General features: G+C 40.5%; 8 protein-coding genes and 2 long non-coding RNA genes across 13 annotated transcripts; 5 read left to right on the top strand and 5 right to left on the bottom strand.

The window, feature by feature from the left end:
- Positions 1-10,278: 10,278 nt before the first annotated feature.
- LOC145438057 (uncharacterized) lies at positions 10,279-25,058 on the bottom strand. Its single transcript, XM_080315432.1, has 9 exons — positions 24,677-25,058; positions 24,459-24,617; positions 22,983-23,174; positions 19,867-20,104; positions 18,797-18,919; positions 14,374-14,515; positions 12,720-12,826; positions 10,847-10,971; positions 10,279-10,419 (listed from the first exon to the last, which is right to left on the bottom strand). The coding sequence occupies exons 1-9, from the start codon at positions 24,872-24,874 to the stop codon at positions 10,414-10,416; spliced, it is 1,290 nt and encodes a 429-aa protein (XP_080171558.1). The 5' UTR covers positions 24,875-25,058; the 3' UTR covers positions 10,279-10,413.
- A 408-nt stretch (positions 25,059-25,466) lies between these two features.
- Positions 25,467-27,609, top strand: LOC145438091 (DNA-directed RNA polymerases I, II, and III subunit RPABC1). The gene has a single exon (XM_080315489.1). The coding sequence runs from the start codon at positions 25,602-25,604 to the stop codon at positions 26,232-26,234; it is 633 nt and encodes a 210-aa protein (XP_080171615.1). The 5' UTR covers positions 25,467-25,601; the 3' UTR covers positions 26,235-27,609.
- Positions 27,610-27,647: 38 nt separating this feature from the next.
- LOC145438059 (tRNA-queuosine alpha-mannosyltransferase-like) lies at positions 27,648-29,315 on the top strand. Its single transcript, XM_080315435.1, has one exon. It carries the CDS (start codon positions 27,648-27,650, stop codon positions 28,836-28,838), a length of 1,191 nt encoding a protein of 396 aa, XP_080171561.1. The 3' UTR covers positions 28,839-29,315.
- LOC145438090 (peptidyl-prolyl cis-trans isomerase FKBP3-like) lies at positions 29,315-35,478 on the top strand. Its single transcript, XM_080315488.1, has 6 exons — positions 29,315-29,449; positions 31,488-31,589; positions 32,624-32,849; positions 32,912-32,976; positions 33,727-33,824; positions 34,980-35,478. The coding sequence occupies exons 1-6, from the start codon at positions 29,345-29,347 to the stop codon at positions 35,032-35,034; spliced, it is 651 nt and encodes a 216-aa protein (XP_080171614.1). The 5' UTR covers positions 29,315-29,344; the 3' UTR covers positions 35,035-35,478.
- A 2,099-nt stretch (positions 35,479-37,577) lies between these two features.
- LOC145438122 (uncharacterized) lies at positions 37,578-44,689 on the bottom strand. The gene is made up of 2 exons (XR_013914833.1): positions 43,213-44,689; positions 37,578-37,751 (listed from the first exon to the last, which is right to left on the bottom strand). It is a non-coding gene; the product is annotated as an uncharacterized LOC145438122 (long non-coding RNA).
- LOC145438078 (uncharacterized) lies at positions 38,522-42,264 on the bottom strand. Of its 3 annotated transcripts, none has more exons than XM_080315473.1 (5): positions 42,126-42,264; positions 40,638-40,712; positions 40,209-40,310; positions 39,750-40,142; positions 38,522-38,951 (listed from the first exon to the last, which is right to left on the bottom strand). In XM_080315473.1, the coding sequence occupies exons 1-5, from the start codon at positions 42,217-42,219 to the stop codon at positions 38,872-38,874; spliced, it is 744 nt and encodes a 247-aa protein (XP_080171599.1). In that variant the 5' UTR covers positions 42,220-42,264; the 3' UTR covers positions 38,522-38,871. The 3 variants fall into 3 exon arrangements, with proteins under 3 accessions (XP_080171599.1, XP_080171598.1, XP_080171597.1); XM_080315472.1 differs by having other exon boundaries at positions 38,522-39,941; positions 39,996-40,142; XM_080315471.1 differs by having other exon boundaries at positions 38,522-40,142.
- On the top strand, positions 40,175-40,940 carry LOC145438117 (uncharacterized). The gene is made up of 2 exons (XR_013914827.1): positions 40,175-40,316; positions 40,677-40,940. It is a non-coding gene; the product is annotated as an uncharacterized LOC145438117 (long non-coding RNA).
- Positions 44,690-75,949: 31,260 nt separating the features above from the next.
- Positions 75,950-106,950, bottom strand: LOC145438066 (uncharacterized). Its single transcript, XM_080315448.1, has 8 exons — positions 106,800-106,950; positions 106,535-106,700; positions 106,392-106,481; positions 87,960-88,081; positions 80,234-80,399; positions 77,695-77,810; positions 76,351-76,623; positions 75,950-76,125 (listed from the first exon to the last, which is right to left on the bottom strand). Exons 1-8 carry the CDS (start codon positions 106,855-106,857, stop codon positions 76,106-76,108), a joined length of 1,011 nt encoding a protein of 336 aa, XP_080171574.1. The 5' UTR covers positions 106,858-106,950; the 3' UTR covers positions 75,950-76,105.
- A 19,227-nt stretch (positions 106,951-126,177) lies between these two features.
- LOC145437031 (uncharacterized) lies at positions 126,178-132,010 on the top strand. Its single transcript, XM_080314199.1, has 5 exons — positions 126,178-127,931; positions 128,476-128,538; positions 128,603-128,656; positions 130,092-130,336; positions 130,396-132,010. Exons 1-5 carry the CDS (start codon positions 127,652-127,654, stop codon positions 130,591-130,593), a joined length of 840 nt encoding a protein of 279 aa, XP_080170325.1. The 5' UTR covers positions 126,178-127,651; the 3' UTR covers positions 130,594-132,010.
- A 1,366-nt stretch (positions 132,011-133,376) lies between these two features.
- On the bottom strand, positions 133,377-143,917 carry LOC145437030 (uncharacterized). Of its 2 annotated transcripts, none has more exons than XM_080314197.1 (8): positions 143,761-143,917; positions 143,515-143,680; positions 141,561-141,650; positions 140,094-140,215; positions 136,280-136,445; positions 135,368-135,483; positions 133,968-134,241; positions 133,377-133,526 (listed from the first exon to the last, which is right to left on the bottom strand). In XM_080314197.1, exons 1-7 carry the CDS (start codon positions 143,888-143,890, stop codon positions 134,063-134,065), a joined length of 969 nt encoding a protein of 322 aa, XP_080170323.1. In that variant the 5' UTR covers positions 143,891-143,917; the 3' UTR covers positions 133,377-133,526; positions 133,968-134,062. The 2 variants fall into 2 exon arrangements, with proteins under 2 accessions (XP_080170323.1, XP_080170324.1); XM_080314198.1 differs by having other exon boundaries at positions 141,573-141,650.
- Between the last annotated feature and the right edge of the window lie 262 nt (positions 143,918-144,179).

Raw genomic sequence — 144,179 nt, 5'->3', positions numbered from 1 at the left:
TGGGGTATGAACACATTGTCGGTCAATATGATGTCACACGACTGTATACAGGAGTGAGGTGGAATATAATATAGGTTTAGAATTGGGCTATCTCTAACGCGAGCTCTGGTCATTGCTTGGGTCTGCAACAGATTTCTTCACGAAATCATCTGGCGGACCGTATCCGGTCCGCTGGTAATGCGTCTGACAGCCCTGGTATATTGCTAGGTCGGTGCGGTTATCGGGTCGTGTGCTGTAACCAGGTCCGAAACAACATTTTGTTCAGCTCCCTTCAGCCCCCAAAAGCACTAATCCTGGGCCCACTGTAGGCTAATTGATGCAACTTCTTGGGGGCTTACTATGCATCTGGTTGTTAAATTTTGTGAATAATTTTGGTTCCTCTATGTATCACTATATTGTCGCAGTTGGTTGCACATCCGGTGGTTTCCAACCTTTTACGGTCGCGACCTTACTTCCATTTTGAAAATGTTCTGTGGTCCAGCTCAAAAATTGATCTGCTGATTACTAAAAAAGATCAACTTGCGCATACTTACTCACCGCCTATTTTCGAAGCTGCTAACGTCTGACATCTTCGCGATCCCCAGAATAAAAGCAAACAGCCCCAGGTTTTGAACAAAACTGTTTTTGACTAAATCATCCAAACGACCTCAACCAACTATAGGAATATACCTTTATCTTGTAATTGCGATTACAATTAGATTTATTTCAGTAAATGATAATTATTTTTATTTGGTTTGATTGCATTTTTTGCGAGCGCGGTGTGTGGTCCCGATATTAAATCAATATACGATGCATTTATTCGCGCCTCGCGCGAAGTAAAATTTCAAGTAGCATAAATCTGCTTAAAAATATTATTGTTTATGCTGATTAACGAAATATAATTTTGAGCCTACTTCAAGCCTTCAAAATTCCGGACATTTAGTCATATTTTAGAATATCCTCAGGGACGCAGTTTTTACATCAAATTCCGGACATGTCCGGGGAATTCCGGACGTATGGCAACCCTAGCTTAACCTCACAAATTATCAACGAGACGACAAAGCCATCACCAAATGCGCATTACCTGTAAAAGACGTGCAAATAATAGATCAGCACCCTTATTGTTGTTTAGATCTGTTCAAAATCTGGATTTTAATTGTGTTAGGCTTCAGTAAATATCATATGGTTCTCACTGTAATACAATTAAAAAGATATGTCATTTTCAAAAGATCCATAAAACTCTAATTTCGCATGCTCAATTAAGGCCACCTACTTCAGTAAAAGTTTCTAAAGAGAAAATATGGCGCACACGACTAATCCCATGTAGTGACTTCGAACTGATGCTATGACGTCATGAATTTTCAATTGTGGCGTAACAGTTGTTCAACATGTATCACTATTCGGGTCAATATACTCTTTCGGGCGAAAAAGGTTCCCGACCCCTGGTATACGTAAGACTTCACCAATACCGTAGATCAGTGGTCGGGAACCCGTTATGTCCGAAGGGCCATATTGGTCCTAATTTTTCCATTTCAACTCCAAAAGAGCCATGCATGCCAATCAAATGTTACGTCACAATTGAAAATTTGCGACGTCATGGTAGCATTAATTCGAACTCACTACACGGGATGTCACGTGTGTGCCATATTTTCTCTGTAAAAACTGGTATTTATTGTTCGAAAATAAAGCGCGAAACGACAGGTGAGGCACAGTCGGGCCAAGGCTCACCATTGATAACGCAATTCATCGTGAGTAGCTTAGAATTTACCATAACTCATATTAATCGAATATGACTGTCGCACTCATTCTGAAAATATATCGACTTCTCAATTCTCAAAGTATTCGGCGGTGACATAACGCAGCGCTACACGTCTACATTTTATCGCCGGTACTACACATAGGGCTATACTTACCAATCAAGAACGTGGATAGCTATTAGCTATGCCGTGTATTTGAAATCTGCATTTTGAAATGGGCGTCGTCATGTCTGCTATGCTCTTTGATTAATCAACGTATTGCACAATTCAAGATCTCGAGTCGGGTACATAGAATTCGCGAGTGATATTGGCTGCCGGCGTGACAGTAACTTAAATTTGATGATTTTGAAAAGAGGGGGTCCGAGCCAGTGGCGTAGCAGCCACTTGGCGGTTCTGGCCCTGCGCCAGGGGCGGCAGGCTCCAAGGGGGCGGCAAAATGTGGCTGCACAGTGAGAGAGAGAGAGAGAGAGATATGGTATTCTTTTTCGCCTGCACCATCGAGATGCTCTGACGACGGAGATGCGAGACGGACTTGTTTTTATAATAAGGTCATCTAGTCTGTACCCCCGTTTTCCCCCTGTGATTGCTGAGCGCCTAGCTGGATAACCGCGGATACCAGTTTTCGAGTCTTTGGTCTGATCGGCCGATCAAAAAGCCGGACGCATCACCATTACACTATCTCGCTCGGCACAGTGTACACAGCCGGCTAAAAGAAGCGTTAATTGGTAGTCCTATAGCTGGCGTCCCGTGAGCTAAAATTTAATCAAGCAGATCTCAATCAAAAGGTACTGTCGCGCTGATTCCGAAAACACGACGATGGAACCACTCCGAAACAGCCGTCAATGCCTATTGTTCGGAGAGCTCGCAGAAAAAAGAGAATGCATGGCGAACAATCAGAAGATGCTGGCCTTAGTGTTGTTGAAGAAGTTAGACGATGCATGTTTCAAGTTTTGGACGGATTTAAACTTGAAGCTGAAACTAGGTATACCGGCATGCATCACTTAAATGATATGTTTGGATTTTTTAATTCCCACGCGCTGCTGCAAAGCGATAGTCACAATTTATTCACCAGCGCTTTTAGAACCACTTATGACAACGAGGTGGACTTTTTGGAGTTCGCTGCGAAAATTGTGCCTCATATCTTCAAATTAGGGATCATATAAATCAGAAGATTGTTAGCTTTTCGTACAAACCAATATGAGGCCTCTAGGACGAACACAAATTAAGATATGATCATATGAAGTTGTTCAACTTGCGATTTTAAAAGGGTCAAGAGGCTGGTGCGGAGCAGTGAAACCACGTTTGATCGTAGTGCAACAGAGTTTGATGTTTTACAGTGGTTAGTTAATGCAAAGCTACTTGATTCGACACCATATTTATGCTCGTGTCTGAAACTTATCCGACCATTGGGGTTTCAATTGCGAGCTGTGTGAGGCGAGCTTCTCAAAGCTCAAACTGATTAAGTCTTATTTACGTTCTACCATGAATGATAGTTGGTTATCAGCTCTATCCATTCTATCTATAAAAAGAGACTACGTTCAAAAACTTGAATTTGAGGATATTATCGCTGATTTTGCTTTGAGGCGGCTATTGATTTTCTATTTGCGCAATACAATCGTTCGCTATTTCTTGTCTTTATTATTTTTGGCCATATTAACGTTTTGAGACGGTGAGGCTGAGACGCGGCATATTGTTTGTAATTATTTTTATTGACAAGGTTGCTTAAACATGAATCTATGTCGAAATTTGCTGCGGTCTACTTAGGGGAGGGGCGGCATTTTAGGCGAGAGCCAGGGGCGGCAGCACATGCTGCTACGCCAGTGGTCCGAGCCCTTAAACCTGAGGACAGCATTGTCTTTATCTCTCAAAGACATGATTATATTGCCACGGGGATAATTATTTTGGCCGTGATGAAAATTTACCAACAAGTCGCTGCAATATTGATCAATTCAGTACAAAAATAAATATTTGACAATGAGCCATATCTTATACCCAAAACAGCCATTTATGGCTCGCGAGCCATAGGTTCCCGACCACTACCGTAGATTGATATTTGGAGAACTGATGAAGTTTCGGCATTTCAAAGAATATTCGACAACGTCATAAAAGACAACAAGCTCACCAGCACCTTCGTTTGTTTGTTTGTTTTTAATATTCATGGTGTTTCTACTACATTGGTAATGTTACACCAGGCCGATATTCTTTATTTGAATTCCGTATTTACTGACTTGTAGCACGGCCCACTTCTAGACATGACATTGCTTACGCAGATCACGTAGCGAGAAGGAGCTCAGATGAGCCTCTGGAGTCGATCTCGTTCGGATTCTCACCCGCAACCCATTGGTATACGGCGTTCGAAGCCGGTGGAAGACTTTCGGCATCTAACAGAATAATCGCCAACGCCATAAAAGACAACAAGCTCACCAGCACTTTCGTCTATCTTGATAATATTATTGTATGCGGCATGGACAACGCCGACCACAATCGAAATCTGAACGCTTTTCTCAATGCTGCTCAGCGCTTCAACCTCACTTTCAATCAATCGAAGTCTACCATCCGTGCAACGGAAATAGACTTGCTCGGATATCCCGTGTCGCACAGCGTGATCAAACCTGAGCCAGAAAAACTGAAGCCGTTATTCGAATTATTGCTACCTAGTAAACATCCAGAACTCAAGCGGATGTGTGGCATGTTTGCGTACTGATGCCAAAAGGTTGACGAACTTTTCCGATAAAATCCGCCCTTTGTATTCCGTCGACAAATTTCTGCTTTCCGAAAGCGCCTTCAATGACGATTCTCTTGGTACGATAGAAGAGCCAAGTCCGTTCACAATTGAGTGTGACGCTTCTAATGCTGTCATCGCAGTCGACAGGTCTCGCTCATGTCTGACTCTGAAGCACTATCCGAACGAGATACGCTACTCCTCCGCTTAGAACAGTGGTTCTCAACCGGGGGTCCGCGGACCCCTGGGGGTCCGTGAAGCATTTTCAGGGGGTCCGCGAAGCCTCTAAATTTGTAAAATGATTGACAACCTAATTTTTATTTTTTAATGAAGAAAAGCATGAGCCTTTTTCGCTTCATAATAACTAAAACTTTTGGAATCACATCATTGAAATGGTCGTCTGAGATGAAATATCCGACTGTGCAAACTCATCTTAATTGTCAAATTGCCAATAGCCTGCTGATGCAAACATATTGCTGTTTAGAAATGTTTTGTTGGGCCTTGTGAAAAAATGAAATGTCGGAGATAGCAAGGTCAAGCAGGCAAACATTTCGGATTTGGAGTTGTCAGTCTCAGCAAATTAGTAAACAGTCGTTTGAAATAGAAATTCCTGAATTTGTTTTCCGCATCTGTCTCAATGAAGGAATTGTAACTTCGCCACGAAATCCATTTTCTCCGCTGATATACCACTAAATAACTTCAATATGAGATGCTAGATAGAAATGACTGTAGGCTGGACCTGAAATGTTCATTAAAAACTCACACCAAATTCTGCCATCGGAAGCGTTACGCGTTACTATTACATTCGCTACCAATACATCGTTCTGGAAATGGATTTTCGGCACTCATTCATATCAAGTCGAAGACGCGGATTTTCAAGACAATAAATACAGCTGGAAAATTCCCTTCGAACTAATAAAATTTACCCAATTTCTACATATAGTGTTCTGTTATTTTCAACAAAAGTCATTGTGTGGCTGTTTATCACTAGTCTACATTTACTATTTGCACAAGACAGTTGACGGTTGCACGATAATTGAGCCAATTTTGAGCGAAAATTAGAGGGGGTCCGCGGGGTCCGTGACGGTCCAAAAGGGGTCCGCGAAGACAAAAAGGTTGAGAACCACTGGCTTAGAAAGAAGCGTTCTCAATTATCGCGACAGTTCATGAATGGGCTCATTTTTTGTATGGGAGACATTTCACTCTTGTTACCGACCAGAGAGATCTGTCGCGTGCACGTTCGAAGGCAAAAAGGTAAAATCAAAAATACCACAATTCAGTTGTGGCGTGTATAGAACTTGGTCGAGATCACTGCCCTGACCAGGTTATAAGTTATATATTTTCGGAATCGGTGCGACAATAACTTTCGAATCAGACTTTTTTTAATTTCGCGGTCGGGTCGCCTATTCTAGGATTACCCGTACATGTAGCAAATGCTGTAAAAATGTACGGGACTATGAGAGAACACTGAGTCGGTCTGCCTCGCCGCTTTCCGGCCAGTTTGTAAAGGCTATTGTTCAAGAATGAATCATTGCTATCAGAAGGCATTGCGCCACCCTTATAGCGGCACGATGCCCAGTTTAAGGACCCCAGCTATTATATAGCCGATCGTGCGACCGATAACAATTCGTTACGACTTCAGTACCTATTAAGTCTGCACTGGGGATGGTGTGTGAGTGTGGTTCACGTTCGCGTACTGTGTGTGTGATCCCCAGAAATTTAGAGGTTCACGTTCACAAATGAACATTGACAGGTTCTGCACTGTGAACCTTTTTCGCACATTACAATTTTCACTTCATTAAAACATCGTTGGGTGAAATTTATTGCAATTCAACTGCGAACCACTATATGCATGGCGCTGGCAGCATAAAAAAATCCAACACTAAACAAGCATGCACCTTGACAATCTCAAAAATTTGACTTGCTTTGTTCCAAAAGTTTGCTCGAATTTTCGAGTTTTCCGTTGGTGATTATTTAGTGACTCTGTGCTGTGAGCTTGCCCCGCAATCACGCAGCATCAAGAGCAAAATACAATACATGTAGGATTGTAGGTAGGTATAGTCAGCGAATGATGCATATTCAATCAATCAATGAAATTGATATCGTTGTCTGATGCAAAAAATCTAGCTGACGTACGGGGTCAATCTTGACTCCATATTATGTTTATTGTATCATAAGAACCAAATCCTTGCGATTGGGGTCTTGGCTGGCTACTGCTGAATACTTTGTTGGTGAGTTTTAATATTGATGGCAAGTAGCCTATAGAAACCGTTTTAGGCTCTGCTCAATATTACCGTAGCAATACTCCGACGCCGAATAGCCTATATTTACCGGTATGGCCTAGCTCAGTGGTTCCCAACCTTTTTCGACTCATCGCCCCCTTTTCAAACACCACACCGATCATCGCCCCCCCAAATATTGGGAACACAAAAATGGGCATACAGACTGAAATCACCGGTGAGTTGACTCAGAAAAAGGGTCAACTTTTCGGCTCGACCTCGAAATTACACTCTTCCAGCTAAATTTTGGTGAGTTGAGTAACAAAAAAGGCGATTTCTCCGACTCGATTCCTAAAGGACGGTAACAGCACTTCGTCAGATCCCCCCCCAAAAAAAACCTTGGTCTTGACCCCTCCATAGGGCAGTAGAGCAAACTTCTGCACCCCTCAGACCCCACTCACCCGATACCTCTTTACCGCTACTTCTCAGCACAAATTGTTGGACTCTTCAATTCAATTCAAAATTTTCTAATATTCATGATTGAATCGGTCAATATGATCGAGAATTGCATAAATATTGCTGTCAATTTTTTATCCTCTCTCTGCTCATGTATTCAGATTTACCGGTAAAGCTGAGTGAGGTGTCTTGGAAAATGTAGGGCCTGTACATAATAATTGAACATATTCGGGCGGACCCGTGGGTATGATGACTTCGTTACGTAATGACATTTCGTGGCCTGTCTGCTATGCCAAAAGATATTCAAATCGCCCATACGTACTAAACTATACAAGACGCACGCGATTTCACGCGATTTCAAATTGGCATTTCTGCGCTGGCAATTAATTTTTCTCTGCGAGATGGCATTTTTGTGGGGTTCTGATTGGAAAGGACTGGAACATTTGGCGCCAGCCATTTAGGTTCCTATGGTCAATTAAATATATATGTATATCGTATATATATCGAAGTCGGTCAGCATAAAGGCAGTCCTTTTCCGCCAAGATTTTCTCGTTCTGGCACACTTCTCGGAGTCGCATGTCACATGGCCTGAAACTTCATATGTCTTGGTGCGTCATGGTGTGACAATGGCTGACGCCGAGATGCTCATTTCTATGCCTCATGCGTATTATTTCTTGAAGGAAGGGTGTCCAATGAGCAAGAAATATGTGACCACAAAATGGCGCGTAGCGCGACGGCAATATAGCCATTTGAACGCGCCGTCGCCCCCCTATCGCCCCCTTCGTCCGTTTTCGCCCCCCGATCGCCCCCTTGGCTATTTTCGCCCCCTGGACCGACAAATCGCCCCCTAGGGGGCGATATCGCCCACGTTGGGAACCACTGGCCTAGCTCATGTTCCTTTGCAAGTACTCGTCGAAATTGTTGGCGAAGCGACGGAAGATAGTGATTTTAGGGGATTATTATATCAGCTGATTGCCCTAGTTGATAGCCTACATTTGGCGACATTTCAAACGTCAATATGTACCTCAGTATTGTGGAATTATGTGGCCCGAGTCGTCACTGGGCATCGTGTACAATAATATAGGCTATCACATCACTGAAATGTAGGGTTGGAATTAGCAAAATGACGTAACGTGACGTCATGAGATTCAAGTTCGCGTTCACACAGAACATTACAAAAAGGTTCGCGTTCACACGAACCTGAACCTTCAGAGGCTCACACCATCGATCCCTAGTCCGAACCCTTATTCGGGCTGTATAGACGGAGTGTGTTGAATCTCCTTTATCCCGCTCAAAAGGTGCCACTATTTAGAGATTTGATATTTTACGTGCGTCAAGATGTACTGTTGCACAACTTTATTCTGGAAGACCACAGTAATCATTTCCTATACTGCAGTGCCTTTTTGAGCTCGATTCGCATTTATTTTGCAAAATAAATTTCATTCGCACGAACTAATCGAAGGTTGTTATACAAAAGGAAGCTGAAGATACTCATAATAACATTTTGTTCAGATGTGCAACAAATTGCCTACTCTAGCTTAAGCTATCAAGTATCTCATTAAAAAAGCAACTTTTTCGCTGGTTTTGATTTCAGCTATTCCACTAAAACCCTTTCCGGTCAAACAAGTTGTTGGGTTTTGTACAGAAATCGTTTTTGAGAGCTGACGCAAAGGTCCCGGAGGCTCCAGTTTGTCGAAAGGGTGAAAAATTCACATTTTTGTGTTCAGGCTTTTGCCTTATGTATTGGAACATATAAGGAGCAAAACGATCAGGGAGAGTGAGTATAGGCACATCAGAGCTCGCTACCTTTACGATGGTTCAATTTCTGTCTCGCGAGTATATGAGAAGAGCAAATAAACTCACGATAATGTGTGTTCTGCTTTTTACCTCAATCTAACTTGAGAATTCCACCAAAATCTGAGTTTTTGTGGCATCTCGCGACCCGATCCCCACCCATGAAATGGAATTCATTTTTAATATTACAGTTCTGTGCTACGAATTTACGGACATGTATGACATACAGGACGCGCATACCTCAATTCTACCCAACACAGCTCTACAAAGCATATTTGACGCACGTGATTTCAAATTGGGCCGAATTAAATTCCTCTGCGTGACGCAGTTGTACTACTGTCTACTCAGATTGCATGCAAGAACGGGACTATTCTGTGCCGACAACGGAGCATATCCATATCGAAAGGATTGGCCATCCAGCATAGGCCATTTTTATACCAAGGTTTTGTCGCTTCTTATGTTTTTGGCAACGTATTTTATCAGCGGTTTGTTGGTCAAAACTCTACGTCTTCATGTGCCCCGACGCAGAAGGGGATGACCTGGAAATGAATGAATCTCATAGGCCTCATCTCGCTCGTTGCACACAACTACAGAAGTTCATCCCAACGGTCTTTGACCATGTTTTCCAGAAAAACAGTAGGACGAATCTTATCATGAATTATATGACAAGCCATATTTTCTGCGTGTCTCGCTTATCGGCTACACTACCTAACACAGTGACCTTGAATATGTAAAAACTATCGCATGATTTTTTGCAATAAATTCAACAAATATTACATACATAGCAACAGATATAGCACCATGTCGACCCAAAATTATACCCTTTGCGGTCCATACTTTAATAACCCTTGACGGGGTAAAATTACAGTAACTTGCAAATGTGAGTCTGTAATGATGGTATTTACTACTATCCTCGAGCCTCGCGCTAATTGAAGTTATTACGAAAATATGATATGTCTGCCACTACACCAGCTTCCAAACCAGGCTTTTAGTACGTAATAATTATAGTGCGAAAATATTAATTCACTACGGCTTGTGAGAGCTACGATTAGTGGTGCGTCGTAAGTTAAACATTTTTTCACAATTGCGTTCAAATGCATAAGTTACACTGACCTTAAATTTCCTATTTGGTTTATTTGAATTATTCCACGTCAGAAAAATTAACAATTATTCACGATTTTCATTCGCACTCATCCGGATTTTTCATTCGCACCCCCTTCGTCATTTGTACTACCCTTTTTTTCATTCGCACAAGTGTGAACCGTCAGAGGTTGAAAGGCACTACCCTACAGTTTCCCCGAGTTACATATTCATTAAATAAATGTGACTGTACTTTGGACATTCAAGAATGTGCAAAATAATACATATTTATTCATGATCATTTATCAATTAAATCCAGCGCCGCACACATAGAGTACACGAATGGCAGGTCTGTAAGTCGTTTTTTTTCAAAAGAGTGCAACGAAAATCCAAAATGACGAAAGTTTCATTTCTGAAAAAGAAAATCACGGTTATAGACGATTATAGTATTCGCCCCGCCATTTCCAGAAGACCGTGGATGGCATTCCGTAATGTCGCCAGTACAGGCAGCGTGCCGTATCCTCAGTCTTGAGATTCGATTGCATGTTGGTATATTGCCAATTGAAATTAAGGATGTCATTTTTATTGGTTATATATATGTATTGTCATTTGTAACGCACAGGTTGGTATGATATAAACAACAATAGCTAAATCAATCGAAATAAATAAATGCAAACTGGTAAGTGCTGCTATTCGATCTATTTTTAGAACACGCTCGCGGGCCACTTATCTGGTCCTTACGAGCTACCTGGGGTCCTTGGGCACCACGTTGTTCAAGGCTACTACCCCAGCTCTGCGCTCAAGCGATCTTGCGATTATGAATTGATGAAATAATCCACCTTTTTCTTTTTTTTCTTTCCTTTTTTCTTTTTCTTTTTCATTCCCGCAGCGTACTTGACAATCGCGCTGTACGTCGCCTGCTCTATTTCGGCTGTCGTGCGGACTTTGATCGCGGGAAGGGTTGCTGAAAAAGCAAAAACCGATGTAGAACAAAGCGCTCGCAGATTTTCCCTATCCCTGAGCTTCAGCACTGTCGCCGAAAATCAATTAGGGTGGATTTGAGATGTGACACCGGGATGAAACAGGGTACTCGATAAAATTGTTCGGTTTCCTAAAACCAATTTTGGTTCAAATTACAGCCTGTAGAAGCATTGCTATTGGAGAAACTTTTTTTATTTATTGATTCATAAATCAAAAAAGAATTGAAAGCTTACGGACCACCCATGGAATTATTGGGTCGCCTACAAAAATGCTACATACCAAATTTGGATCAATTCCAACCAGCGGAAGCGAAGTTATTGCAGTAGAATATTTTGGATTTGAAAATATAGTATTTACTGTTGCAAATTCTTTGAATATTTATTATAGACCTACCCACCGTAAGTACTATTTTTCCAAATCCAAAATTATCGACTGCAATACCTTCGTTTCCACTGGTTTGAATTGAGCCAAATTTTATTGACGGTACATCTTTTTTCTAGACACCTAATAATTCCAGTAAAATTTGATACATCATTTGATATATTTGTATTTGATAAATCAAAAACTGTTTCTATTATAGCAATGGTTCTAAAGCAGTGGTTCCCAACCTTTTTCGACTCATCGCCCCCTTTTGAAGCTCCACACCGATCATCGCCCCCCAAATATTGGGAATCGAAAAACAGCACTTCATAGGGCGATAAACCAAACCCCAGACCCCCCTCAGCCAGTGGGCTTTTTGTCGCTACATCAGCTATACCCTATTTCATGTACTGTTTGGTAAGTCACCGTATTTCGCCTAAACGCACGAAGCGCGACAAATTTCTATAATTCATGTTTGAATCGGTCAATATGGTCGATGTGCTATGTTGGAAAACGTAGGACCCCTAAATAATCATTAAACATCTTCGGGCGGAATCGTTGTTATACTGACTTCTTTCCATCATGCTATTTCGTGACCTCCTATATCTGCTCTGTCAGAAGATATGGAAATCGTCAAAACGTACCAAACTAAAAGACGCACATGATTTCATATTGGTGTTTCTTTACTGGCAAATAATTTGTTCCTTGCGGGATGGCATTTGTCCTGTAGGGTTAAGGTCGCCAGGACAGGAACATTCGGCGCCAGCCATTGAGGTGCCTATGGACAATTAAACATATACGTATATACAATTATACATCGAAGTTTTCGGTCAGCACAAGGGCATTCCTTTTCGGCCAAGGTCTTTTCGCTGCTGATCGTTCTGGCACACTTCTCGGAGTCGCATGTTACGTGGCCTCTAACTTCATATGTCTTGGTGCGTGGCTCAGTAATGGCCGACGCCGAAGTCTCCCATTTCCATAAATCATGCGTATTTTTGTTTGGTGACGGGGACGCCAACATCAAGATACATAATATTAAATCGCGCCCAGCGCGAGATTTTTTTGAAAAAGTCGCATGAATTTCTAAAAAATTACTCTAGCATTCATGTTAATTCGCGAAATAATTTTGGGCTTCCTTCGATTTCGGGCCCCTCACCCCCAATTGGGGGTTTGGGGTGCGGTAGTTACGGTCCCGACTCCAATATAGCCGTTTTAACGCAACATCGCCCCCTTCATTGTTTTCGCCCCCTTCGTCTGTTTTCGCCCCCCTATCGCCCCCTTCGTTATTTTCGCCCCCCTGGACCGCCAAATCGCCCCATGGGGGGCGATATCGCACACGTTGGGAACCACTGTTCTAAAGTAAAGACTCACCGATTTTCCTTTCATCCAGTGCATGGAGTAACTGTTTAGCGGCCCTGTTGCCGATTACATTGTCGTCCATGTCAAGTTCAACGAAGTTCGGTGAAAACTTTATAATTCTAAACCCAGAAGAGATGATATAAAACACTCGAGTATGTAGTTATAAAAGTAGATTAGGTTGATGTTACTTGGAGGTACCCACTTCCAAAGTTGCCGGTTACAAAAAGCAAAATGACTTCTGACACCGTTCCGTTCCATGATATGGAGGCTATTTCGTCAGTCGTTATGAGAATTTCAACCGTAAACATGATGGAGACATATCCCAAACCTACTTTATATCATACAAAATCCAAATACTACTCCAAGTCGTTTCGACACCTTCCTATCTTTTCATTTTATTGCAGTCTTGTGGTGTATTGAAATTTTTAATAACAGACTGAACTGAAGTGCAGAAAGTGTTAATTAAAAGTGGAAGAATTCAAAAACAATCACTTTAGTAAGATGAGCAATGAGAATAGTTCAAACTTACTTGATCACTTAGAAAAAGTAAAAGTACCTCGTTACTAATCAGCTCTGCCCACATTATATACAATGATTATTATCTGGGTAGTAAAAAACGAGTTTTTCGAGCACTGAAATGATACGCTCCTGGCTCAATGCCACCAAAAGTTAATTTATCAACGTTAATGTTAGTTTCGATACTATTTTCCACTGTAGAAGCCTTGAAACCTTGGTCGGCCGTATCGCAGCATAGGAAACAAATAGTACAAGGCTACGAACGTTACAGGAAGTACCACATTTCCTAAGTCATGATCATCGACAACATTGTCACAAAGTGCAATGAAATCGATATGGCCGAAAAAAAGTACCGGTATTACCGGTACATTCTTTGTGATGGCATAAATCAGGGGCGGGCAATTTCCTTGGTCGGCGGGCCTGATGTGAGAAAATTAAGTTCTTGGTGGGCCGTATCACAGAATCGATACATTGATTGCGTGTTTATCCACCTATACCAGAAATAAATCGTATTTTATGTAAAGTTTAGAGCATAGAGAACAAAAACAGTAGTTATTGAATTAATTAGCCTAATGTACTTCAATAGCTGTTGAAGTCAATTGGACATTCGTGGTCGATCATCAAAGTTTTCATCAATTTCTTTGAAATCTGGCTATACTGATGAAGAAACTCTTAGTAAAGACTGCACGCGAACATCAGTTAGATTGAAACGCAACCCTGTCTTGTTATTGTTCATGGTCGAAAATGTTTGCTCGCAAATGTGTGCAGACCCGAACAGAACGAGTAAAGTTTCATGACCATATTTCTAAGGTTGGTAAAATCGGATTCATGCAGTGAAGCATAAAATTTGTCAATACTTTCAGATTAGAATTTCACTTGCATGGTAGAAACTCTCTGCAGGCCGCTCAAAATCCCTTCGCGGGGCGTATGTTACCGCCCCTGGCTTAAATGTTACATATTTGAACTTTTACATTCCGTATTACTAGTTCTAGAAATCCTTGAGAAGGATGCTGTGAGGAAATGTGCATAGAATCACATCAATTGTTATGTGACGCACAAAAAATCGCATCGTAATCTAGAGAAAAACAGCTAGCATGGTTGACGACCTCAGGTATAACACAAACGTGCTGCGTGATGAATGAAAACGTACTGTTTCAAAACTTCGATGCACTGGAACAGCATATTGTCACGGCCATCATTGTAAATGTCTATTGTGTTGTCCGCGATGTGAAGAATGTTGACGTAAGGCCCCACCACCGGTGGAGCTACTTCCTTCTTTTTCCGCTTTTTCCCTGAAAGATTCAGAATCATATGCCGGTACTGGTGAGACACGCATGTATTCCCCTTTAATCTTACAGTAGACGCTGGGAGCCCATTCAATTCCATGATGCAGTTCTTGCATCCGCTATTCATATCCCGAGCCCTATTTATACTTGGAGAGAACTTCATTCGTTTGAATAAATTTTTAAAAGTAGTTCTAGTACGGTATATGCGTTATGTTTCACAGTATCAAGATCAATGATTACATGCTTTTGACCTGAGACCCACCGCATCGGTGCTTAATTTTACTGTAAAAATTCAGTAACTTTTTTCCTGTTCATTTTTAAGACGAAATTCTACGAAAGTGAGATAGAAACATGGTACTTCTGCACCTTTTAAGCCCAAAACTAGCTTTCTAGTGTGAGCGGTTATCCAGATATGGCAAAATTAAGCTATTTTCGGTTCATTTGGTGAAATTACATGGGTACTAGAGCAAGAGCAGCCAACCAGTGGCCCACGGGCCAACTGTTTATGACCATAGAGTAGGATATTTCGTGGCAGAATTATTTGACTCGATTTATTGTAAGTCGAATTCTTGCTTTTAGTAGGAGGAGAGGAGGCCAAGATGAGACAGTTTTCTGATAATTCAATGCCATTCAAAGAGTAATGCCTTCTGACGATTACTTTTGGTACCAATGGAAAGCCTGTGATCTTTATTATTTATGACGATGGCTTGAGTTATATTGAACAACATACTGATGGATTTCTTGGCCCTCAAAAATCCTTGCTCAAATGTCTCAACTTACCCCCAGGTGAGGGTAAGATGAGACACACTGTGTTCAAGATGAGACACCAAGCAATTCTTGCTCATTACACCACCAATTCATCCCAAATGATGAATCAACTAGAGCAACATCGTGAATAAAAGATAATAATCATAAAATAACTCACTTTTGAAAATAATTTGTACATCATATATCACATACAAATTTGAATGACATCGAAAACGAATTATCCATAGGATCCAGCAACAATTTCGGTATTGTTTTGTCTTGTAATGTCACATCTGTTAACTACTCGATAAATAATACATTTTGTGTGCCTTGAACAGTAAATTTTGAATCTTGCGAGGCCTTCAATAGAAAAGCCCTCTGATACCCATTCCTCAACTTACCCCCATGGTTTTGCCTCATCTTACCCCCCCCCCCACCTCAATTATTGTATTAACTCGAATAAAAAAATTTCTGTCTTTAACTTTTCAGAGGTAAGTGCATGATTATACTGCTAATATTGAACTCAACCAGCTCCAGTAATGTTGTTTTATATTATGAAGTACTATGATAGGTATGCCCAGAGGTGGTCAAAGTAGTCACCGTCGCTACTCAAGTAGAAGTAGAAGTAACGCTGGAATTTCTACTCAAGTAGAAGTAGGAGTGGTAGTTCACAAGTAAGTAAGTAAGTAGGTATTCTACGCTTATTTTTGCCTACAAAACTGAAAACTGTCAAGTAGAAGTAGAAGTAGTCCAAAATCATAACTACTTAAAAAGTACTGTGAGTAGGAAAAATCTACTTCAGGTACTTCAAACAGTAGAAGTACTTCGTTACTGACCACCTCTGGGTATGCCCTTACAAACATGAATTCACATGACTGACAGAGACTATGAAAATACAGTTTCGGGCATTTTTCTTCCCAACCTCAGATCTGTTTGCCTTGTTAATATGGTAGGACTATAGAATGACATTATGGGAACAACATAGTCGAAAGACTCTGTCTATCCTATCCTATCTGTCTATCCTATAAAAGAATTGCATGTCTCATCTTGGCCTCTTCTCTCCTATTGGTGCCCCCTCCAGGAAATTAAGAATAGTATTCTTAATTTTACAGAACTGAACAGGATTTTTGCAATTCGCAATTATGAGAGAATGTGTCGGCCAACATGCGACTTCGCATCTGCACTCACAGAAATATCGTCGGCCATGAAATCTTTGCACAAAATTATAGGCGCATGTTCATTGAAATTTTCAATATTGAGATGTCCAAGCGCCGAATAGTCCTGTCCTTGCCAAGTGAGCCCAGGGGTATACAGAAGCGACCCGCCAAACAGACTATTGACCGAATTCATTCTATAACTATGAAAAAATCGCGCGCGGCCAGGACATCCCTGCACGCTAAGTTTTCGTGCGATAGTTGTTATCGATTTTGAAGCGTGGAAATTTAAGTCTTGTTTTCACCGTTACCTGTCCCGGTTCGCTCCTATCGGACAACAAAAAAGGTCATTAACATTCGAGTGGCCAGCGCAATAGTTCGTAAATCTCATGTGGTCCGTGGGCCGAAAAGGTTGGCCACCCCTGTACAAGAGGGTGCACAAACCAAAAATTAGGATAGAAGTAATTTATTTGATATTTTGCACCACATATCAAGACCACTTTTTAAAATCAAATTTTTTTTATATTTCACTTCAACCTATCGCAACACTTTTATGATTGAAATCATCATAAGAATAGTGTCGTATAATGAAAAATGAATACCGGTAATGTAATATATTGTTGAAGGTTATACGTATTATCTTTGTCATGTCCTTAGTTGTTTTGAATTAGTCGCAGCAATACATCTTGCAATTTTGCAGTAGCCACTAACGATTAACTGTTAAAGATATGCAACCCATCAACCACATCTAATTTTTGCCTTTACTGACTTGAGTGGGTCTACCCTTCAGACCTTTCATTTCGTAATTTCACTTGAAGTAGTTTTGGCACGTTTAGGAGATTGCTATTTCTACTTCTAATTAAGTACGATTTGGCGATGTTACTTGATTGAATAGTATATTCATATTAAAATAAACCCGAATATTTTCGCCTGACACTCGTCAGGGGTAATCGTCAGCAACTAGCAAAGAATGGAGAAGAACATTATATATCAGCAATCGTATCACAAAATATGACGTCAACCACATGAAATTTCTATTTGAGTAGAAATGATGACTACGTTGGCCGCATCTGTGAGCAGTTCTGACATGAATGACTCAAACTATGCCAAAAACGTCACAAATTATGTACCGGTAGCAGCCTAAATAAAAGCCTGAACACCGAAATGTCATCAAACTGTTGCGAAAAAATCCAGAAGGACCTTTACAGCACTTACTGGGGTGGAGGGCTAGGGCCAGACCGATATAGAGGTAAAAGTATCACGGATGTGGAGTAGCGAGCACCCCCTAGATCTGTCTCCGTTGAAATAGCGGAATCGGTTAACTCCAGTCGATATTTATCGGCCTGTTTCAGGTGACAGTGCCCTCAGCACTTTTGAATTGATTTATGTTTCCCAAACTACAATTACGATTGCTGCGCTGAAGTGTTACATGTAGCCTACTAATTTCCAACTTGGCTGGAGTTCAATACTAAATGAAAGAAGTTGATACCGGAGATGTTATACAGGGTTGTAACCAAGTCGCAATGCTCCGAGTCACAAGTCAATCTCAGTTTTATAGTTTTGACTCGAGTCAAGTCGAGTCATTTTCAATTCACCGCCGAGTCAAGTCCGAGTCCAAGTCACTGAGCAGAGGGTCAAGTCCGAGTCATGGTATTATGACTCGAGTATTGTGTTGACTGCCCAGTTTCCAGTTAAAGGCTTGTTAAATCCACTTTTTGTAACTCTGTTTGGTGATATCGAATGGTTCGCACTTATGATATACTAATTTTCGTCATTTTTAGCAGTTTTTGGGCGCATTTTCAAGTAGCCTACCAGTATCAATAGATGAAATCCCAATGGTGTGATTACTTTACTATTCCTCGAAATTACAATGAAACGTCGGTCTTGGCCGTCTGAGCCTCGAGTCATATGACTTGGTTCGAGTCAATACACAAATTGACTCGAGTCGAGTCGAGTCATCTAAAAAACGTGACTCGAGTCGGACTCGAGTCGAGTCATGACTCGAGTCATTACAACCCTGATATTATACAAACTAGTGCCACTATAGAAGTTTGGGGTGATATTTTTCACATTTTATTTATTGACGAAGCAGAAGAACAATTTCAATCAGTGTTGTTTGGTCACATTTTTTGAATGACTCGACTATGAGACACTACGCTAGAGTGACGCTGAGTAAAATTTACAAGGTAGGTTTCAAGTCATTGAAAATGCTACATTACACAGCATGCCAATCTCTCAGTCACACCGAGAAGTTATTACGCCATCAATAGTAATACTTTTTTACTGGATTCCCTTCCAAAAATATGTATATTGGAATCGCTTCAAAATTCGCTCATGTGAAGATTTATCAAAAGGAAACCATCCATTGAATTGTACATCCTCGTACCTTTCTTTTTCTTTTTCTTCTTTTTTCCCGAGTCATCCGGAGCTCCGGAAAGTGCGGTCTCATTACCGGGATCTGTCGAAGCGCCATCCGTCGTGATTTGTGATTTGATCATCTTGTCCGACGCTATAATAGCGATGATGCATATTGAAACAGTTTCGACGGTAATCAATATTTTTCACTTTGCTCCCAGAGTCCCAATTGTTAAAAGGAATCAAACATGCTCAAGAAACGCCAACTCTTGGCGCTTACATCTTAACATGTCTGGTTTTGATTGCGTCAAGTCGCGTACTGAAATTACATGCTTCTTGCCAACAAAAGTTAATGTTTCATAACAATTATAGGCTCGACATTATTTTCCACTATAGTAGGCTGTAAACCTGATTAGTCATATCACAGCATATGAAACATGCAGAACTAAGCTAAGCACGTCAGCTTTAGGAAACCACATGTATGTGCAGTCACTCAACCGAAACCAGGGTTGCAATGACTCGACTCGAGTCATGATTTTTTGGTGACTAGTTGAATAGAGTCATTTTTTCAGAAGCGTAATATGACTCAACTTGTACTTGGGTCATTGTGTATGACTCGAGCCAAGTCATTTGACTAGAGACTAGGACGGCCAAGACAGACATTTCATTGTGAATTTGAGGAAATTGCTAAGTCACCACATTATTGGTATTTTGCCTAACAGTCCCGATACTTGGAAAATAGAGCCAGGAACTGTTGGTACTGAGGAAAATTACGACATTATGAATGCGAGCCATTCGATATCACTCGAGCAAAGTTGAAAAAAGTGGGTTGAACCGGATTGAACTCAAAACTGAACTGTGAACAAAACGACTTGGACTCGGACTCGACCCCCCTCACTGACTTGGATTTAAACTTAACTCGGTGGTGAATTGTCAAAACTATAAAAGTGAGGTTGACTTGTGACTTGGAACCTTATAACTTGGTTACAACTCTGCATTCAAATAATGCTTTGTTGATTTGCAGGACCGAAAATGTATTTTGTTTTGGAATAGTTGTCTAATTATAAAAAATGGGATTACAAGTTTTATATCAATATTTACCAAGCATGGCTCCTTCTGTCATCATAAGAGCTTTTAATCTCTCTTCTTCTATCCTTTTGTAGTGTTCAGCTTCAGCATGACTGGCAGCGTGTCGCAGCATTTCCACGATTCCCTCGCAGCCAAGTTTGTTGCCGTCGAGATAAAATTCCCGAACAGCCGTCGTTCGCAATACTTGTCCCAATAGCACTCCGCTTTCGCGAGTCAGCTCACAATAGCAGAGACTCACGGATAGCATTATCTGTACCGGTAATACAAGTGAACTTCATTGTTGCTAATGTTGTGTCTTTATTCTTGCTCAAATACGAAAACGGTGAGCACTTATAGGCAACCTAATTGGATTAATCAGTAAACAAGTAAGGATCATTAGAGTTATACACGGTTCATTATCGTCATCATACAGTACACAGATCGAATAGCTATTCTTCGACTTGAAGGTTGATCCTGAAATCTTCCAGTAATGCTTGGGTTTCGACTAGGGCTGTCATAACGATTCGAGTAGGCCACTCGAGTATCAATTGTGAAAATTCGAACTGATTAATGAGAGTCCAATACGAGTGCCAAAGTTATCTACATCTTGCAGCTTCACGATAAATATTATCAACAAATTGAATTGAGCCGTGATGCACCAAAGTATGATTTACATAGACCAGAGACGGGCAACATACAGCCCGCAGGCTGGACCCACCACGCTACGGGATTTTGAGCGGCCCGCGGACAGCTTCCGGTCTTGCATGATAATGTGGCCCACGGTCCGGGTCTACATACAGTTGCGAGCAAACGTTTTGAATCATGAACAATAACAAGTAAAAAGCGGCATTCCAATCTAACTTATGTTAACGTGCAGTCTTTACTAAGGTTTGTACAAATGTACTTCCCACATGCAGCCAGAGTTCAATGAACGTTCAGCAAACGTTTTGAATCATGAACAATAACAAGTAAAAAGCGGCATTCCAATCTAACTTATGTTAACGTGCAGTCTTTACTAAGGTTTGTACAAATGTACTTCCCACATGCAGCCAGAGTTCAATGAACGTTCAGCAAACGTTTTGAATCATGAACAATAACAAGTAAAAAGCGGCATTCCAATCTAACTTATGTTAACGTGCAGTCTTTACTAAGGTTTGTACAAATGTACTTCCCACATGCAGCCAGAGTTCAATGAACGTTCAGCAAACGTTTTGAATCATGAACAATAACAAGTAAAAAGCGGCATTCCAATCTAACTTATGTTAACGTGCAGTCTTTACTAAGGTTTGTACAAATGTACTTCCCACATGCAGCCAGAGTTCAATGAACGTTCAGCAAACGTTTTGAATCATGAACAATAACAAGTAAAAAGCGGCATTCCAATCTAACTTATGTTAACGTGCAGTCTTTACTAAGGTTTGTACAAATGTACTTCCCACATGCAGCCAGAGTTCAATGAACGTTCAGCAAAGGTTTTGAATCATGAACAATAACAAGTAAAAAGCGGCATTCCAATCTAACTTATGTTAACGTGCAGTCTTTACTAAGGTTTGTACAAATGTACTTCCCACATGCAGCCAGAGTTCAATGAACTCGTTGACAACTTTGATCGACCACAGATTTCTCATTGATTTTAAGAGCTGTCGAAGTACATCACATATTGAATTCATTGACAGTTGTTTTTGGTCTCTATGTTTTACGCCTAAAGTTGACATTATATTCGATTTATTCCTCGTATAGTTGGATAAACACGCGATTAATGTATCGATTCAGGAATCCGGCCCGCCAATTAGGCCTACTTCAGTTTTCCATATCTGCATATAGACGGATATAGACCCTGATATAGACTCATTCATGGCCTAGTAGGCCATGACTCATTCTACTACAAACTAACGCATTATTGCAGCAAATCAGCTAGTTCACGGTTGGAATTCTTTTACCAAATACCGTAGCAAAAGAGAAAGAATCTGTAATAACTAGGGCGATTTTTTTACCTAAAAAACGGAAGATTTTGACCTAAAAAAATCAAAATTTTGACATTTTTTGATTTTAAGCAACTTAATTTTGACCAGACGTATGCAAATGAGGTGTTTTCCTACATAATGTTAGAATTGTACCACTTATCCTCATTTCTGGTTGGAACTGTTTGTCCTTATGAAGTAGTTGGGCCTGAAAAAAAACTAATTTGTCTCAAAAACTGACAAATTTTTACATGAAAAAACTTTATTTTAACGAAATCTGGCCCTATGAAGAATTACAGTAGTTAGATCACGTATTATGGTAGAACTAATAAAAATTTGTTGTAGTACAACGAAAGATACTTTCTTACATTCTTGGGTAGAATGTGTCTGTCCTTACTAAGTAGCTTGCTAAGAATGGAGAAAGAAGGTTCAATAGCAGTAGTTGTTGGCTGACGACACTGAAGTTGTGCGTACACTACTGGTGACACATCGTTATTCTGACAATGGTGTCTAAATCACAATTTTTCATCATGCGCTTCTTGATATAAGAAGCATGCAATGCCCACATAGTATTGTTTCACTTAGGATATTGCGGTACGTTGAGCAATGAGCATAGCCACATGTCAACCTATTTGTTTCATTTACATGTTTATGACTCACAATGAGCAGACCATCTACAATGGTAGGCCTATAAAGTAGGCTACAAGCTGTAAAATGTCAAATGAAAAGTTCACCCAAGATACAAATTCCAAAGAAATGCAGATTACAAAAAAATTTTGACATATGAAACAATTTTGACATTTTTTGATCTAACGCTACAATTATGACAAAATTTTGACATGTAAAAAAAATCGCCCTAGTAATACGGTAACTGACGTATGCTGTAACAGATAATATGAATATTATTTATGAGTCTTAATATAAGAGTCTTATATGGATACTTGATATATGGTTTGAAGTCCACTGTACCTACAATCTATCGTACCCATAAGGCATAAAAAATTGATAAAACCGTTGTAGACAGTTGAATTAAATCCACGATTAGCGACTTAGTTTAACGTAGTGTGAATTCAATTTGAATTTAGTGGAGTTGATTAGTGTACAAATATTTCACACTTACGGCAACACAATATAAGCTAATATGGAAATAAACTATTTCCCCAGCAATCAAAATGATTATTAGCCCACCCTATTTCCTTTTAATCCGTTACAAAATCCGGCACACCCCTGGTCACCAAATTCGTTGTAATCCAAGTTAATTTCCACCAAGTTTGATACACGGAATGACTTCGCCAGTCTGGCGACGCTGAAGAATTGAAGGTCGCAATCCATGAGCTCCACTCGTCGTACTGGATAAAATCCCTTTTCCAGCAGCAGTGCCTGTTCCATGAGTTATTTTACATGGTCATGATAGATAAATAGATCTACCATAAAACCAGAAGCCTATACACCAGGGCCACATGAGCCTCGCGAGGTAATTTTCGAAATTAGCTCCATTATCAAAAAATAATTACCAGTGTAATTTATTGTGAACCAAAAACCAAAAAGTTGATTAGCCTGACCGTGAAATTTGGGATTTTGCTGGGTAAAATATCCTTGTCAAATCAGCCCGGCTTTATACAGAGGCAGTCCGGAATATATGCAAGCAACAATATTATTGACTGAATTCACTTATTATATTATCTTTGCGAAATTTTCGCGCTTCGTACGGCTAGTACGTTAATTCAGGTTGACTTTTCGATTGTTATCGATTTTGATGCGGAGTAAGATAAGTCTTGCTCTTCACCGTTACCTAATCCCGTTCACTCCTAACAAAATGTCATCAAGATACAATGGTTGGTAAATCTCATGTGGCCCTTTGGTCGAAAAGGTCGGTCACCCCTGATATACACAGTGTCACACTCTTTTCTCAATTCCCACCCGAAAGGGCAGTGCTTTGAATTTGTCAGAAAACTTTATATACCCAGAATAGCCGTGCGGAACACCAAACCAGATAATCCAGATGAAGCAATAACATGAGTTTTGAAGTTATTCATTGTATAGATGTTATATCTAAACCCGACAATATCGAATCATAATTTGCCTTTTGATTTTGAATTCAACTCTGTTTAATATCCTTTATCATGCCGGTGACTCTTGATAAAGGCATCAGCTCATAAAAATTTTAAACCCAGGGTGGTACGCCATTATATTCATGGGGATAATGTGATAAGAGTCTGCTTCACATCACTTACTACAGCAGTAATATCCGTTCTGCCTGTATATATTTTGCAATTCAACACATCTGATGATTATTCAAGCAACACTAGAGATCCATTTATCCAAATATATAACAAGATTTGAAAGTCACTGGGCCAGGGACGAGATATACCAGACAGAGTACCAATGTGGGAGCTTTATTAGCAATATCGGATTTGGGTTTTGGTTCGTTTTAGTATTATTTTCATAATTTCAAAACACCACAAGATTGTGATAAAATAAAAAGAATGAAAGTCCCAGGCTACTATTAATATTTATTCCGTTGCTGATATTGAAACATTGGCTAACAATTCAAAATCCAAATTTTCCTACTCTCATTACAGCACTGGATGGCAGCATAATTCATCCCACAATAGATTGCAATATAATAATTCATGTGATAATGGTCTCATAAAAAACAAATACCAGATCGGCAATTTCGCTGTGTTCCGTTTCAAGATCCCAGGCGCATATTTCATGAACGTGAACAAATCTCTCATTACGAATGCTCCTCAACACCGGCTTAAGCCGGACTGGAGGTATTTGTGCGTCCTTTTCGCCGACTTCCAGCTCCTCGATGATGAACTGTTAAAAGATATTTAAAATTATGTTTTGAATTGAGATGAAAACCAGACTAATTTGACCTTTCTGGCATATAAACGGTCTTCGATGCCTTGCTTCAAAGCTTTTTCTAACCAAACGCAGGGCAGAGATTTATCGAATTCGCATTGTTCGTAGTATGTTTTTAAGAATTTTCTTTGAAAGATGTCTGCGTCGTCGTCCCATTTGACACGTTTCGATTTCTTCTTCCCTCCTTTACCCTTTTTTCCCTTTTTAGCCATGCTCAGTGCTCACCGTTTTATACTTCCATTATTTCATCAACCTTTAATGACCGGAGGGAGAGGCTCCTTACTTCACAAAGATGTACCTAACTGTTCAGACAATTCCCTAGTAGCTGTGGGATAACGATCGGATGATTTAAAGGTTCATTGAAATAATGAATGGGCAGGACAAAGAGTAAATGCTCACACATCCGTCACCTCATAACGTTGTCATGGCGAAGGGTACTTTTTTAGGGAAAGAACCTAAATACTCGCAGTTCGCTGGAGCATATCCTCATGGAAATGGCCGGTTTTCTATACGATTTATTCAATATAATTAGGCGAGTGTTCGTTTATTGATAAATTTCAAGTATGGGATGTATAGCGTAAGATATATAAAGTGGATTTCGTTTTCCAACGTGGCTGCTGTTTTGAATATCTTTACGACTATGTACCCGATAGCGTTTCAAATGAGGCATGTTAGCTATGATACATTTTATAATGTACTATACATCAATTGTTGTTTGGTATTATCAACCGACTTCAGCTCAGAAATATGCTTCATCGTGAGAAAAGTTTATTATCCGGCGGTAGGACCGGATCTTCGACGGATCAAGTGGTGGCGGCAGCGTGGTCGCTTGCTCCCGCTTTGCCGAAATACTCATTCATGCGAACATACGTTTGAGTTGGCGGGTTGTTGTGTCTGCAGTTTAATCTCGTTTACACTAATTACAATTGCTGAGAAGCGATGGATGACGAAGCTGAGACATACAGGTTATGGCGAATTCGTAAAACCGTCATGCAATTATGCCACGACCGCGGTTATTTAGTCACACAACATGAGTTGGATCAGACTTTAGACGAATTTAAACAGGAATTCGGAGACAAGCCCAGCGAAAGAAACCCGTCCAGACAAGACCTTACGGTTCTAGTTGCTCATAATGACGATCCAACTGATCAGATGTTTGTATTCTTTCCGGAAGAACCCAAAGTCGGTATTAAAAACATCAAGATGTATTGTCAAAGAATGCAAGAAGAAAATATTCAGCGAGCCATTATTGTTGTTCAAGCGGGAATGACGCCGTCTGCAAAACAATCTCTCGTGGACATGGCCCCAAAATATATCCTCGAACAATTTCTCGAACAAGAATTACTCATAAATATCACCGAGCATGAATTGGTTCCGGAGCATGTGGTGCTAAATGCCGAAGAAAAATCTGAACTGCTCGCTCGGTATAAGTTGAAAGACCACCAATTACCAAGGATACAGGGCGGCGACCCTGTGGCAAGGTATTTCGGATTGAAACGGGGACAGGTAGTGAAAATTGTGCGGCCCAGTGAAACTGCAGGACGATATGTTACTTACAGATTAGTACAGTGATAACTGTGTTTCTATATCTGCGCATTTCCACCTTTCCACATCTCGGAATCTCAATTTGACGTAGTTCTGTTTGGATGCACAATTCAAGTTGGTTCTTCTGTTTAATGGGAGTCTTTCGTTCATACGGAAACCTTGTAATGAAAATCATAGAATGCTGCATCGAATTATAGCCTCTGTAAATTTGAGAAATTGCATTGAAAAAATTGAGAATAGAATTTTTGATGAAACTTGCTTTAACAATGGCACTGAAATACTGGTATATTTTACTCGTAGAGCTTCTTGGGGGTACAGAACTTCAATAAATATACAATTGAATAGTATTTTCATATTGAAGTGAACCCGAATATTTTCTGCTGACACTTGTCAGGCCTGTCGGTGTCCTGTGCTCACACAATTCTTCATTTTTTTATTGAATTTCTTAGAGAATCATCACTGCTCACCTGTTTTATTAGGCAAAACGTACCAAGATTCCAGTAAGGCGTCAGAATTCCTTGTCAGAAACTAGTAGACGATTACCCGGGTTGGAATCCCGGTACGCTTAGCGCAATATCTTTGGTGTGCCAAGGCGGTTCTCAGCGTCACACCTGTGTGCAGTCAGTAGAATCTTTGGTGTGCACGAGACACCGATTCCATATTGGACAATTACCCTGACGAGTGTCAGCCGAAAATATTCGGGTTCATTTCAATACGAATCTATCAAGTTACTACTATCAAGTTACTACTCAACCGTATACATCATCTTTCCACAAAATGCATTGCAATAATATGAGGTCGCGTTGATCAAAAAGAACTTATTTTCTTTAAATTCGGCAATTTCTTGGGTGACAGTAAAATTGTGAAAAATTTTTTCTAATTGTAATAGCTACTGGTTGGTTTTATTCCAAATTTGGTGTGCAACCTTTTTTAGTGAACCTGACAATTTTATCAACTACTCGGTAAAATTTGCGGAAAGTTATTTTTGAACAGTGATATCATTGTCGTTTAAAATTAGGCTTGCATTAATTAAAGTGTGATGTACATGGTACATCCCCAATTTCAAACTTCTAACCTAGGACAGTTTTCGAGAAGTGATGGTGTACCGATCTATACTTACTTTAGTTTGTTATCCAGCTCAGCAGTAACTTGTCTATATTATATGTTCATGGACTGCATTTATGTAGTCATAAACCGATTTTTGAGTCATATTGGTGAATTATTGTTTTGATCGTGGAAGAGAATCTTGTACTGATTTTTTTTCGCGATTGGCAACATGGTCAACGTCTATTTTGTATGCTGTGGTAGCTGCATATCGAATGCAATTTCGACGTACCTGTAGCTTAGCTGAAGTGTATGTGTAACATTGCTGTAACTGCATGTTCTTTTATTTTTATTATAGCAGATGTTACCAATGTCAAGTGAAAGTAGGAATCTGTAATGAGTGAATCTGTGAAAGTTCTCATATTGGAACCCTTTTTCGGAGGGTCACACAAACAGCTAATCGACACGCTCCAGTGCGTGTACTCCAAAAGTGCGTCGCCCTTCACCTTTTCAATTTTCACTCTACCTCCCAAAAAATGGCCATGGAGAGCAAGGTGTGGGGCGTTAATGCTCAGCGAGAAGATACCGTCAGAGTGTAGCTATGACACTTTGCTTTGTGGCTCGGATTTGAACCTGTCTGAACTACTCGGAATCCGGCCAGAATTGCACAAGTTGAAGAAGGTAGTGTACTTTCACGAAAACCAACTTGTTTATCCCGTTCAGAAAACTGAAAAACTTGACTTCCAGTTTGGTTATAACCAAGTGTTAACTGCTGTCGCGGCTGATATTGTGCTGTTCAATTCCCGATACAACATGCAATCTTTTTTGCAATCGATCCCGTCCTTCTTGCAGAAGATTCCCGATTATAAACCAAGAAATGTTGTCGAGAAAATCCGAAACAAATGTAAGGTTCAGTACTTCCCGATTGATTTCGACGCGATGCCTCGGCCTGTTTTAAAACCGAACGAACACGATTCAAAGTCGGATCGACGTTTGCATATTGTGTGGGCTCATCGATGGGAATACGATAAAGATCCTAAAACTTTCTTTGATACAATTTTCGAACTACAAGACAACGGTGTAGAATTCTATGTCTCGGTGCTTGGTCAAGGTTTCACCGACGTTCCCGCAATATTCTCTGAAGCAAAGTCTAAACTAAAAGAAGGTACTATAAAGAATTGGGGGTACCTACCATCCAGAGCGGAATACTTAACGGTCTTACGAAGCTGTGATGTTGCCGTGTCCACTGCGGTACACGAATTTTTCGGTGTGTCCATGATGGAGTGTTTTTATAGCGGATGCTATCCGTTATGTCCAAACAGACTAGTCTATCCCGAACTGTACCCGCGTGATTGCCTCTACAATACCGGCCGCCAACTTTACAAGAAGCTTCGAGAGTTTTGCCGTAAACCCTGGCTCGCGTTTGAGTTGAGGAAAAAAATTGACGCTGATTTTACGCCGTATTCCAGCGACACAGCCAGAGATGAATTCTTTGAAATTCTAAATACACGTTGCAAGGATGGCAACGGTGATGTAGGACTGCCCAGTAAACGAATAAAGGTTTCTGAAAAAAGTCCTGACGGCTAGCAAGTGGAGGCGTTATGAGAATATAGCTAAGTGTCAAATCTTTTCAGTTATGTACTTTATTTGTAGGTTGCTTGTACTTTGTAATATTCCAACTCGACTCGCGGATATCACATAGGAATATTATGCGGAAGTAGAAAAGTCCTCCAAGTACTTAAACATTGCTATAAAACTGTTAGTAGTCCCATAATTTTTTGTAATTCTTACCAATTGATAATCAGATGATTAACCTTGCGTAACTACTAGAAAGCCTGTTTGGTTTCACCTAATTATTGATGTCCGGGCAACTTTTCAAAAAGTTCGAACACCCCTTGCTCTACTGGATAGCAGGCCTGTAGATTTATAAGGTTATAATTTACGAATTTTCCATCTTGTTCCAGTAGGCCTAAATTCGCTGTTTTAGAATTGAGATTCTTTTTATGATTGGCACACTGTCTTCAACAACATCACTGTCAGTAATCATCATTAAAATATTATAGACAGTAAGCAGATTGATAGCATACCTAACAATGTCTGGTGAAGTCCAACGCCCGTGGACTGACGAACAGCTGAACAGCGACGACTTGGGAAAGAGGGAAGTGGTTGAATTTCTGCAAACTCATTCCAATAAAGAGGTGCGTTGCGAATTCAAATCTTGGTACCGGTGTATAACATATCTATATATATCAACTAGGGCTGGGCACAATGATTCGAGTACTCGAATCTGAATCGAGTATTAATTTTAATGATTCAAGTCGAGTAGTAAATGACGATTTTGTCGAGTACTGAAATTATGCGATCCTCGCAATTGATTGGCCGTGTCGCAGCATACGAGACATAGTACAAACCTGCGTTACTGGAAATACCACATTTCCGAAGTCATAATCATCCTACAACATTGTCAAGAAGTCAAATGAAATCAGTATGGTGAAGGTATCTTTAATGTGACGGATTGACCGATAACAGGCCTTATGTTCCTTGTGGTGGCATAAAAGGTACATATTTGAACTTTGATATAGTACATTCTGTTATGATGTCATAATGAGTGATACTCATATACTCCACTCAACTCGAAGCGTAATACGTGATTCATAATCGAATCACTCAGGTACTCGATTTTGCCCACCCCTAATATCGACATCCCAACCATTGTTAATCGCCCTGTGTAGCGCACAGGGATGAAATTAGCTTTCAATACAATATCCATTGTATAATAATATTTATTAACTCGAAGACTTTTCGGGTGCCTCTTTTCAAGAGTTAACGGCACACTAAAGGGATTTAAACAGATTTAAAAGCAAAACCAAAAAGGCAAAGTATGACGCAACAATCAAAATCACAAACCATGAAATTCGCATTGTACCAATGGCAACAATAACAAACTATGAAGTATACGGACATACGGTACTATAGTAGCAACGCAATTCTTAAATAAACAGTTACACACACGAAACACATGAACAATGGGAAATTTGTAGGTTATAGAGAAAATCTTTTTGTCTACATAAAATAGGTTTGTTCAACTGAATAATAGTAGACTCCAGCACTTTTAGATGAAACAAAGACCTACCACGCGCAATGACAGTGAACATATTGTCATCATAGTGCTGTGCACAGGCGAGGTTTTCACTCAAATGCTGACCGATTGACGAAGCATATGCTTGGTAATCGTCATAGCAGTCTGTTTTGGCAGCCAATTTGCACTGACGTGTGAGCTCCGTGCGAGCATTTGCGCATGTTTTTGACCGAATCAATTTTGGGATATGCTGCTTAATACGCTCAAACAATCTTTGAGATGTACGTCCTACATACCTACTATCACAGTGGCACTTGTATTGGTAAACAACATTACTTGCATTAAAGGCAGGAAGTACATCTTTTCGAGAGTTGGGCAACATGGGTTTCGTTGTGTACACCACATGCGTGTTTACGCTGTAATAACAACGGTGAACAGCCGACTTAATGAGTTTTTCAAACCGGTTGGACACGTTACCTAGCCAAGGTAAATGTAAAAATGCCGGGCATTTTTCTGGTCCGTATTTGCGAGCTATATCCGATTTTTTCAAAACCCTGGAGATGGAGCATTTTAATATCTGGTCTGGATAGCCATTTTTTGGACAGAATCAAGTGGATGTCATCCAATTCACGTGACAGTTTTTCCGGTGAACAAATGCGCAAGGCCCGATTGACAAGAGATGAAATAAGGTTTAATTTACGCGGCTTCGGGCAAAATGAATCCCAACGGATATAATGACCAGTGAAGGTAGGTTTTCTGTATACCGACGTTAAAAACGTTTGAAATTATGGTCATTTTATTAAGTCCTACAATAATTGGAGTGCAATGGATGGAAAAAGGGCGCTCAAACTGCAGTTTTCAGTCCATCAAACTTCCACCTTGTCCTGCAAAATACTGTAGGTCCGCCCATCACAGATAACTCAGTAGTATCGGTTCTTGGCTATAGTAAAAAATGTTTTTTTTGCAATATTTCATTTTATCAACAATTGATTTTTCTGTCATTCATTGGCGCAGTTTTTTTTTATTTGCATCAATGTTGTTCTGCATTATTCAAGCTATGGTTAACCATATATGGCATCGCCCTTGTTTTGCCGTTGTTGGATGGATCACTAAAATGGGAGATCTTGCCATCGTAATGTTCTTTGTTGTATTTTTAGTTTCTGATAAAGCACAAGCTCTTGGGCAGCGTGAAGAACGTCTTGAAAAGTTGTAAGAAGGAGGGTCTGATTGTCGCCTACAACGAACTGTTTGATACGAAAGTAAGCTTACTGCAGTATGTGAAGTATTGCCTGTTTGCTGTCACAGGTTATTGTTCTAATTTCATGTCGATTGGCAGAGAACTTGCAAGTGTCTGTTGTTAGACTGTCTGAAATACATAAAATTATCAATTTCAATGACTGCATTCATTTAATTGTTCAGTACATTAGGTTTTGTTAATGGGCCAAGGAGTTGATGAACAACATAGCATTCAAAATTTTCAAAGCATATTATTTAGTCCTCTCTTGCTATGTCATGATGTGAATATGTCAAAAAGTGCAACCCCACATATCGGGAATTGCTCATCGTTCTGCAACATCTGTGACATCATTTTTGGTCAACTATTCTCGTGAAAAGTGACTTGACTTGATAAGCCACCTTCCAAATACGGTAATTGTTTGGGCTCAAGTTAAGTCTGTCATATGGGTAGGTTGAGTTTACTTTGGGGTGATGATAGTGTCTAATTGAACCCGGCGATGTGACGTCAGTGGCCAGTTGAGATTGTTGCTAATGGTGAGCTGTTCTCAAATGGTGGCCATTTTATTTGCGTTGGAAACCTCCCGAGTGGAAATTGTCAACTTCATTCGTATATTGCTACTACATATGTCTTTGCTTTGCTACGACCATTCGTACCCCTTACCTTTGATATATTTCAACTATAGTAACGGGCACGTGGCATGCATATGTGTGTATGTGGCCTATGCGAGGGCGCAACATTTCAGATGTGACGTTGTCCTGGTTCCTATGTATGTCATGTTTATGTCATGTTTATGGTTGCCAAACATGAAAATATTATTGGTGGTGCCTTAGGTATCTTGCGTATATTATTTTCTTTGAGACCATACAAATGGCTCATATTGGAACTTTGCATTCCGCTCTCACTATGTATGATAACATAGTTAGTAATACCGTAATAGCTACATATCAAAGCACTCAGATTCATATACTCAATTTTACCCTGAGCCTGGAGTGGCCGAAAGAAAACACGCTGTTGCATTTTCTAGTTAGGTTACCATACGAATCGATTTTGTACCAGGCGTTTGGAGACGGTGCCGGCCAAAAGAAGGTTGCGGAAGTTACGGAGAAAGTGAAAGGCCTCGACGTAAAGGACAAGAAAGAAGAGGTGAAGGAAGTGTCCAAGTTTAAGAAAACCGTTCTCAGGAAAGGCGACAAGATCAACTTCCCGAAACCTGGCGACAAAGTCAAATGCTATTACATCGGCAAGCTGGCGGACGGCACTGTGTTTGACAGTCTGCAACCTGGTATTGTTCTGATTCGCTTGTTTGCATTCTTTTTGCGATTACCAATCACCACTCGTCTGCAGGTACGAAGAAGAAGAAGAATCAGCCGCTACAGTTTAAGGTCGGAAAGGGAAACGTGATTAAGGGGGTGAGATCTTGCGAGACGCCGCTATTGTAACAAAACAGTATCAGAATGGATATCGTGCAAGGCTCTGTTGCTTTCTATCTGTATGTTGTGAGATGTTCAGTGGACATATGAGCTTTCGACACTTGAGCGCGTGGGCCTAAGTTAGTGGTAGATTTAGGTTTGAGTTTGGCTAGGTTAGGCCGAGGGTTGATAATGGGGTTAGGATTGGGATTAGGGCTCATTTTCGGGTTATGAATTTCAATGCTAAAGTGGTACATTACATGCTCAACTGGTTTAGGGTTACTTTCAAATTTCAGCCAACCTTATTGTTAATTCATGCACTTGATACCTATGAATTTCTGCGCTAGTTTTGGTATCGATTTTGTAAAAACAGGGTTGTGAGGTGCATCACATTGAAATTTGAGAAGCCCTGTCACATCCTGTACTCGAAAGAACATACGGAACCAATTATAGCATCTCATGGCAACGCACTAATTGATGTAACTTGGCAAAAGCGTGCATGATGGAGTATTAAAACTTGGGAAATTTCTGTTCCCATGTACAGTATGTATCCCTCATTAGTTTCAATGAGGTCATTGCGTTTTCTACTCAATGCGTTTTCTACACTGTAGAGGCAAATTCGGAAATTTTCAATTGGTTTTGCTTCCTTGCTTGTGCCCTGTTTGAGTTCATTCATTATCAATAGTATGTCATATGTCTAAATATTGCTGCCTATTTTGTGGTGTCATCAATGCTATGCTTGTTTCACAGTGGGATCGTGCTCTTCTCGAAATGACTGTCGGAGAAAAGTCTGAGGTCGTGATCGAGCCGGAGTGGGCTTACGGGAAAGCTGGCAAGCCTGAGGCGAAGTGAGATGAGTACCGTAATTTCCCAAGTATAGTACGCCCCCATGTATAGTGCACACCCTGCATTTGCAGAACACGAATAGCTGTGTTTCAGTATACTATGTCGACATGTCGTTCTGTTTTGCGATGTCACTTCACTGTTCAACAATCATGACATAACTAACCATCGCTAATCATTATGCAATTAACGGCATTTTTTTTAAACAATGTTAGATAGCAGCCAAAGCCTGCAAAAATGGCGATGTGATACTCTGTAACAGTGGTTCCCAACCTTTTTCGACCCATCGCCCCCTTTCCAAGGTAAACACCGATCATCGCCCCCCAAATTTTGTGTACCGAAAATTGGGCATACAAACTGTAGTCACCGGCGGGTTGACTAAAAAAAAAAAATTTCGGCCTGATGTCCAATTTGACACACTTTTGTAACTAAATTTCCGTGGGTTGCTAAAAAAAAAAAGTCAGCCGTTTTGACGCGTCATTGCCCCCTTCGCTATTTTCGCCCCCTTTGGCCATTTTCGCCCCCCCTAGACCGCCAAATCGTCCCCTGGGGGGCGATATCGCCCACGTTGGGAACCACTGCTCTATAAGGAAGTAACCAAAACATGTACATTTTTACAACAAGGTTTTCTCGTCTGATCTTGTCTCGCTTCGAGGCGTAGTTGGTCACGCGTTGACATTCTGCGTCCAACGATATATTAGTTATTGGTTTTCGCATCCCATTGAAGTCGTGTTTTTCAGTTTTGAAAAGTGAAGCATGGTTTAATAAGCACCTTTCATGCGACCGCAAGAAATATAATGTCACTTTCTTCTATATCACTTTGAAGATGATTTGATATTTCTTCGACTATACCATTGCACTTTGAGACAATGTTGTGAGTTGATCATGACTTCGCATACGTGTCATTTCCACTAATTTGCCTTGCTTTGAACTTCATGTTTCATATGTTGCGATACAGCCAATCGAAGTTGACAGCCATCCATACTGAAAACAGTATCGAATGATTATCGTTGATAAATCTTTGTGGCAAATATCATATAATTTCAGTACTCTCCTCTTACTACCCGACTCTAGTCGTTGGAATTAATATCAGATTGAGATTCGATCACTCAAATTATTGTTTCCAGTCCCGCTAACATTCCTATACTTTCCTTTTTCAGAATTCCATCAAACGCCACCCTGCACTTTGAGATCGATCTCGTGGCAATCGATTAGCCGGGGATCGACCAATCGACACCCGGCCCGCCATCGGAACCAGCACCCTCTGTCGATTTCAAATTTTGAGCAGAGGTTCTCGCCCGACCATCTTACTAACAATCGATCGAGCGTAAAAATCCCCCAACTCTGCCCAAAGCCATTTCGGGGGTAAATTGTCAAGCGGTGCCATAGTGGGAGTTGCAAGCGTTCGCCTTTCACCGCGGACGAGATTTCGTGAGAGTTGCTGCCAGATTGTGTGATCGCCACTGCCAGTTCTTTGCAGCCAAGTTGCGCCTGCTGTTTTGTTGAAAAATATTTCGTTGTTACTTTTTGCAGCATTGTTGGCAATATGAGTGGTGATGCAAAACGTTCCAATTCTTTCGTATTTTGAATCTGTCATTCCGAAGCATGTTAATGACGCGTGTCCAAAGGATTATTTGAATGAACGTTCAAGATTATGCAGTTGCCGGTGCTTGCTGAAACTGAGTTATAGTTCTTCGTTTGACATCGAGTTGAAAATAGGTTCATGCTGCAATGCTGCATTGCTATTGCTTGTCCGTTGGGCATTCATGTCGCTGTATCCGTGTGCGGCAGGTTAGCGCGTCATAGACTGACTGTTATGAAGAATAGTGGTTAGGGCGATGGCTTCGTGACTTTTGAGTGGTTCGGTACACGTAGGCTTCATGCCGATATAGAACCTTCTGTCTGGTACAGATTGTCTGCTGATATCCAATTTTGACTCTAGTAGAACTTGTAATTAGTGACAGTAATTTGAGAGTAGGGCCTACAATCTACATCCCATCATGATAACAATATATAATATGCTTCCACAGGTGTCTATTTTGTCATTTTCGCTAATTGTTGAACTTGGGTACATTCAAGTTGAATAATGAAATATTTCCTGGTAGAGTCGACGTTGACAAAATAGACACGCAAACAGAGACATGGGGTGATTACTTAATGAATGTAATCGATTACGACTACTTCTGAATGGTGCGATTACGATTACAGCAATATCGGGAAGTGATTGATTACGATTGCATTAGAAAATTAATCACGATTACAAATATTTGGCATCTTAGAAGTTATATTGGAAGACAATATATGGCTTTATTGCACTGAAAAGGCCTGATGAGTTAACAAACTTCCTTTAAAAAAGATACGTCATTTGCTTGTTACGTCATAATGTACCCATTGCCCATTTTTATAGAGGTCGATTTATCGCACCCAACGATTTGCATTCTTGCCAGGTCCGTAAGTGACGCACCCTAAATTTCCCAATAGGGTGGGGACTGGGGAGCGAGATCGAGGGGGACTCGAAAGTATTTCGTAAACTAACATAGATTATAGAGTATTTTCGAGATATTTAATTAACTTGAAAATTCTCTCTCGATAGCTTGATTTTGAAATGCATACGCCTTCCCCTAAAAAAAACATGCATAACACTGGTCAACTCAATTTCTGTTGACTTTGATCAGACAATCGGTTTTGACTAACTTTTGGGTGCTGAATTCATCACGACAAGATTTTGGGTTAGGTACCCACACATTGTCTCATAACCCACATAATAGCTCTACTTTTATTATTTTGTGTTTATTCGATAAAACGTTTCAAAAACCACAACCAGTCGAAAGTAAATCAATAGACTTTATAAACGTTTGCACTGCTTTATTTGGTTGATTTAAACGGATATTGCTTCTACAGGACAAATAAAGTGCGAGTTTCAGGGTCCAAATTTACGCTACTAATCAATAAATTCTGTAGGCTGTCTAGTTTGATACTCGAGCAATAGTCGGCTAACGTATGTAAGCTCCAATATACTCTGGTATCTTACCCTATCATCTTCCGATGTTAGGGGATATTTTCTCGTTGCCCATCTCTGACTAGGTGAAGGTTTACGGGGGATTATTTGGATATTTCAGCTTTTTTGAATGTCTGCTGTCCGACATAAACATATCAGTGATGAGCGGATAGTGCTTTTCGAGACTCCGAATCCCTCCGACAACTTTGGTGTCTGAGGAAAACTCCCTCCGACTCCGAAGAGTTCAATCCCAGACACCGAGATACTCCGACGAATCTCGTCATGTATCCCAAACAGTGGCAAGCATGGTACATGACACACATGGTACAACATGGTACATGTGATAATATGGTTGCCCTTATTGTATTGTTTACTTTCCAGTCCCCAATTGCAGTGCAGATGGCTGATTTTTATGCACTTGGCAATCATTTTTGCATGTTACCCGTCATATTACAGCTTTACAAGGTCCCAGCAAACACAGTACAGACCAAAGATGTAGAAAAGCCGAGCCGATATAGTAGATATTAGATCTCGGCAGGTCGTAGAAAGGGGGATTTTGTGTCGACTCAATTCAACGTCTTTTCCATGTCCTTCAATAATGTAAATATTATGCAGATGCTACAGCCTTTAAACATGGTGAGTAGAATGTAGATCCTACGTTAGAAGAAGAAGATCCTGATATAATAACCTGTTTTCTACCACTATGGGCTTAACCTGATCACGGCTGCGTACACACACCACATTATTTACTACATATTAATCACATTTGTGATAATTTAATTTCAAACGAATTGGCAATAATGCCGTTGTAAAAAATAAAACGAACAAACGAACGAATGTCTTTAGAAAGAAAGTGAAAACAGTCCTTATCATCAGGTTTCATCTTCTGATGAGCCAGTTAAATAACCAGCATGCGGCCTTTTTTTTCATCACCCTGCAGAAATAAAATGAAAATGATGATTAATAGCTAAGACATTCGTACTGCGAAAATGGCAGAGGTAGCGACTAACGAATGACTCCTACATTTTTTTCGCCCATACTTACTAAAATGGATTCGATTCTGAACTATTTCCACTCAAGTTTTCAAGTTTTATTATTATATTTTTTAATAGGCAGTGGCTACTCGTCCGGACCCGGACGAATAATTTTCTCAGGCTATTCGTCCGGCACCGTGTGACGTAGGCCCGTTACTATGGAGACTGTATGCGTTTTTGACAGGCTTCGGTTTTGTACATTATTTATTCGCCCTTCTGGTTACTGATTTCAATGGTTACTGTTACTGATTTGTATGCTCATCATTATAGCTCCGAGGGAAAGTTTACGCCATACTAATAATTGCAAATAGCTGTGTTGAAAGTACCAGAACTTGACGCCCACCTTTACCTTTACAAGAGATGTTTACCTACGCTTAATGTAGTGAGAACAAGTAGGATAGTGATTTGTAAGCTCATAATTGGAGCTCCGAGGGAATGTTTGCGCCATACGAAGAGCTCCAAAGTGCTATCGTTAAATAACCGGATGCAGTCAGAACACGAACGATTCACTGAAATTCTTGCTGTCTCCACCTATTTCTGAACTCATGCAAGCGCCATTGACCTAACCAATTGTACGTGAACTTGCACAGCTAAGACGGAATTGTCACCTCTGCTGTACTACGAGTACTCATACTTGATGTTGCTGTGCAGTAATGATTGGAATACCAACTGAGAGAGACTGTGCGTCTTTATTTTCATACAACAGAAATACAGAACAAATGGACAGCAGCAATGATCATACAGAAAACATGTGCATGCACAGTATTTGATGTCGGATAGAAGAGATCGATACAGCCATGGAAGTCAAGTGGTCTGATAAAACCCGCATGAAACAAGTATGCCTACATTGTCTCTGCATCATCTGACTGTAACAAATCGTAGTTGAAAAGATGAAGAAAAATTAAATGATAGCAAATGAATGAATGAAGCAATGTCTGGGCGAAGTAGGGCAACAGTGTTAATAGGAGAAAAATACCAGTATTTGGTGTCGGATAGGAGAGATCGATACAGCCTTGGAAGTCAAGTGGTCTGATAAAAACCCCATGAAACGAGTATATGCCTACATTGTCTCTGCATCATCCGTCTGTAACGAATTGTAGCTGAAAAGATGAAGAAAAATTAAATGATAGCAAATGAATGAATGAATGAAGCAATGTCTGGGCAAAGTAGGGCAACAGTGTTAATACGACTATCAGAGGTAATCAGGTAGGTCAAGAGTGTTAATAGGACTATCAGAGGTAATTAGGTATGGCAAGAGTGTTATTACGGTGACAAGAGGTAATGAGGTAATTTTTTTTATAATCTGCCATACAGCAGTTCACAGATGGTAATCCATTCAAAATGATCGGTCAGTCGATAGATCTCTTGGTTAGGTAACTATTAAATGGGCCCAAGTAGATATTTCCCTTCGATGAGGGTCCTGTATTAAGGGAGTGAACAACTTAAGCAGGTATGAAAAAGTCATCGAACACATACGACAAACTGTTCGAAAAATATTTGTGTACAACTTCAATGTTTATATGATCATTGGGTGTTAATCTGGTATGCATGCTGGCATTTCCGCACATTCCTTATTGCAGGTGACAGTAAATGCTGTGCATACAATTTGCTGCTTTCAAGATATTCAAGCATTGATAGCGTGTTTTCACTGGGAACATCAATCATGAAAACTAAGTAGCCTACTTTCAATGTCAAAGTTGCCGCTACACATTTTTCTAACAGAGGCATCTGTTATTTTTTGCAGCGGCCACAGAACCATTTGTTTTGTTTAGGGTAAGTGTTTAGTCCAGCACATAGAAGATGATCCCGGTTGAGACAGGAGTCGCAACGAATTGAATTGCTCTTTGTAAGTTGAAGGTCGCATACTCCACAGTACCAGTCTTTCTGACTATATTTACTTTGGAATGCCTTCATCACAGCAGCCCATCCATCATATGCGAAGTAATTCTTGATGTGGAGTATATTCACAGTCTCATCAAGGCAGCTGTTGGGGATGAGACGAGTGTCAGACGTGACAGACTTACTGCCCAATTTCTTTCCATACACTGCTTCATTAGTGTCAGATGGTGATACAAACCATGACAGCATCACTGTGAATAAGGCAGAAGTGAAATTTGCTGAAGTTCTGCATGAAATAAACTTACATCGGTCTCTGTCTTTAGGATGTATTTTTTTAAATGGAACTGGAGTGTCACATTTCTTCTTCTTCGGAAGGCCAACCACAGTTTGTTCCAAGCCTTTTGGGCGTCCTCTTTTTTTCAGTTTTGATGGCAGATGAATGTTGGAAAGATCTGAAACAGCAAGATCAGTTTTACTATAGTGTAGCAAGATAAAGTTTGGATTTATTTGACACCAACCCGTGAACTTGTCTGGTGTCATGGTGATTTTGCTACAGTCTACGGACACTGCTGGGGTGCTATTTTCTGCATCACAGACTTCGGACACTGCTATAGCGCAATCTGAAGGTAAACAAACATGCAAACATCATGAAATTGCAACATACATCTAAATCCAGTGAGTATAGTGACCTGGTCTGTGATTTAAGATAATTTCTTTATTGTAATCAAATTGCAACAAATATAGAGTTTATTGATACTGATATTTTGTGAAAGCAGTCCTAATAACATGATGTCTGGTAGCTTAATTAACCTGAGATGTTGCTTGTGAATAGTGTATGTATGGTTGATTGATTGAATGAATGACTGATAGGCCTACATTACTTGGTGATGTAGTGTTGTCTGCAACTAATAGACTAGAATAACATTTCAAGTAAAATGCTAACTAACCTGATGTCTCAACAATCACCACCGTCTTTTCCTTCGCAGAGGCATGAGATCCATCTTTGTTCGAATCAACACAACCTACCAGAAACGGAGAGGATACCGAAATAAATACGTGATACGTTACCCTGTATTTCAAGCGTAATGCACAGCATGTGTGGCAGTGCTGCTACTCGTAGTCCAGTAGCGAGCTAAAAAGGGGGCACTTCTTCGTTATTCTCCACACATCAGGAAGTGGTCTCCATGAAACCAATGCTTCCTATGAACATGTGAGAATTTATAAACGTTAAAATAAATTGATTTTCGCGTTGGGGTGGGGGATATTAGGGTCGGGTGGGTTAGGATTGGGGTGGCGGGATTGTGGTTGCATGTGTGGGGTTAGGATTGGGGGGTCAGCACGCGTGGGTTAGGATTAGGGTGTCGTAAGATGAGGTTGCATGTGTGGGGTTGCGTATGCGTAAAATGGGGTTACAGTTGCATGTGTGGGGGTTGCGTATGCGGGGTTAGGATAGGGGTGGCACGGTTGCACGTGTGGGGTTGCGTATGCGTAAAATGAGGTGGTGGGGTTACAGTTGCATGTGTGGGGTTTGCATGTGTTGGGTTGCGTATGCGGGGTTAGGATAGGGGTGGCAGGGTTGCGGTTGCATGTGTGGGGTTAGAAGGGTGTCGTAAGATGAGGTTGCATGTGTGGGGTTAGGATTAGGGTGTCGTAAGATGAGGTGGTGGGGTTGCAGTTGCATGTGTGGGGTGGTGGGGGTGTGGTTGCAGTTGCGTGTGCGGGGTTGCGTATGCGTAAAATGAGGTGGTGGGGTTACAGTTGCATGTGTGGGGTTTGCATGTGTTGGGTTGCGTATGCGGGGTTAGGATAGGGGTGGCAGGGTTGCGGTTGCATGTGTGGGGTTAGAAGGGTGTCGTAGATGGGGTTAGGATTAGGGTGGGGGTGTGGTTGCAGTTGCGTGTGCGGGGTTAGGATAGCGGTTGCGGTTGCATGTGTGGGGTTAGGGATTGGGGTGTCAGCACGTGTGGGTTAGGATTAGGGTGTCGTAAGATGAGGTGGTGGGGTGTGCGGGGTTGCGTATGCGTAAAATGAGGTGGTGGGGTTACAGTTGCATGTGTTGGGTTGCGTATGCGGGGTTAGGATAGGGGTGGCAGGGTTGCGGTTGCATGTGTGGGGTTAGAAGGGTGTCGTAAGATGAGGTTGCATGTGTGGGGTTAGGATTAGGGTGGGGGTGTGGTTGCAGTTGCGTGGTTAGGATAGGGGTTGCGGTTGCATGTGTGGGGTTAGGGATTGGGGTGTCAGCACGTGTGGGTTAGGATTAGGGTGTCGTAAGATGAGGTGGTGGGGTGTCATAGGAATGGGTTGGGGTTTAGGCTGAGGCTAATTTAACCCTAATTTCACGATACCAAGACTACAAAATGCTCATGGGGAACATTGCTTGTTCATGTGGTTGTGGACCCGGTGGAAATTCCGTATCATACGTAACGCTTACTTACCGTTGGTTAGGTCGTAAACCCTTAGATAAGCTCTGAAATCTACGGCCGCCGTGGATGCAGTGAAAAGATATCTGGCCATACTTGAGCGCATCATTGAAATTTCGCTGAGTGGTTCGCTTTCTTACTGCATCGAGCGTACGTGAATCTCTCTTGTAGAGCTGGACGTAATTTTCTTTCTGGTATTTCTCCAAAGCACTTTTTAAGTCTTCATAAGAGGCGAACCTACTCTCGGAATCCATGCCGCAGTTACGGCCCACAGTTCCGGAAATCGCCGGCACCCATTCTACAGTTGCGGCATGCTTACACCGGACGAATAGCCTGAGGAACTTTATTCGTCCGGGTCCGGACGAGTAGACACTTCCTTTTTAATATTATATGACTAGAGAACTGACTTCAATCGTCACTTCTACTTGATTATCAAGATCAACGATGACTACTTCAGCACTCTTTGAAAACAGCCACTAACACAAAAAGAATTCTTGACTAAAATTTCTTCACATTCGGTCCAAAATGATCAATTCAACAATCCAAATGAATCAGTTATTTGGCAGCTAGTTGGAGAGATATATACTCAAGTCTAGAAAGTGGAATGATACTCTGCCTGGAAAGCTGAAGACCTAACAATATTGTGTACAGAGAACAAAACATTTGAGTGGCGGCACTGGTATAGACATTAATGAATTATTAGAATTGACAGCAAGATAACCAGCAAGACATTAAAATGAGAATTAGTGCAGTTTCTTAGGCTGTAGTGATACTCAGCCAGTAATTGACCTAGCAGAGAGCAAAACGTTGTAAATAAAGCGAGCGAAACCTCCGACAAATGATACGATAAAACATTAGAATCGACAGTCTTACTAGAAGCAGAATAACAATCATGAGGGGTTAGAGAACAGAAGCCCGGGAAGTGACCATCAGAAATTACTGCATACTGGCCGAACAAATCCATGACCACTAACAAATGGTCTTTCAATAGTCAATATTGATACCAAATGACACCACCCCTATTTCATAGCAACATTTAGCAAATACAGCGCTGGAGTCAACCTTATATAAGCCCTAACCAAACGCCCATTAGTTTTCCCACCTACTACTTCGCGGATGGAAATACGCATCAACGCGAACGGACGCGACTTGTCACACTCTTGCCATTTCTGCTCCTTTTTTCTCTTCGTTCCTCTTCTCTGTCGCTTCCGCTTGAGGAGAGAAACAGTCGGCCGCGTTTACGGATCGTGAATTCCCGGTGGGTGATTCTTCCTCGAATGGTCAGCACCTTGAAAATTGAGAACAATGTGGTTGCAAAATGCATGACAATTTGAAAGTTACATCATTCTAATTATTCCAGTTATGGCCGTGAATCGTTACAAGTGCGGTAACCATAAAAATTATTACTATACTTCCACTACAAATACAATACATTGTATAAAATGATTACCAATTCTTTTACGTTGATCGAGTCCCAAATAGATGAAATATGTCAAAGAATTTGCTAAATTTTTGTATAATTTGACAGATTCCGAAATCTTCTCAAAGTGCACCTTTCAAAAATTTGATATCAAGACTCCCAACATCTTACAATTCGAAGTTGGATGGCTTTACCAATACAAGCAAACAGTTTGTATCGCAATTGACAATTATGTAGAGAACGCTGCGAGACATATGAGTAGGCCTACCCTAAAACGTTTCTCTCACATGGACATTAGGGCTCTTAAAATATGACTTTTTTTCTCAAATCGTTCTGGCTACTTGATAATATTGTTAGGTTACCTAATTTAAGCCTAAACACAAAATTTGGTTCAATTCCAGCCAGTAACCGCTTTGCTACAGGAGAAGAAAGTTTCTATTTATTATATAAAAATAAATAGGTAATAAAAATTTGAAAATTTTCTGTTCACCCCATGAAAGTGTTAGGCTGTCTATAGAAACGATGCTCACCAAATTTGGTTCAATTCCAACCAGTGGAAGCGGAGATATTGCCGTCGAAAAATTTGGATTTGAATAAAATAGTATTTACGGTGACCGATTCTTTGTTTACTTATTAAAGTTGTGCTCACCGTAAGTACTATTTTATTAAAATCCAAATTTTTCGACAGCAATAACTCCGCTTCCACTGGTTGGAATTGAACCAAATTTGGTGAGCATCGTTTCCATAGACAGCCTAACACTTTCATGGGGTTAACAGAAAATCTTCAAATTTTTTATTATTCATTTTTATATAATAAATAGGAACTTTCTTCTCTTGTAGCAAAGCGGATACTGGCTGGATTTGAACCATATTTTGTTTGTAGGCTTAAATTAGGTAACCTAACAATTTTATCAAGTAGCCAGTACGATTTGAGAAAAAAAGTCATTTTTGAAGAGCCCTACTGTTCATGACCGTCCACGTTTAGAGTTGCATCTCAAAGATGCTAAAATAAGCATAAATATAATCCAAGCAATACGATCGTCCACTTTGACTGACTGAATTTCTAAAAACACCTTGATAGCTTCCACATCTTACGTTTATATATACTGTCTGCTATCGGCACAACAAAGTAGGCCTATTTAAAAATACCAAAACAGATTCAACATACCACATCTCCTGCAAAGGCTTTTGCTTTCATTCAATTTTCCATCAAACTTCTTTAAATCCTCCTTTGTGGTGAGTTGCTTTGGAATTCTTCTAGGATCAATTCCGATATTGTTTTATCATATACAATCTATGGCGGAATAAAAGTTTCGGATAAGTTCTAAAACGAACACAATTTTCCACACAAAAGTCAATTGCCACACGAAATGCCAAATGCTACGGTCTCATTTTACAAGGTATGGCGAGGAAACGTAGTGGTACGTTCCATTATAGCTAAACACCAATGAATTGCGGGTTCGAGCGTGACACGTCGACTCCATAATTCCTACCGAAGTGTTGGCCGTTTATCTAGGCTCCTCCTCGCCATCTGATTCGCATAGCCATGTCTTAAAAAGCCTAGGAGTGGGCCGTGCTGTAAGTGGGCAGATGGTTGCCGATGCACCCGGCACTTGGTGAATTCGGCCGCACAAACTCGGCACTTGGTGAATTCGGCCCTCGGGAAATTTTGAAATGAAGTGTATTTACAGCTATTAATATGAATCATCAAACTAATAATAGTATTATCAAGTGATTCGTCAATCTTGTAAGGAGGTCAGGGCATCCGTAGATCGCGCAGTCACGGCGTGATTAGATCACGGATTGCGTAGCCACGGGAAATAACACAGCGCTCATATACCGACCACGCGCGGTCTGCTTGGAATCGATGGCGTGAGTCACGGGCCTGTGTCGTGTAAGTTTTGAGAAGATGGATCTTGGCGTTGTATGTGAGATCAAAACTGTGGAACATCAAGCGGCGCTTCTTCGTTTATCGATCACGACAAGCCAGTGTTCCTCATCAACAAATGTTTCGCATGATCACGTCAAAATAAATTATTTTTTGCCTTTGGAGAGACGATTCCACTCTGGGATTAGGGTGTCTCGATAACACGGTTGAAGGATCCCAAGATTACGAGATCTACCACGAGCCACGACACGTTTAAATTTCCTTTTTGATACTGTTCATTCATACTAAATGCATTTCTAATGCGAAGGTGTTCTAGTGCCAATTCCTCCAAGGGCCGAGTTCACCAAGTGAAGAGCGTCGCGTTATTTCCCGCAATTACGCAATCTGTGATCTAATCACGCCGTGACTGTGTGATCTACGCATGCCCTGACCGCCGTACAACATTGACAACCACTCAAAGTGCCAAGTTCACCGGCAAACATTCCAGTAACCAATCATGGTGACCGGTACCGCTACGAGATCTACCACGGCCGAATTCACCAAGTGCCGAGTTTGTGCGGCCGAATTCACTAAGTGCCGAGTTCACTGGTAATCGGGCAGATACGGAATATTAATAATAAGAACCGGCCTGGTGTAAAATGACCAGTGTAGTCGAACCACCACCATGAACACCACAAACAAACAAATAAACATCTAACAAGGAAAAGAAATTACCTTTGCAGCCTTTGACAAACACAGTTACCATTGAAACCAGCAATTAAGGTCTTATTCGAAAGCAGAATAACAACTGTTTTAGTGGACATATCAAATCAAATGTTGGAAAGTTCATGTAAAATAGCCCAAAATATTATCTTACTGTGACCATATTCCATCAATATGGTCTGGCTAGCCAAATTCTCTGGGCCAACATAATCAAGCTGCGTTTGGTTTCAAGGATTAATAAATAATCTTGTCACTGGATTCGAGGTATAATTGCACTCAAATATCAAATTTTGCTCCATTAATCAACATCAAGTTGAAAATGTCCATTCTTGCACCAACTTTTATAAAATCATGAATCTGTGTTCTACAGGAATGTATCTATATGACTTATATACCTAGAAAATTCAAGCATAAATATTATGATATACCGTAGGTATAGGTACCGGTAATTCAGATGTTTGAAGCGAATTATAGTGGTCTAATTTCACTAAATTAGAGCGAAATGCCAGCAATATAATTGTAATCTAATTCGGAAAAACGGTTTAGCTCTAATTCTAACCTGGAAAAGCTGAAACTTTTCTATAGTTGTCTACACCTGTTTTGCAGAAAGTCAAACAGCTCTTGACGTCATATACTACAGGCAATTCGAAATACCCCATAAGCTATATGCTACTGCATATATACCTTTAACCCGCTACCTCAGTCTTTTCAGTGATTTTATTTCAAAGTGCATACACAAAAAATAAATTGTATCAGCTTTTAAGATGTTAATCTTATGGTTAAGCATGATGATAAGTGTGGGGTTCAACGTATACAGTATATCATGGAATACATCAAGTTAGAAATGTTCAGGTTTTCCTTCAAGTAAGCTTATTCACAAGTATATTACGCACATATATCATTTATATACAGACACTTTTACGTCAAATCGCGTGCGCTTGTGTCTTCCGTTCTTTTTTGCTCACGGGCCCGGTTTTCTCTGTTTGCGTTTATACGTTTTCGGATGATTTCGGTTTGTGCTCCTATTTCTTCAGCATACTCATTTTGTATGTCTAGGGATATTTTCCATCTCCATATTTCGGTTTTGAGATCCATGTATGCTGGTATTATCGTAGAGGCATGTGGCCCGTCATACGCGTTCGTTTTTATCTTCTTAGGCTCGGCATCGATGTGAGTTTGGAGTGCATCCTCCAGGTCATTTCTGATGGTATAAAATATTTTTTTGTAAGTTTCGCATTCTACATATAAGTGGTGTAGAGTCTCTTCGTCGTTCCTGCAAAGTTTGCATTTATTTTTTATCTTCTTGTTTTTGGTGTTTTCCCACCCAGCCGCCATTTTTCTTGATCCTGTAAAATAACTCTCGGTGTTAATTCTGTAGGATATGACTCTCTGGTTGTTGTTGACGAGTTCTTTCATGTTGTTCTCGTACAGCCATATCCTTTTCCAGTTCTTCATTTCTTCTCCCTTATTTGTTGCTGTCTGCCTGAGGAGTAACGCATATACTTCTTTCTGGGCAAGCTCGTGTGCGTCTTCGTTTTCCCTCAGTATCGAGGTATATGTTTCTCTTTCTTTTTCCCAGCTTTCCGTTGGTTTGTATCTGTGAGGACAGTTGTTATTGTATAACTTTGCATTTATACTTCTCACCTTTGTTGAGAGGTTATATACGGCCTCCGAGTGCCAGATCTCTTTAGGTTCGTCGAGCTGGGATAGTTCCTGCATCCATACTCGTTGAACATGCGAGATTACCGAAAGAGCGAATAGATATATAATGAAGATCATATATATCAGAGGAAAACAAAACTATTCGACCTTAGAGCAACAACACGAATATACAACACCGGTGACATCCTCACGCAATAAAACGAAGGGAGAACATTGTTTCCTAATGGATAGAACGAAGCTACCGCATGAGATCGAACAAAAACGGATAGAATTCATCGTGATTGAATGTACCGACAAAGTCATCCTTTCTACGTATTTTAGTCGTACCCGCGAGAGATAGAAAATTTGCATTATTAGGTTAACTACCGGATATAACGAAGCCTAATGCATGAGATAGAACAACACCGAGTATGAATTTATTCTGATTGAATATAACCACAAGACCATCCTACTACGTATTTTAGACATTCCCTCGACACTTAGAAAATCAGAACCTAATCGAGATGATCCCGGATGATCCTTTTACGGTTTTGTGTTTGCTGGGGTGTCAACTGTCTGTGTTTTGGTTTGTAATCATAATCAATAGGGTATTTTGGTCAGAGCTATATAAATATATCGTAGACAAAAGTTACAATACTTCAAAATTCTCCGAAAAAATATCTGTAGTAAACTCCGACTCCGCTCCGACTGTCACAAAATCGGCAAAACTCCGCTCCGAATCCACTCCGACTCCGCTCCGATGCTCCTCACTGAAACATATGGTAGTGGCACATGTGGATCAGGGTTACATGTGCGTACTGCGTGCATCCTCATTGTCTGACCACTAAGAAAACACAATTTTTCAAAGCTGACACATATGATCCAATCGTGCTCGTGATGTTGCAACAATTCAATGTTTCTGTATTATTCTCACTGAGTGTGCAATTGTTACTGCACCTAAGACGTTGCTATTTCGGAGAATACCACACTTTTGAATCCTGTTGTAGCTTAGTTACCTATAATGCATTTGCCATCGAAAGTGAGATACCTTCTCTACCTTGCCAAGTAATCAATTCATTTATCACTTCGCAAGGATGTTAAAAGTTCCGAAGATTTCTATTAGTTCCAAAGGTTATGTCAGATCAATAACTTGTGTTAATGGACTACTCTACGTTCTGAATCATACTCGATTTCAAAATCTTCATCATATTAGCCTGCTCTCCCTAAGATGAGCGTCTTTATTCAAATTATCGAGCGTATAGGAGTTTCAAGTTACGCTGGATAAGCTGAAATGGGACACTGGACCTATAGCTGAGGGTAAATGTTAAATATGTTTATTTTACTTGCCTTATCCTGCAGTTTCCATCTAACATGTGTGTGAAATATCCTCGGATGATTGCATCCTCGAACCAAAATTGGGTGAAAGCATCGGCCTAGGACAATCCTGATTAGAGGTCAAGAAATAAAAGCATGCCAAATAATAAACTATAATAACAATTGCCCAACCCGAAGATCGGCTACATTGTAGCTGCACATAATGCACCTACAAACTATATCCAAGCGATCGCGACTCGTAAATGTATTACGCTTATTCCTGACGCGTTACCGTTCGAATATTAACATTCTGATACATTCGTACCGCTCTGACTTGCACGCTCAAAAGGTGCCAGTCAGAGAGCATGTTCATATTATTGTTGTTCTGATTAAAGATTGAGTGTAGCTGTACTTGTCTGGCGTTCTCAGTATGGAAATTAGATTTACGTAGTTAGTTAACTACTCAGTAGGATACGAGTTCCTACAACATCATAATTTATAACTTGCCCAAAATTTTCGAAAATGCCCCCTGTATCATCTCTATACCGGTGAATCTGATCACATGGGCGGAGAAAAGATAAATGTTTGATACTAATATGTAAAACTACTAAAATTATTGAGGAAAGTCATTAGGGAATCCGAAATTTTGTTCGCGCTTGGCGCGACTATAATGAGTCTCTTATAACATTGCCAGTGACCACTCGAGATTTCGGTGCGTAAGTAAGTCTATATCAGGTGTTCTAAGCCCTTTTTTGGCCGTGGCCTATTTTCCGGTTTGAAAATGTGCTGTGGCCCACCTCTTATCTTAGAGTCATAATCCTGTTCAATGCGTGGTAATCGACGGCGCCGACATGACTATTTATCTAAAATATGCGCATTTTTCTCTTACTTTACTGATGATACTTAAATGTAGACCTCTCGAGACATGAAATCGCGCGAAGCGCGGCGAAAATTTTCTAGTTGAATAAATATCCTCCAACAAACGACCAACGAAATAATCTTGGGCCCCTTCGAGGTCCCCCAATTGGGGGTTAGGGTGCGACAGTTTCGGCTCTGTTCGATCATAGGCTAAAATTCCTGTGTAGGCCTCAGGGTTGTAACCAAGTCACATGGTTCCGAGTCACGAGTCAATCATACTTTTGTGGTTTTGACTCGAGTCAAGTCGAGTCATTTTCAGTTTATCACCGAGTCCGAGTCCAAGTCACCGTTTCAAGCAGTGATTCCCAACCGCGGCCCCCAGCTAGCCTTCTTGCGGCCCCCAGAAAATATTAAGAAATCGATTTATGACAAAAAAAAATTGTATTTATAAAATACACTTGCTTGGCTTGGAGTCTGGAGTTTTGAATTAGTATTGCAGGGAAGTCCTGAGTAGACAGCTATGGTTACGTCACTGCTGCTATCGTTACGTCACTAGGTAAAGACAGGACCATAACTGCCGCACGCCAAACCCCCAATGGGGGAGGGGGAGCGAGCTCGAACAGGGCATACAATTATTTCGTGAATTAGCATAAATTATAGAGTATTTTTTTAAATTCATGCATCTTTTTCAAAATTCTTTCACTCTAGGCGTAATTTCATGCTGCCAAATATCTTGATTTTTGAGTCCTCATCCCCAAGAAAATATGCGTAAGATTTATAGAAATGGGCATCGGGCATATCGGCGTTGGCCATTACCGCGCCACGACGCACCAAGACATATTATAAGTTTACGCCATGTAACATGCGACTCCAAGAAGTGTGTCAGAACGATCAGCAGTGAGAAAACCTTGGCCGAACAGGACTGCCCTTATGATGACCGAGAACTTCGTTGTATATACAAAATACTGCCTTGGCAATCTGAACCTCACGAGAAAAAGAAAAAATATAGTCCAGTGAAGAAATATCAATTTGAAAACTTGTGCGTCTTTTAGTTTAGAAGCCTACGTTTGGGCGATTCTATATTATTTATATAGCAGACAGGAGGTCACGAAATAACATGTTACGGAATCATACTAACGGGCCCTACAATTTCCAAGACACCGCACTCAGCTCTAGCGGTTAATCTGATTACGTGAGCAGCGAGGGCAAGACATTGATAGCAATAGGGCCTATATATGCAATTCCCGATCATATTGGCCGATTTTATCATGAATTATCGAAAATTTTCGCTCCTCGCGCTGGCCCACTTAACAGTAAAACTAGTTTCGTGGCAACAGCGAACAGGGTAATAGGGGTAGGTTTATCGCCCTATGGGAGCCCAAGACCCAAGTTTAATTTTTTGTTTTTTTGGGGGGGCGGGGCTGACGAAGTGCTGTTTCGTTCCTGCCAACGGGTATACGCCCGACGATGTTTAATTATTATTGAGTGGTCCTACCTTTTCAAACACACCTCCCTCGGCTCTACCTGTAAAACTGATTACGTGAGCAGAGAAAAGATAAAAATTGATGGCAATATATATTCCAATCCCGATCATATTGACCGATTCCATCATGAATTACAGAAAATTTTCGCGCTTCGCGCGTCTAGGCGATAAAATCTGACTCACTAAACTGCCCTGAAAGCAGCATAATTGGTGGTCCTATAGCTCATAGGGATGGTGTGAACGTGAGGTTCACGTTCGCGTTCTGTATGTGAACCTCGGAAATTTAGAGGTTCGCGTTCACAACAGAACCTTGGTAGGTTCTGCACTGTAAACCTTTTTCATATATCACAATTTTCACTTCATTAATACATCTTTGGTTTGAATTTATTTCATTTCAACTGCGGGCCACTCTATTCATGATGCTGGTAGCATCAAAAATCAACACAAAACGAGCATGCTCATTGACAATCTCAAAAACTTTACTTGCTTTGTTACAAAAGTTTGCTCGAAATATCCAGCTTTCCGGATGTGAAAATTTAGTGACTCTCTGCTGCGATATTAGCCCGCAATCACACGACATCAAGAGTGAAATATACTACATGTAGTCAGCGAATGATGCTTACCCGACCAATAAATGAGATTGATATCGTTTTCTAATGTAACAAATATAGCAGTTCTACTGTATCATTGGAACCAAATCCGTGTGATTGAGTTGTTGGCTACAGCTGTATAGCTTGTAGTAAAATTTCAAGAGCAAGTATAGAAACCCGTTTTACACTCTGCTCAATATCAATGTAGTGTGGCCGTTCTGTCTTTGTTCCTATTATAATCTATATACCTCACAGAAGATGATGCCACTGTCTTTCAGGTTCGAGACTGAAATGAGAGGTTCCACCGAATGCGAACTCACAGTATGTATTTCACAAAAGCAGCAGTCAAGTACCAAAGCCAGCGCAGCAGAATACGAATAATACTAGTTCCTCATTTTCCCGCCGGCGTGCTCTCCTAACCGGAGATCACCCAGCCTCCGGATCCGAGCGGTTACACCTCTCCCCTCCCTAATTGAGTGAGCTAGGAGGAAAAAGATCACTCACAAGCGGCAAGGCCGTGCAAAAATAAATAAAAATGACAATACGTACAAAAAAAGGCAATCACATGAAGTAACAAGATCAATTGAAGTCAGTTACATAGTCGTTTAAATATGCAGGTCGAATACGATTACGTCTGGGCATGACATTCATTTCACAGTTTGAAGGTATGACAACAGTTTCAGAATTCAAGGACTCTGCGGGTGACTGACTGGGTAAGTCCTCTTCACCCTCAACAATATAAGGATGGAGATTATCAACATGGGTTATGCGAAATTTGCTGGTGTCAACATTTTGAATACGATACACAAAATTTTCCAAGTTCTCGACAACCCGCCAGGGACCATTCCAGCCAGAGGACAATTTCCTATGCTTAGGCGGGTAATAAAACCAAACGTAAGAGCCAACTTCAAATTCGTGCGATTCAACATAACGATTGAAATATGTTTTCTGTTTCACAGCAGATCTACGCAATTTCTCACGTGCAAATTTAAACGCATCAACACTGGCCGCAGAAAACCATTCAACATAGTCAGTGTAACATTTGCGCGGCGTGCATTTCGGAGGTCTACCATAAACAATATCACTCGGCAAGGAAACTTCACGACCAAGAAATAACTTATTAGGAGTGTACCCAGTGGAATCATGAACACTCGAACGATAAGCTTGCAGTAAATATGGCAAATGAACATCCCAATCAGATCTACTCTCATTGACATAACTGGTCAACATCTGCAAAATGGACCTATTATTTCTCTCAGTTAACCCATCAGATTGGGGTCGAAAAGTTGTAGTTCTAGTCTTGAAAATTTCATACAATTCACACATCTCTTGAAATAGCCTGGATTCAAATTGCACTCCTTGATCAGTGTGTATAATATTCGGTGCGCCAAACTTACAAAAAAATTCTGTCACAAGAATATCGGCTGCTGATGCAGCCAGAAGGTCCTTCATTGGATACGCTTCAACCCACTTAGTAAAATAATCAGTAACCACCATCAGGTATTTATTGCCCAGTTCAGTAGATGGCATAGGACCCACAAAATCAAGAGAAATCCTATCTAAGGGTTCAGAGCAAAGCATCTTTACCAATTTGGCACGCTTTTTTCCATGTCCAGTTTTACTTGATGTGCAAGGTTTGCAAAATTTTACCCAGTTACTGACATCTTGCTTCATGCCAGGCCAATAAAAGCGATCTCTCAATTTAGCATAAGTTTTGTCCCGCCCCAAATGGCCACCTGTTCGCAAGGTATGATATTCGGTAAATAGTTTCCTACGCAACGACATGGGCATAACAATTTGAAAAGTTGAATCACAGCCGGGATTAACTTGCAAATATTCACGATACAAAACACCATTACGCAAAGATAAAAACTTCCAATGAGAACACAAGACTCTGACCATGTGAGAATGCAGTAGCAACTCTTCGGAAGAAGGTTTACCACTGGCAGATTCCTTCAATGATATTACCGTCCCAATGTCCGAGTCGACCATCTGCAAATCGCGCAACTCTTCATTGGACAAAGTATGCAACCAGTTAGGCGCAGGCGAAGGTCGATCAACAGAGTTTGTAACGGAGTCGGTGCCCGCACTAACGGGAGCAACAATTGCATGACAAACAGAATCATGTTCATTACAGTTCAGACATTCTGCACGCGGCTACACTTCCTTCTGTAACGCCGAGACAACCCATCAGCATTTCCATGCTTTTTTCCTTCTCGATGCTCAACGTCATATTCAAAGCTACTCAGGTACGTTATCCATCGAGCAACAACCCCGCTCGGGTCTTTGAAATTTAGAAGCCAACGCAACGAGGAATGGTCAGTACGTAACACAAATTTCCTCCCAAATAGATAGTGGCGAAAATGCTCCATCGCCCACCGAACAGCGAATAGCTCTCTGTATGTCGCGCAATAGTTCTTCTGCTCCTTGCTTAACGCTTTACTGGCATATCCAATCACTTTCTCTTCACCATCTTGCAATTGATACAACACGGCTCCGGCAGCAAACCCGCTGCAATCAGTGTCAAAAATAAAAGTACCACCATCCCGTTGAGGATATGATAAAATCGGAGTCGAGGTAAGGACTTTTTTCAACTCATCAAAAGCAGCCTGACATTTGTCCGTCCAAGTGAACTTCACACCTTTTCTCATCAGGTCCGTCAATGGACTGGCAATAGAAGCGAATGAAGGAACAAATTTACGATAATATGTTGCGGTCCCAAGGAAGCTTTGCAACTCCTTCAGTTTTGTAGGGACTGGCCAGTCTCGTACCACAGCAGTCTTATTTTCGTCACACTTTACACCATCAGCTGATATAACATGACCCAAGTATTCGACTTGGCGACGAAACAGTTTACATTTCTTCGGCTTGAACTTCATCCCAGCACGACGTATCCGTGAAAAGACGCCACGGAGATTTTCCAATTCACAATCAAAATCATTACTATAAACCATTACATCGTCCACAAAAACAAGTGTAGTTTTCCACAAAACGTCTCGAAGAATATTCTCCATCAAGCGTTCGAAAAGGGCCGGAGAATTTGACATACCCATAGGCAGAACTTTGAATTGATAGTGATTTCGACCAGGCAAGGAAAACGCGGTTTTATAGCGATCTGCTTCCTCTATTTCCACTTGAAAAAATCCACTATCCAAGTCTAAACAACTGAACCAAGATGCTCCACCCAATGAATCCAGTATATCGTCAATCCTGGGAAGGCTGTACGCATCCTTCACAGTAACAGAGTTCAGTTGGCGATAGTCCAAAACGAGGCGATGTGAAACACCATCCTTCTTGGGTATCAAAATCAATGGGGCATTATAAGGAGAATTCGATTCTTCAATCACATCTTGCTCAAGCAATTTGTCAATTTCTTTGTTTGCAGCGTCCCACTTCGCCCAGCCAAGCCTACGAGGAGGTATTTTCACAGGTTCCAATTTAGTAGTCTGGATGCGGTGCTTAATGGCATCAGTTCGACCAAGCTTTCCACCTGGTACCGTAAATACATCTTGAAACTCACGTAACAGTTCTTCAACTTTTACCCTCTGATCGACAGTTATATCCTCAATATCATCAAGCATGGCCTGCAATGACCCAGGTAACGGTGTAAGTACTCCACCAGAACTCTCCTCGAAAACCTCTGTAGGTATGGATTCTTCATTCACGTTTTTCATCATTTCCTCATCGCCAGTAATTGAAGAGACCATTTGCGCGGAACCACTATCATCTGGACGCATCAAGGCAATCAAGCAGGAGTCAGGAATAACAACATCCTCTTCCGATAAATTCGCCAATAACAATGGCACTTTTGCGCAATCTGGGTTCACAATACCAGAAGAAAGAAACACACCTCGAGCACCAAATTCAGAAACAAAAGAGCCAACTGGGTCAACCACAGCTGTCACATTACAGTCATTTTCAGTCCAAGGACAAGAAATACTGCCCCAAATCAATTTCTCACTCCTTTTCGGTATCACGTATGATTGTTGGGTACTAATACGACAACATACAATCTTTCGATTGGGCTTAACAATGGGCACCATTTTGCCAGCAACACTTATACACTCGTCTCTCGCGTACAATACTACATCAAAATCACGAAGAGCATCAAGACCCAAAATACCAACAGGAGTGCCGAGTTTAGCAACGTTAACAGCCATTTCTTTACACACATCATTAATACAAAGCTTCAAGCACAATCTACCAACAACGTCTAGCTTGTAGCCATTTGCCACAGTAAAGTCCCTCGTAATGGGCTCCAACATATTCCAAGAATAACCCAAAATATCAAAAAGTTCGACGCTAATAAACGTTTCGGGACTACCACTATCAATCAAAAACTGGAAAAAATAACCATCAACACCGATACTCGCATACCAGTTTACTGTAGCGTACCGCTCCATGATTAACCCATAATTACCCTCGCTGATGACTGATTACGTTACTGCTACGTCTTGTTGTGTTGTACTCTTTTAGCCAGTCGCTTTTAGTCACCGTCGGAGGTGCAGTCGCTTTTAGTCACCGTCCGAGCCAGTCGTCTTTTAGTATCCGTCGGATGAGCATCGTCATGTTTTGGTTGTTTTATTAAAAGAGCAATGCTGACTTGTCTACTTTGACTTATCGAGCCGCGGACCAAGAAGAACGCGCGCCCACGACAGAGCACGCTATATTACCTTCAAATCAAGCGCACAAATCAACTTCTCCAAGTCAGGGGCATACCAGTCAGGTGATAATTGTTGGTCACCTATCGTCTCTCTAAAAAATCCTTCGGAGTAGTAGGCTGTTCGGTAGAGGTGTTCCTTTGACCAATCCCGTCATTCATATTATCATTTGAAAGTAGTTCCCTGCATTCATCCTCCCAGTGTCCATTTTTCCTACATCGAGCACATACAGGCACACGGCAGAACTTTGCGGAGTGACCATACATTCCACAATGGTTACAATTCCCTTGAAACCGTCTTCTGTGACCGTAGCTGTCTTGCCTACGCGCTGTAGAAAATTTCAATTCCTCCATCTCCTTTGAAAACATATTCTTCAGTTGCCTCATTTCATTTTCCAAGTCGGCTACCATCATTGTAAACTCAGGTTTTCCACCAGAAGTACAACCGTCACTGCATGTCTTGCCTGTCGCAATCGGGGCAATCATGGGTTTACGTAGTACTGAGGACTTTGAAGTTTTAAGAACATCCAATACATCTGTTGCTCGGTCGACCAGGTCCCATAGCGATGCTTCTTTGTTTTCAATCGACAAGGCCAAGGCAACGCTTGCATCTCCATAGCCTGTAGCAAATTGTCTTTTAGTCAAACTCTCGACTTCCATTTGGTCACGCCCAGGAAACGCCTTCCTCGCCAACTTCTGTAGTGCGATAGCCAGGCCGTGTTATTTTTGGCATATGCCAAAACTGCCAAAAATAACTTATTTTTGGCATTTTTCGATTTTTATTTTTGGCAGTTTTGGCATCGTCCTCTAAATAGATAGTTTCAGCCTCGAATTAGTCACAAAAACGCTTTATTTGGGCTAGTTTGTCAAAAGACACCACAAAATGTGCAGCATCCACGTATAATCAGTGCCAACAAACAATAGGAAGAAGAAAAAACCTAACGATTTCATAGGTTAATAATATCAAACGAAACCACAAAATGTGCAGTATCCATTGGAATCGGTGCCAATAAGCAAAAAAAAAAAGAAAGAAAAGCCTAACAAACACGCTCAACAGCTGATTGTTACAGCTGTTGAATAGACTCAAATCGTTTGCACTGTAACAGTGCATCCAAACTCAGGTCAGCTAAGTTTCTCCTAAATTCATTTCTCGCCCAGCGAATCTGGGAAATATCGGCTTCAACAGTAGCCGTTGAGGGAAAGAATGTTGCCAGTCATCCACAAAAGGTTGTCAGAGCTTCAAAATCTTTGGAGGGCCGAATCGGCTTCCATGCATCATGAAAAGAGATCACTTCGCCAGTGCCATCGATCTCATCGCGGAAAGAATTTTCTTCCCGCTCCTTTTCCAGGAGTTTCCTGTGTTGTCTCTCAACACATTCTATTTAGTAACCCGACTATCATTTCTCCTTCAGTCTACCGATATATTTTCGGAGGACTTTTGTCACTTCAGGTGGCTTTAATATTACCAACTCGCATGGAAGAGTCCTGGGAAGGTTAGCTTGTTTAAGAACATTGACGCAACAAGACTGCCTGGCAAAACGAGACTATGCAGCTCAGAAATAGCCAGACAGTTAGTTCGGTCACAACGTTCAACTCGATCACAATGCAAAAATCGTGGTTGATTTTGGGGGTTCCAGTTCCATGAGCAGAATATAATTTATATTTTAATAATTAGCACTGCGGCAGCTTCTCATTGATACCCGTTTCATCAAATTTAGCGCTCGACAAGCCGGTCAAAACTGGTCGTAAAATTGCCTTTGGACAAATGGAAAGTATGACGTAAACCAAATGCAGTCAGCCGTTCAATCTCCCTGTGCCCACACCATTTAGGACACCATGCTTTCACCCCTAATGGGTGGGCAGGACCCAGATTAAGAAACCTGCCTTTCAGAAACACTCTTCTCGCTTGTAACGCGGTCCTGTTAACACAACACCATGAACAAAATACACTATTTGGCAGGCCGTGTTATTTTTGGCATATGCCAAAAATTGCTTATTTTTGGCATTTTCAAATTTTTATTTTTGGCAGTTTTGGCATCTGGCTCCTGAAATGCCAAAAATAACACGGCCTGGCGATAGCGAAATCAGCAGGAGACTCCTGAAGGTTTTTCTCACGAGCATAAAACTCACGAACATAGTCCTTCTCATGGGTTGATTTACCCAATCGTTTCTTCAGATGCGACACCAACATGTCATAATCGCGACGATCTTCTTCTTGTAGTTCTAAAGCCAATTTCTGAGCATGGCCTTCGGGGCATACCTCTAATTGCAATGCAGCGATGCCTCTATCCCAATCATGTAGTAATACCATGGCCTTGAAATGTTGCAAGTAATCTTCAAAAGGTTCTTTACCATCACCACTGAAGTGTCTCGGTGAGGTCACACCGATCGAGTGGACAGCCAAACCATTACACTGACGAGGTGTGCTTGCCCAAGCAGACTTCCCAAAATTGCTAAACTCGGGTACCGGTACCATACCAGAGGCTGAATATACTTGCTGTTTTGAAGATCTCTTCTGTTCCACTCTCACATCATTCTCTGGTCTCGGAGCACACAAGGAAGATGAATCGACCGACTCGTGTTCAGTATTTATCATTTCCTTCTTTGCAATGACAATATGAGCATTCAACAAGTCCAAAATTTGCTGGCTTTGTCCATGCAGAGCGTTCATTTCATCACGGAATTCCTCTTGATTTCCACGCATAATACGCAATTCCTGGCGCAGTTCATTGTTCTCCTCACGCAGAACATGCAATTCATGGCTCATGCGCTGGTTTTGACTGCACATCTGATTCTGATTTTCAAGCAAAGTGTTCATTTCCTGGCGCAGAATCTTCACCTCTTTCCCCGATTCAACTGCTACGATTCTTGAACTCTCTGCATCATTTTGGACTTTTGCAAAAGTTCTCAATAACATGGTACCAGTATCAATTTCTTCGTTCTCGCCGCCTACTGCAAACGGTTCATCTCTCTCATATTCAGAGTCAAGTCCTGGCGTGCTCGCCATTGTGGCCGTTCTGTCTTTGTTCCTATTATAATCTATATACCTCACAGAAGATGATGCCACTGTCTTTCAGGTTCGAGACTGAAATGAGAGGTTCCACCGAATGCGAACTCACAGTATGTATTTCACAAAAGCAGCAGTCAAGTACCAAAGCCAGCGCAGCAGAATACGAATAATACTAGTTCCTCATTTTCCCGCCGGCGTGCTCTCCTAACCGGAGATCACCCAGCCTCCGGATCCGAGCGGTTACAGTAGCAATAATCAGACACCGAATGCATTGTCTGGTCTGGCCTAGACTTTTAAGTCGTAAGCTTATATTCAGGGTTGTAACCAAGTCACAAGGCTCCGAGTCACAAGTCAATCTCACTTTTATATTTTTGACTCGAGTCAAGTCGAGTCATTTTCAATTCCCACCGAGTCAAGTCCGAGTCCAAGTCAGCGAACAGAGGTTCGAGTCCGAGTCATGGTATTATGACTCGAGTCCGAGTCCAAGTCATTGTGTTGACTGCTCAATTTCCAGTTAAAGTCTCCCTAAACCCACTTTTCTAACTCTGTTTGGTGATATTGAATGGTTCGCATTTATAATATATCAATTTTCCTCACTTTTAGCAGTTTCTGGTCGCATTTTCAAGCACCAGCACCAACAAACGAAATCCCAATAGTGTGTTGGCTTCGAAATTACAATGAAATGTCGGTCTTCGCCGTCTGAATCTCGAGTCAATGACTTGCTTCGAGTCATGCGCAATGACTCGAGTCCAAGTCGAGTCAATACACAGATTGACTCGAGTCGAGTCGAGTCATTTCCGTATTTTGAGAAAATGACTCGAGTCGAGTCGAGTCATCCGAAAATCGTGACTCGAGTCTGACTCGAGTCGAGTCATGACTCGAGTCATTACAACCCTGCTCATATTCCCAGGCAAGTCGTCGTCGAAATTGTTGGCAAAGCGTCGGAAGATATTTAATTTATTATTATATACTTTAATTGCCTCAAATGATACATTTGGCGACGTTTAAAACGTTAATATGTACTTCAGTATTGTGGCATTATGTGGCCCGAGTCGTCGCTAGGTATCGTGTACAAAGCCTATCACTTCATGAAAAGATAGGACTGGAATTTTAGCAATATGACGTCATGTGACGTCATAAGGTTCACGTTCGTGTTCACACAGAACCTTTCAAAAAGGTTCGCGTTCACACGAACCTGAACCTTTCAGAGGTTCGCACCATCCCTATTAGCTCACGACCAAAACGTCCGAATAATTTGATAGGCCCGGTCATTATCGAAAGCTATTGTCGCACTGATTCTAAAACTACTCCGAAATAGCCACCAAAGGTCGATTGTTCTGAACAACGGGAGCGCAGCAGCACAATGACCCTAACAATGGCCAATGGCGTCGAGCGATCGATCGGAACACTGTCAACTTTCATATTTAGATGACTATTTTGGGTTCGTTTCATTGCCCTGGTATTCGTGCGGCCCCGACCGTACTCTGAAATTCTAAATTTGGCCCTGACACCGAAAAAGGTTGGGAACCACTGGTTTAAAGGGTCAAGTCCGAGTCATAGCGTTATGACTCGAGTCCGAGTCCAAGTCACAGTATTGAAATCATGTTCAACTCATGTTTTCAATCCTGCTTGGGTGATTGATATCGAATTCCGATGCTACAGATGGCCGCCAATATGGCCGCTACAGGCCGCCAATATCATAACTCCAATCTTAGAACTTAAAATCAAATATCTGTCTTGTCAGTCTGATATACATCACAAATACAAGCGTGAAAGCTGTAAAAGCATGCATGCAGCTATGTGCAGTGACAAAAGAACAGATACCTTTTGATATTACTAAAGGTTTTCCCATTTGCATTACACACTGCATCGCAGTTACAGCATTGGAGAAATAATTGTACAACGGAGCTGTTCAAAATCATTTTTTCAAATTTTCCGACTACTTCTTAAAATTGTACATAGTAAATGTAGCCTACATAGTAAAGTCACGCTTATGTCACATCGATAAGATTATTTATCTGCCTAATGCCAGTGCGCAATGCACCACTGAGCTAAACACGGCACACCTGGTGGTTTCCAACCGTTTATGGTCGCGACTCCATTTCCAATATGAAAATGTTCCGTGGCCCAGCTCAAAATTTGATAAGCTGATTACTAATTAAAGGTCGGCACATTTGCCCAGACTTATCCACGGCCTATTTGGAAACTGATTTGATTGCATTGAACATCTTCGCGAACCCCAATATAAAGGCAAACCACCCCCAGGTTTAGAACCTCTATCTTTGAATAAAGCATCGAAACGGCGTAAAACGACTCTACGAATATACCGTTATCTTGTAATTGTAATTGCGAATACAATTAGACTTATTTCTGTAAATGAATGTTACTTATATTTGTCTTTGATCGCAGTTTTTGCAAGGGCGGTGGTCCCCATATTAAAGCCGACATATGTGATACTAAATTGCGCGTAGCGCGAACAAAAATTTCATGTAGCATAAATCTACCCAAATATAATATTGTTCATGTTGATTTAGAAAAAAATTATGAACTTACTTCAAAATTCCAGACATTTCGGAATATTTTCGAAATTCCTTCCGGACGCAGTTTTAACAATGAAATTCCGGACATGTCCGGGAAATCCCAGACGTCTGGCAACCCTACCTTAGAATGAACCCACCTCTACATGAATACACGTTCCACTAGATGCAGGAATGGACAAGCATTTTTGAACCATATTGAAGAGCATTGAATACTCATTCTTTCTAGTCGCCGAAAAATGCAAAGAATCATCGCCTCAAAATCCACACAAGAGCTTATCAGTCTAGTTATTCCAAGTACTTGACCATCTGAGTCATTGCATTGGCTCTAATTGAACTTTGCTTCGATTGTTTGCGTTGTATAATTGAAAAGTCTTGAGTACTTTGATTGCGGAGGATCTATTACACATTCATTTCTGGATCATTTTGTGCAATGCATTGCTAATATGTACCATTATAGAAATTAAACATGGAACGGCAACGACCGATTTTGCAGCTTCGTTCCGCTTCGCCGAGGCTGGAGTGGAGAATTGTTTTGCGTATGCGACTGTAGGATTTCTGGCAATCCAAAAGCTATCTTCCCGAGCGCAGAAATTATTGAATCTGGTTTTGATCGAAAGCTACTGTTGCACCGATTCCGAAAATATAAATTAAAATAATTATCAGGCACTGATTCACCTAGAATCCGTCCTCCAAGTCTGAAATATCGGCATTGTTCGAACAATCGGAGAGTCGCAACGGGTCATTGTTATGGCCATTGTGTTGCAGTTACCCGATTGAGTATTACGTAACCAAAAGCCTGGTTTGAAGCTGGTGTAGTGGCAGGGCAGTATTGAGATCTCCACAAGTCTGCACGGAATAGTCCCATTCTTGCAATCTGAGTAGACAGTAGTACCGTGTACAACTGCAATACGCAGAGGAATATAATTCGCCCTAATTTGAAATCGCGTGCGTCAGACATGTTTTGTAGAGCTGTGTTGGGTAGAATTGTGGTGTGCGCTTTCTGTATGTCATACATGCCCGTAACATCTTAGCATACAACTGTAATATTAAAAATAAATTCCTTTTCATGGGCGAGGCTCGGGTCGCGAGATGTCACAAAAACTCAAATTTTGGTGGTAGTCTAAAAGTTGCTTTACCGTTATTAAACTGTAATGAATTCTCAAGTTAGATTGAGCTAAAGAGTTATAGAACACACAGTATATTGTCGTGAGTTATTTGCTCTTCTCATAAACTTGCGAGACAGAAGCTGGAGCAACGTATCATCAGGTAACGAGCTCTAATGTGACTACTCTACTAGATCGTTTTGCACCTTATGTTGCAAAGAAATAAAGCAAAAGCCTCAACACAATCATGTGGGTTTTTCATCTTTTCGACAGACTGGAGCCTCGCGGGTCCTTTGTGTCAGCTCTCAAATACGATTTCTACCAACAAGCATTTTTCACTAGCGAAAAATACGCTGTATTTTGGATAGGAGTGCAGAAGAGATTTTAAGACCTGGCAATCCAAGCACTAGTAGACGTTTTTGTACACATTCCCAACAACATTGTTTGGCCGAGAAGGGTTTTAGTGAAATAATTGAAGGCAAAACGAGCGAAAAAGTTGCCTTTTTATTGAGGCACTTGAAGTTTAAGCTACATAGTAGCCAATTTGTTGCACATCTGAACAAAATGTTGGTAAGTAGGCTATCTTCATCTACTTTTTGTATAACAATTTTCGATTAGTTTGTGCGAATGAAATGTATTTTACAAAAATGTGCGAACGGAGCACAAAAAGGTTGAAAAGTACTGGTATATAGTAATATGAGAATAAGATGAAACAAACATAAAGTTCTGCCTTCAACTTAATCCAGATAATGTCCTTCAAGCTGCCATTACGAGAAACGGCAAAAACGGCTGTATCATTCTGTATCGTCCTTGCTAACACATTGTTAGGCCACTGACTTTCATATATTCTGTGCCCGAAACTAGAGGTAAGGCACAGACGAGCCAAGCTTCGCCATTGATACCGCAGTTCATCGTAAATAGCTAAGAATTTATAATAACTGATATTAACTGTCGAACTTATTCCGAAAATCTAAATACTGATCGACTTCCTAATTATCAAAGTATTCGGTGAGAACATAACGTTGCGCTTGCGCTATATTTTATCGCCGGTACTACAAAGCGACTTACCGATCAATAACATGGATAGCTATGGCGTTGTATGTATTTCGAGTTTATGATTGTGAATGTCAATTCCGCGGCAGCGCATTTGGCCGTAGATCAGGAAGACAGTATTGATAACTGTGTTGCCACATGGGCATTTGAGCATCGCCTCGTCTGCTATTCTCGTTGATCAACCAACGTATCGCGCAATCCAAGATTTCGAGTAGGGTACATCGGATTTGCGAGTGATATTGGTCGTCGCCGCGACAGTAACTTAAATTTGGGGGTTTTGAAAAGGGAGTCCGAGCCCCTAACCCTGAAGACAGCATTTTCGTTTCCCCTCAAAGGCATGTTCATGGTCACGAAAATAATTATTCTGGTCGTGATGAAAATTTACTAACAAATTGCAGCAATATTGATCAATTCAGTAAAAAGAATATATGGCAAAGAGCCATATCTTATGCCCAAAAGAACCATATATGGTTCACGAGCCATAGGTTTCCGACCGCTACAATATAGAAAAGAGCAGAGGTGGTCAAAGTAGTCAAGGAAGCTACTCAAGTAGAAGTAGAAGTAGCGACGGAAAAATCTACTCAAGTACAAGTAGAAGTACTTCTTCCATAAGCAACCTGAAACTACTTGAAGTAGAAGTAGAATTGACCGAATTTAAATCTACTCAAGTAAGTAAGTAGTTTTGAAAACAGTCTTAATTCGTTCGCATGGACTGTCACAAACTGCAAATTGAGCTATGTGGAACGTGCAGAGAGCTTCATTCGTATTGATGCATCCCATGAGATATCAATTTTCGACAAAATAAGCATTCTTTCGCATCATGGGATGCAAATTATAGTACTTATATGAAAATGCGATACTAAGCTTTTGTTTCGTAGAATACTACGTTTTAGAGAACATCATGTCATGGCGCCCGACCCCATATGATAAGGCCCCAAGTTAAGACGAAGAGCAATACGGAGAAGTTGTATCGGATACAGTTTCAACACTTTGTGCGATTAGTATACGTTAATAACAAATATCATGGATCGTAAAATTTATACTAAGTGTAACTTTATTTTCGGAAAATGGAGGCATTACTACAGTTGCGTTTATGCTTCAATATACGTTCTGCAGACAAAGAACTGAACGTTATTAGAACTCAAAGTATGATACTCGGAATTGAAAGTGAAATACAAATGCCACTTCTAAAAAGCGGAAAATATATTTCTTTTGTCCATAAAGCTTCAAAGGTGATCTGCTAAATCAGGTGTAGCGTTCAAAAATGCCGGGTTTTCCAGATTAGCTGGACACGTCATGGACTGCTAGATTAAGATATGATACGTAATTTCTATGTTGAAAAACGGTAGTTTCAAACGTTATGGTGGGCCTTATTTACTGTGATGAAATATTTGATATGGGCGACAATGCGGTGTGAACGGAACCAAGCAATCCGGTACCTAAATTTTATTCACTGATACTTTCGTGACAACATATTTGTCACTCCATAACTACTGTGCGCAAAGCACAACAAAATTTCTGGGCTTTACTTGACTTTTATGAATATCAAATGTTGGTACTCCGTGAAAACAGCCCCGAAATTCCTCAGGCTATCTTCCGTATTGGGGGATTAAACTACTTCTACTTGACTAACTGAAAATAGCGAAAAGTAAGTAAGTAGATCACAAAATATTACGAAGTAGAAGTAGAAGTAGAGAAAATCAGATCTACTTGAGTAAGTAGCAGAAGTAGAGGAAAACTACTTGAGTACTTCCAAAAAGTAGAAGTACTTCGTTACTGACCACCTCTGGAAAAGAGCATGATCATCTGAATGTCATTTCTAGGAATTTGCTTGCGTTGTAGTCAGATGGCACAAAAAACTTAACAGATGATATGTAGGGCGCTTTTTTTTACATGTCATGCTAGCTCAAAACATTGTCGAAATTGTTCACAAAGTCAAAATTTATTTGCAACCTGCACTTCGTTTGTATCGTAGATGTTTGCACTGTCGATTAACCTATATAAGGCTACGGATGAACTTATCATTGGAATTTTACAGCTTATAGCCTACTTTATAGGCCTACCGTTGTAGACGGCCCATTGTCTGCTCATTGTGAATCATAAACGATGAAATGAAACAAATAGGTTGACATGGTGTTATGCTGAACGTACCGCAATATTCTAACTGAAACAAGATTGCATGGGCAACTGTGCATACCATATGTGTTGTAATCTGTGGGAATACCAGTAAAGCTCGTCAGGCATACTTTAACAAATTACGCATTTGGGTAGTTGATGGTCAACTAACTAACGGATTTTTGAGTAGTTCTAGTTCTAGTTCTAGTTGCTAAGATTTCGTTAACATAAAGTTTTTTTTCACGTAAAAGTTTGACAGTTTTTAAGATGATATCAGGGTTGTAACCAAGTCTCAAGGCTCCGAGTCATAACTCAATCTTACCTTTTTAGTTTTGACTCGAGTCAAGTCGAGTCATTTTCAATTCGCCACCGAGTCAAATCCGAGTCCAAGTCATCGAGCAGAGGTTCGAGTCCGAGTCGTGGTATTATGACTCGTGTCCGAGTCCAATTCATTGTGTTGACTGCTCAGTTTTCAGATAAAGTCTTGTTAAACCCATTGTTATAACTCTGTTTGGTGATATCGAATGGTTTGCATATATAATATACAAATTTTCCTTACTTGTAATAGTTTCTGGTACCAATAGACGAACTCCCAATAGGGTCATTATACTTTACTACTCTTCTAAATTACAATGAAATGTCGCTATTGGCCGTCTGAGTCTCGAGTCATATGACTTGGTTCGAGTAAATGACTCGAGTAAAGTCGAGTCATCAGAAAATCGTGACTCGAGTTGAGTCATGACTCGAGACAATACAACCCTGGATGATATTGATTTTGAGGGATTAATATATCATTTGATTGCCCCAATTGATACATTTGGCGACGCTTAAGACGTCAATATGTACTTCAGCATTGTGGCATTATGTGGCCCGAGTCGTCGCTAGGTATCGTGTACTTAGGGTTGTCCAAAATTTGGAAAATCTTACAAATCCCCCGTTGTAATGTCTTATTCTATAGATTATTGATAAAAAACGACACTGAGCCTGAAAGAAGCTCACAGGAAGGCCGTTAAGATTTCGTGCAAAGCGTTTGAAAGTAGCTGCCGAAGAACGGGCGTGCCACCGACCATAGAACGGCGAGAAGACTAGTAATCACGAAACTACGGCTCTTGATTGGCTAATCGGCTATGCTTCAATGACCACGACAGCAGCAGCTTGCTGATTAGGTGATGAAGGAGTCTGCTACCGGCGGCGATTCTGAAAGCGCGTTGTATGTAGGCCGACAGATAACGATTTAGGATTGATTCAGGGTATGTTGAGGTACGAAATACATGATGAACAAACAACAGCTGCTTCACAAAAACGTCTAAAGCATGATTGCTTTATTGTGAAGGAAGCCGCCGCGTAGCCTGTATGCCTTGTTTTCAACGAGGGAAAGCATCGGCGCTTGTGCAAGTGGCGACGGATTCCTAGTTTCAGAAAGGATATATCTGTATTGAATACATATATAAAGCTTAGCAATGACACTACAATTTGTGTGATCTTATTGTGCTTGGGTTGTGATACATAGTTGAAGTTTTGAAAGCTTTAAGGATCGGCTGAATCAGCGGGTTATGCTGGGCACTTGTCAGATGCTTCCATCAAACTGTATTCACTTGCAAGTGTTGTCAAAGTCCTTGATGATAACGCAGAAAAGAGGTGTAAAAGTAAGCACAGACTATGCTTGATATGATACACAAACTATGCTGGTTACTGTGCACTATGCAGCATTGTCTGTGCTTACCTTTACACCCCTTTTCTGCGCCATTATTAAGGACTTTGACATAATATATCCAGCATAGTATGTGCTCACCTTTACGCCACTTTTCTGCGTTATCATCAAGGACTTTGAAAACACTTGCAAGTGAATACAGTTTGATGCAAGCATCTGACAAGGGCCAAGCATAACCCGCTGATTCAGCCGATCCTTAGAGCTTTCAAAACTTCAACTATGTACTACAACCTGAGCCCAATAAGATCACACAAATTATAGTGTCATTGTTAAGCTTTATATTTGTATTCAATAATGATATATCCTTTGTGAAACGAGGAATCCGTCGCCACTTGCATAAGCGCCTATAAGCTTTCCCTCGTTGAAAACAAGGCATATAGGATACGGCGGTTTCCTTCACAATAAAGCGGTCATGCTTTAGACGTTTTTGTGAAGCAGCTGTTGTTTGTTCATCATGTATTTCGTACCTCAACATACCCTGAATCAATCCTAAATCGTTATCTGTCAGCCTACATACAGTGCGCTTTCAGAATCGCCGCCGGTAGCAGACTCCCTTGATCACCGAATCAGCAAGCTGCTGCTGTCGTGGTCATTGAAGCATAGCCGATTAGCCAATCAAGAGCCGTGGTTTCGTGATTACTAGTCTTCTCGCCGTTCTATGGTCGGTGGCACGCCCGTTCTTCGGCAGCTACTTTCAAACGCTTTGCACGAAATCTTAACGGCCTTCCTGTGAGCTTCTTTCAGGCTCAGTGTCGTTTTTTATCAATAATCTATAGAATAAGACATTACAACTGAGGATTTGTAAGATTTTCCAAATTTTGGACAACCCTAGCCCTACATGTACAGGGGTGGGCAAACTTTTGAGCTCGCGGGCCGCATTTAACATATGAATCCATTCGCGGGCTGCATTATACAAAATTGGGATTATAAACCAAAACGCAATATTGGTATTTGATTATATAGTGAGGACATGGAGATAATATATATGCTTACTTGAAATAAACCAAACATTGCTTTGATGACATCGTACACGTGTCAGAAACATTGGCGAGATTTTATAGGCTGGTCAACCTAATTAACCATTTTGTCAAAACTATAGAGATGAAAGTCGGTTGTCCCGATTCTTAGAACAGGATTGAAATTTGAATCTGTGAGCAGCGATCTGTTCATAGATTTACTAATTCCACTTTTAGTTCAGTTCCAGGACACACAATAATGGCAGCATCATAACCATGTTAGCTTCAAAACTTTTGCGCCTCATTTCCGTCATATCACAAAATGCAACCAGAATGCTAGCAATCCCAACGGACAGTTCGATGACATGGAGGGTTATGACTGCTGATAAGAGAATTCAGCAATATGAAGTTTGGAGTATACACAGAGCAATGACCATGAATTTGAGGTTAATCGCGCGGAGCGCGGAAAAATTGTTTCGTTTACCGCAGCTTCGCGAGTAGTATAGTAGATCGGTCGTGATTCGCCATTGTGGCTTATGGGCCCGCTCGACCGGTGCCGCGAAACTCGTGTTGAACCGGTGACCCTTTTGACCCCCCCCCCTTTCGCTCGACCGGTGCCTTGTAAGTATAGGGATCGCTGATGAGGTGACCCCTCGCTGATGACTTTGGCGGTTGAAATCTGTGAGTTGGCGACACCCTCCTATCGCTCAACTGGTGCCTGGGTTAGTATAGGCATCTATCGCACGGTATAGGGATCGCTCAACCGGTGCCACGAAACTCGTGGTGGTGATTCGTACTTTCAGACTCCTCAATCGCTGCCATTGTTTCTTATGGGCTCGTTCGTGACCTATCTGTCATGTATTCTTACGGTCACCATGTGTTCTTATGAGTGCGTTGACATGTCGTACTTTTGGGTATAGGGATCTCTCGCACGGTGTTGAATATGTATCAGGTATGGTAAATAGTCACGTGATTGATCCTTTGTCAATGTGTATATCGCAAATTATTATATATGACTGATTCGAGGTAATCCTAACGTTTACGGTGTGTGTGACATAATATATCGTTATTCTTATGGGCGCGGCGGTGATTCGTACTTTCAGGTATAGGCTGCGACGGTGTCTCGTACTTTCAGCCAAAAGGTGTGAAATAGTTTGCTAAATCTAGGAATCAGTCGCTTGGTAATTAGATTGCCACAGAGCCGGCGTAGACGGGGATTCGAATACCAACAATAGCCGCGTTCACATACTAACACTTCAAAAAGGTGCGAAATATTTGTAAAATCCTACGAGTGCTCACATGATAACATATCAGACATAGCCATCCCTCGTGGTTTCGTGTTACAGAGGTAGGAATCACGCACAAGTAATATTTTGGTAATTAATCGGTCACAGAGCCGTCGTAGACGGCGATTCGAATACCAATATTAACCACGCTCACAAACTAACACTTCAAATCGGTGTGAAATATATAATACAAACCCCGCGATCGCTCACAAGATAACACCTATGACATAGCCATCTCTCGCGACTTGCCATTACATACACTCCAATCGCCACAGTGATATATGTTGATGTTTTTTTTTACTATCAAGTAATAAGTAATGATTAACAGAACCGGCGCAGACGGTGATTCGAAAACCAACAATTTGACACCTGTACGCGATCGCTATATGTTTTGACACTTCGGAACAGCGGTAGCCGTAGCGATGACCGTAGCGATGACCACATGTAAATCTATGCGAAAGACTTCTATCTCCTTACATTCAGTCGTGTCGTGTCCATTTTAATACGGGCCCCACATGTATGACATGCACACACTAACGCCGTAAACAGAAGTCGATGATTTTGATTAATAAAAATATTTCTTGACTACATCGGAATGTCTATGTTGTAGAAAGTAAGTACTTTTATGGTGTTGTGTGTTTAATGAAAGCGATTGGTTACAAGTATGTTTTTGGCGAAATAAAATTTATTTTTCTGTATGTGGCAGTTTGTGAGGAAATGAAAATAGATTCGTGGTTTTAATTGGATTGCTCTGTTTTAATGTATGCTTCAATGGGGAGGCTTGACGCTGAACAACAATTCGATTCACAAAACATAACCATTGCAAAATTTGTCGCTGGCGTGCAAAGGGTCCGGAACATTTTAATACAGCTCCATCTACTGGTTGTTGTGAGGACAATCATGTGATGACTCAGCACTTTTCGTCAGCAAAGTATATTGATCTGTGTGCAAGATTTGAGAGTCGTTACTAGGAAACATATGTACTCTGTTGTTGGAGTAGCTGGTTTATGGCTATGACATTGACAGAACCCTCGAGAAGTGAGTATGCTTTTCCTTCACGAAAGTTTACGCGGCCCCGTTGTAATAAATTTGTGTTAACTAAACTCGGATGGATACCGCAATTGCGCTCGACTTACACATGGTATTCGCATACTGCACACATACAAACTTTTGTGTAAACAACTCTGATATTTCTGTTAGTACTAGTTCTGTGTTGAACTATTTGATTATTGAGATACATGAACAACCATTCAGACAATAAAGTTCTTGAGGCATCGAAACAGTTCGTAGAGTCTAACCAACCATTCTTTAGTTTCGTAGTGTGAGAATATCGAGTCAAGTTGATTACTTTGTGTGATGTTAATGTCCTTCGTACTTTTGTAAGCGTTGTGGGGGTATCATACAAAGTAACTAGTTGACACAAACAAAATATTGAATGAAGACTCGTCTGTTGTTTTCATAAGTGAAGAGAGTTAAAATTGTTGTTGTTTTTTTGTTACACAAAATCGAAACAGTTTGAAAGCGTCACCAATCATTGCGTATGTTCGTAGCATGGGAATATCGAATATTTTCATGTGCCATGAATATCTTTCTTATGCACTTAGAATGAAATGAGATGCGTGGAATAATAATTAGTGTCCTACAAAAGTAAAACTTGTTGTGTTTGATTGCATACTTTTTAATCATTGTTTGTTGTGGTTTTGAAAGATGGGTGAGTTTACATTTAAATATAGTAAGCGGAACAACTCAAGTAATAAATTTTACTCGTTTGAAAATTAACTCGTTTGAAAATACCGATCAATGGAGTAGCAGTATCAATATGAGTGGTATATTATTTTTCGCGATATGCACCAATCTTCTTAGCATAACTTGTCAAAAATTTATCATGTCATAGAAAAGTCGCTTGTTACGAATTCGAAACAAATGTACTTCGATTATTACGACGATAGAAATTACGATCAACGGAGTATTTCGAAGTGGTATGTTCAGCAATCACTAAATGACAAAAATATCAAACTGTTCATACAACTCGGTTAGGTAAACGATACAGTTACAAATCGGATGTAAGCTTGATTTACAGTTGACAGCTTGATGATGTAAAGCTCAACCACTCCAGCGTGTTTATTGCAAAGTATTTGACACAAACAAAATATTGAACGAAGACCCACCACTTGGTTTCATTACCAGGTGAGTGAAAATTGTTTTCTGCTGGCCAGGTATGATTTGTATTTAGAAAAACGATATGGATCGATCAACGACGCTGTTTCATATCCGTCGAGTGAGTGAAATTTCCTTGGGGTTCGGTTTAGTGAATTAATTGCTAGGGATTCAATCACATACAAGTATGTATTTTAGCGACTGAGTATTGTGATGACATTTACTTTAGCGAATGACAACGGAAAAATTTCCGATTTCTTTGTCGGTATATGTGTTACACAAATAATTCCAGTACACATAACTATAGGACACATTCGGCAAACATCGTAAAATTGTTTCTTTGTGATGGTAACGACTTTCCGCGGCTTGGTTTCATGTCGGGAATTATTATTTGAGGGTTCAAAAAACAATTTCAATCAATACCACAAATAAACAACAATACAAAACGCGTTTAGCGAATTACAGTGTAGCAAGTTTCCTTGATATTACGAGTGTTGTGCACTAGACCTTTCTAGTTGAATTGAATGTGTCTAGCAAACATATTCCAATTTACTTTTGTAATGATCAAAGTCTTAGAGTGCAACCTCGCGATATTTTACATTTAGCACGTTCTATAGAAAGTGTGAACGGAGTTGAGTATTAATCGTGTACTTGGGATAGTGCTTTGATATCAAAGAGATATTTTCACACTGTGTAATGTTTCAATTATCTGTTGCGAATACCGACAGTAACGACATTGATGTTAAATCCTCACTCTTGGTCATTGTAAGCGAATCCTAAACATCGCAACAGTCGGTCTGGAAATCGAACGCATGCGTACTTTTAGATAGGTGACAAAGTTTATTACATCCCTGAAATACTCAGAAACGCCGATTCGTGATTGTGGTAGCTATATTCATCCTCTATATCTGTGGACACAAAGATTTCTCAACTTTGGTTACAGCTCATTCGTAGCGAATTGTCGCGTGCAATCTGATAAAGCACAAGTTGAAGACGAATGATTTGATTTTAATCAACTAAAAAGTCCTTTTATTTTGGTGTTGGGTTTAATGCAATTTGTATGACTATAACGAATCCGATTCCAAAAGTACAATGTTACATTTAACAAAAAGTTTGATGACTTGCATTCTGGTATTGATAGATGTGTCGAGTAATATGACTAGTTTATAAAACCTCGGTAATGTTTTTTGTCATGTCTGTGTTATCATCAAACAACTATGTGATTTGTTTCAAGTCTTATCATTCGATATTCACTTTTGCAGTCGGTGTAAGCGAAAATTTGTTGAAGTAACAATACCCACGAGTTCAATAATATTCTCCATCGATGCATTCGAATAATCCGTCAGCTACAAGTAGATTTGAAACTTGATGCTGTTTTGTGGTTAACTCAAGTCAGTGGTTGCGTTTGTGTTGATTTCAGGAATGATCATGACGAGTTGGCTGGGTAAATTAGGTAATGCGGTAGTAACTATGACCGTAAAGAGTTGCTGACATTCCAATATCTTTTACGCTGTCATATATGGATTCACTCGTGATAATTTAATTCTCAGTCATTGTTCAGACATTCAAATCTCGTATACTCAAAATATAATATGTTTATGTGAAGTCGCATATGCACCGATTAGTAAATACTCTGTCTTACAGAATAGTATAACGACCTTAACAGTTGGCTAAAAATTTTCGGTCCTATGAATACAACCAGATGAATTAATTCAAGTTTGCTAGTTGTACTGATATAATCAAGTAAGTGAAAACTAGATTTTTAACACCGGTTAATGTTGTGAATAATTCTTTTGAGTATGGTAAGATGTTAAAATGTCTCTTCGGCAAACGGAAAGCCGGATCGCGAATAGAGTTGTAATGTTAACTTGTTTCAAATCAATGTACGTATAATTTCGAACTGTGACTGGGTTAAAGTTGGTAGTTATGTTTGTCAATCTATTTCAATTCAGACTATGTCAAAGTCGAGATATTTCATTTTGGATTATCTGAATTTAATTTTAGCACATCCCGCGAATGGATTCCGACACCGCACTATAACATTTTTGATAACAAGGACTCAAGGACTCAGCTTCGCCCTCCTCTTCAGATGATTTCACGCCCCCAAGCCCGCCCCCACCCACGTTTGAGGAACACTGCCTTATCCTGGTTAAATGTACAAAGAAAAAGTTCGATCAAGTTCCTGGGTTAATTCCATTTTCAGTACGCATTTTATCAATATGTTTCATAAGTTTCTTTAAACTCTCGCGGGCCGCACAGAACGGTGTATCGGGCCGCATGCAGCCCGCGTGCCGTAGTTTGCCCGCCCCTGACGTAGTATAATAATATAGGCTATCACTTCACTGAAACGTACGGTTGAAATAAGCAATATGGCGTGACGTCATAAGGTTCACTTTCGCGTTCACACGAACCTGAACTTTTCAAAGGTTCACACCATGAATTCACAAGCATAGGTTAGTAATGCCTAGCCCAGGGCTGGCCAACCCGTGGCCCGCGGGCCCCATGTGGCCCGCGAGAAGGTTTTGAGTGGCCCGTGAGGTAATTTCCAAAATTAGTAATATAATACAAAATGGATTGCACAGATTGTGAACTTGAAAGGCCAATCATCAATTTGATTAGTCTTGCCGCAACACTTGAGATGTGATGACCAAAATATCAGTTCCGACCCATTGGCAGATCCATGAGCCAGTCACATTTTGGTATATCTTCGTACACTACAATATAGCAGAATAATTTGAGATAAATTTATCAAAAGTAAAAATTTTCTTCACGTTTTGCGCAACATGTTGTCACTCGAGTTCTGGCTTTAAATATTGTTACCCCTTTGTGAAAATGAAAGAACGCCTTGTATCAGATTTAGTCTAATTATATTCGCGATTACGAGACAAAGTGTCGTTCAACATATGCGACCTTGCGTTTGTGCTAGCAGGAAGACCGTCGACGATGAAACCTAGGCACAAAATGATTGATGCATGTTGGTCGAAGCATTCGATATCGATATGTCCAGGCGACGAATAGTCCAGTCCTTGCAAACTGCGCCCAGCAATATACAGTAGGCCCGCAATATAGTCAAGTGACAATATTATTGACCTAAGAAGTTCGAAAAGTTTTCGCGCATCGCGCGGCCAGTGGCCCGCGTAATAGTTCGTCAATCGAATGTGGCCCTTTGGCCAAAAAGGTTGGCCAGCCCTGGCCTAGCCGATTTTACTGCCTTGCTATAACGACACTCGCTGTTTCGACGCTCGTTATTCTGAATAGCTCACAGCTTGAATGCGTCGCTATAATGGTAGTCGCTGTTTTGATGTCGTATTTTGATAGCTCACTATTTTTGCCTCGTCATTATGACAATCACTGTTTTGAACAAGCTTTTCAATTGTCAAGATGTATATATGCATATAAAATAGGGTATTGTGAAATCAGCCTTCGTTGCATGTTATAGATTCGGATATCATGATCACATTGAATATGCGATGATCCACAAGAATTATACAGTGGTGTCCGTCATGCTTCATTCCAAGATGTTGGTGACTGAAATATGATAAGACAAAACAATAATTTAGTGATTAGACTACATAATATGTAAGACAGAGACAGTCAAGGCTGTTCGGACAACATTCAACAGTTGATCGGCAGTTTAGCCAATATGCAAGCGGAAATTGCATCTTACGCAAGGACTACATTGTGCGCGATAATACTGCAATCCTATAATCGACAAACATTCAATTACTCATTAGTTAATTGTGGGATACATACCTTCAATGAACGAATATCCTTGCATATTTCGGGGTTCTCCGCCGATTTTATTGACAGCTCTGCAGACGTACATCCCAGCATCTTCAGCAGCTACATTCTTCAGCACAAATGAGGATTGGCCTGGTCCACGCTCCTGATGCGGAACGTATACACCATCGCGATACCACTTCACCTCTGGAATTGGCACGCCCGAGGCGGTGCATTCGACTTTGAAATCCGACCCGATCTCTATCGTTGGCTCTTCATCAGAAACCAACAATGTGTTGGGAGCAACTGAAAGACAGGTTGCTGGGATTATTGCAGAAAAACTATGAGACGCGATACGACATAGCACAATTTGGCATAATACTTGACACCTTCGTGTGCTTAGACACCTTAAGCTAATGTGGACGACGTTCAAAACAATATAGTGATAGCTGTCACTAGATGTGACTAATCCAGTTCTAAAGCGTGGTCCAGATACATAAACTCGCCTGTTTTACTTTTTTCAACAAATATGGTTATATTATATTGTGTGCGCCAAATCATTTAGCGTGCCATGAGAACCGGGTTCGTTTGACACTTGTGGTACGCGTGCTAGGGGTTGACGAACCCTGACCTAGACGTCCGTCTACACGATACAATATGAACCTATACCCGCTGTTGACGAGTATAACATGAATGTATTGCGATTTAACTCAACAAAGAGGTTCGTTTAAGTTGGCATTGAGTATTCTATACATAGAAGAGAAACACATACTATAAAATCGATTACTTCAAGTCTACGACAACGCATTTATGACTGCGTTCGCGGTCAATGTATATTTGTGACATACCAACAAAGGCTCAGTAAAAACAGGCTGCGCAATCGTTGAACGACTATGGTAGCGCACACAGGTCATATCAGACTTTCAAATAAATGTACGTATAGGTAGGCTACAGTGACTTAGTTGACTCCGATTATTTGATGAGTTGAAATTGACTCGTATATTTTGCTTCGAGTCACGAGTCAATCCACATTTTTGAAACGCCGCGTCAAGTCAAGTCACATCACATCATCTGAAAAAGTTGACTCGAGTCTGACTCGAATCAATGTCACGGCATGAATCATCCCATCACTGATCCGAATACTATGGAGTACAAGACCATCAATGACGCGAATCACCATTCCCTTCTTGCAATAGTAATATTAATATTAATATTAATGATAATATCTAGACTAAAGAGAGCCAAACAAATACACTGTAGTACAGGTGTTTAAAGAGTACTCTTATCTCCCTACATCTATTTATAAATGAATCTTATCATGATAGATATGTCCGTCACCTCCTGCATCCTCGACTTGATAAAATTTAAAAACTATACCTTGTTCGCATATGAATGGCAACGGCTTCCAGCAATCAGTAGTAGAAATACCATAACCCGACACGGTGCTGCACGATCCGATATCGTCCGACTTCGCTACCCAGTATTCCGTGGACCTTGAATTGGATTGGATGTATAGCATTACAGTGTAGCAAACGACATGCATTATAATGCTGTTATAAGGCAAACATTGCGAAATATATTGAAAGTTCGCAAACGGGCCGATAACGAGGATACCTGGCTCTACAACTAGGATATGCGGTAAATGAGCAATGGGCAATGAGCATGTACTACAAAAGATTTGACATGGAAAGAACGACAAAAGATCGAAGAAAGGCTTTGACATCCAAATACCGGCACAGTGCTGTATTTCGGGTTTGATTTTCGGGCTAGGAAAGGGTTCGGACGGGAAGTTGAAAAATATTGAGGGCTTAGAGCCAATATCCATTTAGCAATCTCTATGGATATTTAGTTTATAGTCGTTAGATGTGGTAGGCGTTACAGCAGGGTTGTAATGACTCGACTCGAGTCAGACTCGAGTCGCGATTTTTTGGTGGCTCGACTTGATTCGAGTCATTTTCTAAAAAATGAAAAATGGCTCGACTCGACTCGAGTCAATTTGTGTATTGACTCGATTTGTACTCGAGTCATTGCGCATGACCCGAACCAAGTCATATGACTCGAGAATCAGACGGCCAAGACCGATATTTCATTGTAATTTCGAAGAATAGTAAAGTTATCACACTATTGTTATTTCGTATATCAGTACTGGTACTTGAAAATGCTACCAAAAACTGATGAAAGTGAGGAAATTAAAATATTTTGAATGCGAAGCTATCAATATCACCTAGCAGAGTTCCAAAAAGTATGGGTTTCACATGACATTATCTCGGAACTAATCAGTCAACACAATGACTTGGACTTGGACTCGAGTCAAAACACTATGACTCGGACTCAACACCCTATTCCGTGACTTGGACTCGGACTTGACACGGTGGTGAATTAAAAATGACTCGACTTGACTCGTGAGATTGACTTGTGACTCGGAATCTCGTGACTTGGTTACAGCCCTGCGTTACAGTCGCTTAGTATTTAATCTTCAGTCACAGGCGATTGCTCGTAAGACTGACCAACTGGTCTGGTCAGGTGTCGGTGGCTACAAGGCGACCCAAGAGTAAAGGCGTATCCTTTCATTGGCTTCCTCTTTGATTACAGATATTGGTGACTAAAGTACACGGACAGTAAAAGTAATAGCAACAGAGGTAAATGATTGTCATTTTACTTTGCCGCCATTACCGAACCATCGAACTTGGTCACTGCAAAATTTGAGTAATCTTCGGGGTTGATATTTTCTTTGAATTTTATTTTATCTGAAATGTACACAATGAGGGAACAATATCATTGAGGCATTGCGTTGGAATGTACGATGCGGGTCCATCGATAAGGTGCAAGGTTATGACAATTACTTATAGCCTATAAAGTGCCGAGTTATACATTACAAACTTATGGACAGGTTAGCTATCTATTATCAAATCCTATTTTTCGAGATGGAATCGGGCCCCACCACCGTTGGGTTCAGGTTCACATCCGGCATAGAAAGCTCGATTTAAGATCTGTACCGGTAGTGCTTTCTTTACATATTAGGTCACTGCCCACTGCTGGAAGGGCACTGATCTGCTGTGGCAAAGATTCACCCCGGAGGAGTCTCTTTCAGTCACTGTCCAATCCAACAACTGTACACCGCAGCCATTACTTACCGGGTGTTGTTGTGACTGATGGCGGAGCAATGTAAAAGTGTTTGCGACATATCCTACATGGAAAATATAACGATGATAATGAAATAATTATAGTTGTTCCCCGCCGGAAAGTGCTGCTCTTACAGCACATGGAATCAGAGGCTGAATCGCTTCATTTCGAGTAAATCTAATGTATTAATGTGCAATTTACACGATTTCACCGTGTCAACTCAACCACAGTTTTTGTATTCTATTTGAAGAGCTTGTTGGAAGTAGGCTACATAACTTCAGTATGCAATTGAATAGTATATTCATATTGAATTGAACCCGAATATTTTCGGCTGACACTCGTCAGTGTTCCTTTCAATATGAATATAATAAAATTCCGGTGACCCTATTTTGGAATCGGGAAAAGAGGACACTTTTTCAAAATTTTCAAACTTAGAATACCGGTGAAAAAACCTAAAAAATGATAAATTTTTCCCACGTCGTGGTCGGGTGACTACAAAAAAGGTCTTCACTTTCGTTCGAACCACAAATTTCCTATTTAGCATCATTTATGCCCATTTCACTAGGATCTATCCACCATCTTTGCTCTAAAAGCTGTAGAAGAGGACGGATTGCCAAAAAGGAGGACATTTAGGCGTCCTCGGAGGACATTTTCAAAAACCTGTAAAAGGAGGTCAAATCCTCCTAAAGCAGGACATATGGTAACCCCATATACTATTCAATTGTATTCTATTTAGTAATTTGTTATCCCTAATCGCATGACACCTACGCTCACTTAGAAACTAAAAACTAACCCGATCGTTCCCGGCACCAGCTTTTCCAGACGGTCGTCATTTTGCGGCAAAGCAAGTCTAGATCTGCGATTTTGACAAAATCTTTTCGCTCGAAAATATGACGTCGCGTTTTGTCGGCCATACACCGTTAATTCACTGATTTCGCTGTGTGACGCTTTGGTGTTGGCTGAAACAAAATGTTAGACCTATCTTTCCATCTGGATAACCCTGACAACTTCAACGAATAACGGATTCTTCGATTCGTCATTTACATATTCAGTGGTAGCTGAGTCAGACTTCATATGTATTGGTGTGTCGCTGCGCTGTAAAGGCCAGCGCCGAAAGACATCTCTGTACTTGAATTTAAATTTAATTGACTTTTGTTGGAGGTATCAATATTAAAATGAGGACATGTACCGACATTGAGTCGCGCGAGCGCGAAGAAAACTTCAAAGTTTAATAAGTTTACCATGAATATTCTATAATTGATCTTCATTTACGATTTAATTTTGGGCCCATTCAAGCTCGTCCCCCCGGAATAGGGTGTTAGGGGATATTCTTACGGCTCTTATAATTATAACCCGCAATATTACAGTATTTAAAATTTAGACTGTTCAAACAAACAAAAAAACATATAATGAAAGTTGTGAGATGTATAAGATAATCGTCAGATTATATTTTTATCTGATACACACACAGCGTTGAATGCGATAAGACACAATACGATGTAATGAGCTGATAGGAGGATGCCGAATGACCAGTTACGGTTGCAGTTGGGGTCTCTTCAACCAGCATCCACTTCGGCCTGGTGCTCTTCGTTGCGAAGCTTTAATTGCTTATGACCTGTGAACTCTCATTTAGTATTTTTGTTCCTTTCAATCGGTGATTAAGTCAATGATTGTTTGATTGTTAGGTTAAGACGTAGTATATAAATGCGTTTGCGTGTTCGCTAGCCCTTGCTGTCAATTTACCTATGTTGTCTACGCTAGATGCTACTTGGTGCTGTAAGAACAGATTATCTGCTTCTTGGAAATAAATTTAGTTCGATTGAAGATAAATCTCAATTAGCCTTGACGAATCAGGTCAAGATAGATCGTTCATCAAAGGTTATGGGCCCAGAACGCTTCCGACTGAAGTTCAGCCTGAGTGACCTACATCGTCATTCATCTATCCTTCGTTAAATAGCGAGGACTAGCAATCAGCAGATAATAATCGATTAGTAGTATGGCCGACGAATGAACAAGTGGAAGGAGTGCGTCGATCATCGCGACGGAATGCAGGGAATCCTCCACCAAGACTTGCTTACAATGTAGATATGGAGTAGCCCTACCCTTATCTTTGTAGATTGCAAGCTTCTAGAGATTTCATTGCCGATAATCCTGCATTTTACAACAATATAATAAGAAGGAAACTTAGTTAAAGATGTTGACGGTTTTTTTGGAGCTCGGTCTGTTGTATTCTCAAGTCCGCACTATGATGCAACTATAACGCATCACATCTAACACTTCTGATACCCTATATTTAACCAAATTAAAAAATAACTTGTTATAGTTTGGTTTCTCGTTGAATATTAAATGATTTCGATTATTCACCTCGAATGCAGGGGCGCGTAACCTTTATTACAAGCGATCCAGATGTATGGATAGATAGATGGATGAGTCCGGGGGCCGCGAATTTATAATGAAGGCTTCTTAGTTGGCGCAGACACAAGACTAGTTCCTAAATAATGCTGTGAACGCAATAGTAGTGGGATGGCAGTTGGCACTAGTGCCCGGACCGTATTTTAGAGTATTGAATGAAATTATAGTCATATATATATACATATCCGTTCAAGAATTGCCAAATTGTCTTTTGGGATGATCACGCACAGGTTAAGAACCACTGCCTTCAATATCTCACCGGTATCGGACAATAAATTCGATTACCGATTTTGGTGCTCTGGCATAATCAGCTTATTCGTGTTTTTGAATGCTGAGCTGAAGGAAGTGAAAACTCTCTCTCTCTCTCTCTCTCTTTCTCTTTCCTCATCTCGTGATTCCACGAACCCATTAGTTCAGTTTTCACACATTCCTTGAACTCTATTTTTGATCTAACGCCATCATACGAACAAGAACGACAGCGTGGTGTTGAAACTTTCTCTTCATCCAATGACATTTTCCATTTTAAATGTCAGTTTTTATTAATTAGAAACGTTTTTTAGAAACGTGTTATCGACGTCAGTAGCTGTAGGACAGGGGTGGGCAACCTTTTTGCTATTAACGGCCGCATTTTGATTGCTTATGTAGCCTACGGCCGCATTCTAGTGCATAAGCCGTAATGAGCGAACTGGGCTCCCAATAGCCACCCATGTCCTATTGTCCATTTCCGCTGATCTTCGGACTAATCTACTCTCTCATATCGGCATCTATACTCACCGAAATCGCTAGTGGCCATATTTCAGTTACTGGGATACGTTACGGTCGCGCGAGGCGCGAAAATTCTTTCAGGTGCGAAAATGAATTTCGTCAGTATTATTAGTATATTCACATATTACAATGAAATATTTATACTGTATCACCCCATGTGATCAGATTTACTGGTGGAGTTGATGGAGGAAGTGTCGTCGTAAATTTAGCGCAAGTTACACATGATGATGCATTTGGGTGGACCAATTGTTATTAGTCACTTTGTTGCATGCTGTTATTTCTTGGCCTCCCCTGAGGATTGTCGGTAAACTATAGTGCAAATACATTGGAATCGCCTAAACGTGCCAGAAACAAATTTCTTTCGTGAGAAGCACACGATTCAAGTTGGTATTTCTATATGGACCAGTGGCGGCTCGTCCTATAGGGCAACTGGGGCATTGCCCCACCTAAAATTCTGTTCAATAACAATTTAACCATTTATAGACGCACACGCACAGCAACCAATATATACCGAGATCACAGCGAAACCCGTGTTCTTCTTGTGCTTTCGCTAACAAATGCCCATACATAGCGAAGTCTCTGCGAAAATCGAATTCTCTTCTGTGTTTTCGCTTTGTGAATGCCTAGCCGGGGCTTGCCCCGGTAGCGCTCATAACAAGCTTTCACTATCTATTCTCTCAAAGCCGCGCACAATAAAGAAACGGTGGTTTACTCTCTCCTATTCGTAAAATGGCCGAGCAAGTGGGGCAACTATGTCTGGTCGCCCCTAAGGTGTGATGTAACAATCGTATCTATATCTGAACTCGGTTACCGTGATATGCGTTGAGTCGACCTTTGCTGGAATATGTCGATTTTGACGGTGTTTCGCACCATGATAATTCTTGAAACTTGGTATGATATGTCGTGAAGGTAGTATTTAGCACTGCTCCAAGTTTCAGGCTTGCTACTTAAAGATAAGGGTAGTAATTTCGTTTCCGAAGTTCAGTGTGTGCTGATCTATCATGTACATTGTACAGCTAACTGATTTTACTCAAAAGCCAGTATTGGTCTCCATTGATTTTGACGATGTTCCATACCGAGATCGGTCATGACATTTGGCACAGTAAGTCTTAATGTTAGTATCGACCGATGTAACAAGTTTTAAGTTTGTCACTGAACTATGTGGGTGGTAATTACGTTTCCAAAGTCGAGTGAGAGCTGACTCTTCATTTATCGCTAACAGATTTACGCAAAAGCCGTTATTGGTCTCTATTGATTTTAACGATGTTCCATACCTAGATCTGTCATGAGCTTTTGCACGGTATGTCTTGATTTTAGTATCGAACGCGGTACCAAGTCTTAAAGTTGACACTCAATGATTGAGGCAGTTATTTCGTTTTCGAGGTCGAGTATGGTAGAGATGCGCGCTGATCTGATACTTAGCCTACCTACATCATTGCAGATCTCACGCAAAAGCCGGTGTCTGTATGTGCTAATCTAGTCTGCGTTCCATAACGAGATCGGTGATGATATTTCCAATGGTATATCTCGATGATCGCATGAAACATCAAACTAATATTCTCGGTTTGCATTCAAACATTCACATAATTTTATGTTCGCCAATGTGCATTTCACTGTGAAATTGTGGCCTTCAAACCATTTGCTTACAATCCCCCGTCAAATGCGATGGCTATTTCATTTTCGATGTCGGCTAACAGCTGATCATTCGATCAGCCTATTCCTCGATCTATTTTACTCAAAGTTCGGTGTTCGTCTGTTTGTATTGATTTTGACAGTGCACCATGCCGGAATGGGTTATGAGATTGCGAATGCTACTTCTCGATGATTTCATGTAACAGTATGCTAAGTTTACGGCTTTCATTCATGTATTTATTGAATAATATATTTTCCAACGGCGATTTCGCGGCAGACTTATAGACAGTAAGCCGTATGTGTTGCGTCACAATCTCCAGTTTCAAGGCCAAAATGTACCATGTTGTTCCGAGGCTGCTGTCCTTAGTTCTTCAAAGACCATTCAAATTGATGTTCTGGATTCAATATGACAGGCCCAATCTATGAGATAACAATTGCGTAATATGCGTATGTGTCCGAAGTCGTTGACCTTTGCAGTTAGGCTTACGCAATCTCTCGAGTTCTAGTCATTGGAATTAGTCTGGTCAAGTCAAGTGCGAACATGAATCGTATTGAATCTTTGTTTCGTACGTAGGCTAGTTTACGCAGTTGCCTTTAAAGCGAAAATTAGAGGTCTAGAAATTGTCCAGTCCATTGATCCAATCGTACGCCGGGTACCTCCGCTTTGGTTGCCTATCACCTGGTCGTAACTCGTAACCACCAGCTCAGTGGACGAAGCACTTTCGGATGGGCTTAGAAAAATTAGGGCCTATCGATTTGCGTAATCTCAAACTCTACCATGAAATCATAACGCATGCTACTAAGGATGACCTGATAATTGATTCGTGGCATAGGGACGATTCTTAGTTCACGTACATTATGTAAAATAATCCTTTGATTAAAAAAAATGAATAAAACATTTGTTACCACACTTCAAGTCACGGCTCACCGGCAAACCTCTCGCGGCACCTACGTTAAAATCACTGTTGTCGGGAAATTCATGTGACCATCATATTAAAGTTACTTTTTTACGTTGGAAAACGCCATTGTGACGTCATGTTGATAAAAGTCGCTCGCAGCCCTTGCCCCACCACCCGATATTGTCACGAGCCGCCACTGATATGGACCGTATCAATTTCGCTGCTGTTCGCATCTGTACCGTGGGGCTCATATTGCAAAGGGCGCAACTATGAAGTATAACATTGAATCGCGCCTAACGCGAAAAAAAATTCAAGATGAATTAAAATTCAATTATTCAAAAATTAAATTTGCCTGTCGACGGCCGCCAATACAGGCTTATTTTCTCACAAATTTTTTCCACGGCCGCAGGTTGCCCAACCCTGCTGCAGGGAACGGGATTGGAATTTTAACGGTCGATGGAGTTTCCGTTTCGCCTCATACACGAAGTAACCGTGCTCTGCAATCGTACTCGATTACGTAGAACACGTAATCGTTAACATTCGAAAATAATCAAAAGAAATCCTACCGTAATCGATTTATCTGCAGGTAGATATTTTCGGAGTGCTATGCGTGAGAAAATCTCAACTCTGTCAATATTCGGGTTACCAACAGGTACAGAAGGATAATGAAAGAAGGAGAGTGGCATTCGTCTCTCTAATTAATTTTTTTTTGGAATCGGTTATACTCTCAATACAAGGTCTAGGCAATTATTTTCCCCGCTAGCCAAATGGAAAGCAGAAAATACGTTGGCGGGGTGAGTCAAAATTTTTAACTATAATATGCGGCGCTTTAATTGTACTTCTAAATTGAAAGCAGTGTATTAAATTGTTATTGCTATTGGACAGCATCTCTTATCCCATCCAGAATGTGCTGATCATTACAATGACATTCAATTTTCTATACTTGCTCGTGGCCGTTCTCTTTTTCATTTAAAGGTCCTGGAATCTACTATCATAATGCTACGAAAGCCGACTCTCTGTCGCCAGAAGGAACGCCTCTACACTCTTGGAATATTTCATTAATGTTATGTGTTGTGTTTTCGGTTATTCATAACCGAATATGTACTCGTTAACGTTTGTTTTGTACCGTAACTACCGTATCTTGCCCGTCTACTAGTTGTTTGTTTTTGTCATTATTACGTCATACAGACAAAATAGTTCTTACATTTCGAATTTCATTCACCCTATCACTGACGTTTCGCTACTGATGAGGGTCAGTCGAAAAGCTTTTAGCGAATAAATTACCAATATGAAGTTATTGTTTCGCGTTATTCTGAAGTTCTGTACCACAAATCACTTGTTAAATTGTTATTACATACTGCCCAGAGGCCGTCCTAATTCATAACAATGGTATACATTTTAAACTCTTTTTTACCCACATACACGTTATTATCAATAGATTAAAATGTAATTAGGATACAAAAAGCTTTTTTGGTCACTGCCCCCGAACAGTGTGCGGTTTGATGAAATAGATTTTGTTATGGAAGGAAACTAACAGTACTTCCAGAATTAGGCTGAGTGTCTGTCTTAGAGTTTTTGGCCATCACACCGAGTTATATTGTACTCAACGGAGACCAGCTCACCACAAACTGAAAGGACGGTGCACCCCTGACTCAAATAAATAAATATTTAGTGCTCCAAATATTCCTGGAATTTCGGTCGTCGACCCTCACCTTCCTTTTGTTGGTATGCCCGCCAATACTCCGTTTAATCACGAGCACTGATTGGATTGTTTTGCGAATTAGGGATTTGTGAACGAATCACATAATAATTTAAAGTTCAGACGGTGTAAGTGAGACAATGACAACAAAGACGGTTTCAACTAAACTATATGGAAACAGTGACTTTAATTGTTTCGGCACTCGTTGCTTGGCTTTATTTTTAATATGGATTATTCGTTTGACGAAAGTAGGCTATGTAATTGTGGCACATAAATAAACAGGCTTCACAGTGATCTGGTTCAGTTTATTCCAGCCCATGATTTTAAGTCCACGGTTTAACATTCAAAAGTATAAGTTTTATGCTCTGAATTCCAGGTAGGCTAACTATTCGCGGGCCACACATTGACCAGTTCTGATTTATGAGATCTTTGGTTATTCTTGTCAAGTAAACATAGCTTGAAGGTTGCGGCTACGCGTGAAAGTAGAATGTAACTCGCAAAATGCTAATTTTGCGATTTCTAAATTTAAAGTTTCATACTCTTCTAAAATTTGACCCCCTAATTATCCGCAACATGTGGATTGTAGGTAGGTGTTACGTTACGACATGAATTGTATTCGTTGTGGAGGCATTTTGAGTTCATTTTATTTTATTCTCCTACGGGTTGCAATCGGTAAGTAGTCATTATTTACTCAAAATTTGAACCAGTCGTCTGCCACCCGTTGTATCATGCTAGCATGTTGGGTCATTAGTGACGTAGCGCAATGGACACAAATATTGGGATACATTTAGCAAACTACGTGACTATTTCCAACAAAAAATTCCTATGCGTGGCAACTTCATCTCAAAATCAACATATTGTCTTCGGATATGTTTTCAAGAATAGACTGTGACCGACAACTCAAGGCTCAAGTTCAACAAATCATTCTGATTGTAGTCGTGAATAATCGTGATTACTTTACCATGAAATCTTAATCGACTGCTACGATATTTTGCTGTAATGATGATGATTGTATTCATGGCAGCACGATTTAGAAGTATTCTTATTCGCAATCGATCACAGTGATGCAGTGATTGGCCATGACCTGCTGGTCTGATTCGTACGTGACTTACGTATCTGGCAAACGTAGCCGACCTTGAATTCACATGGCCAGTCATTCCACAATCCTTTCGAACCAGCATTTGTGTTGATGCAATCTTCATTATTGCCGTGATTGTCGGGATTAGTTCTCTCCCTAGATATGGAATTATCATTCAGGATAAACATAAGTATCAGCAGAAACAAGATGAAATGAAGACACATGAAATATTTTGATTATCTGAATACGCCTATCTGCATTCTTCGTGGGTTGCGATAATTGTTTGCGCTAGTTCGCCAAGAATATATCAGTGTTGGGATACGAAAGGAGAGACAGTATTAACGGGTTTAAATAACACTTAGCCAGACCCGTCCTAAACTGTAGTCTCGGGCTTGCTGTATGGAAATGCACCATACTTCTGGCAGGCTACCAGCCCCTGACCCTCGCTTCCCGATCAGGAAATTTCGTAACAGCCATTCATTCATGCGATTCGCAAAGACACACACACACACACACACCCCCTATCGGTAACAAACAAAGGTCGGATATCATAGTTGGATTGATCAAAGAACCTATATTCCCGTTGATCAACCGAATAGTATCGAAACAATTTGAGCATAAAGTTAAGTCATAATTTGATTGCGAGGATTCAACAAACCATAGTAAACTGCACACTTGCGTAAATTTCTACGCGCAGAAGATTTTTCTATTATGACCGTGACGATCGTCTCCAAGTCACAGGTCAATGTCATTTTTATAGTTTTGACTCGAGTCAAGCTCAGTCATTTTCAATTCACCACCGAGTCAAGTCCGAGTTCAACTCAGCTAGTAGAGGGTCCTGCATAAACCCTGCATTCTGCATAAATGATGCGGAATCTGTAATATCTGTAATGTGGATAGTAGAGCGTGTCTTTGCGGAATCGGACTAGAAAACGATGTTTATTTTCTCAGCCAACACAACAGAATTTGTATAGGAGTGGGTCATGGGGGAGCCGATTGAGACAACGCTTATGGTTGTAACCAAGTCACAAGGTTCCGAGTCACAAGTCGGTCTCACTTCTATAGTTTTGACCGGAGTCAGGTCGAGTCATTTTTAAATCACCACCGAGTTAAGTCCGAGTTCAAGTCAGTGAGTAGAGGGTCGAGTCCGAGTCATAGTGTTGTGACCCGAGTCCGAGTCCAAGTTTTGTTTTTCTGTTTTGTGGTATTCATGGTATTTGTCGACTACTATGGTCATTTACCTCAGGCCTATATTCTTCATTTTTACTCCGTAACTGCCGATTTACAGTACGGCGCACATCTAGACCTTTTGTAAGACACCGCTTACGCGAATGATTTAGCGAGGAGGAGCCTAGATAAACCTTAAACACTTAGTTATAGGAGTTCTGAAGTCGACCTAGGTCGGACTTGAACCAGCAACCCATTGGTGCCGAGTCCAAGTAATTGTGTTCACTGTTCAGTTTTAAGTGCAATCCGATTGAACCCTCTTTATCAACTCTGCTCGAGTGACATGGAATGACTCGCTTTCAAAATATAGTATTTTTCCTCATTCCTAACAGTTCCTGGCCCTATTTTCCAAGTATCAGGACTGATAGACGAAATACCAAATGATGATACTTTGCTGTTCTTCGAAGTACAATGAAATGTCTGTCTTGGCCGTCCTAGTTTCAAGTCATATGCCTTGGTTCGAGTCATGCACAATGACGCGAGTCTAGGGTCGCGACTCGGGTATACATTTTGGTCGCGACCGCACTAGAGCGATCTTTCAATATCCATGTAATATTAGTTGACTTTCTTGCAACAAAATAAATTTCTCCGCATTTCTCGCGTCCCACTGTGAATAGTAAGTACACGTTGAAGGTCACTAGGGTTACATTTGAAACACACGTTGCTTTAAAAATTGCGTTTTTTTAGTTGTGGAATTATGCCATAATTGTGTACATACTTTCCAAAAACATGCTGTATGAGCCTACGGACAATTACCACCCGATATAGCCGACGTATATCGAATTGGGATGGTTGGACCCCTCAAAATAGTCGGTTCAGCATTAATAGTACAGATATTTCGTCAAAGTATAGAAATTAAACATGGAACGGCAACGACCGATTTTGCAGCTTCGTTCCGCTTCGCCGAGGCTGGAGTGAAGAATTGTTACGCGTAAGCGACTGTAGGATTTCTGGCAACCCAAAAGCTATCTTCCCTAGCGCAGAAATATCTGAATCTGGTCTTGATCGAAAGCTACTGTTGCACCGATTCCGAAAATATAAATTAAAATATTGATCAGGCACTGATCCACCTAGAATCTGTCCTCCAAGTCAGAAATATCGGCATTGTTTAGAACAATCGGGTAACCGCAACACAATGGCCATAACAATGACCCGTTGCGACTCTCCGATTGTTCGAACAATGCCGATATTTCAGATTGGAGGACGGATTCTAGGTGGATCAGTGCCTGATCATTATTTTACCTTATATTTTCGGAATCGGTGCAACAGTAGCTTTCGATCAAGACCAGATTCAATAATTTCTGCGCCCGGGAAGATAGCTTTTGGATTGCCTGAAATCCTACAGCCGCTTACGCAAAACAATTCCCCACTCCAGCCTCGGCGAAGCGGAACGAAGCTGCAAAATCGGTCGTTGCCGTTCCATGTTTAATTTCTATAGTCAAAGGGTCTATATATTTTACCCTATATTTTCACTTTCTAATATCAATCCTTATGACGTCACAACGGAATATTCGTGACATCATGGCTTCAAAAAAACAATAAAAAGCATTTTTTAAATTAGGGCCTCGTTTTGAACATGTCTGTGTTAAATTGATTTTGTTCTAAATTCAACCCTAAAGATCACTGTGTTTGGCACTAAAGACAAAATACAGACGGCGAAAAGTGATTGCGATGACATGGCTTCTTCATGAAAATGTGTTGAGCTTTGTATTATACAAATTTGTTTGATGTTATGATAAAATTTGTCCGACATTGGTTTCTCTGGAAAGCTCCAACTGGCACGGGTATTATTTGGAGAGGAAGGAAAGAAGCGGGGCTGAACTACCGCGTACGATTAATTGTGAACACGTCTAGTTTTCAGAAATGAATGTAGCTGTAATCGAAATTTTGGAAGAGCGGTAAACTCCTAGTACCGGCTATCACAGTCGGACTCCATTGTTAAGCGTTAGTCTAAGGGAGTGCAACGGGTTGGTGCAGGGCTATTAGTCACGGATATTTCGCGTCCGTCCCTTTCCTTCCGGGCCGGGAGATATAAAGACATGACGTTTTATCTAACATCCATGGTTGGCAAAGTACAGTTCCAAAAAGATTGCAGATCGGCACAAACCTTCGAAAGTGATATGTGGGCCGCCGAAAAGGTCGGCATCCATTATTCCTGTCCTTGCAATCTGAGTCTCGCAATTTAAATGCGACCCACAGAGAAAATAATGCACCCCAATCTGAAATCGTGAGCGTTCCAAGGCATGTTTCATAGAATTGCGTTGCGAGCAACTGCTGGATTGTCAGCGCGTTCTCTGTACCACAAATGCCCGTAAAAACGAAGCATACTGACGTTAAAAATAAACCTAGTTTCGAATTGTTAAACTTGGGTCGCCAAAATCCCACTATATCTCTGAATGGGCTAGAGGCAGTGGCGGCTCGTGACAATATCGGGTGGTGGGGCAAGGGCTGCAAGCGACTTTCTATCAAAATGACGTCACAATGGCGTTTTCCAACGTAAACAAGTAACTTAATGATGGTACGGTAACATGAATTTCCCAGCAACAGTGATTTTAACGTATATGCCACGAGAGGTCCGCCGGTGAGCTGTGACTTGAAGTGTGGTAACTGCGTAAACGGCGTACGGAACAAAGATTCAACACGGTTCATGTTCGCACTAGACCTGACTAATTATCTGCAGAAATGGAAATGATTATAACTCGAGAGATTGCGTAAGCCTAATTGGAAAGGTCAACGAGTTCGGACAGATACGCAATTGTTATCTCATAGATTGGGCCTGTCATTTTGAATCCAAAACATCATTCTGAAGAACTAAGAATAACAGCCTCGGAAATTCGGTCTCGGTACAGCATAGGAGATGTTGGCCTTGAAACTTGAAACTGTAACACGACACATACGGCTTTATTACTGTCTATAGGTCTGCTGCGAAATCGCCTTTGGAAAATATATTACCGAATAAATACGTGGATGAAAGCCGTAAACTTAGTACACTGTTACATGACATCATCGAGAAGTGGCCTCATGGCCCTTTTCGGTATGGTACACTGTCAAAATTATTGCGAACAGACCGAATTTTGCGTAAAATTTACTGAGGAATACGCTGATCAAGTAAGTGATCAGCTGTTAGCCGCTATCTAAAACGAAATAGCTATCGCGCTTGACAGGGGGTTGTAAGCAAATGGCTTGAAGGTCACAATTTCACGGTGAAATTGACATTGGAGAATATAATATCAAAGTAAATATTTGAATGCAAACTGAGAATGATATCATCATCTCAGTTAACGTTACCGCAGATACGCCGGCTTTTGCGTGAAATCCGCAATGCGTTGTAGGCTAAAGTGTCAGATCGGAGCACATCTCTACCATACTCGACCTTGATAACGAAATTACTGCCCTAATCATTGAGCGTCAACCTTGAGACTTGGCACAGCGTTCGATACTAAAATCAAGACATACCGTGCAAAAGCTTATGACGGATCTAGGTAAGGAGCATCCTGTGTTGCCAACTCCAGATGGAAGAAAATCGCTAAAACTGGTGTCAAAAATCGCTAGATGTCGCTAAATATTGAGGAATAAGCGCTAAAAAATAGCGCTAAATCTATTTCAATTGCTAAAGGTGTTAAATTGAACGATAATATCAATACATTCTTCTCAGCTATATTTTACTCGTCTGGGGCCAAAGTCACTTATCATATTTCTAGTTCATAATACGTAATAGTCATCTCTAAGCGGAAACAAAACGTGCAATGCATTTCGATAAAGCAGATCGCTTTGCGCAATGATCGCTCTGCGTGACCGCTAGTGATGAGCATTGGAGCGGAGTCGGAGTGGATTCGGAGCGGAGTGTTGCTGATTTTGTGACAGAGCGGAGTCGGAGTTTACTACAGATATTTTTTCGGAGAATTTCGGAGTATTGTAACTTTTGTTTCCGATATCCTTGGATAGCTCTGACCAGAATACACTCTTGATTATGATTACAAACCAAAACACAGACAGTTTAGACCAGAGGTCTCAAACTCAAATGTGCTCGCGGGCCAATTTTCCAGTTTTTGACGACGCCGCGGGCCGCAGCATCACTAAGCGTATTCCATGTCTTTCCAAGTAGGACTTAGTTGATGGGATGAAATTGCCCTATTGAAAGTGAGCCGATACAGCAGACTGACATTCAACACACATCATAAAAATGTGATTTACCCTTGTATCAATTTGGGCCTGGCATGAAAAAAATCATCACAGTTATAACTATTTGAATAGAAGTGTTGTTGTACTTGATATATATTAATTATAAGATGTAGACGCCCTGTGAGAGGAAAAATATACAATGTTATCATAAAAGCTATCACGTTATAATTTTGCAGCTACTATGAATATTGTACTTTTAACAGATTGATAACAGAGATTGATCTGACATCAGCATTTGGGGTTTAGCAGTGTAGCCCAATCCAGGGTTTGGGTATATACGCCTGATAAATGGGTTATTAAGCTCATGGTCAATTACCTTCGAATATTAGAGCAGAGAAATACCAATATAAATATATTAATGAATGTGTCATAGTTATAGAAGTGTCGGAAGTAGGGTTGGATTATCCGGATAACGGTTAACCGGTTAACCGCAGGGTTCATTATTATCCGATATCCGGATATAAATCTGCCGGTTAACCGGATAAAATAGTATCGTTAATTATGTGTTTTAAACTTTTAGGAAGCTTCAATAAGTCGTATTATCAGTGTTTCGCGTGGCCAATTAGTGAGAAGCGTGTCGCCAATTAGCGGGATACGTCAATGCACTGTGTAACGCGACGGAATCTCCCGCTGAGAAGATCGCCACATTAGGTCATTGATTGCCGCGAACTCGGCTATCGTTGCTGGCCTGGTTTTTCGAGTCTTCAACAAGCCTATAGTTCCGCTGGCAGAATCACATCTGCAATAGGCTCTGTGGACATTATACCATCACTGGCCTACATAATCGCATCTGCATTGGCTTGGTGCTCACGATATTATCGCTGGCTTGCACAATCGCATCTGCAATAGGCATAGTACGAACGATATCATCGCTGGCGTAACCATAGTCTCGGGCCTGGCATGCGTTGGCCCCTATCTCTTGGTGGCTTGGAGACAATACGCCGCTGAGATTAGTATGATCAGCGATTGTGATGTTCGTGCGTGCAAGCGTAATTGATTCCCGCTGATACTAAATTCGAAAAAAAATCGAAACCACCTCGTTTTATTTAAAACATCCCCCTTATTTTTCGGCTGGCTACGGGCCTGATCATGTGAATTTCTCATGGAGGAATTAGAGCGAGCTATCATGTCGGCCTCAATTCCGGTATCAGCTACTCGCCCTTCCAGTACTGGACACCTAAACAGAAGAATGGGCAAAAAGGAAGCGCTGCTTACTATATTCAGCCTTGCTTACTATAATTCAGCCCATTTTGTGGAAGCAGAAAGAGCATTTGATACGTGTGGACTCTTTGTTACAAAACTCCGGTCCCGGCTACAGGGTGCCACTATTGATGCGGTGTGCTTTTCAAGGAGGGAGCTGCAATTACCCTATGTAATGATTTTGCGATCTATTTTTCATGCAGACCTCGTGAAATCGATTATATCACTTAGGATTCACTATCCGGTTAACCGGTTAGCTTTAATTCCAAATATACGGATATATCCGTTATCCGGATAGTGAAAATTATTGATATCCGAACTAACCCTAGTCGGAACGCCGAACAACCCATTGTTGTTACATCGGTGGAGCGTACCACTAAGGCACTCAATGCATTTAAGTGGCCTCAGTAACATGGTTTAGCGACCCAAGATTTAACTAATAGATTGGCAATGGTTGCTATACCTACTTGCTAAGTAAGCGAAATACCAAGCTGTGACCTTCTGATCTAACAATATTCCCATGACTCCGTGTCCACTCGGGTCATTTTCATTTGGCCATCGAGTCTACCCATCAGAGTCCGAGTAACTCTAATAAAGGTCGCGACCAATTCTAACTCACAAATTTCAGTCACGAATCGTCTAAGCACAATGCTGTAAACGACTATCGTCTAAGGGTCAGGGTTTATCATCTTGAATTGGAAATTTGGAGAAATTGTGAATCTTCTACTGCATGGGCGCGGATAGTGAAGTTTGATCAATAGTTTCAGGCTTTCGGAGCAATTTAAGAGCGAATTTTCACTTCAAAACTTGAAAATATATACGTAGCACTGATATATTGCAAAAATAATGAAAATCCAAAATGTCGTCGCGGGCCGCACAAAATGATCTGGCGGGCCGCATGCGGCCCGCGGGCCGCGTGTTTGAGACCTCTGGTTTAGACCTTATTAAGTTGTAATATGACGGGTAAAATGCAAAAATGATTGCCAAGTGCATAAAAATCAGCCATCTGCACTGCAATTGGAGACTGGAGAGTAGACAATACTATGAGGCCAACCCTATCATCACATTAATTTAGTAAAACACATTACCAATTGTACCATGCTTGCCACTGTTTCGGATACTTGACGAGATTCATCGGAGTATCTCGGAGTTTGGGATTGAACTCTTCGGAGTAGGAGAGAGTTTCCCTCAGACACTAAAGTTGTCGGAGGGATTCGGTGTGTCGGAAAGCACTATCCGCTCATCACTGGTGACCACTGACGAGGTTTTCGAGCATAACCGCTCACTATATAAGCGTGCCTTGCTCGATGCGTCCGTGAATACGTGATGCGATGTACCGTGGAAATGCGCTTGACTTCTCCAAATTGTGTTGGAGTACTTGAACACGACATGCGAATTGACCCGACACAACACGACTTCAACCGGGTTTGCCAGCCACTATAAGTAGAGACCTTAAGAAAATAATCCGAGGACCAACCCGGGGTATGAAATGTAATGAATCTGGTCTTAAACGAAAGCTAGTGTCACACTGATTCCGACAATACGAAGTAAATTCTTGTCAAAACAATGGAACGACCTCACAACAGCCCCCAAATTCTGAAAATCGGCATTGATCAGAACAATCGCTGGACGAAGTTGGTCATTGTTATGTTCATAGTGTTGCGGCGGTGCCAATATTGGGGCAATGCCGGTTTTCAGACTTCGAGGGCTGTTTCGGGGTGCATGGTTCCATTGTCCTGACGAGATTTTATTTTGTATTTTCGAAATCACTGCGACACTAGCTTTCGATCAAGGCCAATTATATTAAATTTCAGCGCTCAGGTCGCAAGATGCAGCACTGCCAATTATGCTATTTTATATTACTCAGCAATAATAGACTATGTTTGCCCATGCGTAACCGCCAGGAGGTGCGTGTCTATCCGTAGAGTAATATATAACTTAGATCAGTGGTTCCCAAACTTTTGCGGTGTCAGGGCCAAATTGAGAATTTCAGAGCACGGTCGGGGCCGCACGAATACCAGGGCAATTAAACGGACCCAAATGTCATCAAAATATGAAAATTGGCATTGTTCCGATCAATCACTTGACGCCATTGTCCATTGTTTTATGATCATTGTGTTGCTGCGCTCCAATTGTTCAAAATAGTCGACCTTTGGAGGCTATTTCGGAGTAGTTTTATTGCCCTGGCGAGATTCCAATTTGCATTTTTGGAATCAGTGCGAAACTAGATTTCGATACAGACCGGACCTATCAAATTATGCGGACGCTTCCGGTCGTGAGCTAGAGGACTACCAATTATGCTGCTTTCGGGGCGATTTAGTGAGGCAGGTTTTATCGCCTGGACGCGCGAAGCGCGAAAATTTTCTGTAATTCATGATTGAATCGGTCAATATGATCGGGAATTGCATATATATTGCCATCAATTTTTATCCTTTCTCTGTTCACGTAATCAGTTTTACAGGTAGAGCCGAGGGAAGTGTGTTTGAAAAGGTAGAGCCCCTCAATAATAACATCTTCGAACGTATATACCCGTTGGCAGGAACGAAACAGCATTTCGTCAGCCCCCCCCCCCAAAAAAAAATAGTAAGCTTGGGGTTTGGGCTCCCATAGGGTGATAAACCTATCCCTATCACCTTGTTCGCTTTTCCCAGGAAACTAGTTGTACTGTTAAGTGAGCCAGCGCGAAGCGCGAAAATTTTTGATAATTCATGATAAAATCGGTCAATATGATCGGGAATTGCATATTAGGGTTGTCCATGATTTGGAAAATCTTACAAATCCTCGGTTGTAATGTCTCATTCGATAGATTATTGATAAAAAAAACGACACTGAGCCTGAAAGAAGCTCACAGAAAGGCCGTTAACATTTCGTGCAAAGCGTTTGAAAGTAGCTGCCATAGAATGGGCGTGCCACCGACCATAGAACGGCGAGAAGACTAGTAATCAAGAAACCACGGCTCTTGATTGGATAATCGGCTATGCTTCAATGACCACGTCAGCAGCAGCTTGCTGATTAGGTGAACAAGGAGTCTGCTACTGGCGGCGATTCTGAAAGCGCATTGTATGTAGGTTGACAGATAATGATTTAGGATTGATTAAGGGTATGTTGAGGTACGAAATACATAATGAACAAACAACAGCTGCTTCACAAAAACGTCTAAAGCATGACTGCTTTATTGTGAAAGAAACCGCCGCAGCCTGTATGCCTTGTTTTCAACGAGGGAAAGCATAGGCGCTTATGCAAGTGGCGACGGATTCCTAGTTTCAGAAATAATATATAATTATTGAATACAAAGATAAAAAGCTTAACAATGACACTATAGTTTGTGTGATCTCATTGGGCTCAGGTTGTAGTACATAGTTGAAGTTTTGAAAGCTCTAAGGGTCGGCTGAATCAGCGGGTCACGCTTGGCACTTGTCAGATGCTTACATCAAACTGTATTCACTTGCAAGTGTTGTCAGAGTCCTTGATGATGACGCAGAAAAGAGACGTAAAAGTAAGCACATAATATGCTGGATATGATATGTCAAATTCCTTAATAATCGCGCAGAAAAGGGGTGTAAAGGTAAACACAGACAATGCTGCATAGTGAATAGTATCCAGCATAGTTTGCATATCATATCAAGCAGGGCCTGTGCTTGCATTTAAACCTCGTTTCTGCGACATCATTAGGGACTTTGAAAACATTTACAAGTGAATTCAATTTGCTGCAAACATCTGATGAGTGCTAAGCCAAACCGTCTGATTCAGCCGATCGCTAGAGCAATCAAAACTTTAACTATGTACTGGAACCTGAGCCCAATAATATCACCTAACTTATAGTGTCATTGTTAAGCTTTATCTTTGTATTCAATAATGATATATTGTTTCTGAAACTAGGAATCCGTCGCCACTTGCATAAGCGCCTATGCTTTCCCTCGTTGAAAACAAGGCATATAGGCTACAGCGGTTTCCTTCACAATGAAGCGGTCATGCTTTAGACGTTTTTGTGAAGCAGCTGTTGTTTGTACATCATGTATTTCGTACCTCAAGATACCTTGAATCAATCCTAAATCATTATCTGTCAACCTACATACAATGCGCTTTCAGAATCGCCGCCAGTAGCAGACTCCTTGTTCACCTTATCAGCAAGCTGCTGCTGACGTGGTCATTGAAGCATAGCCGATTATCCAATCAAGAGCCGTGGTTTCTTGATTACTAGTCTTCTCGCCGTTCTATGGTCGGTGGCACGCCCATTCTTCGGCAGCTACTTTCAAACGCTTTGCACGAAATCTTAACGGCCTTTCTGTGAGCTTCTTTCAGGCTCAGTGTCGTTTTTTATCAATAATCTATCGAATAAGACATTACAACCGAGGATTTGTAAGATTTTCCAAATTATGGACAACCCTATTGCATATATATTGCTATCAATTTCTTGTCCTCGCTGCTCACGTAATCAGATTTACCGGTAGAGCTGAGTGAGGTGTCTTGGAAACTGTAGGGTCCATTAGTATGATTCCGTAACATGTTATTTCGTGACCTCCTGTCTGCTATACATCAAAAAAATATAGACTCGCCCAAACAGGCTTCTAAACTAAGACGCACACGATTTCAAATTGGTATTTCTTCACTGGAATATAATTGTTCCCCGCGGGATGGTATTTGTCTCGTGAGGTTAAGAATGCCAAGACAGTATTTTGTATATATAACGACATTTTCGGTCAGCATAAGGGCAGTCCTGTTCGGCCAAGGTTTTCTCGCTTGGTGCGTCGTGGCGCGGTAAAGGCTAATGCCGATATGCCCAATGCCCATTTCTATAAATATTGCGGATTTTTTGGGGGGATGAGTACCCAAAAATCAAGATATTTGGCGGCATGAAATCACGCCTACAGCAAAAAAAAAAACAATTGAAAAAGATGCATAAATTTTCCAATAATTTATGCTAATTCACGAAATAATTTTGAGCCCCGTTCGAGCTCGTCCCCCCTTCATTGGGGGTTTGGCGTGCGGCAGTTACAGTCCTGTCTTTACCTATATCTATAGCTACTGCTCGTTCAACCGGGTGTAACGATATCAGTCTACTCACGACTTTCCTGCAATCTTAATTAAAAACTCCAGACTCCAAGCCAAGCTAGTGTATTTTATAAATATAAATTTAATTTTTTTGTCATAACTCGATTTCTTAATATTTTTTGGGGCCGCAAGAAGGCTAGCTGGGGGCCGCGCTTGGGAATCACTATAGATTACTAACCTACGGATAGATACCAGAGATGAGCATGGATTAGGATTAGGATTTGAAAAAACAGGATTTGTGAAATTTTATCGGATTCGGATTGGATTAGGATTATAAATTTTTTTCTGAGCGGATTAGGATTAAGATTGGATTTTCCGATTTTCTGGGCGATTGATCTGTCGCGTGGTGAATCGCGACAAACTGTATTCAGATCAGTTATTAATGTACTTAAGGTACACTATGCTATTGTAAACTCGGTGCAAATGAACATGGGGGGTGCAGCTCTCTGCTATGTTATCTTAAATCAAGAGAATCGTTGGTTGTGAAAGAAAAATTTCCAATCCCTTCCTTGCATAAATGAGCATTTTTTCTGAATTTTAAGTTGGAATCGGATGTGGATTGGATATGGACTTGAATATGTATAAGTTCTGGATTAGGATTAGGATTAGGATTTGAAGCTTCGGATTTGGATTGGATTAGGACATAGAAATTTCAAATCCGCTCATCTTTGATAGATACGCAGGTCACGTCGTTACGCTCCGGCAAGCAGGTACACTTATTGCTGAGCAATCTAAAAGCAGCATAATCGGTGGTGACATAACTTGCGACCCGAGGGGTGAAATTTAATGAAACTGGTCTTAAACGAGGGCTACTGTAGCACTGATTCTGAGAATACAAATTAATATCTTGTCAGGGAAACGGAACCACGTCAAAACATCCCTCAAATTCTGAAAATTGGCATTGTTCTGAACAATCGCTTGACGAAATTGCCATTGTTATATTCATCGTGTTGCGGTGTTGCCATTGTTGGAACAATGCCGATTTTCAGATTTTGAGGGCTGTTTTGAGGTGGTTCCATATCCCCATATTTGTATTATCGGAATCAATGCGGCAGTAGCTCTCGATCGGGACCAGTTTCATTACATTTCAGCCCTCGAGTCGCAAGCTATACCTCCACCAATTATGCTGCTTTTAGAGTGCTCAGCAATAAGTGTAACTGCTTGCCGGAGCGTAACGACGGGACCTGCGTATCTATATCCGTAGGTTAGTAATCTATAGAATCACTGACTTAGATCATCGGATTCCGCACTCTGGTGGCCAGTATAGCCAATGCAGTCGTCGGCCAGAACTGATCTTTATTAGTTATTTTCGGTAAAAAAGCGCTTAATAATCGCTAAATACTTTTACAAAAATCGCTAGATTTATCGCTAGGCGCTAGATCCATATTTTTTGGCGCTAAACCAGATGAAAAATCGCTAGATCTCGCGCGAAAATCGCTAAATTGGCAACACTGGGAGCATCGTTAAAATCAATAGAGACCAATACCGGCTTTGCGTATAATCTGTTAAATGATAAATGACGAGTCAGCTCTCACTCGAATTAGGAAACGAAATTTCCACTGACACAGTTCAGTGACAAACTTAAAAACTTGGTACAGCGTTCGATACTAACATTAAGACTTACCGTGCCAAATGTCATAACCGATCTCAGTATTGAACATCGTCAAAATCAATGGATACCAATACCGGCTTTTGAGTAAAATCTGTTTGCGATACATGACGGATCAGCACGCACTCACCTTCGGAAACGGAATTATTACCCTAAACTTTAAGTAGAAACCCTGAAACTTCGGGCAGTGTTAAATACCAACATCACGACATGACATACCAAGTTTCAAGAGTTTTCATGGTGTGAAACACCATCAAAATCAACCTATACCAGCAAAGGTCGATTAAACGCATATGACGGTAACCGAGTTCAGCTATAGATACGATTGTTACATCACACCTTAGGGGCACAGAGCCATTGTGCCCCGGTTGCTCGGTAATTTTATGAAAAGGAGAGAGTAAATCACCGTTTCTTTATTGTGCGCGGCTCTGCGAGAATAGACAGTGAAAGCTTGTTATGAGCGCTACCGGGACATGCCCCGGCTAGGCATTCGCAAAGCGAAAACACGCAAGAGAATTAGATTTTCGCAGAGACTACGCTATATATGGGCATTTACAAGCGAAAGGACAAGAAGAATACGATTTTCGCTGTGATTTCGGTATATATAGATTGGTGTGCGTCTATAAATGGTAAAGAATTGTTATTGAACGGAATTTTAGGTGGGGCAATGCCCCAGTTGCCCTATAGGACGAGCCGCCACTGGCTAGAGGTATAAAATGTTTAAGAACAACTACCTTCAGTTCTTTTGAATGGTGAAAATTATCATTTACAATGCGAGTTTATAATGATGATATTTAGGAAACACGACGTGCCTTTCTTCATAGATAACATACTGACCCAACCCGCCACGATTTCTCCGACAAGAGAATTTGGATTTTTGTCCGGACCAGAGATTTATTGGAAAAATGCATATATAACTAATCGACATGGTTTACAAGGGCATTGCTGCCGAGCACAAAAAATTCAACACCAACAACAATGATGATATTTACTATTTGTCCCTCGCACTAATCGAGCCGTTATTAAATAAAATATGATTATTTTTCAGAGAAAGGAAGCTGAACGCTGATTTGACGTCTCAGACGTGCTGATGCACTGTATAGTCGTACCTGCCACTACACCCGATAGGAACCAGACTTTTGTTTACGTACTAATTATAGTGTGCAAATATTAATTCATTACTGGTGGTTCGAGACAAAGTTATTGTAAAAGTTGCGACTAATGGTGCGGCGTAAGTCAAACAAGTTTTTACAATTGCGTCGCACGTCAAAAGTAACAATATTTCACAATTTTCATTCGCACTCATCCGGATTTTCATTCTTACACATCTGCAGCACCTCTGTCATCCGCACTGCAATTTTTTTCATTAGCACAAATGCGTACCATCACACAGGTTGAAAAGCACTGGAGCCCGGGGTTTGGTATCATGACGTAACAATGCTGTCTTGTAGCAGGTGACGAGCAGCGCAAACTGCAAGGGTATTGGCCATTGTTCCGCAGGCGATTGAGCATTCTCACTCTCGCTCTCGTGCGCACTTGCTCCTGAGCTACGCCGTATTATTCCAGGCGGCTTTGTCGTAGGCCTACCACAATACCAAACTAGGTTACAATGCAACATCCTAGGCTGATTTTGGGGGGTTCCAGGACCACGAGCCGATTAAAATTTATATTTTAACAATCAGTATTGCGTTATCTCTCAATTGATACCATTTTCGTCAATTTTCACGCTCGGCAAGCCGGTCAAAAATTATCGTAAAATTGCCTTTGGTCAAATTGAGAGTGTGATGTAAACCAATCGCAGTGAGCCGTGAGATGTACTTGTTTGTTGTTTGTGGTATTCATGGTGTTTGTTGACTTCAGGGCTGTGGAGTCGGAGTCGGAGTCGGTGGAGTCGGAGTCGGAGTCTGGGTAATTTTCGCTTGATGGAGTCGGAGTCGGAGTCGGAGTCGTGAAAACTATAATAGCTGGAGTCGGAGTCGGAGTCGGAGTCGGTGGAAAAATACTGACTGGAGTCGGAGTCGGAGTTTGTGAGAATGACCGTGACTTCGACTCCGACTCCGACTCCAACTTCTCTATCATGAAAACATTTGTTTTCGAATAATTTTAAATATAATTTTTTATGTACCACCAATCACTGTTATTAATAACCATACAGATCAGGTGCGGCCAGCCTGTGGCACGCAGGCCCAATTTGGCACATGAGAAGGTTAGGTGTGGCCTGCGAGGTAATTCTCGAAATTATTTATGACATCAGGTACAATTGCAAGGCCAACCAAAATTTGATTAGCATGATCACGACATTTGATGATGAATAAAACAACAGTTCTGACGCATTGAAGTATCCAGGGACCAGCCACATTTATCCCACATCTTCGTATATGACCATAAAGTAGAATATTTCATAGCAGATTTATTTGACTTGAAATTATTCTCGGTACTTCGCATGATTCATTGTCACTATAGATTTCTTGCATTCAGTATTTGAGCCCACTTCTGAAAATTATAAATACCTATTATTCACAGAATTGAGTCTAACTATATTCGCAATTAGGAGATAACGTGTCGTCTAACAAGCGGCATCGCTTGTGCACTCGCAGCGAGATCGTCGACAAAACATTTGCACAAAATGATAGAGGCATGTTCATGTTCACTGATACCGTCGATTTTGCTATGTCTAAACGTCGAATAATCCTGTCCTTGCCAAATGAGCCCAGTGGTATACAGATGCGACCCCCAATGTATGTTATCAACATATTTATTGATATAATTCAGTCATTATCTTGCAAAAAAAATTCGCACTTCGCGCGACCAGACCCTCATTGCGCACTGCACAGTTGCATGACATATATTGTTATCAATTTTAGAGCATATCAATATAAGTCTTGTTTGCAATGTTACCTAATTCGGTTCGCTCCTATCGGACGACTAAAAAAGGCTATCAACATTCCAGTTGCCCGCGCAATGGTTCGTATATCTCATGTGTCCCTTTGGCCGAGAAAGTTGCCCACCCCTGATATAGATAAAATTGGACATTACTTGCAAATGACAACTCAGTTGCAGAGGGGAAGAAAATCGCAATAGGCGCTTTGGCGATGCAGTCAAAATTGATGCAATTTTTGGAATTATACCATGATACTGTGACAGAGCAAATGCATCGGCTGGTTTTGTAAAATTGTAAAAATGATGTAAATATGACCAAAGGGTGCTTCCCACTGGACAAAATCTAAAATATTTGTAGTGTAGCTTAGCCGTTTGGGTCGAACAAATGATTAAGAAAGACTGCAAGTCCGAATCCTTGAATACTTGATTAAAGTACATGTAGACTGGACATAGGCTATGGTCTTTGACTACTTAACTAAATTCCATTTATGACCAATAACTGTTAGTATAGTAAGAGTGTGTGTGCTTGTAATTAGGATAGTGTGCAATGGCAAAATTAGTAAGTTCAATCTCTTTATTAGTTGCTGAATCATACACAAGAACTACACTTGGATTTTTATCTACATTTTTATTATACAGGATTGGACATCTGCCATATTTGAATGATTCATACATTTCAGTATATTAGAGAGTCCATGTTATAAAAACTTGAAAAAGGAAGGATATTTAGCAAGTCTTTCTTTCATGTAAAATGCATAGTGGATAATTCGAGCTGTTCCACAATGAAACAATTTAGCATGTCATCGTTTGCATATGTTTAATGATTGTATGATAGTCATTCAACCGACAATGTGGCATATAATTTTCGAACTAAATTGGTAATAATGCTGGAGTCGGAGTCGGGAGTCGGAGTCGGAGTCGGTACGTTTAAAAACCCTGGAGTCGGAGTCGGAGTCGGAGTCGGTACGTTTAAAGACTCAGGAGTCGGAGTCGGAGTCGGTATATTGAAAATGTGTGGAGTCGGAGTCGGAGCCGGAGTCGGTGGTAAAATTTACCGACTCCACAGCCCTGCTACAATGGTCATTTACACCAGGCCGATATTCGTTATTTACGATTCCGTAACTGCCCGCTTGTAGCACGGCCCACTTCTATAGGCTTCTTTATAAGACACCGCTTACGCGGATGATATGACGAGGAGGAGCCTAGATAAACCTTCTACACTTAGGTAGGAATTCTGGAGTCGACCTCGGTCGGACTCGAACCCATAACCCATTGGTGTTGTAGCTGTGGATTACACCACTACGCTATCTCTTCGTAATGAGATGTACTTGTGTCTACACCAGGGGCGGGCAACTTCTCCAGTCGGCGGGCCGGATATAGGAAAATTAAATACTTGGCGGGCCGGATTGCTGAATCGATGCATTAGTCGCCCATTTATCCACATATAAAAGAAATAAATCGCATTTAATGAATGTATTTTAAAGACAGCAATGTAACTTCAAGGCCAATTCTCGCCAATAATGACGAAGACCATGTGGATTTGAGAACAGCATTGTCATACAGGCAGCACCATGTCTGCTTCTCTCTGATCAATCAACACACGGTGCAATCCTTCATTAAGATTTCAAGGCGTTCGATAAGCCCGGTACCCCAAATTGTCCACGATATCAATTCATTTTGGTTTAGTAGGTGGCGAGATATAGCGTGGTTGTTCAACTGTGTGGCCTATTTTATCTCGATATTGAGTTCATGCGGCCCGCGGCCTTTACGAAATTTCAAAGTGGCCCGCGACCCGTTTCGAGTTGGCGACCCCTGGCATAAGCGGTGTCTTACAAAAGCCTAGAAGCATGCCGTGCTACAAGTCGACGTTTACGGAATCAAAAATAAGAAATATCGGCCTGGTGTAAATGACCATTGTAGTCGACTAACACCATAATTACCACAAATTACATTAGGGTTGAGTACATCGTAAATGTCGATAATGCAAGTCTTCTCGCTTCGACTAACGTACGCGTAAGCACCAGCCTCGCTCGCTGCGCATACATGTGCAAATTGTGTATAATAACATACAGTCACTAAAATTTGACGTATGTAAGCAAGTAGTGGGGAATCTCGGAAGACTGGGGCCGCAGGCCACATTATCATGTAAGACGGAAAACAGTCCGCGGGCCGGATCCAGCCCGCGGGCCGTATGTTGGCCGTCCCTGGTCTATACCATTGTAGGACACCATGGTTCAACTGTCGGCTAAATCACGAGACCCATGAGAATATGGTGGTTACCAGTAAACTCAACATAATGTTGGAAGGATGTCCTACCAATTCGACCACTCCACGTCTTCTCCATCGATCCACTCGTAATTGCCCTCGCCGAACATGTCTGATCCTCCAATCCACGCAAATACTCCGCTGTGATGCATAAATATCATCTTCCAGCAAAATAACTCGCGTTTAAAACTCACTGTGATACTTCAGCCACGGCATCGTTTAGCTTTCTGTCTTTCGGCATCACGAGCCATCCACCTTTCTGGTAGCAACTTAACATAGCCGCGGCAAAGATGTTAGTATCTTGTTGGCCATTGTAATATTTCAGTAAAGTGTCCCGAAATGTGGCTTTGTTTTGGAGAGCTGAGAACAAATTCGTCATAAATAGCGGGCTGCACACTGAATATACATACATAACAGCATTTTAGATAATCTGTGCAAAACTATAGCAAACAGTATTACCTGTATAAGCTACACAGAACGTGCAGCAGAATAAAACTGCTCTGACCATCAACATCATAATAATGTACGATTCGAGAGTAAGTTTTCCAGTAAATGCAGAGAAATCCTTATAAAGTGTTGCCTATATCCTCTGATTCTGTTGATAGCAATGATATATAGTAGGTGAGGACGATTTGAGGAATATTATGCGTAAATAGCAGGGGTCACCAACGCGGTGTCCGGCTTCCCACTGAATGATATAGAAACAGATCACATGATGTCCAGTCTTAAGTGTGACATGATTTATTTTAAAATTTGAATTGACTGTTGATGTATATAATTTATTTATACGGACATGGTGCGAAGTAATTCATGATTTCCTAAAAAAGTTACTGGCTAGCTAATTGAAATGAGATGTTTTGATTTAAAGGACCCTCTTAGAAGTCCTACCGCAATGTGATTCCTGCCCAGTCCTATGAATAACAAAGCGGAAATTCAGTCTCGCACGGGTAAACGGCAGGAGTAAAAGTTAGCCCGCAGTTTTGGAATGACTCGATTCACGACTTGACTCGAGTCCGACTCGAGTCACCTTTTTCGTATGACTTGACTTGACTCGAGTCACTTTGCTAAAATGACTTGACTGACTTGACTCGACCTATCAGAAATGTGGATTGACTCGTGACTCGGAGCAAAATTCACGAGTCAATTTCAAGTCATTAGATAATCTGTGTCGATAAAAATCGCTGACTTGGACTCGGATTTGACTCGGTTGTGAATTGAAAATGACTTGACTTGACTCGAGACAAAACTATACAGGTGAGATTATAGCTTTCAATACAACATCCATTGTAGCAGTATATTTATTAAACTCGAAGACTTTTCGGGTGCCTCTTTTCAAGAGTTATCGGCACACTGAAGGGATTTAAACAGATTTAAAAGCAAAACCAAAAAGGCAAAGTATGACGCAACAATCAAAATCACAGACCATGAAATTCGCATTGTATCAATGGCAACAATAACAAACTACGAAGTATACGGACATACGGTACTATAGTAGCAGCACAATTTGTAAATAAACAATTACACGCACGGAACAACACGCACTAATGAGAAATTCGTAGGTTATAGAGGAAATCTTTCTGTCTACATAAAATAGGTTTGCTCAACTGAATAACAGTAGACTCCAACACTAGACTCCATTGATACAATGCGAATTTCATGGTCTGTGATTTTGATTGTTGCGTCATACTTTGCCTTTTTGGTTTTGCTTTTAAATCTGTTTAAATCCCTTCAGTGTGCCGATAACTCTTGAAAAGAGGCACCCGAAAAGTCTTCGAGTTTAATAAATATACTGCTACAATGGATGTTGTGTTGAAAGCTATATTCAAGTTCTGTACCATGAACCAGCTATGCAGGTGAGATAACTTGTGACTCGGAGCCTTGTGACTTGTTTACAACCCTGACCAATTGGCGAAATCCCAACAGTGTGGTTACTTTACTATTCTTCGAAATTACAATGAAATGTCTGTTTTAGCCGTCTGTGACTCGAGTCATATGACCTGGTCCGAGTCATGCGCAATGACCCGACTCCAAGTCGAGTCAATACACAGATTGACTCGAGTCGAGTCTAGTCATTTTCGTATTTTGAGAAAATGACTCGAGTCAAGTCGGGTCTTCAGAAAATCGCGACTCGAGTCATTACAACCCTATGACAAGTATCCCACATCGGAAGGGCACGAGCAAAACGTGAGTATATTAGTGCTAAAGAGAGGAGTAATAGTTACAGCAAGAAATTTTTTTTATTGGAAATTGATTGCGCCTAAGTTAAATTTGGAGAAACATCCAATGTCCTCTATCATGGTTATAACATTAACTTCATATGTTTCGGGCTGTAAACAAAGCGCCATCTCGAGGAGTCTGGGTATATACAATAATATAGCCTACTATATGTTGCCTGTCTGAAAGTGTTTCTTCGCAACGTGATCTCATTCCCGAATACCCTTCAATTTACCGAATTTATACACAGAGGTTGCCAAAGTAGTCATGAAAATAAAGAAGTAGAAGTAGCGACTCAAAATCACACTTAAGTAGAAGTAGTACTTCAAGAAGCAGTTGAGAACTACTTCTCGTATAAGTAGAATTATTTTGCTTTAAAAACTAATCAAGTAAATAATCATGTGACAATCAGTCATTAATACGCGCTCGTGGGCTGCAGAAAACTTGAAACTAACATAAAAGGGACGGTGCGAAAATGGTTTATGAGGGAATATAATTGAGTCGATGATCGATACGGATAAGTTGTATCGGACACTGAGTTTTATTTCAATTTATTTCTTGCTGGCTCACTCGTAGAAAATCTGCTGTGCGACAGACTGAGAGGGCTGATGCCGAGCGCAGGTGAAATCAGTGAGAGCTATTTTAACACCAAGCCGGGAAGTTGAGTTCTTCGTGAAAACATTTTCAAGGAAGTTGCTGGTCATATTACATCAAAGCACCATGAACGGGATATTTCATACACCCTGGACTATAGCCTCCATGTGACACCCGCTCAACAAAGCGACCCTGTTTGACAAATCAAAGATATCAAATCAAGACGGATCCTGTACGCCTACTAGATTTTTGACGTTAGACGAAGATGTATTTAGGGTTGCATATAAATAAAAATCTATTCAAAACAGACATGTGACATGGCCCTTGTTAAAAACATGTATTTTTTTTCTTTCTAGCCACGACATCACGAATCTATAATTGTGGCGTCACAGTCGATTGGCATTGACAATTGAAAATATAGGGTCAATATGGCTCCTTCGACGAAAAGGGCTTCCGACGACTGTCATAAAGACACCAAAAATATCTTTAACCAGGACTACATCGTTATGCAGCATTTTTACGGTCGGTGGTCATCATCACCAGAACATCCATGCCGTACCAATTATATATATCTGCGGTTCTCAACCTTTTTGAATTCGCGGACCCCTTTTGGACCGTCACGGACCCCCGCGGACCCCCAAAGTTTTAGTTCAAATTTTGTTTTATGATCCTGCACTCGATATATGCCTTACGCAAATATCAACTGTAGGATAGTGATAAACAGCATCAAAATGACAATTCTTGAAAATAACATCATATGGAGAAGACTTTTATTATTTCAAAGCGAATTCTGTAACTACATTTCTTGAAATCCGCGGTCGTGTCTTGAATATCTTGTCCGTTATTTGATATGAACGAGTGCTGAAATCCATTTCAAAAAGGTGCGCGGGTGATAATAACGCACAACGCTTCCAACGACACCTTTGGATATAATCGCAACATATATGACACCAAAATTAAGAAGCAGTTTTTTGTGAACATGTAACGTCCAGCATACTCATTTCTATCTTGCGGCTCCTTTATTCTGGAATAGCAGTTACGCATATCTCAGGGCAAAATGAATTTTTGCAAACAATTTTTCCAAAAGCTCAACAAAACATCTCTAAACAGCAATATGTTTGTTTATACCAATTTTCTCCACTTTTAACAGTTTCTGGTCGCATTTTCAAGTACCAGTACCAATAAACGAAATCCCAACAGTGTGGTTACTTTACTATTCTTCGAAATTACAATGAAATGCCAGTTTCAGCCGTCTGACTTTCGAGTCATATGACTTGTTCCGAGTCATGCGCAATGACTCGAGTCTAAGTTGAGTCAATACACAGATTGACTCGAGTCGAGTCTAGTCATTTTCGTATTTTGAGAAAATGACTCGAGTCAAGTCGAGTCATCAGAAAATCGCGACTCGAGTCATTACAACCCTGATAAATACCATCAATTCCTCATGTATTGCTACTAGGGATGTGCGAACCACTGAAAGGGTCTGTGTGAACGCGAACATGAACACATGACGTCACGTGACGCCATGTTGTTAATTCTATCACTAGGTTTCAGTGACGATATATATCAATGTATTTTACACGATACCTGGCGACGACTCAGGCCCCACTATATGCCACAATTTACATGTACATATACAAGTACATGCTGACTCTTTGAACGTCACCAAATGTATCGACTGGGGCAATCGAATGCTATAATAATCCTATAAACTCAATATTCAGTCGCTTTTCCAACAATTACGTCAAGAACTTGCAAGGCAATATAAGCTTACGCCTTGACGGCATAAGCTACCGGACAATGTATTCGCTGTCGGACTACTTCTACATTGATATTGAACAGAGTGTGAAGCGGGTTTCTATACTTGCTACCAACACCCCAATCGCACGAATTTAGTTTTTATGATGCAACAAACATATCATACCAAGGCGGTACTCGTACGCCTGCTAGATTTTTCTCATTAGACAACGATGTATTCTTTATACCAATTTATTTGATCGGTTGCATAAGCCTCTTTCGCTCACCACCCACATGTAGTGTATTTCGTTTTCCATGTAGTGTGATTGCGGGTCAAGCTCACAGCAGAGAGCCACAGTAAATATGCATAAACGGAAAGCTGAATATTCCGAGCAAACTATCGTAACAAAGAAAGTAAAAAAATTCAGATTGGCAGGGTGCATTCTCGTTTAGCGTTGATTTTTTAATGCTGTCAGCGCCATGGATGGAGTGGTCTGAAGTTGAAATGCCAAGTATTTCTACCAAAGATGTTATAGTGAAATAAAAATAAATGAAAAAGGTTCACAGTGCCGAACCTACCAAGGTTAGTTTGTGGACGTTAACTTCCAGATTTAAGAGGTTCACACACAGAACGCGAACGTGAACCTCACGTTCACACCATCCCTAATTGCTATAGGTTACCCCCGCGGTAACTGGTGTTACAGTTAAGGTTGCATTTAAAACAAAAAACCGTTTGAAACAAACATGTTTAAAGCAAGGCTCTTGTTTATAACATGTTTTTTTTATTGTTTTATTGTTTTTTTTTTCAAGTCATGACGTCACGAATATTCAACTGTGACGTCATATTCGATGAACATGGACAATTGAAAATATAGTGTAAATATAGCTCCTTTGACGAAATAGGCTTCCAAGCCCTGTCATATACGGACCAAAAATATTCTTAACCAGGACTACAGCGTCATACAGCATTTTTACGGTCGACGGTCATCACCATCAGAACATTCATTCTGTTCCAATGATCTATATCTACGTACTATAGCTGTTGAGCCGACTATATCGAGGGTTTCAACCATTCCATAGTGAATGCCTCGGCTATACCGAGCGTAAATCGTCCGCAGACTCATACTATATGTTTTCTGGAAAGTAGGCCTATTTACAAAATTATGGCATAATTATACAACTTAAAAAAACATAATCTTGTTTTAAAAAGGCCTTTTTCTAGAACACTGTTTAAATTTTTTTTTTAAGCAAAGTATTTTAAACAAGGCTATGTTATAAATGCAACCCTAGTTACAAACTGAGATAAACTACTCAGCTACTACACAACTCCTGTGTTTCGGTTCAGCTGGATATATGAGATCATGCTGTCCAATAACTGAATCATCATATTGCGACTGCGAACTGATTGCCTGGATATATGTAGTGCTAATGCAGAGTCTAGATATGTCGACTATATGCCACTCGATGCTTCATTTCATAATACATACCATATGGAATCTCTCCTACTTCATGAAACAATAAATAAATATTATTTATCGCTCGTAAAGTATGCGCTATCGAAATAGGTATTTACATTATACACCGACGTTGCCGTACGATGTCTTATCTAAAGGATCTAACAAGCAACACCCGTAAGTTGATTGCGTCTTAGTGTGAGCCGCAGAACAAATTGTTGCAGGGTTAAATGTCATATGCCGTTGAAAATTGAATCCAGTGAACTCGGTCTGAAGTGCATTTGATGTAGTTATACCAGGGGCGGCAACTTGTCCAATCGGTGGGCCTGATATGGGACAATGAAGTAGCCTACTTGGCGGGCCGGATTCCTGAATCCATACAATAATCACGTATTGTTCCACCTGTACCAACAATAAATTATTGAGACCAAAACAGTATTTATTGAACTTATCAATGAAATGTAGGCTACTTCAATATCTGTTGAAGTTAATGAGACATCTGTGGTCGGTCAACGTTGTCAACAAGTTCTTTGAACTCAGGCTGCATGACGGATGTAAAAATCCTTAGTAAAGACTGCATGTGATCATTAGTTAGATTGGAATGCATCTTTGTCTTCTTAATGTTCATGGCCGAAAATGTTTGCTCGCAAATGTATGTATAGAACCGAACAGAACAACTAGTTTCATGGTCATCTTACACGGGTGGGCAAACTTGGATTCATTGAGTGACGCGTAAAATTTGTCAATGCTTTCATATTGGAATCTCATTTTCAGGGTAGAGTCACACTGTAAGAATCAACTCCAGCTGTCGAGCATCCGGCACATTTTCAAGTGAGTTGTAAAATTATCATGTAACTGTCTGCGGAGCGCTCGAAATCCCGTCGCGGGCCGTGTCATGGATGATATCTTAGAACTAGCTAGGGTTGCATTTAAAACAAAAAACAATTAAAAAAAAAACATGTTAAAAAAAAGGCATGTTTAAAACATGTTTTTATTCTGTTTTTTTTTTAAGCCATGACGTCACAAATATTCAATTGTGACCTCATAGTTGTTTGACATTGACAATTGAAAATATAGGGTAAATATGGCTCCTTTGACGAAATATCTGCACTATTAATGTTGAACCTACTATTTTGAGGGTTCTAACCATCCCATATCGATATACGTCGGCTATATCTAGTGGTAATTACCCGCAGGCTTGTGCAACATGTTTTTTTAGAAAGTATTTACATAATTATGGCATAATTTTACAACTTAAAAACAAACACAATTTTGTTTTTTGAAAAAGGCCTTTTTTAAAAACACTGTTTCAAACATTTTTTAGACAAAGTGTTTTAAACACCGTTTGTTTTAAATGCAACCCTAGAACTAGCGCATATGAAATTCACAGGGGAAAGCCACGAGAGCTGCTCGTATTTTCCTACTAACTGACGAATTGGTATCAAGGTGCATACATGTACAGCTGTACATTCTACACTTCCATTGGCCCGTCATGCAATACGGGTTACGAAACATTTGGATTGTTGATAAATCAGGGGTTCACACTGTCCCTACTGGTGACACAGTCCAAATGATCAAATTAGATTCTGACACTGCGAGAAACTTCGAATGCGTGAACTTTACGTATCGCTTGTATATAAGTTGGCATATTCAGTACTTCCCTATATAGTGAGTTCAAATATTGTACAACGCTGTCACGTCATGATGACACAGAGTATGTTTGGGATAATTTTGAAAATTCCACACTGTTTTTGAAATCTTTTATGCAAAGTGTAACTTTTCATTTCACCGCAGCGTGTCTGAATGAATACAAAGAACGCTTGTAAATTCTCACAGATAAGACGGACCGTGGAGCCACGACCCCCTATGCAAACATTGAAGGATCTGATACTCACCAACACGATTCTACGTATTGGGATATTTGATGCTTGCTCTGTTTATTCGGAAATCTTGAAAGTCATCACGACAGCAACAACTTTAAACAAACGATGCTAAGTTTATTTATTCGATCAAGTGGATTACGAAACTGGGCATCATACGCCATTAGCAACGGGTACTGTGTTATATGCAAGTCTGAACTAGTAGGCTATACAGTCTGCTGTAAACAACAGTATATTACCAAATGTTCGTACCGAGACCACCGACCAATTTCTACAAATGATTAATCATTTCCGCAACTGATTTCGGTAAGATTCTAACTGCTGCAACGTCAGAACTTTCAACATGCATATTCTTGAATGCAGCGACCCGAAATGTATTCAGTTCTTTCCAGACATAATAAATCTGATCACGTACGACTACTTGAATACTTCGACTAGAAATTGATAGAAACCATTGCAGAAGACACACGTTGTTGTTGTTGTTGTTGTTGTTGTTGTTGTTGTTGTTGTTGTTAGTATTGTAATATCTGGTGTTCGGATACTATAGCCTTTCACACCAGTGACGTGCGGTTAAGTTCGTGGCTGGTGAGGTACGGACACCCCACACATATACACACCCACAAACACGCACGCACGTAAAGTACCTGATAAAGAGACCCAAAATGTGAATAACAACAGCAGCGGGTGTACAGACAGGGCATTTTCTTTGCACACTGATATAGCCGTTGCAATTTCAAATTCTACAATTCCACTAGGACTGGTCGTTATTGTGCTTATTGTGCAAGTTTGGACGGATAATAATTACCCTCTCTTCAAGTACCGGTATAAATTATTCGAAGCACATGAAAATAGCATCGTCATTTACAAATATTTCTGTAAAAAACACTAGATTTTCCGAATTTCGAAAGAAAATACACTAGGACACTAGGTCAAGTCTCAATACACTAAATCGAGTGTGAAAACACTAGGAGTGGCACGTGGAACCACTGACCACAAGCAACGACAACGCAGGCTATGTAAGTATAGCTATCACATACCACAATTAAGGGTTATGGGTATTGCAGTCAAACACAGCATAAAGGCCACAAACAACGACAATGCAGCCTACGCAAGTAGCTATCAAATATCACAATTTAACGTAGCTATGGTTGGAAAATACATAACAGCTACATAGGTAAGTAATGTATTTGCTCCGCATTACATATTGGCCGTCGCTACTATATAATTCCTACAAGACTGTTAGGTTCCGAAATCGATAGCGCGTTTCACTGTGCTGCGATTTTCCAATTGTTAGCGAATAGTGCATGAGGCAGATTCGTTTGTGCCTCTCCTGGCTATTGTTTCTCTGCATTGGCATTGTCTGTAATAAAGCCGAATGTCACCTTCCTTGGCGATTTTGGGGGTTCTGGTGCTTTGACACTGTTAATATTTGGATTTTCGGAGTCAGTGTGACGATAGCATTTGATTGATACCAGTTATTATGAATTCCGAGCTATTTATGATGAATTGCATTGTCGCAGATGAGGCATGACTCGCCCGTGCCTCACCGGTGCCTCACCTCTCCTTCCGTGCTGTATTTTTGAATAATAATTATGCAAATTGATGATGTTGGGTGAAAAAAATAGTTATTTATGAGCATGGAAGGAAAATATCACTAATCGTCGACTCATCGAGGGTTTTCACAATTTTCACTTACTCACCCTGAAGGCAGGTGCGCCACTGCCTCACTTGCCTCATTGGACCGCACGTCCCTGTTTCAAACCAGGTCTAAAGAGTCTGATAAATCCATTGGCGCCACAACTGTCTGCCGATGAGGATAACGAATTCGGCCACTGGTTGATGCAGGGTTGTAATGATTCGAGTCGAGTCGCGATTCTTTGGTGACTCGACTTGAATCGAATCATTTTTTTCAAATGCGTAAAATGACTCGACTCGGGTAACTTTTTGTATTGACTCGACATGTACTCGAGTCATTGTGCATGCCATAAGTCTCAAGACTAGGTCGGCCAAGACAGACACATCATTGTAAGTTCAAAAATTAGTATTAAAGTTACCACATTTTGGAATTTCGTCTATCAGTCCTGATAACTGGAAAATAGGGCAAGAAACTCCTAAGACTGAGATAAATGACTATGTTATGAATACGAGCCATTCTATGTCACTCGAGCAGAGTTCCAAAATTGGGTCGAATCGGATTGAACTGAAAACTGAATAGTGAACATAATGACTTGCACTCGGACTCGAGTTAGAACACTATGACTCGGACTCGGCCCTCTACTAGCTGACTTGAACTCGGACCTGACTCGATGGTGAATTGATAATGACTCGACTTGACTCGGGTCAGAACTATAAAATTGACATTGACTTGTGACTTGGTTATAACCCTGGAGCAGAGACTGTTAAATAAGGACACCATATGTCCTCTTTTGGGAGGATTTGTTCTCTCAATAAAACCGAAATGTCCTCCGGGGACGCCTAAATGACCGCTTTTTTCGTATTTCGCCCTCTTTTATAACGTTGATTGTTTGGGCGAGTACATAGAGACAATCGAAAAAGGTCGGTTGTAATGTGATTGATAAGAAGGTTGACTAAAGTCACTAAATAAAATCTAAATTAGACTTGGAAACCGGTAATTAGTTGCCGACTCGGAAAAATGACCTTTTTTAGTCAACCTGTGAATGATCTCGTTTTATTTTCTGGTAATGTTGACTGTCGAAAGTGTCCTCTTTCTACGATCTCGAAATATGGTAACCCTACAGTTAGAAAATCATTATCACTAAAGTCTGGCGATTTATCGGTTCGCTGATATTATCGAATCGAAATGAAACTTTGTCAGAAATATAGACATCGGGCCATTAGGTAAAGAGTGACGGAGATGGCTGAATGATTCTTTTCTTATTGCGATAAATATGACATCTGATGAACGCTTTAATGGCAAAGTGATTGGAACTAAAATTTGATCTGAAAATTTTGTACAAATATTATGTCGCTGTTGTTGATTCCACTCCCAACGAATTTCAATTTTGGCATTGTGATGCCATATGTTTTTACGATGTCACAACGGATCCGTGGCATCGTAAAATATTTCCACTGCTCGAAAATGCGTCGTCCTGGATACGCTTATTACTATAGAGAACGTTTATAACTTATTTCGAAAAAAATAAGTTGTTAGCTCTTTGTCAGCCCTTCCTTTCCCAGCAAGACCCACTTTTTCCCAACCGTATCCTATTAATCGTTCTGGTGGAAAAATCTATGATTAGATTCTTAAAAAAAACATTTCAATTGCTCATAGTACTTTCAAACGAAAATCATTCACTCGATAAATGATATTTTACTGCAAGCGCAGGCCATAGATCGGAAGTATTTTGTCACAAATATAGCAAGCGGTTACATGTGTGCGGGTGTCTGACGTCGGTATGTCTAATGAGAGATTTTTTTATAAATCACCATTATTCGAATTCATTTCGCGAGAATATATATTCAAACATATTTCTGCTGTATTATGCATACTTTCGCGAATTGTGTAGCGAGTTAAATTAAAATAGCAAACACCCAGGTCAAGAGTGTCCAGGAAAATCTATTTTTCGAAACAATTCAAGTAGATTTTGTCTATTCACACTACCTCCTCAAGTGGTTATGTTCTAGTCTACTTCTACGTGATAGTTCTCGGTGTATTTTTAAACCAAATTAGGCATAGAATGCTTACATGTTTACTTACTTGTGCATCGCTACTTGTTCTTGAGTGGAAATTCAAGGAGTTACATCAGTACAGACTAGTTTGTCCATCCTCTGCGAAAACCAGTGGCAGGTCCCGCGCCCCTGACCTACGATAAATTATGACATTCACAGTTAACCACATCAGTGGCGAGGTTCATGGTTGTTGAGTGAGGCACAGTCCCTTTAGTCTCGGATTTACAAATATATAAACCCAAAAGCGTGGCCTAGTCAATTGTTAAAATTTGTGAACCACTTTCGTTTGTAAAGAATGCTTTGCATACTGCATTTTAAGTACTAATTACAATATTTGGTCAGCAAATAACGACGTGTCTTCAATTATATCGGTGACTTAGTGAAACAGTTTCAGTCTTTCTTGTTAAGTCACGGGTTGGAGAGTCACTAAATTTGGTATAAAGTGACCAACAGTGTCACTCATAGGCGCGCAACCTCATGACCATATTTACGAGGTGGCGGCCACCTCGTACAAAATGCTCAAACGCGCAAGTGATTTGTGACCAGTAATTGGTAATCAGGCGAATCGATGCGACCTCGTTAGAGACGTCTTCGATTTCGATACGCGCGTGTGCCAGGCTCGTAGCCATGTGGATTTCGGGGGTCGAAATTCCCTATTTGAAACGCGAAACCCCTTCATTTTGAAATGATCATTATAACTCTAATACTCAGTTGCAATTCAATAATTGCGTTATCAGTGTTCCGCGCGGCTGATTTGCGAGAAACGTGTTGTCAATTAGGGAGAAAAGTCTGTGACGATCTCCCGCTGAGATGGTCGCTAGATTAGGTCATTCATTCCTGTGCGCATGGCAATCTTCGCTAGCCTGATTTATCGCGTATCGAGCTAGCCTGGTTCCGCAGGTTTGAACAATCGCATCTGCAATAGGCCCAGTTCACACTATTTCATCGCTTTCCTGCGCAATCGCATCTGCATTGGCGGCTTCGGCCTGGTGCGCACGATATCATCGCTGGCCTACAGAATAGCACAGGGGTCACCAACCTTTTTGCAACCGAGGGCTACTTTTGAGTAATGATTGAAGCGGCGGGCTACTATTTACTCCCGCCGTTTACCCGCGCCACACTGAATTTCCGCTTTGATATTCATAGCACTGGGCAGGACTGGACATCATGTTATCTGTTTCTATAGCAGTCAGTGGGATGCCTGGCATTGTATGATATCAACTAGTGCGCTGTACTCTGGTATGTAACTTGACACTGCAATTCTGAGTGCGTGTTCCAGATGTGCATTGATTGAGCGTGTTTTGTGTTTGCTTTTGATGAAGTTCATGTCCGAAAAGGCTGATTCACAACGATAAGTTGAACCATAGACGCTTGCAACCTTCATAGCTGCTGCGCATACACCACTGTACTTTTCCGTATCAACAATATGCACTAAACGTTTGCTGCAGACTGAGGTGGGGGTCATTTTGCAGTGTTACAATTTCAATCTCCAACTGTTCAGCATCCAGAAATGACAAGATTTCATTATACCGGACAGCAGCAACGATTACAGAAAGTTAGAAACATGGTATATTAAACTGCGTTGAGTGTAACAGAAACAAGCTGTGCAAAAAGATGCAATACGTAATGGGTATACATATATTGAAAATCTGCTAGTACTTCACGGCTATTTGACTCCGAATAGTAATAATGTTTACTACTTTGGCATTGTCCTGGTCGTCGAGCTATCGTAACGGAACCCCCCAACATTTCAAGAAGACCGTGTACGGCATTCCGTCATGTCGCCTTTATAGGCACTGCGCCTTATCTTGAATTTCTGGTGATTCTATCACGTGTCGTACATCTATATATTAGTACTTGTAATTGAAGATATTTTCAAGTGCTTATATATGTAAGTTACATGTTAGTGTGTTTTAAACAAGAATACCTGAATCAATCAATCTATATATTTAAAAGAAGCTCACTGGTAATAATCCGACGAATATTGGTAACTGCTGCTATTCCACCTATTTTTAGAATGGGCTCGCGGGCTACTCATCTAGTCCTCGCGGGCTACCTGGTGCCCGCGGGCACCGAGTTGGTGACCCCTGCAATAGCATATGCTTTTATCTCTCGCTGGTTTTGAGACAATGCGGTCGAGTTTACGCTAATTAGTGATTGTTTTATGTCATATTCATTAAAAAGCGACATCGCGAAACTGAGTGACATCGAATCGCTGCAAACAGACTTTAACATGCGTAATTGATTCTCGCTAATACTTGAACGTAACGATCAGAAGATGTGTATCATGGCTCGGGTTTTGAAAGACGACTAAGGTTTGAAATCGGTGCCATCAAGTTCAGATTTCCAAAAACTGTCGCCGAGACAGCGTAATACGCGCGCGTATTTAATTGTTCACCAGATATCAGGGACTCGCTAATTGACAGCACTCTTTGGCGAGCTTATCATACGCCTAAAGTCGTCAATACGAAGAGATTATATGATCGCCATTTACACATGCACTTGACCCGAATTGAATTGATGTTATATTGGTAAATTTGAAAAAAATCCATGTCCCCCTAATTTTTCGACTGGCTACGCGCCTATCGTGTACTGAGAAGCACCATCCTAGATCTCCTCTCCCGACCAGGTACCCAAACAGACGTTCTGCTTTTCTGAAATCTAGATTATGTACGTCCATGTTTATTTACAAAACCATTCATGAGCTAGCCAGCTTCGTAATAGTCTTGGAAATCGGAGCGCGAAATTGGAGGGTGTGTGCCTGCAAATTGGAATTCATTTCTGCGCAGATTCGTTTCTTTAACAAGGCTTTGCCAGTGACATTAATCGGGAAATGCAGCAATACAGCCAAGACACCGATATAATGAGAAAACAATTGTCGCGACGAAAGCTACTCAATACGGTGTCAGACTCAAAACCCATTCGTGATCATCCATATTACCTGTTATCGACTGGATACATTCGTACTCCGAAATTGACGCACAAAGTCATTTTTCAGTGTTCCTTTCATTAATGTGCAGGTAATTAACGTCAATTAACGTGCAGTAGGCCATGCTATGTCATTGTCAAATATTGATGCATCACAAGATTCTGGGTGGCACAAATTCTTGTTTTATTCGATTCGCTTGAACAACAATTAACTTGATTTCTGGATGTACTCGTATCGAGAACAACAATATCGAATATTAAACTATTAGGCATTAGGCAAACCGCGGATTTCTATTGATAAGATCGCGGCATGCGCCCGAAAGTGGAATTAATTCTAGCCCAGGGGTGTCCAGCCTGCGGCCGTAGAAGCAAATTTGTGCGGCTATCAATCAACATCAACACGTAGTTTAATTAGTATGTGTTGGCGGCCGTCGACATGCAAATTGAATTTGCGAATTGACCAATGTACTCCCGAAATGCTTCGCGAACGTATAACGGGAAAATAATCAGCAAACAATTGCCAAGATGCGAGTTGGTCAACGCGAAGCAAGAAACCGCAATAAACAATTACTGATTGACTGTGCGATTTCGCGTTTGTAATCATCATTATTGTCTGCTTGAAATATTCGAGAGTTGTCGTGTGTATTAGCCTACTTGCGAGGACACTGCGTATTGTATTTGGTTACTCAACATGACGCGTTGCGCGTGAATAGCATTGATACAACTCCAGATTCTCAGTGACGTAAATTCTGATTTTAGTTCGATGCATTCCGTTACACTTTCGAATGATCGTACCGCTTTCAGATTCCATTTACTAACTCGACTGCATGGTTTGATATTAATGAGTGCAGGACTGCAGGGCCGGTATTAAAACGTCATACGAATGGTTTAACGCTGCACGTACGCCAGCGACATGTAGTAAAGTGCGTTTTCGTGCGACGATGACGTCATCGATATGGAACAATTATGACGTTACAAGACTTCGCGACCTCGTAAAAAATAAAAGTCGGCGCCTAACACTTATGATATCGATTCATCGCACATCTTGAGTCTGACCGTGTCAAGAGACTGGATTTTTGAAGGTGACTACAGCCATGTCAAGTCAAATTTTCGCAGTAGCAGGCATGAATAAAATTAGGATGCAACGACTGTTCAGGCTAATTGCAAAATGAATAGAGTACATCAAACCATGATCAGTGACGGCTCCGACCGGGACATAATTATTCGTCGGTACAAGAATTTTCACGGTTATTCGCAAAATGAGAACAGTCAAAAAATGCAGGAGTGGGACCTGGGACTCAATAAAAAGCGTGTAAAAACCGATGAACTTCTAAAGCACTCAGAAACTCCTTGATTAACCGGTAGGAGCGATGGTTTAAATATGCAAAGATTCTTTTCGGATAGTCGGAAAATGAACGGAGTACAAGAAAGCGAAGTGAGTCTAAACGATGCAGCGATTTGATGCTTGACCCCTCTGACATGAAAAGGAAAAATCCACAGAAGATATCGATTGACCGTCACGTATTTCTTCGCAGTAACACCTTGCTTAGAAACGGGAGGTATACTATGCAAGAGTTTAGAACCGGTGGGCCACAGCACTAATTGAAACATCATGAAGTTGGTAAAGTGTTCATAATATTTTGTCTCATTATTTTAGAGAAATCCATGTATGTGGTTAAATCAATTCTACTTCTAGCGTTCATTTCTTCAACTTACTTATCATCAGTGAAACCGATGCAATATAGCCACTATCGATGTAGGACAGGGGTCGCCAACTCAAAACGGGTCGTGGGTCACTTTTTAAATGTCGAAGAGATCGCGGGCCGCAAGAATACAATATCCAGAAGAAAAAGGCCGCAAAGTTAAGCATCCACGTTTTTAAAACTTAATGTTAGTACAACGCAATGCTCACTAACATGGGCGATGCCACAAAAGAAGTAATACTTCAAAAAAGAAGTAAAAACACAACAAGAGACATTATGATCATAAACTTCAATTTAGTTTGAACTATGAGCTATACACGATACCTGACACGACCCTAGCTGAAAGACTATCTCAGCCTAAGAGTGATCATGTGAGAAGCCCTGAGCCGCTTCCTAAGTCTTGGCAGTGTCTGGGCTATTGCATGTCCAGGCAATAAACTCAGTCATAACAGCTGATCCGCCATAGGTCAAAAGGTGTTGCCATCGCCGCGAAGCCGTTTCAGCTAGTGAGGAGTAGTGATGTTGGGCACAGGCGAATAGCTTTTTTTTGAAACCGCAACAATAATTTGGAACTGGAATTAATTGCAGAATTTCAAGATGCTGTACTTCGCGTTCTTCCGAACTGACAAATAAGATCACGGGCCGCAAAATATGACCTCGTGCGCCGCATGCGGCCCACGGGCAGCGTGCTGGTGACCCCTGATGTAGGATATAGGGTTACCGTACGTTCTCCTTTAGGAGGATTTGTCCTTGTCTTTCAGGAAATCGAAAATGACCTCCGAAGACGCAAAAATGCCCTCCATTTAGGTAATTCGTAATACTTAATAGCTTCGACAGCGAGGCGATTGAACATTTTGGTAACCCTGGGTTGCTCAGCGAAATTCCCTTTTGCATGGGCAAGGTTGAAGTAGAGTAAAAATTATTCGTAAATCTTCATAAAGTTGAATATTCTGGGTCATATCTATTCAACATGAATATTTTCCTTGACCTTCGACCTATTGATATGTGCGGTCGCCGAAATGGTCGGCACCGAATAGTTCTGTCCTTGCAATCCGATATCCGCCGCACAAACATGTAAATACAGTTGCTTGCGTCTTACAAATACAATCTTTCTTTCAGTTCGGTCTGGATCGTGTGAGCGATTCCAATATCTTTTGACTAACGATGATATTTTGCGGTCACGAGATACCAACAACAAGGTTCAATAAAGTAATCAATAACAACATGCCGGCCCGAAGCAAACCCGCGAGAGCCTCATGAATATTCTGCATTGTGTGGCATCAACATGACTTGTAACTTCATTAACATTCAATATCATGAAAGTTTGATCTCTATACTCGCTCTATGCGCTATGCTCGCATAATGTAATAACAATATTACTTGCGATTCCGGTGCATTTCATTTCGACGTCTCCCTATCTTTCCATAGTATCGCAGTCTTGTGGTGTTTCGAAATGATGAAATTATTTGAATACTGATACTCTTATATGCCGTAGTAAGCCGACAGAAACTAATAAATAAGCCTTTGGTTTGCCGTCTGGCATTATATGCTTGTGTATCACCTGAAACTAGACTCGGCTCGCTATTAATGTAGTTCGTGCATGTGTGCATTTAAAATAAATGGTTGTTCGAACATTTTCTTTAAAGCATGTTTGAAATTTAAACAATGTTTTTAACAAGTGTCTTTTTCAAAAACCAAAATTGTTTTTGTTTCAAGTTGTATAATATTTATGCCATCATTGTGTAAATACTTTCCAAAAACATGTAATATTAGCCTGCGGAAGATTTTCACCCGACATAGGCGACGTATAAGATATGGAATGCTTGGAACTCTCATAAAGGTCGGCTCAACAACTAAAGTACCCAGATATAGATGATTTGCACGGAATAACTGTTCCGATGATGATGACAGCCGACCGTAAAAATGCTACGTGACGATGTAGTCATGGTTAAAAGAACATTTTTGGTCTGTATATGACAGGGATTGGAAGCCTATTTTGTCAAAGGAGCTATATTTACCCTATATTTCCATTTGTCAATGTCAATCGACGATAACGTCATGATTGAATATTCGTGACGTCATGGCTTAAAAAAACAAAAAACAATCAAAACATGTTTTAAACAAGGGCACTGTATTAAGCATGTTTGTTTTAGATGTATTTTTATTTTAAATGCAACCCTACTGCTAACAGTAACAATAAAAAAAAAAAACTGCTGCCGTTTCATGACTTGTATCTGCGAGGCGACAGTTTAATTTTCGGACCAAAAATCACAAAAGAATATGAATATATTTTTATAAAACAAATCACACAACGTAAAACTGTAACGTGCAGTGGGCATTCTGAAAATAAATCACGAGAGCTTTTTGCATCCTAACCCCCCCGCATCAGATCTATAGATAATATTCAATAATAATAATCGGTTAACTTATCTCATAAAATAACGCCACGCGTTCCGTACAACCACTGCGAAGTCGACCACGCAGAAGGTAGGGAGATGACCTGATGTAGAGTCGATAGTCACTAAATCGCCTTAATGATGCCTTACTCGTCATGCAATTGAATTGTCGGCGTAGGTCATTTGCCGCAGCTAGCATAAAGGCGAAAGGAGAAAGGCGGACAGCAGAGTATGAGCTTGCTCTCCGCGAGTTGCTTACTCATGCAGGAGACGTTGCTGAGCAAAACTCATGCAGCAAAGATCACCGTTCATTGTATTTCGGCGCACGGCTAGTATAGACACCAATAGACTTTTCTATTTGAAGATCAAGCTTATACAAGACTGTTTGTGTTTGTCTTTAGAATTACTAGGTAACGAGAATGCTGATATTAATGTTATGTAAAATCAACGCGCATTTACTTACTAGTCGCGTGAATTCGATATTACCGTTGGTTCCATAATACCATATTACAAACCATATTTTGAGAGACATATCAAGAGGCGAATATGCTTTAGATATCGTTATCCTTGAATTTATTTAAAGAGCCTCTTCGAGGGACAGAGCGTCAATATGTAATTGAATTTTTGGTTTGAAATATTTTACTTCGGCAAATTTCAAGAAGGATGAAAATGCACATTGAAATAAATACACTCGCGACTTCAGTCACCTTGCCAAAATGGATAAACATAAACGCAGAACAAAACCCACCATTTACGGTGGTGGGGAGATAATTTTTATTTGACAAAAAATAATGCGAGAAATCACATACAGAAAATGCGATAGTATAATAAGATGGGCCAGAGAAGACATGGCCAGTTCGCCCGGGGACAGTGGACACCGACAAACAAAGGCCTCCACCAAAAACGCACAATATATGTGGTGGAGGCCGACATACAACACAAAAAACATAGGGGCGAACTGGCGAGGTCCGACTGCAGGCATTATCATAATAGTTGTGGTGGTGGAATTCAAATTAAAAATTATTGGTCGTAAGTGGGGGAACTCCTCCCCTTAGCATTTAGAACCGCTCGGAAAACCAACTTCAAAAAACTAAAACTAGGCAGGGGTCCATTTATGTTAATTTGGGGAGGAGTTCCGTGAAACAATCCAGTGTCCAGTTGCCTGCAGTCGAACCCCGTGATGGCTAGCGGGTTGAGCTAATATCCGGTAACAGAAAACATAAAACAAATTCCAGTATATTCGGCTAGCACTCGTCAGGGATAATCGTAAGCAACTAGTTGATAATCCAAAAGAGCTTTGATGCCACTATTGATCGGAAAATATCTGTTTAATAATATACTACTTCGTGACAACCATTCCTAAAGAGTATCAGCCGGAAATTTTCGGGTTTATTTGAATATGATTAAATGATTCCATTCTATATACAACCAAATTCTATCGTAAAATCTCAGTTCTGATATTCAAAGGCTGTTTGATGATATGAGAATTTGAATTTTATTTGGCTATGAATTTACAACTTGGCAATACAGCATTGCGGCCTGACACATGACTCGCACGAAGTTTCGTTTATCATAACATGTCCGTAGATATGCAGGCTAATATTTGCATGCGCAGTGCCAATTTGGTTATCAACTTCGTACAGACGAAGCGAGAATTCAAGTTAAACTACACCAGAAAATGAAGTATTTTCTTTGAGCAAAAATAAATCGTTTTCTGACACGATTGAAATATTTCCTGAGGCTACTCACACAAGAATTGCAATCACTTACGCTGCAGTATACAAAACAGCGTATTCAAAAATATTTTCTGATCAGAAAATTAGTAATCGCTTTTTAGTTAGAATAACGAATGATGGCGATCGTCACTGGCAGCTGTAATTAGACTTTCTCGTTTTACCTCGTCTTGTTTAGGTAACTAGCATATAAAACGTTCAACCAACATTTGTTGGAATTATTTTGGATGACGCTGAGCTGGAAATCCTATGCTACATTCGCTATATTGTTGTGCCTTAAAGAATTCATTAGAATTCTTTAGTACGCATCCTGTTTGGAGATACGATTTATAAAAATTTTGAGCTCCAGCATAGAGTTTTATGTTTTCGAATCGGCCTCATTCACAAATTCTGTATCAGCCGCATTGGGAACGATAAAGGAAGTCAGTTTGCTTTCACAATATCTTATTCTCCGAGGAATCGGGTCAAGGATATATTTATTTATCTATGTTGATTTTTCTAGATGTCATTCGAAATTTTTTTAAATAGTGAATTTCAAGAATTCCGAGCAGGTAATATTTATATGATAGCTGGTGCTTTAGTACAAGGTCGAATATATTCGGGCTAGAATTGCGGTCTCTTCCAAACCTATTTTTTTTCTACACCATTCGACTTTATCTCGCTCCTACAGCAGATCTGTCAAGTACTGGGTCTAGTGTATCGGCAGCGGATGCCTCTGCTGCCGACATCTCACCAGTGCCATCGAGCTTATAATGGCACTTGGATGAGCTTTTATCCAGCATTGACTAGGTTTTACGGTGAGACTAGCTGTGTGATTTGAACTCAGACCTGTAGATAGCGGAAGCGGTGCTTTAGTCATTGAGCCACAGTAGCTTCTGCAAAATTTGTGAGAATTAAACCATATTCCATACGTTGGATTAATTCGTAACAACCACCTTACGTTTTTAAATGGTATAAAGGTTTTGATGTACGTTAAATAAAAATGGGAAAAGTCAGTGCTAGTTTCCTAGCTGTTCTTTCATTGCTATGGTATGCTGTATCGGGCAACGAACAACATTTTGTTTGCAAACACATCGAAGATGTTTTCCATGAAAGCGAAACCACGGAAGTCACACCCCGTTTTAGAGCTCGACAGGGACCTCCAGGTAAGATGGGACCGCAAGGTGTTCGCGGAGAAAGGGGGTTGCCAGGAAATGCGGGCAAACCTGGAAATGTGGACTACAACAGGATAAATGGTACCATATCCGAGAAGGTTACTCATGGTAAGATTTTGAAACCTGTTACTTTGCTCGGAAACGGCAGTTTAAGAACTTGATATCTATACTATATTTACATTTATCACTGATGGTGCGAACTCGAGGAAGGCTCAGATTTGCTGTGAGCCTAAATACGAATAAATTCATCACATTGAAAAGTCTCAAAACCACATTTCCGCAAGGCATGAATACATACAATAACCGAGGGACAGAGTAATTTTCTAGACCCCAATAATATGCCCATTTTATTGTGACGTCAGTGAATATGATTGAGTAACTAATACTCTTTTGTTTCATAACCCTCTAATCAAGCTCGACATCCAGACTACTCAAGTAGAATTCACTGCTTAATCAAGTAGCTTGTTAATATACTACTGCTATTTCTACAGTTATCAAGTAGAAGTCGCCTACTTATACATACTTATGCTCATTGCCCATGCATATATTTTGTCTACTTATGCATTTGCGAATGGTAACCTCGTTGCCATCGAGCTTTGCATACCGAACACTAATTAGAGCCTAGCGTTCACACCACCCCTTTTATTTATAGCCTTGAAAGAAATGAAGTCAACGATAGAAGAGCTTAAAACCAACTGTTCAGATTTCCTTGCAGGTATATGAAATGAATATGTTGACCTAATATTTATGTGTAAAAGTGTCAAATTGTAATATTACAGAGTGGGAAGAGATGAAGCCAACCGTAGTTGAATTGAAAAGAAAGCGAGACTCAGGTTAAATTTAATTCTGATTAATGTTTTATCTGTGGCGGAAGTGAAATGGCTCCGTAATTTAAAGAAGATTCTGAAAATGTTTTATCGGCTGGATATATGAAAGGATGTGTCTGAAATGAAAATGAATTCAAATCACAGATGTTGATTACTTGAATGAATTTACTTGAACTTGAAATTAATATTTATGTTTATTTTTTTAACCATAATCAATTGATCATATAAGATGAAAACAACATATCACATTACAATACTTAGGTTCACTAGAGTGCTGAACATTTAATGATTTAAAACAGGGGTTATTGAACGTTTTCGAGCGAGGACCCATAAATTGTTTCCGCGGTTGCGTGGAACTCATATTGAGATCTAGTCTGAGAAAAGTCTTTTAACTGTATCACCAACCAGCGTTGACATTTCCTTAAATCAAATTTAGAGGCACGCAGTTGCCTAATCGCTTAGTCTAAGACGTATATGACTAGAACAATGCCACCACTATCGCCCGATCAAGGCCCGATTTACTTTGATGCCTCAAACATTTTCCAACTATCATACCTACCTCATTTCGAGTTTGTGTGTAACCAGTAGTGCTTACATCGTCTGCTAGCACTGGCAATGACGAAGGATATAAGTCAAAAATAAGAACAGAAATATTATAAATAAGGACCATCTGATTTTAAAGTCGTGAATTCAACACATTCCTTGCACAGACCCCTTGAAAATAATCCACGTACCACCAAGTTGTTCATTGACTCTAGTCAAGGACGCACTGTTTTAAAGGAATTACCTGTATTATCAAAATAATTTATTTAATGTTTGTATTCATGAAATAGTTTAATCTTGCAAAATCACCCCTAGGAGTGCACGGTAGACTTTTATTAATAATATTATCAATTGTGAAAATGAATCAATGCGGTGCTTATCATTTTATTGGTCTGGTGCGTCATGAATAAAATTCGAATTACAAGTCACACACGTCTTAGCTGCGTAGAATAGCAAAATACGTAAGTGTTTCTAGTCAAAGTCAAACACACACACACACGCTCTCTATTTTGACATCCTTGCACCGCTTTCAAAAGGGCTTTTACCTTAAAAGACTGGTATTTAAAATTTTCTCCTAAACATCATTTTAAAAGGTAGTCTGTGTTTTGAAACGCGATTCCTTTTGAATGCAATCCATGACATGAAATAGTCATTCAATAACAAAGTTATTTAGGGTATTTGAAATTGTGATCCCATATTTCTATCCATCGAAATATTTCATAATGTTAAAGAGCCTCCGGATTTATGTTCATGACAAAAGTTTTATGCGTAATGAAAACCTGACCTTGATCAAACAATACCATCGCCTGTTGCTTGGAATGTCCATATACATATGTTTCTTTTGTATGAGACTAATTTAACTGTTAGGCGCATGCTATTTCAAATTCTTAATTTGCAGAGTCCAACTGCATAGGACAAAGAGGACTGTTTACTTCTGGAAAGTGCTACATCGTACCACGGATTTCTTCATCGCAGGATAAAACATATGATGAAGCGGTGGCAGATTGTGCAAAATTCGGGGCGTTAGTGGCGGAGGTTCATGATCGAATTGAGCAGAAGGCCCTTTTCGATTTTGTAATCACGAAAATGCCCGCTGGCCAGTCGCACGCCCGCATGTGGCTTGGAATGAAATATGCATCCACGGTATAGTAGCGTGACTAATGCATACATATAAGGGTTGGTTGGATTTGCGTTTTTTACAGACTTCCACTCTACGATACAGAACTGGAAAGGAAATCAATATGAATCAGTTCCTGTGGCATACTGGCTCCCCAACAGCTAAGACATCGTATAAGTACATGATCATGTCTGTGCGAAGCGACAGTAATCCGAATGTCGGCGTGTGGAATTACTACAAATCATACACTATACATGGAGTAATCTGTGAGAAAAGAACGTGACAATCTCTGAGAACTCTTGAAATGCGGAAAATCTGCGGCAAGAGTGTTGAAGAAGTCATTACAGAATAAATATATTATTTGATCGTGTTTAAATTTCGTTTTCGGTGTACATTCTCGGTCGTTGGCGGGGCGCGTGGTACTGGAAGTCGGTAAATATATTTTCGTGGATATTTTGTGAATAAATCAATTACTGTAGGACATTGGTTCATTTCATGTATTTCGTGGAACACTAAAGGTTCCATGAGCGAGTCTTCGGGGTTATGCAGATGTCAAAACACGCACACCCCCAAATATGATTTGTGATGACGCGACCGCATTTTGGGCATCATGAGTTGCAAGAAACTATAGGTCCGATCAGTAGTTAAACTGTGAATTTTGTAGTCGTACGATTTGTGCTGTGGTTTGCGCAGGGGTGGTCGGGGGTTCTTAATCGTAATCCGGTCCATTTGAAATGGCAATTCTATCTACAATATTTATAAGCGATTCGACCGAACAATATGATGTCACTTTGCAATATGAAGCCTCGCATTTCTGAACTGGCAGCCTATCCGATGATTAACAACATAAGTAACACTGGTTTGCAACTAATATTCATTATAATGCTTTCGTGTTGTGTTAAAATAATATTTAACGTTTTTACCGCCCTCTCAAGTAGGGTACCATAATTTGTGATCGGGAAAGAAGGATACTTTTTACAAAATTAGAAGTCAGATTACCGGACCAGAAAACAGTCGATTCTAGAATTTCCTCGGGAAATCATGTATTGTTGACTAATAAAAGGTCATTGTTCCAGTCCTGCTCCCGAAAGACCCGCCCGTAAATGTGCATTGCAGATTTGGCATTTAAGGCGTTTCTCAGTTGTGCCTATCCAATTGCCTGCATGGCTGTCAAAGCTATAAAGAAGGACGGATTCGCAAAAAGGAAGACATTTAGGCGTCTTAGGAGGACATCTTCGATATCGCGAAAAAGTAGGACAAATCCTCCCAAATGAGGATGTATGGTAACCCTATTTTAATGCACAGCTCATTTTGTGCATCAGTAAACTATAGTAATGTTTTATATTTGCGGTTAGATGTGTATTGCGGTATATTTTTGTTCTTTTTCACGCGTCAGCGACTCTTTGTGGCTCCGCGAAGGCTTGCAAAGAAACGTAAGTGTTCCGCGGGCAAGTGAAGGTTAAAAACCACTGCTTCCGGATCTATATGACACAGACTCTGTTTGAAATTGTGAGTGTAGGCTACGTCTTCGAACTACGCTGCGCATGAAAAGTATTGTAATCATGGAATGCGAGATTTCTTAGCGAATATGAATGCAGTTAAGAAATTGAAGTTTATAGCAAATAGTGCATGGGCTTTTCTGCTTGCGAACCGATTTCAATACAATTTTGGGGATCGGTGAACATTTACGAATCAAAATCAATTCATAATATAATTACGACAAAAGTGCGCAACTCACAACGAAGAATTGGAACGTTAATTCAATGAGAAATTCGCGGCTGTCGTACTGATATCACGCTAGATGTGTGTGGCTGCATAGAAGCTTCTGCAAGCCCAAATCCCGTTGAAACCGCCAAATCGATTTGGACTGTTGGATTCACTTTGACGGGCGACTTCGCTATCAGCATTGATTCTGCTACGCTGTCCAGTGTCACGAAATGAAATGTTGAATCTCGTAAAATTTCGTTGAAAAAATTCTTAGCTTTCAGATATTACTGGTTTTAAATGAGTTCCAGACTACTTTTAGACTATGTGCCACAACACTTTTGCGACTTGGTATAGTCGAAAGTATGCTACCAACTCTAGAGCGTCAAAAAGCGTTCGCAATTACGTTCGAAATTTCTAAATCAGTTTAAAATTTGATGTTTTCTCTGCAAATAATGGACATTGGAAAAATATTCAATTTCGTAAGCACCTCTCACAGACCTGGGATTGGGAACCACTGAAATATTGGATTCCAAAAAAATAAATGGTCAACTCGATGTGCATGCTTTCTCGATATCCATAGCAGGAATGTCGTTTTCAAATCACGTTACGAACCATGTGCGATACGCCGGTTTATCATAGGCTATACCGACTGGACATCGGAGACTGTGTGAAATTACATTTATTTAAAAGCGAAAATATCTGTCACCTCGCAAAGTGTTTGGAAGTTTAACCAAGCATGAACGATGGCTACGTTACCCAATTTTGCTCCAGAATTCGCAGTCATCCCGACGCAAAATATCCAAATGTTCAAAGATCTCAACGATGACTATTAACGAACAAATACTCATTGGTTGTGTTAGCAGGCGGCGCTCTACTGCACACTACACCCATGCAAACCTTGCTCACCAATTTGGTCATGTCTGTGTCCTCGGCCACGAATATCGTGACGAATAGACATTGTTGACACCTTCCGGTAGTGCCATTGTATCGCAATCTTGTGGTGTTTTTGAATTGATGAAAAGATTTAAAAAAATATTGAATTAATGAACTAGAGATGTTTGATTTTTTCTGCGATTGACGTGGAGCAAGTATTGAAATATTCTTCCGGTGCTAACAGGCAACAGAAGCTCTATCTTGGCCTACAACATTGCGTTTCCTACATCCCAACGTTATCTCCACTTCATGGTTTTATCACGATGTTTCATCAGCAACGTTGCTTCAATTATGAATGCTGTCCCTCTTTCAAAAATCTACATACGTAACAGCTATCGCCTGCTTCAATCTTCAATTTCGTACAGGTAGCACAACGCTTACTGTACGCGAATGCTTCCGGAAACCTTTAATACGACCCGCTTTGGATAAAGTTTGTGCAACCATGTTGTTAACGAGAGCTTCAGATATTATTAAAATTGAAAGATTATAAGTTGATTTCAAAATAATTGTCTATATGTTCAGATAAATCGACTGATTCATGATTTCCATAATATCTTCATCCCAGGACGTTGGTGACTGCAATGAAATAACAAAGTGCAATGAGCGTCACTAATTAACTTTGATTGGCCGAACCAGCAATTTGATTTTTGTCTTTCCCGTCTATGCGCTCCGATTTAAATGATACATACCAAGTTTCTAGCAATAAGCAGTCATAGTACGAAATATGCTATACCCACTAGACATCTGTAGTAGACCTAAACTATAGAAAAGTATGCATCCTAATTTTCTGAATTACAATGCTCTTTACCAAATTGAAATATATCATCTGGCTTGCCTGTTTCCATGGACTAATTGAAAGAAGAATATTAGGAAGATTGCAGCGACACATATATTTTGAGAAATAGCTTGTGAAATGAGACATAACTGCGATCCTGATAAACTACCACATTATCGCAATGTATGAAAATCGGTTTTAAATGCGGGGAAATCCACATAGCTGCTAAGTAGGATACCTACCTCCAATGAAGGAATATCCTTTCATACTTCGACGTTCTCCTCCGACGTCATTAATTGCTTTGCAGACGTACATGCCCGCATCGTCTGAAGATACATTATTTAGTATCAATGATGATTGGCCAAGTCTCGTTTATCTGGTGCGAGACGTAACGCCCATCACGGTACCACTTAACTTCTGGAATGGGAATGCCAGAGGCAGTACATTCAACTGTGAAATCCGACCCCGTCTCTAACTCTGGCTCCTCCGCAGAAACTACCAGAGTATTGGGCGCATCTGCAAGGTAATTAGAGAGTATGTTATAAAATTGAAATGAGCGTGAAGAGATTCACAACGTGATGAAATTGAAAATTGGCTCATGCGGCCTCTGATGTACAGGTGGTGATTACGCGCATTAGGTGTACACAACCTATACCAGGAGTTCTCAACCTCTTTTAGCCGTGACCCATTTTCCGTTTGAAAATGTTTTTCAGCCAACCTCTTATCATACAGTCCTGTTCAATGCGTGTAATCGGCGGCGTCCATATGGTTATTTCTCTAAAATATGCACATATTTCTCATACTAATCATATTCAAATCCAGACCTATGGTGCCGTGAAATCGCCCGAAGCGCGACGGAAGTTTTCAAGTTGAATAAATCTCCTCCAAATGTGCAATCATGGTATGGTATGAAAATTGCCAAGTATGGTTCAAAAATATGTTTCCACATTTTCATAATTTATGTGTTTTGCCAGTACCATAATATTGATCCAACTCTGAATTTGTCAAATCGCGTTACAGCTTACTTAAATTCCCCCGCTTTGTTTGGATGATCATCACGCAACATCTATTTGACTTAAACATAATTGTAATTTAAAAACATGTAGCTTCTCACGGAGCGACGTTGCGCCATACCGGCCCCCAACACGCATTGTAACTTCGTTGAATCTGACTATCTCTGATAAAAGTGAGCACAATCCCCAACGATTGTGGCAATAAAATTTGTATTTTAAAATATATTCTGATAGGACAATCCCTGCGTTTTATGGTATTTTGTAGGTAGATGATATCTCCGTGTAACTGTTGGTAGTGCTTTGTCACGCTAATTGTACATGTATGTGATCATATATGCAGATACCATGGTGTCAACTATATATGGGCCTAAATGAAAATTGTGTGATAATAAGACAAATAGCACAACAAATCGCCCTACGACTTGATGGATAAGCCACTGTAAGTTGTTTGCTTTGCTTGATAATCTGAGAATGGATTCGATTGCATATTCCATATATACTTAGCCCCTTAAAAACATTTACGACGATGATTTGACGATTCTTAGAAAATACTTTCCTATGAATATTGTTCTCCTAATACACCGCTACGATCAGCAATCAACACATGTAATGCAATATTCAGTACTGACCTTGCTCGCATATGAGCGGCAACACTTTGAGGCAATTTGCATCTGAAAGGCCGTAGCGAGATACGGAGCTGCACGACTCGACATCTTCAAACTTGGATACCCAATATTCCATGGACCTTGAGTTATAAAATGATAGCTTGTGGTCAAACGTCATTAAAATGCGGTGATTTGGCTACGTTTGGGAAGATCTTGCTTTAATCGCCAATAGGAGAACATTCCGACATCGTTTCTCCGGACATGCAGTAAATATTAGAGGCTGTCAAAGTAGTGACTGTTGATACTCAAGTAAAATTAGACTCTACCGCTTCAATGTCTCTTCAATTTTCAAGTTATGTCCGAACTAGATCACGTTGTCGTAGAAAACGAAAGGTCCGAAGAGCACTCAGGTCAGTGGTTTAAAAAATAAGATTGACACGATCGAGTCCTGACTGACTTTTGTTATAGTCGATTGGTGGTGCTAGTTTTTATAAACAATATAGAGTTACATATTCCTTTCTGATACAAAATGACTAATCTAGATAAAAATAGGTACAAGTTTCGCAATTACACTGAAAACGTTTAATAATAATTATTATTATTAATATTTATTATTTAATTAAATAAATAATAAATAATTAATAATATTTATTATTAATTAGCCATTTTCTTTTAATGGCGGGTTGCTTCCCGGATTATGTGTGCATTTACGAGTTTTACTGTGAATAAAGAATATAATAATTTAAAAACCCATATATAATATTGCATGGTAATTATTATTCAATTCATATATATATATGCGAGAGTTACACTCCATTGTAGGTAAAATCTTATCAGCGCATTGAACAAAACTTCTTAGTGTCGGCACTGGGCAACTCTATGTCAAAGAAGCTTCACCGTAGTAATTCTATACCGAATACACAATTCGAAACCAACCCGTCAAATTCCGTCACCAGATTTTCCAGCCGATCGTCATTTTGCAGCAACGCGAGTCTAGATCTGCGATTTTGACAAAATCTTTTCGCATGGAGATAAGACGTCGCGTACTGCCCTGCGTAAACCGTTAATTCCCTGTTTTCACCCGATGACGCCTCGGTCCCCGCTAAAAAATGTAAGTATATACTGTCGGTATATATCTTAATTCCTAGTCGAGTTTCGACGGAAATGACTTGGTGCTCTGACAAATTGTACGAACTTATAGCGCGCAAAGAAATGGTTTATCAGATATATCACAAACGTGATGCAGGCTTTATCACTTTTTTAACGATCAGATGGATTTCATTCAAAAGCTCTTCATTACGTAGGCCTAAACCCTACCCCTTGCGCTTCATGCATTTAGGTGGAATCCGGGTAGCAATTTTCGCAATCTCACTCTCACTCTCATTTTTGCACTATTCCGCAATAAACGGAGGATTTAATATTCCACTAGAAGCGGCTTGATGCCGAAATTAAAGAGAATCAATGAAAGAGAATCAATGGATGATAGTAGAGAATATTAGCATCAACTTCTATAGATGTGGTTACGTGTCAAGAAATCAAAATTTATAATTACAATCCTATACAATCTTAGAATGCAGATATTTTGTCAGCAAATTGTTTCGTATAGCCTACAGCAGGGATTTTTAACGCATTGGTCACGAAAGGTATAATTTTGAGTCGCGGAGGCACCAGACTGATCGCTTAATATGTATATGTAATATTTGTTGGATTTCTTGCAACAAAAAAAATTTCACCGAACTTCGCGCGATTTTCTGTGGTTATTCTATGATCTATTCCTATCCGCGGTCACTGTGTTGGGCACTATAGCCAACAAGCGAGACACGTCGCAAAGTCGTCACTGCAATGTCGCCTGTTTGTGAAAATTTACTGACTTTTGAAATACACAAATTGGTTTGATTTCAGGATTAGATTTGTGCAACATTGGTTTTTCTGGAAAACACCGCCGACGACCTTTAGTTTACTTTCGTGTAGGGGAGTGCAACGGGCGGATGCGGGACTATGAGACACATATATTTCGAGGGTAACCGTGCTGGGAAACTTGAAGACGTTAAGTTTTCGCCGATATACGGATGGGCAAAGTGAAGTGCCACAAAGATCGGCGGCGGTAAAACCTTTGCAAAATATGGCTGTCGCAGGTTGGCTAAACTAGGGATGGTGTGAACCCCTGAAAGGTTCAGGTTCGTGTGAACGCGAACCGTTTTGAAAGGTTCTGTGTGAACGCGAACGTGGACGTGGACATATTGCTAATTCCAACTCTACATTTCAGTGAGATGGTATTTTAAGGCACACGATACCTAGCGACAACTCAGGTCACATCATGCCACAATGTTGAAGTACATGCTGATTTCGCCAATTGTATCAATCAGAGCAATCTAATGCTATATTAATTCCATAAAATCAATATCTTCCGTCGCTTTGATAACAATTTCGTCGAGGACTTACAAGGGACTAAAAGCTGTAACTGTCTAGGTCAGCCAGGACAACGTATTCGTCGTCTGACTATTGCTACATAGATATTGAGCATAGTGTAAACCTGGTTTCCGATATTACCCAATAAGCAACGTATACAGTAGCCAACACGGATTTGGTTTTTATGATACAATAGACATATCAAATCAAGATGAATCCCGTACGCCAGCTAGATTTTTTATGTTAGACAACGATGTATTATACACCAATGGGTGCGGGTTCGAGTCCGACCGAGGTCGACTTCAGAATTATGATACCTAAGTGTTGGAGGTTTGCCTAGGCTCCTCCTCGCCACCTCATCGGCGTAAGCGGTGTCTTACAAAAAGCCTAGAGGTGGGCCGTGCTATAAGTCGGAAGTTAAGGAAAATAGCAAGAATATCGGCCTGGTGTAAATGACCATAGTAGTCAACAAACACCATGAATACCCCAAACAAACAATGTATATATATATATCAATTTCATTGATTGGTTAAAGAAGCATCATTCATTGACTACCTATTGTGTATTTCGTTTTAGATATTTTATGATTGCGGGTCAAGCCAGTGTTGGGATGACTTGAGTCACCTTTTTCGTATGACTTGACTTGACTTGAGTCACTTTGCTAAAATGACTTGACTGAACTTGACTTGACTCGGCGTCTCAGAAATGTGGATTGACTCGTGACTCGTGACTTGAAATCCACGAGTCAATTTCAAGTCATCAAGTAATCGATGTGGATAAAAATCACTGTATCTTGCATATGTTCGGATTGTTCGCGTAGCGCTGGTGTAACCCGTTAGAGCGATTATCATTCAATGATCGTGCGTTCTACTGGGCCTCCATTGTTCTCTCACAATTAAATTGACCACAAACGAAGTGATCGAAGCTTCCAGCTTACCAAAATTATACCATTCCCGACCAATGTTAGGGCCGAGACATATATTTTAGGAACTCCTGTGTTATAGTTATACATGCTCGCAAAAATATAGAATCTAATATGTCTTCTTTTTGATGTGTGAGACTTGGTCGCGAGATGCCCCTAAAATGCAGATTTGGTTCGCGATTCACTTAAGACGATTGATTCTCGACCTTATTGACCATGCGGATCGGTAAAATTTCATATCAAACGTTGCGTATCGGTGAACATTCAAAAACCAAAATTCATTCTAAATTTAATAACGACAAATGCATGCAACTTGAATGTAAAATTAGAAACTTCATTTAATGGTGTCTTTTTGATACTAGATATTTATATGTGCTTCCATTGAAGTTTTCGCAAGGCTAAGCCCGCGAAGTCCGGTTATAGACTACTAATCTGATTGTGATTATTCGGCATACTTGACAGAAATGCGAATTTGCTATTTCCTCGAGCTTATTATACTGCCAAGTGTCGCTTAATTTCACTGTTGGAATTTAACGAAGTTTGTTTCAAAGTCTAAGTAGCTTTCGTATATAACTTGTCCGAAACGAGTTGCAGGCCACTTTTAAGCAGTTTTATATCACTTGCGCCATTGTGACGCACGCCCAAGGTAGACTATGAACTCTCAATTACAACACCATACAAAATATACTTTCCAAAGTTCCTAATAAGTTTAAAATTGGATGTTTTTTCAGCTAATTACTAGACAAACACCCACCTTCTTGCATTCTGGAATTGAGATATAAAATTCGAATGTATCTGGTGAACTGGCAGGAAACTTGCCACGGACGGCAGTTGAGAACCACAGGCCTAACTACAGTTATTGCAATTGAGATTTCATAGTCTACTTCGGGAGTCTATCATTCGTAGGCGCAAAAGGCCGTACGACGGGTTGCTGTATAGCCTTGGAAAAGCGTATTTGTCGAACTGGCTACGACATGATTACTATTACTATACATTGGTCAGCCTATATGCAACCCCCTTACCTTACAACTAGTTTTTATCCAGCCCGATAGTAAGCCATTTATTCATTACTATCAAATCAATGAGTTACATGTTATCGAAAAACGGGTTGGGGATATTTTGCATCCCAAAACAAACATATAGATTTACAGAAATGTGCATTTGGATATGTGACGAAAATATCAACATTCGGAGCTGGAGTCGTGTACTAGGTGTGTTTAACGATTTCGGGGTCGCAGTGAGCCACGGTTGGTAGGCTATATCGTTGCAGTGGGCGGTGAAATGAACCGACTCCACAGCCGTGGTTGGTATACAACATACACACTGCGAGCAAGAACAATGTGCATTTGGGAGGAATGATACTAACTATATACTGATGATAGATGATGACATACAATCTAGTGCTCGCATGCGACTTACGTATCTGACAGACGTAACCGCTTGTATCTTCACAAGGACGGTCATTCCATTTCCCTTTAGCACCGAAATTCGTATGCATGCAGTCCTCATTATCCTGGTGGTCGTCGGGTTGCCCTGAGTGCCTAGATATGATATTATCGTTTAGAATATGGGGGAGGGCGGCAAGACGTGTTTTATGTTCGAGCCCCATATCGCAAAACATCGTTTTAAAAGAGACGCAACCCACAAAATCGAAAATACGAGTTTAATGCCTCTCAATAAAGTGTATAGGGGAAGGTGGGGCACAATGCATACAGGGACACAATGATACCTCGGGAATATTTTAAAAACCCGTCAGGAGTATAAATCGCCTAGATTATATAGTAGTGTCATATCAACCGTAATCCTGTGGTTTGATTTCGCCAGGGCCGCGGTCTTTGTGAGTTTCCTCATTTTGCTAAATTGCGTAAATGTACATGGCTACCGTTCGATGGCGTTTTAAGTAGGTATATCTCGTGTGGTTGGCATGAAATTAGTACAATGTGCGATCATTGAAGAGCCGCGTGGGTCGTGAGTCACAGTTTGACCACCCCTGACATGAAGGATAAAATGAAGTAAAACAAAGTCCCAAGCAAACATGTCAAACACCTAGATATCTAACACGTTCATATATGCGCACGTCGACTCGTTACTGCTAGCTGTTCTGATCGGGTGGCGAATATTACATTAGCCTAGTCTTGAAGCAAAAGCGGGAACAGAGACAAAAACGACGTGATGCTATGAAATATATAAGAAAAACAAATAAGAAAGATACATGCTTATTGCTTATGCTTACCATGAAATACATCATTTATGTCCTACGTTAACTTTCAAATAAAAATAAAAAGGTAGAAAGTTTGGATTTAAAAAGGTAATAGGGTGGGATCGGAATCGCTGTTGCAATGAACTATACATATATGCTGCTAACATAATTAAAAAAATCATGCTAATTGGTCTCCATAAAAGATCCCGAGTAAAGAACATGTTAAGGTACGTCAGTGAACAAATTGAACATGGACCTATCTATTACTGAGCATCGCGTTCCTCTAACAGAAAACATTACTCGTAATAAAAAAAAAAACACTTCACCGCAACCTTGACTGCGAAGCCAATACATAAACGAAGTCCACATGCGGTCATTAACTAGAACACAGTAAAAATAGTTACTGATTTACTTAATAGCAGATGACTGAGACAATTTACTTCGAAAACTTCTGTGACTTCACTGTTGACTCGATTTCAAAATCTTTAAAAGGACAGTACTTGAGTCGAAATTTGAAGTGCCTGGAAAATGACTGCGACTCCAAGGCAATGCCTTACTACCATAAGACCGGTAATATAATAGGCATTTTAATTTCTCTGTAAAATAGGCCAATTGTTGATGAAGAAGCCAGCCACATTTTGGATGTGGTGAGGTAAGGATCATTTTGAAAACTGGTAGTAGATTACCAATTCGCCCACTCCAAGTCTTCTCCGTCGTTCCACTCGTATCCCCCTTCACCAAATAAGTCCGATCCTCCAATCCAAACAAACTTTCCCCTGTAAGGCACAAATGTCACCTTCTATTGCATAGGTAGGGTTGCATTTAAAACAGAATGTGTTTTAAAACACTGCGCTCGACACACGTTTTATTCAGTGTTGCAAACGAGTGCCATTTAAGATCAATTTTTCTTTTCAAATGCTGTATATTCATGCAGATACTTTCTATAAAAACATGCAGTATGAACCTTCGAACGACTTGCACTAGATATAGTGGACGTTTATGATATGGAATGATCTGAACCCTCCACATCGCCGTCAGTTAAGCAGTGATAAGATAAGTATACAACCCAGAGTGATTTTTTTTACCTAAAAAGCGGAAGATTTTGCACTAAAAAACTTAATTTTGACAAAATCTTAATGCATGTATTTGAATTAAGTGTTTTCGCACATAATGCTAGAATTGTGCTAGTTTTCTACATTTCTGGTTAGAATTGTCTAGCCGTAGTATCTTGTATCCTGAATAAATCTGCTGGCTTAAAGAAATGACAAATCTCTGTATGAAAAAAAAAACTTTGTTTTAATGAAATCTAGACCTATGAAGAATTCCAGTAATTACAGTACGGTCTGTGGTACAAATTGTTAAAATTTATTGCAGTAAAAAGAAAGGTATTTTCATACATTCTCGGGTAGAAAGTGTCTGTCTTTACTAAGTAGCTTGCCAAAATGGAGAAATAACGTTCAGCAGCAGCAGCTGTTGGCTGGAAACACTGAACGCTTGTCACAATTCACGAATTGACTGCACAAGACACAAATCATTTTGCCATTTCAGTGCCTGCGAAACTCTCTTGGAAGCTCTCGCATATAAATGCAAACGTTGTTGTTCGTGTGTATTTGACAATTTCGGTATTTCGAAAACCGAAAAGCGAAAGCACCGTACCTACAGTTGTCACAAAATCCGTTGGGATATTGCGGCACATTGCATAACACCATTTCAACCTACTGTTCCATTTGGCAGTTTATGATCCACAATGAGCGGATCATGAGCTGCCTGGCTGTCTACAACAGTAGGCCTATAAAATAGACTCCAAGCTGTAAAATGTCAAATGACGAGATCAGAGGCAGTCTACGATTCCAACGAAATGCAGGGTGCAATAATGTTTTGACTATCTAAACAATTTTGAAAATTTTCTGACCTTATTTGCACTGCCAAAAAATCCCCCTCGTAATAGCGCATAGTAATACACTACTATATCGAATGGATGTTCTGATGATGATGGCCCCCGACCGTAAAAATGACGCAAGATGATGTATAGTTCTGGTCAAAGATATATTCTGTGTTCCGATTAAGACAGGAGACAGGAACATTTTTCGCCAAATGAGAAAAATTGGCCCTATATTTTCACTTGTAATTCCCAAGGAGTCATATACCAATGTCAATTGCGCGTTACGTCATAATCAAAGATTCCTGACGTCATTATGACACAAAGTCAAAGTCACTAGTATAAATGGAGTTAGTATTGTTCGCCATGTCTTTGTGTTTGTTCTGGTCACGCTCTTGACAATTGTCGCTGTTTAAGTCGCTGAATCAAAGACGTTCTCGAGAAATTCGACGTTCATGAATACCTGCGGCAATTGAGTCGTCTAGATAGTGTCAAATCCCCCCGTTGGTTAGGTTGATCTATTTATGGATAACATTGACGAGAATGTGGAAAAGTCGAAGCAGTTTTTAGTCAATGCAGTGCAATCTTATTGTCCCACTGTATTGTAATCTTAGATGTTATTGTTCATATGTGGAAATTCATTGCTAAAAAGGATAAAGAAAACATGTCTTGAGCAAGGACCACGTTTAAACATGATTATTTCTATGATATTTTTGTTTTGAATGCAACCTTATGCGTAAGAATATGGTTGCAAAACCCACTGTGATACATCAGATACTGCATCATTCAGATTTTTGTCTTTCGGCATCACATGCCATCCTCCTTTCTGATGACAGCTTATTGTGGCTGCAGCAAAGATTGCATTGTCCGATTGGCCAGCGTAATATTTCAATGTTGTCCCACGGAATGTGATACGGTTTTGAAGAGCTGTAAACATAGAGTAAGAACACCAGGTGTTTATATGATTATTAGGATAAATAAAATATATATTAAAGGACATTCATTACCTGCAAAGGCTACTTTAAACGACACAAACGTGCAGAAGAATATAAGTGCTCTGAACATCGTCAGATTCGACAAGTTTTCATTCACAGTTTCAATGTAGGTATTAGTTATCAAGGAAGAGACACTGAACATGGAGACGAGTACGACAGCTTTAATCACTAGCGTGCGATATCGTTTGCTAGGTATGAAGTGAGATATAATTTGGTAGCAACCTTTTCTGCATTCTATTGAAAGCTATTTTGTATACAGGTCAGGTTTAGAGTGAATGATTTGTTGCAAATAGCCCGGCGTCATATACGAGCAACAAAATTGAAATCAAGCCCGCGAAGGTCTGAGATCGACCGTGTTTCAAATGAGTTGCTCATATAAATAATCATATGTTTGCTCTTAGTTCATGTAATTACACCTGACATATAAGTAA

The sequence above is a fragment of the Botryllus schlosseri genome, chromosome 4 (genome assembly GCF_051294905.1).
Source record: "Botryllus schlosseri isolate E-star chromosome 4, Bs_hap1, whole genome shotgun sequence".
Taxonomy (NCBI): Eukaryota; Metazoa; Chordata; class Ascidiacea; order Stolidobranchia; family Styelidae; genus Botryllus; species Botryllus schlosseri.
The sequence above is the reverse complement of the archived record's forward strand: the minus strand, read 5'-3'. Positions and strand labels throughout refer to the sequence as shown.

Excerpts from the sequence above, each read along its gene's own strand:
- LOC145438078 (XM_080315471.1), bottom strand. The coding sequence starts at position 42,219 with ATGATGCGCTCAAGTATGGCCAGATATCTTTTCACTGCATCCACGGCG. Across the intron at positions 40,311-40,637 it reads GGTGATTGTTGAGACATCAG|ATTGCGCTATAGCAGTGTCC; the intron begins GTTAGTTAGCAT and ends GTTTACCTTCAG. Across the intron at positions 40,143-40,208 it reads GACACCAGACAAGTTCACGG|ATCTTTCCAACATTCATCTG; the intron begins GTTGGTGTCAAA and ends TTGCTGTTTCAG.
- LOC145438057 (XM_080315432.1), bottom strand. The coding sequence starts at position 24,874 with ATGGCTAAAAAGGGAAAAAAGGGTAAAGGAGGGAAGAAGAAATCGAAA. Across the intron at positions 23,175-24,458 it reads ACAGCGAAATTGCCGATCTG|GCACTGCTGCTGGAAAAGGG; the intron begins GTATTTGTTTTT and ends CTCATGGAACAG. Across the intron at positions 14,516-18,796 it reads GAAGAAAAAGAAAAAGAAAG|GGAAAAAGCGGAAAAAGAAG; the intron begins GTACGAGGATGT and ends TGAATCTTTCAG.
- LOC145438091 (XM_080315489.1), top strand. The coding sequence starts at position 25,602 with ATGGATGACGAAGCTGAGACATACAGGTTATGGCGAATTCGTAAAACC.
- LOC145438059 (XM_080315435.1), top strand. The coding sequence starts at position 27,648 with ATGAGTGAATCTGTGAAAGTTCTCATATTGGAACCCTTTTTCGGAGGG.
- LOC145437031 (XM_080314199.1), top strand. The coding sequence starts at position 127,652 with ATGGGAAAAGTCAGTGCTAGTTTCCTAGCTGTTCTTTCATTGCTATGG. Across the intron at positions 127,932-128,475 it reads ATCCGAGAAGGTTACTCATG|CCTTGAAAGAAATGAAGTCA; the intron begins GTAAGATTTTGA and ends TTTTATTTATAG. Across the intron at positions 128,657-130,091 it reads GAAAAGAAAGCGAGACTCAG|AGTCCAACTGCATAGGACAA; the intron begins GTTAAATTTAAT and ends CTTAATTTGCAG.
- LOC145438090 (XM_080315488.1), top strand. The coding sequence starts at position 29,345 with ATGTCTGGTGAAGTCCAACGCCCGTGGACTGACGAACAGCTGAACAGC. Across the intron at positions 31,590-32,623 it reads ACGAACTGTTTGATACGAAA|GCGTTTGGAGACGGTGCCGG; the intron begins GTAAGCTTACTG and ends ATTTTGTACCAG. Across the intron at positions 33,825-34,979 it reads GCTGGCAAGCCTGAGGCGAA|AATTCCATCAAACGCCACCC; the intron begins GTGAGATGAGTA and ends TTCCTTTTTCAG.
- LOC145437030 (XM_080314197.1), bottom strand. The coding sequence starts at position 143,890 with ATGTTCAGTGTCTCTTCCTTGATAACTAATACCTACATTGAAACTGTG. Across the intron at positions 140,216-141,560 it reads GACTTGGAGTGGGCGAATTG|GCACTCAGGGCAACCCGACG; the intron begins GTAATCTACTAC and ends TATCATATCTAG. Across the intron at positions 134,242-135,367 it reads GCCGCTCATATGCGAGCAAG|ATGCGCCCAATACTCTGGTA; the intron begins GTCAGTACTGAA and ends ATTACCTTGCAG.
- LOC145438066 (XM_080315448.1), bottom strand. The coding sequence starts at position 106,857 with ATGATGTTGATGGTCAGAGCAGTTTTATTCTGCTGCACGTTCTGTGTA. Across the intron at positions 106,701-106,799 it reads GTTCTGTGTAGCTTATACAG|CTCTCCAAAACAAAGCCACA; the intron begins GTAATACTGTTT and ends ATTTGTTCTCAG. Across the intron at positions 80,400-87,959 it reads CGGCTACGTTTGCCAGATAC|CCAACACCAAAGCGTCACAC; the intron begins GTAAGTCACGTA and ends ATTTTGTTTCAG.